The sequence below is a fragment of the Sinohyriopsis cumingii genome, chromosome 17, assembly GCF_028554795.1.
Source record: "Sinohyriopsis cumingii isolate HCF-2022 chromosome 17, ASM2855479v2, whole genome shotgun sequence".
Classification (NCBI taxonomy): domain Eukaryota; kingdom Metazoa; phylum Mollusca; class Bivalvia; order Unionida; family Unionidae; genus Sinohyriopsis; species Sinohyriopsis cumingii.
In genome coordinates, this window is record NC_142977.1 from 20,124,819 (window position 1) to 20,268,997 (window position 144,179).

General features: G+C 35.4%; 2 protein-coding genes across 3 annotated transcripts; both read right to left on the bottom strand.

Moving 5' to 3' along the window:
• Nucleotides 1–32,324: 32,324 nt before the first annotated feature.
• On the bottom strand, nt 32,325–81,496 carry LOC149777878 (retinal-binding protein-like). Of its 2 annotated transcripts, none has more exons than XM_089938979.1 (13): nt 81,340–81,496; nt 78,331–78,414; nt 73,092–73,161; nt 70,592–70,635; nt 67,003–67,065; nt 64,363–64,551; nt 57,712–57,787; nt 56,074–56,154; nt 54,277–54,360; nt 52,995–53,101; nt 43,770–43,909; nt 43,087–43,235; nt 32,325–34,650 (listed from the first exon to the last, which is right to left on the bottom strand). In XM_089938979.1, the coding sequence occupies exons 1-13, from the start codon at nt 81,343–81,345 to the stop codon at nt 34,484–34,486; spliced, it is 1,260 nt and encodes a 419-aa protein (XP_089795105.1). In that variant the 5' UTR covers nt 81,346–81,496; the 3' UTR covers nt 32,325–34,483. The 2 variants fall into 2 exon arrangements, with proteins under 2 accessions (XP_089795105.1, XP_089795104.1); XM_089938978.1 differs by lacking the exon at nt 67,003–67,065 and adding an exon at nt 69,651–69,713.
• A 38,959-nt stretch (nt 81,497–120,455) lies between these two features.
• On the bottom strand, nt 120,456–141,600 carry LOC149777879 (protein GPR107-like). The gene is given in 9 exon segments (XM_089940504.1): nt 120,456–120,620; nt 122,909–122,956; nt 127,432–127,525; nt 129,298–129,428; nt 130,307–130,424; nt 133,755–133,828; nt 135,317–135,392; nt 139,715–139,848; nt 141,586–141,600. Coding segments are annotated over 9 exon segments (855 nt in total).
• Between the last annotated feature and the right edge of the window lie 2,579 nt (nt 141,601–144,179).

Consider the following 144,179-nt stretch of genomic DNA (forward strand, 5'->3'; position numbering starts at 1 on the left):
CTGTGGGAGTACGTGTTCTGCATTTCGCACAATATAAATCCATGGTGTTGATACACATACTCTCCCAAATATTCATCAGACTTGGTGTAGCAGTGATATGAATATAATTAAGTTTAGAAATTTATTTGGTCAGGCTCAGTCAACACCGCATAGATTTACAACAATAAACTTACATGATCCAAGGTCGATACACCGAGTCGGTCTTATAAATTGTTTGGATAGAGGCAGCAACGATGGCACTGCCTCGGCCTCCATTCACCGCTGCGATTTCTTGTGATTTTCAGGAAGGCTTATTTTTGCGATTCGATAGTGAGTCAATCAGAGTTTTTGTGATTTTCAGGGAAGACGTATTTTGCGATTTGACAGATATGTCAATTGCAGTCTGTTCACCCTCTCTGATGCTGCATGCTTGATTTTCTGACGCTCTTTCGCAGGCCTGGTCACTTGTGGTATAGTCCTGCGACGTCTGTGTCCCTTACTTCTCCAATCCTGCAGGTCCCTGTATCCCTATACTTTTCCTAAACATTTATGGAGGGGTTAGTCGAAGAAGAAGAGAGAAGAGAGAATATTTATTGTTCAAAAGCAGATTTTTATGATATTATCCATTATTTTATTGGGTATCCACTTAGTTCTCCAAATTTCAATTCGTATTTCTTTTATTCAAATATTTTCAGTATAATTTCTTTAAAAAAAATACAACCATCAGGGATATCCATAAGACCCGATAAGTTATTTCAGAAAGGAATATTTGGTACTCCTGTGCTAATCGGATTGGGGGATGAGATTATGGCTCAGTCTGGCTGTTGCTTTGTTTGTCCGTTCGTTTCGTTTGATAGTTCCCATGAGATGAGACATGAGACCGAGGCTCCAGCCCGTGCTTGACGGTACTCACCCCTCCGGAGCCCCTGCATATCTCCCTCTCCTCTTGTATAGTGTCATACTATGTTTTGTTGTATGTCTAAATATTTAAAATTACAATGTTTTGTGATATAAAAATAATTTAGTTTAAGTTTTTGTAAGTTTAATGAGGTGAAAGATGAAACTGAGGCTCCAGCCCGTGCTTGACGGAACACACCCCTACTTAGGCGGTAAACTAGAGCATCCACCCCATCTCTCCCTCCTTCTATTAATTATTTAATGTTTAAAGACATCCATAAGAACCATTTAAAACCCATATTTATTTTTTATTCTTATTACCTGGCCACAGGATACCATAACTGTAGCAATATAGTCAATTATTTTTAAAACGACCTTCATTTTCGAAATTTACTTCTATATATAATATATTGTTTCTGTGATATTTATACTTCTTACATATTTCCATCATCAATATAAGTCTATTATGTTACTTTGTCACATTGGGCAATCGTTCGGAGTTTTGTCGGTCAAGGGATGGTCATTCGGAGCTATGCTTTTGTGGAAGAAATATTTATCAGAAAAGACCGTAAACGTTGTTTATCGTTAAATTTGAACAGCATTGTAAAGATACAGACGTTAATATTTAACAAATTGTTATATAGCTTAGGTTGTCTGACATAATTATAGTGAGTCTTTAATTTAGAATGCATATTATTCAATGGAGAATTTACAATTTAGTTAAATTTACTTAACATATCAAAACCAAATCATGATTTATTCTTTTTGGTGTGCAAATCCAATTAAAACAGTATTAACGTTTAAGCAAAATTAACACATTCGACCAATTTCTGTTGCACAAGGATTATAGGTTTTGATTATGAATTGAATATTATTTTCAATTATACAATATCATGGCTTTATATTTTTCTGTATTCGGTAAAAAATTATATTATTCTGATAAATATGTTCTTCTCGTTTTCATATAAAATGGACTATCATGCAAAATATGTTTATTTTCTCCATCTCTCAAAATTGCATCTGTTTTTAGCCTTTCGTTCCTTGGTGCATACTGATAGCAGCTCCATCTTTTATTCGATTTATGACATAATTATGAAATTAAAGTTAGAGCAATTTGTACTCGAATATTCATTTATCGCGATTGGGTTCTTTTTAAACTGATACAGATACAAGGATCGATAATCTAGATTGCCTGATGACTACACAGAAGATGACTACATTTCTTCACAATAATTAAAACTACATGTATTGCATTGCCTTCAATAACAATGTCAGTTTGGTTAGTCTATAGGTGCATTTAAATGAATCCTTCCTCATAATAATTTGTTTTTATAAAGCTCAAGTTGTTTCCGTTCCATAGTTACCGGAATAAACAAAGCATGAGGGTTTTTTTTATTTTTTTATTTTTTTTTTTATCTTACACAAAGATTTACAAAATCACTCACAGCCAGTAAAGACTGTACCATAACTGAACTAAACCGTTACCAGTAAATGTATCCTATAACAAAGTGCTATAGATTATATCGAACACGTTCTCATAAAAAATGAATGCGCAATAAAATTTGTACCAGTACTCGGTACCATGGAAATAATTGCCTAAAGCACAAATGTTTTCTATAGCGGACTCTGTCAGTTATGTTTTAATACTCCTCAACCCTGCAACATAATTTCTAATTCAATAGTTTCGTATCATCATTGCTAATCTGCTAATAAATACAATACCAGAATAGTTTACAACGTCATCGCTTTGGAGTTATTATGAAAAGGTACTCACACCTTTATTTCATAAATCTTCTATTGACCATTTCGGAAAATAACACCAAAACTCTAGAATATAATGTATAATAGATTTTACTAAAGTTAGACTTTCGAAGTAAACATTACCGAGCTCTGCTTATGTATTAATTTTTTGTGCGAAGCTAGTATCTAGCTAGGCTGAGCGCTTTCGACTCTTCAATGAGCCTTCTTCAAAGGCAAATACAAAACATAGACAAGACAGACAAATAAAACAGAAAAACGGTTATGTTTGCGAAACATTACATGGCTGTTTCTACAGGAATTCAATCTTTTCACTTTATTATGTATCAGCTAGTGTATTTCAGCTTGTTGCTGATACTGGAAAATATTTGTATTGACCTAGAAATTGATGAGACATAACGACATCTGTTATGTTATGTAAATTTATGCAAGCGCAAATTATATCCCGGATATTTCATTGCTATAGTAAGTCATAGGCTATTAAGCAAATTTAGACAATCTTTTTAAAACAAAATGTGTCGGCTGCAAAAGATAATTTTATTTGTACATGGGTGTCTTTTTCAAGTCTTCTTGGTTTAAACTTAAACCGATTGGTTTCAATGTTTAATGTTCAATACGCCGCCTTAGAACATTGAAACCAAGCCGTATTTTATTAAGTTTCTCTCCGAATATTCTATTGTCTATGTATAATAAATTGATATTTGTACTTTCTGATCAATTTCAACTTCATGAGATTGTATTGCTACTTTCTAGCCAAATAATGAAAGAGCACTTTCAAAGCTAATATCGGAAAGAAAAAGTTCGGTCAAAGTCATTGCTGACACAAAATGTTATGTCTACTTCATACCTGTTTAAAAAGATTGTTTATCATCATCATATAATAACTCTCAATATTTTAATTTTTAGAAAAGATTTTGAATACGGGTGTACTTTTAACGATTTGTCAATTAAAGTAGTGGTTCGTGTCAAGGAAATTGACCGAAAGGCAATCGACAAACCTATCCTTTGCACCTGAAATCTTTATAGGGTTGAAAGAAAGAATCAACCAAATTCCAGCAAATTGTAGAGCACGAGGTGAATTTGCCATTTCCATCATAAGGACTTAATCATCCATTTGCCAAAGCAAACCATGTTACTGTTTATATAGATCGGGTAATCCTTGACCCCATTAATCTCTAATATGGTGTTTGGTTCTCCATTACGAATACGTGAAACAGGACAAATATCAGTATTGTTCAGTTAGTATTATCAGAAACGTTTCCACTTCGAGCATTGTAATCTCCTAAAATAATAAGGTATCCAACTCATTATAATTGACAACACAGTTTTTCAATAATTAAATTGCGTAAGTGACGTCATCCAGAAAGCAAGTTTTATGTAATATCTGAACGGACAAAATATATATAAGGTTACCAAAGTCAAATGGACATTTAGAAGGATTTAACCACAACTGACCACTTTTTTGAACTTTTAACAATGGATTTTATCTTGTGGCAATATGGTTTAATAAACTTCAACCTTCCTACTAAATCTTGAGCTCCGCTTTTCCAGTTATTTTTTAACATATAAGTGACCCCTTATGAAACCATTCATGTTCAGTCTCTTCTTCATACATGAGTTGTTTTAATGCCTTTGTAAGTAGCGTATCATTTTATATATATATATATATATATATATATATATATATATATATATATATATATATATATATATATATATATATTTATCGACTTAGAATAAAAAGGTATCTGTCTCATCTTGAAAAGTCAATATATTAAGAAACAGGATCAAATTAAATTCTGAAATCTCGTTTTACTTAATCCCAAATATCTCCATCTGTTCAGATCCCAACTACTTTATTACGTTTTATTACTCATACGATTACTTATGCTTGTTCCATTATATATAACCTTTACTAATTAAGTCACACACACACACACACAGACACACCCCACACACATACCACACACACACACACACACATATCTATCTATCTATCTATCTATCTATCTATCTATATATATATATATATATATATATATATATATATATATATATATATATATATATATATATATATATATTCAAAAATAGTTTCACCACGCTTTTGCAACAAAGATAATATTTTGATTTTTCAACAATGGACATTTTACCACTTTATAAACAACAGTGATTTGCAACAGAAATTTCCCAACTCAACCATCCACTCCTCTTTTTCGATGACTGTTTAGCATATATAATATCATTAATTAAAACATTATACTCAAGTCAGGTTATTGGGGTTGACGAGGCTTCACGCAGAAGCGAATTGCCAAAAGCCACATATGAAATGTAAAAGTCTGTACATATACTTCTCTTTTAATTTATATACATTCCAATAATACAATTAAAGCATTTTATTCTCTAGAAATTTCAAATCTCTGAGGATTGATGCAAGTGGGCGTCAGTGCAATGTCTGTATATAATTAGCTTTAGTCTGTGTTCATTTAATAGTTATTTTCTCATTATTTTGAAAAGCTTCCTTTTTACGTTCTCATCAACTAAATGTTGTTCACGAGCTCACGACGTCAAAAATATATTCAAATAACATTCTTTCACCATATATGCTTTTCGTAGTATTCGTTTCATGGACAGAATATTGATGAAATTTTTACACAACTCAAATTACGTTCTTCTCGTCAGCAGCATCGGTGACATCATAACCCAGTATTCATTCTGTATTATACTCAGTTTCTGACCCCCTCCATACGCTCCGTACGATCATTCGACCCACATCAGACCAGGCTCACTATTGATCCTACAAGTTATTATAAAAGAATCACATTACGTTCCGTCCATCTCACAATGACACAAAAACAATATATTCTCTCGTACGGACCTGCCTTCAAAATTGACAACCTTTGTCTCACATTCTGATCTTTCTCTTTATGGTGATATTAAGGCCGTTTTCTCTCTCTCTCTCTCTCTCTCTCTCTCTCTCTCTCTATATATATATATATATATATATATATATATATATATATATATATATAGTTACGAAAATAACAGTTGTCTTGCACTGATCATGCTCTTTCATTCATTCATCGAATTATATACATCAGACGAACACATTTTACACTTTCTCTATTCATTTCTGCGCTGAATGTATCATTTAGTGTGGATAGTTTGCATTTTTGTTTTGTAATGACGGAATTTGTGAACTCTAGTACATGCTTTGGCCATTCAAAAGCCCACGGTAGTCATGGCGGGCATGTAGACTTGAAATGATTCCAGTTATCTGAATATTAATTGGTGGGTAGGTGCTGATTATGAATCAGACGTTTGAGCATGTGGGATGTTTTAAGATGAATTTATTAGTGAGTGTGCTATGCTTATAACTTACACTTAGGGTCTCGTAATCATATAAAAATAATGCTGAAAAAAATTGAGATATCAAATAATGAATTTATCAACATTACATGATTGGGGTCACATAAAACGTCTAGACAACATGGCAAATGCAAGCCAAATAACTGCCCATGGCTCACCAAGACAATGCCTTACGTGTTACAGAGGGTGAAACATACAGAGGCTGAAGTTAAGAAAAAACTAACATTATTTATCCAACACCTTAAAGCTAAAAGATTCTAATTTTGCAATTTAACGAAATATGTCTGAATACGCGCCCATTTTTTTTTTTTAATTTTTGGAATTTATCTATTTATTTATTGCGAATTTTCCACAGATGCCTCGATCACTCTCATTCGGTCACTATCATCCTCTAACAACAGCGTCTTGTCAGAAAGTATGACTTCACAGCATCTGTAATTAGCTCCCAAAGTATTATCCATACGTGCTTGAAAATATATGCCGACCAAGGATTGTCTGAAGACTTACAGATGTTCCAGAGAAAAGTGATAAATCGGTGAAAAGTCTTGCTGAGAAATTTGCAGGCCCGTGCAAGGACCACATATTGTGATATGCCTGGGCAGTATGATTGACTTATATGTAGTCAAGCCGAATTTCTGCAGAAGATTCATGATGACCGTTTAACCGCAAAGAGACCTCAGTCACTTCTATAGTGTCAAATGCAATTTTATTGTGTCTGGTCATTATTGCGCGCTACAAATTGAAACGATAGGAATACATGTTTTGGTACAGTAAGTCGTGCTGGGTACTTATTTTCCAGGAAAACTGCCCGCATTAGAAGTTGGCTGGTGTGAGTCTATGGTATGTGCGAGAAACGACAGAGTTGATGTGGTTCCGGACACCAAAAGACAAAAAGCGTGACTCTGTACTCGGAAAAGGGGATAACACGGGTATTAAACAAAGTCAGTGTATCTAGTACAACTTTACCAGCAGAAGCACCTGCGCCACGCTAAATGACATCGTTAGAGTTATTTTTATGAAGCAGGATAACCGTTTGTTTGGCTCCAAATATTACCTTGCGAACATCTTTGCAAAACCCCAAAATATGACTGATGCGAATGGCACACGAAAATCGTAATGACTCTCCACGAAGTTGTGCTCGACACTGTGCAAATACAAAGATGAAACTGAGGTTAGAAACGCTAATATTTCTACAGATGCGTCAGTGTCACCGGCAGAATTTGGAGACCGTTTGAGTATGTTAGGTCTTCCTGATTGGTTGTATCGTTTCATCATAGTTGGACCAGCACTTCTCGCATAATCGTCGCTGTTTCGGGCGAGCACGAGAATCGTAATGGTCACATCCCCTTTGACCAAAATGGATTCGATTTCCTCTCAACCGATGCAGTAACGTGCACGTTTAAACAGCGCCATGATCCCATTGTTATCAAATCATACTTGTGTTTTGGCATCGTAATTGGCATTGTTTTCGCCCACCCGTTTTCACTGCACTTCCACAATCATCTCACAGGGACGGAACAACCTATAGGTGTTTTGCGCTTGTAATTCTACTTTTCACTGATTGGAGTCTCTGGCGGGATAGGAGTGATACTGAAAATCTCGTTCCCTTCGATGCACCATCACAGGCGCTCCATGTCAAATGCTGGATCAAATACCTCTTTGAAATTAGTCATGGCTTATAGACTATTGTTTTTCTTTAATACCGTGCAAATCCACTACCCATAGCCAGATTTGCAATCTCAGAACCTGACAACCGTTTTTGAACGGTCTCGTTTATAACTCTACTCATTGCAGGCGATATTGAGTCAGTCGATGACAATGTAACTCGAGACGTTATTTGATGGTGCTCGTGTGACCAATCGCCATATTCAATCTCGAAGGGTCTCAGTCGCCTACGAGCCTGGTTGTTTTAATCTGTCCAAAGCTGCACCTTTAACACTATCCACCAACCGTATGGCCATTTGCTTGGTAATGGGTTCAGCGGGCAAGGTCAGAGCTTTAAGGGCTTTTGATACGCTCACAAATAATCCACGAACAACGTCACTAGGCCTATTTCCGTGATAGGTCATGCACATGTTTTCGTGCGTTAACCACACGAGTGAGCTTCACACGTCCAAACATCAGTGAATTTGGTTTGGCGTGTTGCCAATGAATGCTTTTCATTATAATCCAATTATATCTGCATTTTACGTGAGATGTCGCGCGAAACATGTACAAGAAATTCAACTCGAGTTCAGACACATAGTGGGTCATCAGCGGTAACAGGAACTTGAACTCGACGTGGAGCAAAGAAGTTCGCTTGTGTTGATCCAGTTTAAAAGATTGCCTTGGGTGGCTGTTATTAGAAACAAAACGTAAAGTAGTATGAAAAATGGACACAAAAAGCCACACCTCATCCAAAATATACTACAGTCCGCGTGGCACTGGAGAAGTGAACACGCCGTGAAACAGTTAGCTAGTGCGGTTAAAGTCACGTATGATATTCCCCTAGCATGGTTGGCCAAACAAGCCCTGTGGATAATTTATTTATCCGTAACAAGAAAGATTACGCGAGGTTGGTTTGATGTTCAAACACCGAATGAAGACCATCAATATTTGTTATTTCTTCCACACGATCGTGTCCTTCATTTTCAAGATACGTTACGCGCTAGCAAATACGCGCTAACCTTTATCAATATGGCTAGCCGATACAAAGAAGTGGAACCGCTTACGTCCAAAGATTCTGCCAGTGTCGTAAATCCTCTGGAGCGCATTTATGCGCGCCGCCCACTCACATGAGCACGTATGTTACATATTAGTGGATCTTGGCAAAGAGTTAAGAATTTCGTTATTGACTAAATGCCGTGTTCCGGTACGTGTGCACATATCAACGTACTTCGTGATCAAGCTATTGTGGAACGAATTGATCGTGCCCTTGCTGAACGGTTATATGATCATCAGTACACCCAATAATTTCTTATAAGAAAAAGTGCTCTCAGGAATGGGTAGCTCGAACTTCATTCGCCATAGCAGCCTTGGACAATGAAGTCATATCTACGACTGAATTATATCCATCAAATAGGATTCGAAAAAAGATTGTGACAGTTACTCAGAACACGATTTCACAGTCAGCACCGTTACAACCGCTCGGTGACAAGTTTATTCGGTATTTGTATGCATCTGGATGATTTGAAGGAGGGTCATAACGTCGATCCACTGAGCAGGGATGATCAGTGGACTTGTTTTCCATTTCGGAACGGATTGATATTCTCAGACACCTAACCTGTTACCGATTGGGACCATCATTGCCTAGTAGACCAAAACCTCAAAACCGTGCATTCGCTTGAAAAGACTTTTAAGTCGTTTCAGCAGACATGGAAGTGTCACCAGGATTTGTGTTGACACATCATCCTGTGTCGTTTGCAATAGCACGATGACCAAACTTATAAGTAGTGATTCATTCGGGGAGTATCCATCACTTGGTATCCAGTATCTCTCATACTCTTCAACCGACATGACCGATCATTCATCTTTGAATTTTCTCACCAACTTTTTGTTCTTGGCGGAGTACAACGGATGTTCTGTCGGATACTCGTTCGTATCAGATTAGATGGCCAAACTTGGCTGGTCCATGTCCGCGTATACGACGTTGGTGGAGATGTGCATCAGCAGCGAGTCGGTATCAATATATAGCATCTTGACCCGATTCTGATAACACAGTTTGATCTTGTCGTAGTAAAATTCGTACATGAGTAGCTTCCACAAGACTCGCACGGACGACCTCATATAGATTGGTTTCATCAGCTTTAGTTTGGATTTTTTGGATTTCTTACTGTTGACGGCCACTAGCCAACCATCATCGATTTTTCTGGACTCGAAGGCCGGGTCTGCAACTAACCTTTGAAGTCTGTCCTAACCGCAGTTTTAAAGGTAAAGATCGATGCTGATTCTTTTCCGCGGATTCTCCATGGTCTTCCCAAACATGGCATTGTACATGAGTTTAATAAAGTCCTTCTCAACGGCAGTTGTATCCTTGGTTCGCATGTTCTTAATGTACGGGGCTTGCTGGCCGAATTTGAGAAATCGATGGAACTTGGTCACAGGCATACCCATAGGTGCAGCAAGTAGTTGTGCTTGGTCCTGAGATTTGGAACCAGCTGGGTGCATTCAGTGTACATGCGGACTGACTCTTTCACGATCGAGCACTAATATGGGGACAACTACAACCCTCGCACCGACAACGCTGCTGGGGCCAGCGGATAATCATTGTGAGCCTCGTGCAAATTCTCAAGACAATCCAGTTCAACTTCAAAGAAGTGTCCATGATAACCGTGGATGTCGTAATCATTCACATCCTTGCGGAGATCAATGTGCACTGGACCAACGGAAATCCACCGACTGATAACGATTGCAATAAGTCCAGTTGCACAGATTATTACCATAGAGATACATGATGTAACTATTGCGGTCAGCGAGGTTTTAACCATAATAGTTGGAGCGGCGTACCAGTGATTGTACATGGATATTACGCCACGAAGCGACCGCTATATAGAATGATGATGGTCGACGTCTGTGAGCAATTCAAGCTCAATGTTGGTCTTGGACAACAAGGTATCCCAGCCCGTACTACTATGTGAAAAGTGCACGTTAATAGCGGTGTCACGAAATGCCTCAAACACTTCGGCAATCAGCAACACTTCCGTGCTCAGATACAAGTCGTGAATGTACGTAGTCGGCGTGGAAATAAGTGTCTCTCAACATTTTCTATAGCAAGCCACTCATTGCATTTAATACAAGCAATATTCATAAATCGCCTATATTTGTCCTTCACAAACATGAAATCAACAACATAGATACAGCACAATGTGGACCAAACAAAAAAATAGCAAAACAATGCAAACTAATTTAGGTGGATTAGTAACGTGTACATATCTATCGCTATAATAGATCATCACTCACTAAACTGCAGAGATTGTTTTTTTCTGCAATCGCTACAGACTAGCGCAGAGTAGTACTGAAAGGGCTGTTTGAATTTATTCCATAACCTAAGGGTAAACGGACACACGTACGAGCTTCTAACCCCCATGACTGATACACTACCATCACAAGTATGGTTACACCTCTACCAAACCCTCGGCAAAAACCTAAACAAAACATCACGGGACGCGTGAGGGGATAGCTTGTCGTGAGGGTTAGAAGTGAGGACAGGTGGCCGGGAACTCACATGGTAGAGAATGTGGCAAAATCCCCATTTTCGTACAACATAAAGATGCGCCGACGTACCCTTAGATGTGGATTGAACAAATCAATCATTATACCGTATTTTAATGTGGCGTCTTAAGCTTTATCCAAGGCATCAGTACCATAAGCGGCACAGTAAACATAATATCGCCCTGTTTTGAATAGTCTTTATGCACTCTGCTGATAAGTATGCGTCTATTTTAACGTTTATTCTTCTACTTTATCTTGCAGGGTTGACATGTCACTCGAAGTGATGACCAGACAAGTTGCAATAGTTCATTCCGACGATTGCGAACTAAAACAAGAGGTATATATATATATATATATATATATATATATATATATATATATATATATATATATACACCATCCAATCAGTATTTGTGCTGGACAAATAACATTTATTTTACAGTCTTAGCACTGATTCCTAGCATATTAAAAATTTCACTTTTGAAATACCATGATTTTATATGCTGATATTAACTCGCACTAACAGAGCTATTCCGACCAAGGCAACTTAATACGACAAAAATGTATACAGTTGCTGGAAACAAAACTACCCGAGAGAAAATATATTGTTATCTAGCAGGCAGAAAATGGATCCCGTGTGTGCATGCATGTTATATGCACTGGTGTATTGAAATGGAGCATTAATTGGCGAACGAACGGGCGGCACTTCTGCATGGGCGGCATATAAGGGAAAAAAGAAAAAAGGAAAGAGGGAGGAAAGAAAGGTACAGAAAAGAAAAGAGAGAGAGAGAGAGAGAGAGAGAGAGAGAGAGAGAGACGGGGGACGGAGGATACTAGTTTGAAAATTTTGTGATGCCGCCCGTCATGATGCTGCACCCCCACCTCTAAAAATAAGCGGTAGTGGGGACATCACCGACCCCGCCTCGGGCGGCAATTTTACTTATAATTTGCATCGGATTATAATTTTTAACCGTTAACCCATATAATAATCTGAATGAATCTATTTTCATCACCCTAAAATTCTATAGTTACTTGAGACTTGAGTTCCTAATTATTATTATTATTATTAGTAGTAGTAGTAGTAGTAGTAGTATTAGTAGTAGTAGCAGTAGTAGTAGTGTTGGTAGTAGTAGTAGTAGTAGCAGTAGTAGTAGTAGTTATTTATTCAATCATTTTTCTTCTTCTTCTCATTGCTATTACGTGTGTGCGTGTAAATGGTGATTCTAATTCACATACTTCTGAATGAATAGGGTGTATTAAATTTATGACATAGAGTGTATGCAAATTTAATTTATTATATACGCGTAACAATTTGTCATGTGTTGGAAAAGTTGAATTGATCATCTTCCTCAGACTTTGCTGTCTTTATTTAACTTAATAAATTTCCACTTCCGATCTTACTTTTCACAACTGCTTGGACAGCATCGGCAAACAGGCTGATCAAATATGAACGAAAACTGACAGACCAATCAGCTTATCAAGAAAGTGGAACAACCCAAGTTAATTAGGAAGAAGGGAAATAATAGAATTGACGTCATTGTCACGTGTTGTGGAACTGTACGTTGAGATTGAAACTTATTATATTATGTCATTTTTAACCGATATAAGGCGATGCTATTATAACATCTTTATTTTTCAAAAAATCAAAAGTAAATAAATAAAATAGACAATCAGGTTTAGGAATCAAGGGTACCGTCCTTTTGTCTATCTCAGAGAATAATACCATTTACTTTTTAGGTCCACTAGTTTGCGTGTCTAGCGACAAATTACAGCGAAACGTTAATATGTTACAAATAGCTTCTGTAGCTGCTCGAACAGTTATGTATTTTTTAAGTTTCATAGAGATCATATATCCCCTTGGATTGGTGGAGTATTAATGCCAATCTGATGACTAATATTAAAACAATAAATATTATTAATACATATTTAAATTGGCCACGTGACAGCAACAAAATTTCTGTTTTACCTAATTGGACGGCATATTGCTTAACATTCATTGGAAGTCCCTGTGTGGTGACTATTTATTCTTTAGCTATACCCACTAAATTAAGTTGTTTGGGTTCTACACCGCAAAAATGTGAAGGCTTCTTGTGAGGTATGTTGTAGGTGGCTCATCGCTTTTGGGAGGAGGGTGGAAGGGTTCGACAGGGCTGCGAATGGGCAGGAGATTTGCTTTATAGAAAATAAAAACAGTGAAAAATGTGTCATTTCTGTAAATTTTTTATGAAAATATTGTCTCTGTGGTTACATGGTAAAGTCAAGAAAGGAACTGAATATTTTATGAAACAATTTTCCACTTTTTCTCAAAATCCACTGAAGTGTAGCAAATTTTTAATACCACATAGCTAGGTGTTTAAAGTTACACAATAGATATGTTTATCCCTTGTCATTCATATAAAAATTTAGCATTCTACGAATTGGAAATAGCCACTACCTAATTCAACTGCGTTATTGTTTAGCCCGTGCTAGGACACTTGCATGTGACAGTCAAAAACGTGACTTTGGTCAATTGTTATTTTTTTTATTTATCTTTATTTTAAGGGGGTAGGACCATTTGTGTTCTCCTATACATAGCGATACTACTTTCATATATTTTGGGAACGTTATTTATATTGGTGAAAAAACAAATTTTGCATGAAACTTTTTATATGGAAAAACACTTGACGAGGTGGTTAACAGTTTTTAACAATAGACGTAAACTTGCACATTATGGGACACTTGCTGTAAATATTTGGGCATTTTGTAAAGGCTCCGAATGTTGATATTTGCTAATTTCGATGAGAACGCTTCCAAAATGATTGCTAATCAAAATATGTGGCAGGGCTTGAGCAGAACCTATCAACATTTGGTCTGGACAAATGAGATTCGTATCTGACGGTCTTATCATGGATTCCGAATACACTGCAAACTTCACTTTTGAAATGCCATACATTTATCTTCTGATATTAATTAGTACGAACAGAGCCATACCAAAAAGGGACTATTACCCCCGAGAGAAGAGATAGTCGCTGAAAAAAGAAAACTTTGCTAGAAGGAAATATATTGGTATCTAGCCAGCAGACAAGGGATCGTACGTTGTTGTCATGAATACGTCTGACTACATCGCCACAATGAACAGCAAACTATCAGACAAGAGATTGTATACGAAACTCAATCAAGACCTAACTCATTAACATGCCGAAATGGTGTTAGGCATTAAAATACCTGCATAACGCTGGTTACACCGACGACAAAGCACTGACAGACCTCGCACCAGTTAACCAGTCAAATTACAACTTTGCAAACATCGCTCATCGAACTGGGATTTGAATAGTAGTTAAGTTCGTAACCTAACTAGTAAGATAAGAAAAAGCAACTGTCATTTTTCTCATCTCTGTGCGCATATATTTCTTATTTGGCATACCTACTTCATTATTCGTCTTTGATATTTAAGACATATCCCTAAATAAACAGTGCCTTTGTTTTATGGAAGACACGGTTATTTCTGGGTTAATCATATACTGAGTATCCATAGTTACAATCTGGAGTTTATATTAAATCACTAATTGTGTTCTGCATGATGGTATTGAGTTGCATCAAAACTACCATGCCTTCTATTTGATGGCGAACCGAATGAAATGGTATGGTGCTAATATGTTATCGTCATCATCTTGTTTTCCTTCTTCTATTTCAAACTTCAACTGCCACAAATAAAGCCGCTACTACTACAAAAACGACGAGAGCAAGAACTGCTACTAATACTACTTTTGTGTCTTGTCAAAATATTCTCCTTTAGCTGTTGATGATTCATCAATGCTTCATATGAATAATTCCCATACATTATATATATATATATATATATATATATATATATATATATATATATATATATATATATACATGCATACTTACTTGCATACATGCATACTATATACTTTTTTTACTATCTCGCTCTCTCTCTCTCTCTCTCTCTCTCTCATCATAAGATGAGTTACTTTTCGTGCGCACGTTTTTTTAAAAGGAAACTCCTGTTTTGGTGGTGGGGGGAATATAGTCATTGGACCAATATAAATACGTATAATTGCATGAATGAAAATAAGTGCACATGCGCATTTTGAGTTATTCCCCCACCTCATTCGCTCTGGCCTTCTCATTGAAAGGACACGAGGTGGCTCAATGGTTAGCTTACTGGACTCGTGGCCAGCGGGGTTTGGGTTTGAATCCTACCATCGGATCAGCCTGGGTCAGTTCCCGTATTGTGTCCTTGGGCAAGGCATTATATTCCAATTTCCTTGGCACTAAATAACCTACTTGTGTATATGCTAAATTAAAAAAAATCTGATGGAGACGAAAGGGTACAGAGACATACATACATACATACATACATGCATACATGCATACATACATACATACATGCATACGTACATACATACATACATACATACACACATACATACGTACATACATACATAGATACATACATACATACATACATACACACACATACATACATACATACATACATACATACATACATACACACACATACACATACATACATACATACACATACACACATACATACATACATACAGACAGACAGACAGACAGACAGACAGACATGTGGAGAAACGCATACTTGAGCGAGGAAAATAAAGAAAGAGAAACAAAGCAAGAAGATATAGATATGATGGGAATGTGACAAAAAGAAGGGTCAAGGAGAGAAATGGATTAAAGGAGAAAGTTAAATAATAAATAAATACATGCAAATAAACAAATAAAACAAGAATGAGTTAACCGATAACTCATTTAACAAAGCAGACATTGATAATATCTTAACCTTAAATACTTTGGCAGCAAGTGTCAGAAAAGGCCAAAATTAAACATAACAACCAAAATATGCACTAAAATCTCCTTGCAAAAGATATTCCAAAAATGAATAGTAAGTTTTTAAACTCCATCAGAGACAATGTACCGAAGAAGTTTTCTATTTTTATTGCTCAGAACATTAAATAGTAAAAAGAAGCAAAATATATTTGTGGATTTCAAATAACATTTATTTTGGAATGCATACTGTGTTTATGATAAACGGAATTCATCGAAGCTTTTACTTGATTTCAAAATGAGTGATAACTTTCGAGTTAGAGTTCTTTTTTAAGCATATACGGAAAGTACAGAGCAGATTTTTTTTTAAAAAAAATTCGTTTTAGAGGAGACCGGTTAGTATTAAGCGTTATAAGCGAGAAATGTTATATCCTAATTTTTTGAATGTTCAAAATGTTTATGTTGGTCGCTTTAGACATGCATATAGCAAACAGTTTATTTTGGAATGATTACTGTTGTAACTCGTATGTAATGGTAATACAACTTGCAAAACTTAACAAGAAATTTGCATAAATTCATGTTATCATGAAAAAATTATAAATCAGTAAGTTTCACTATCTGATGAAATTGTCATCATGCTAGATCAATCATTCCCCACCCCACCCCCAACAAAATCTGTGTTGATACTGATGGACGATATGATGGGTCTGATGTCGCATGTTTATTGAAATGTGCAATTTTGCTGCATGTAGATCTTTGGGGAACACACCGGCGTACAGTTTAGACACCGGTATCTGGTAATTGACATATCTAACATGAAATTCAAAATGGCCACATGACAGAGGGTTGTGTTATTCCACGTGGATTAACAAGTCGCCAAATCAAGGATTTGTTCAGGAAATAGTATGTATATGTCGTCAAAGGAACTCTTCATCCGACGATTTAATGAAGGTTTTAATGAATCGGTGATATCAGCCCCTAAACCGCCAGTCAATAATATAATAGGTGTGGGTCTGATTTATCGCCCTACTATCCTACATGTACACGTATCAGCTGGCGCATCATAAGTATCACTTTTATGTGAAAACATCTTTCTTTAATAACTTGAGTAGGAAATTAGTCCTTTTTTATTTGCATGGAAAAGAATGTGTCGAAGCAGCAGGGAGGGCTAACAGACCAATGGTCGAAAATCGTCCAAATGTCGAAAATAAGCCTTCCTACAAATGATCGAAAAATAAAAAGCGTCGACAAAATTTTTAAAAACCGTCGACATTTTACTGAGAAAATCTCTCCTGAATTTTTCTATTTGTAGTTGGTGATTTTTTCTAGTTTATTATGCACGTGCTTTACGCAATTACGTCAACTCGAGGTCGCGCCCTCCCTGCTGCTATTTATTAAAAAAATTATTGTTATGATAAAATGGTACATCCGGAATCACATGCTGCAAGGATAGCTCCCTGTTAGACATTCATTTAGAGAAAACCTATAAGCGCAGCAGGAAGCACAAATTTGAATATGAAGATGACACTAAAAAGTTATTTAAACCTGTTATTACATCATTAGCGCGTACTGCTCAACAACAAAATTTTGCAACAAGGTGGTTAGCATCCGCAGCGGAAAGATCCGCTGCAGCAGCCGCTAGGGCGGCCACTGCTATCAGGGAAGTTACAACAAGACCGTCCGGAGACGTTTTCGTTGATACACCAGAAACGCCACATGAAGCCGAAGCTCCGCCGGAATACCAACGTGGTAAAGCAAAAATTAAGGAAGATATGGCAAAAAATATCAAGTTGAAAAAATACGATAACGCGGTTGATCTTGTAGGTGAATTTGCTAATCGTGACCGTTACCTGGAACCGGGTTCACCATCGTTGAATTATGACCAGTGGCGACGGTTGGTGTTTGCTACACATAAAGATATTCAGCGGGTCACGGCAAAATACGACGATGAATTTACACAATTTAAGGAAGATGTTAAAGCAAGAGCCATTGCAATTCCTGTTGTAACCGCAGATCCGTTAACACCGTTAAAAACATCGTTAAAAACAACACAATTTTCCCCACCGCAACAGAAAAAATCACAGAATACTCAACGACAGAAAAAACAACAACCTCCTCGATCACTATGTCCAGAAGAAGAATTTCATGATGCACCTAGTGCTACTGGTAGTGGTTTCGGAGGTAATATTATTTGTCCTGATAATATTCTCAATGACGTGTCGAGGTTAGAAGTTCTTAGAGGAGGAAAACGAGTCGTAAATAATTCACCAGAAATAATTAATGAAGCAGCTGATTTTTGCCAACGATTATTTCGCGGCGGCATCATGGATATCGGTGTTTACCGGGAACTTATTGATGAAGTCGTTGATGACAAAAGTCACCGCGATTAGATAAATGGTAAATAAAATAAGATGATCGTATACAATTATCACCGCAGATCTGTACCGGTCAGAGTAGTGAACTCACGACTACTAGTCTACATAGCAATTTACGGAATGGACTTGGTGATGTTATTCGGGGATTATTTAGAAGATTAGCCCCAAAAGTAGCACCTGTTGCAAAACAATTATCGATGAAAGCTATCGATGTTGTTTGTGAAAAAGCTCCTGGTGCAATTATCAATGTTGCTGGTAAGGCGTCCTCGGCGATCAAAGATAGACTAGCACGATTAATAAGACGAAAACAACAAACAGTAAAATTACCAAGTACTGAAGTGATGCCCGCAGATGTCAGTAAAATAATAAATCAAGCTGCAAATAAAAAACTGGCAGCATTAGCAGATCAAGGACTCGGTGAATCGGGAAATAATATCTCAAGTTTAATATCAGGAAGTGGAATTTCCCGAACGCGGTAATCAACGTGTTAGAAGAAAATTATAATATGTTCAAGCGTATGTCCGACACATCATTTGTCATGGAAGCACCTCTCCTTAAAGATGAGTCTGTACGTGATTTTCAGTTTTATTCTTATGACGCACGATTACCAGATCAACGTGGAAGAATTGAACTACAAGTTCATGACACAAGTAGATACTTTTTACCTGCTCAGGCTTTTATTGAGGTAGAAGGTGAAATTATAGAAACGGATGATACTGCATACGCAGATGCAGTAAAAGTTGGTTTTGTCAACAATGGTATTATGGCATTATTTGATAGCGCCACTTATATGATTGATGGAAAAAATATCGAATCGATTTAGAAAGATGTCGACGTTGCTACAACAATAATAGGGTTGGCAAGATACTCTGATGATGATAACAAGATCAGCAGGTCCCACGATGATGTTTGTAAAAGATAATTCTAATCACCCTGAAAGCGATCCGTATAATATAAGACGACCAAGAAATTTTGCCGGAAACTCTGATGCTGATGTGACTCCAGTAGTTCATGGTTCTAATCCAAATTTCAACTTTGGATTTGCAACATGCCGATCAATGTTGAATACAGGGAGGAGAAATTTTTCATGTACAATTCCACTATCACACATCTATGGATTTTGTAGAAATGTTAGAAAAGTTATCTTTGGAGCTAAACACACGGTTGCTCTTGTAAGAAAGGGTGATGATAACGATGCTCTGTGGAGACCTGTTGGTGATGCTGGTAAAGTAGTATTAACAAAATTTTCCGTGTGGATGCCGGTGATGACTCCAACGATTGCAGAAGAACAAAAATTACTTTCTTTCATGGACACAGGTGGTAAATCACTGTTGTCATGGTTGACAACAAGCACGGAGAGTATACAAAGTAACATTAACGATCAGTTTATATGGCATATAGCATCACAGCAAGGTGTTTCTGCACCACGGCATATTTTTATTGCGTTTCAGAACTATGATTGATTAAACTCACAAACTCACTCTCTTATGATATTTGACCAACTAGGTATCACAGATATTTCTTTACGGATAAACGGACAACAGTAACCAACAGAAAATATACAACTTAATTTTGAACAAAATCATATAGGACGTGTATATCATCGTTTGATGTCATTCATGGGACGTGATCAAAATGTGGATACCGGTTTGCAAATATCACAAAATGATTTCAGAACTTTGCATCCTATCTATTATTTTTCGCTGGAGCATCTTGATTTATCAAAACAATCTGTCGTTGATATACATCTTAAAGCAAAATTAAATACAGGTGGTGTTAATTATAGAGCAATTGCGATCATACTCAGCGATAAAGCCATGTTACTTGAAGGTGGTAGAGGTCGAACGAGAGTCATTGATGCACCAGTGGAAAATCTTTAATCGTGTTATTTAGAAAAAGATATTTATCATAAAATGTCGTACAGTCATGATAATGTCACTCTGACTCCCGGTCAGGTAAAAAAACTTCAATCAAAAAAACGCCAACAAATGAGGAACAAAAATATCACTAAAGCTAGATCAGATTTCTAGTGGCGGTCCAAACAAATTATCGTTGACGAATAATCAGATTAAACATCTCAATAAAGCGCTGGAATCAAAAACCGGAGTTCAATTTCATCTTTCTCCGAGCGCCATCAAGGACATGGTTAAAACAGGTGGTATTTTTCCACTTCTCGCGGCCATTCCGGAGTTACATACCGCAGCCGCTCCAGCCGTAGCAAAAGCAGCTGCGTTAGGTGCTGTTTGAACCGCTGCTGAAATGGCTCTAAAGAAAGCAACAGGAAAAGGATATGAAAAAAGGGAAGGGGTCTAAGATTACTAGGATCTCGTTGGGGAAGAGGTCTGAGGCTTACAGGATCACTTCGTTAGACGCTCCAGCATCAAATTTTCATTTACTTAATGCTGCTAACCGATTAAAAATAACAAACTTCAGAGGTGTTTTTTATGCGAAATCAATTACCGAAAGAACCGAATGGATTCGAAACAGGCATTATTAATCTCGACTCGAATTCAGGACCTGGTACTCATTGGGTATCATACGCGGTTGATCCACGTGGAATTATTTATTTCGATTCGTACGGGTTAGCTCCACCCATTGAATTTATCAAGCATGTCGAGCCACTTCATAAAAATGTTTGGTATTCAACGCTACCAACACAACCAATGACAGCTCCGCCAATATGCGGCCGTGAAGCAATTAATGTACTTAAGGCCATATAAAAATCATCCAAACCGCCACATAAAATTGTGCATGATTATACCAGTAACCGCTTCGTTGCGCGCAAGGTGTTTTAAATAGATCAAGGATTTTATAAATGGTTGATATTTGCCGAAGATCTTCCTCTACAAGTAAGAAAAGTAAGAAAAAATCCGATGACATCGATTTGTCAAAGTACGCAACTAAAGATGAACTTGCCGATATTATGAATCTTGCTGGAGTTGACCGAGATGAAGTTGTTGTTTTTCAGGACCGATATGGTGTTTTAAAAACGAGTAACATCAAATGGAATGACATAGTTCGCCGAGTACTCGGTGCGGTCATGGATAACATCCATGTGTTTACTGACAGCGGAAAAATCAGAGACTCAAGTATATCGTTTACAACCATCAGAGATGAAATTGCAAGAAGCGTTGCTAATCGTTTAAGAAACACTGGCGACACAATGACTGGAGAACTCAGCATGAACGGGAATAAGATAGTAGTATTGAGGGATCCAACATCCGACGAAGATGCCGAAACGAAGAAATACGTCGACACCAACTACAACACCGTAGATGGTAAATTATCTACGTTGCGGGCCGAGTATGATGTTCACGTAGGCGCGTTTGGAAGACTTCGATGAAATTTTCAAAAATTTAGCGAAGCCGCAGAGGATTTTTTTGGTACTTCGCCCACCGCTGATATAAAACTCTCTGATATCAATACGAATATTGACACAATTAAAAAAAACACTCGAAGACATTGTACCGGGGATTCCTGAGATCGTCAATAAGGTTAGTCTGATTAAAACTCCACCTGGAATAACTCCCGGGTATATTATCAACATCGTATACACGGTATCATCTGGATTCGCAACATGGTCAGAGAAAAATAAAACTATTAAATATACCGCAACAGTCACTGGCGTGTACAGGCTATCTGTGTTCAGTGCTGCAAAATTTGAGATATTTATAACGTATCTATGGCGACATTCGACCAATGGTTTTCCGGGGTTGTGTCTGTTGTATTAAATAAAGGAACCGAAGAAGAATTTATGCTGGAAGCAGCTGGTAAGACATTAAACGCAACATCTTACTGGTGGTGTTTGGAATTTGTAGCTGAAACACCTCAATTATTTACTGCATAAAATATAATGAGTACCTCAATCGACGATGCATCTCATTATAGGTACAATCAGGCGCGTGAATGGCAAGTAAAATTAAAAGATATCGTCGAACAATATACAGTAAAAATAAAAAAAATATCGACGATGACTGGTTATTGTCGACGTAATTGTATATTCAGTATCCGCTGTTGTTGCTGGAACAGGTGTTATATTGTTAACAATGACAATGATGGCACTAGTAGCCGTAACAATCTGTATTTCAGCAGCTACAACTATTGCAGGTGTTTTTAATATCATAGCAAAAATGTATGCACCTGCATGAATGAAAAGTTATCCGATTACATAATAAAATTACACACAGCGACGGTCGCATACTCGAAGTTATCTTCGTTGTTATCAGCAAGCCTCAGCGATGGAATAATTTCTGATTCTGAGGTTTTAGAAATGAATAAAATATATAACAGTGCTGTTAAAGGTACGAGTATTAATAATGACATCAGTAGAGCTACTCCAGCAGATCGTGCCAAACACAGCTCTGCCAAAAACAACAATGATCTCAGTAAGCTTGACTAATCCTGAATTTAGTGTTAATTTTCCAACTGCGATTCACGCAAATGAAATTGCACTAGCGCAATTACGAGTATGCTACAGCTGGCCAAACATCAAAATCATTTAATGGTACACCAGCAAATAATTTGCTTGTGTTTGCTAATAAGAACAAATCAGATGGAACACCTGATTGGGTCGTTGTTGGAATACCAACCGGTAGTTATGAGATAGATGAAATCATTGAAGAATTTCAGCGTAGAATAAAATCAATAACAGGAAAAGAAGCAAAAATATCAATTAACGTTCATGAGCCAAATTTATCAGCAACGATTGAAAAACATTCACCTGATTACGCTGTTGATATTTATCAATCATCGATAAGATCCGTACTAGGTTGGCCTGAAATTCCGCCAGAACATCATGGACCACCAGAACCGAAAAAAATCTGATTATGTCACGGATAGGCAATCATATCATGAGCTTAAACCATCATCATTATATCAGAGAGGTTTAAATGTGTTTAAAAAAACAACATTTGTTGAAGTTATAATAACTGATACTAATGAATTTTTGAGGTTTAAATCAGAAGGACAAGCTGATTCATTTATTCATGTTGATCGATTTGATATTTATGATTATTTTCGGGAAATGGATGTAGAATGTCAAAAACAACTAAATCAACTAAATCAATATTTTAACGAACATAATTTTGACATAGCATCATCGCGTGAAAAAATCGTCACGGGTGTGTAGATTTTAAATCAGCTTATATCAGACATGGAATATTTTAACAACCGAATAGTTCAAGCGATGGTTAATTCAAAAATTTCTGAAGGATTTTCAACAAAAAAATGGCTAGACAGAAATAGACTAAAAGAATCTGATCTATCAAATTATAAATTTACTGCATATAACGCAGACGAATTAAAAAAAAAAAACACTCATCGATATCATCAATGAGAACTTTCCAAAAAATTATCGAGTCATGGAGAAAAATAGCTCCACCCGAGCCTATCCTCAGACATAATAAAGACCCACAAGGAGGCGGTAGACATGTTTCACCAGGAATCGTTAATATAAGATCAACGATCACAGTCAATCTTGTTTGTAACGTAATCGATGGCAGCTATCAAATAGATCTTGGAAAGTAAAATCAGGCTCGACAAGGTTATATTTTATATACATTCACTCCACAAGTATCTCCTGGGAGTTTGATCGTGCAAGAGCTAACCAATCCTGTTTATCTAAGTAAACATAATCAGTATTTGTCACGAATCAATTTCAAACTCACCGACCACATAGAACGATTAATTGACCTGCGTGGGGAGAAATCAGTTGTAAATCTACATGTAAGATCGTAGATCTTTATCTTAAGATTTCTGTCTTAAAGACTTTTATCGTAATGATTTTTGATCATAGATCTTTGATTTTAATATTTTATTTTATCAGAAATATTAATTTGTTCTGAAATTTTTTATTTTATTTTATCAGAAATATTTTTTTATCTTTCTTCAGAAATATTCCGAATTTTTAGTCAAATTTGTTATTTTTTCAGCTATTTTAGTCGATTTTGTCAAGGAAAATTCATCAAATTACAATTTTTCGTCAGGTCAAACCTCAAGTGGTTCTTTAATTGATTTATCGATAAATCGTTAAAAATCCTCATTTTTTTGAAAATCACCAGAAAAATTAACAAAAATCAGACGAAAATCCTTATTTTTGAGTTACTTTACTGATTTTTGGCGATTTATCGATAAATCAGTTAGAGAACCGCTTGAGGTTTGACCTGAATGATATTGGAAAATTCATTAATTTTCCTTGACAAAATCGACTAAAATAGCTAAAATAAATAATAATATTTCAGAAAAAATACAAATATTTCAGAAAAAATAAAAGTATTTCAGAAAAATAAATATTTTAGAAAAATAAAAATATTTCAGAAAAAATAAATATTTTAGAAAAAGTAAAATATTTCAGAAAAAATAAAATATTTCAGAAAAAATAAAAATATTTCAGAAAAAAATAGTATTTCAGAAAAAAATAAAATAAAATATTTCTGATAAAATAAAATAAAATATTTCTGAATAATATAAATATTTCTGGTAAAATATTACACGTTCTCGGTCGTTTCATGATCTGACATAATTTTTCTTAATTGTCTTATACGAGTCCTATTTATTTTCTTTGCTTCGTACTCGCGGGATAATTCCGATCGAATTTTTTCTACTGCAACGAATTCCTTCATTTGATCATCTTCTACAGTAGCTAGCGATTGAAACATCGCCGCTTGAATTCGTTTTATGAACCTGTATTCAGATGATAGTGTGTGTATTCCTTCGTTCTCACGTTCTTGTAAAATTTCAAAATCAGGAATTATTTTTTCAGGATTTAGTTCATCAGATATATTAATACCATCTTTTCCCAATTTTTTAATAGCAGAAATAATAGCATTAATGTTTTCGTTGTTCATTATTATACAGTATATATATATATATATATATATATATATATATATATATATATATATATATATATATATATATATATATATATATATATATTTAAATAGAAAATATATCCAAATGTGAATCCCTAATCGAGTGTTTTAGCGAGTTCAGGAGGATTTTTCAAGGACAGCACAACATATATAATGAATGACAATAACCACATGAATCTCTATTCGAGTGTTTTAGCAAGTTCAGGGGGTACATGAAATATATACAAATGAATGACAGTAAAAACATAAATCTTACGTAAGGACGGCACAAACATATATGGAATATATACAATGAATGACAATCCCCACATGAACCTCTATTCGAGTGTTTTAGCAAGTTCAGGTGGTATATGGAATATATACAATGAATGAATGACAGTACAAACATAAATCTTAATTAAGGACGGCACAAACATATACAATGAATGACAACCCCCACATGAACCTCTATTCGAGTGTTTTGGTAAGTTCAGGGGGTACATGAAATATATACAATGAATAAATGACAGTACAAACATATATGAAATATATACAATGAATGAATGATAGTACAAACATAAGCGTTAATTAAGAACGGCACAAACATATATGGAATATATACAATGAATGACAATCCCCACATGAACCCCTAATCGAGTGTTCTAGCGAATTCAGGGGGTACATGAAATATATACAATGAATAAATGACAGTACAAACATATATGAAATATATACAATGAATGAATGATAGTACAAACATAAATGTTAATTAAGAACGGCACAAACATATATGGAATATATACAATGAATGACAATCCCCACAGTCATGGGACTCGATCGCCGGGCCTCGAGTTCAGTAATTCTACACTCATGCAATAAGCCACGGAATCATCTGACAAATATATGTTTCAGAAGTTATTATATAGTTAACCGTTAACAGTTATCACCGAAGAAAGCAATATTTCTTGTTTTTCGATACAACTGAATTTTAATTCTGAACATATGAATTCAGAGAACGTTATACAATATATATATATTTTTTTGCCTAACAAAATCAGATGTACCTAAAAATAATTTAGAAAATGTTGTGGTTTTGTGACATGGTCAAAGGGAGGTAACTTCATTATATGAATATACTCAATGGATTTATCTCCCTTAAATACACTGAAATTTATATTTTTAACTTAGAATACTAAAAAAAAGAACAATTTACCGAATTTACGACATAATATTATGGGTTTTCACCTAACATAACAAGGATAATTAACGCAAAAAAAATTATTTATTTATAAGTCTGATATTTTATCGTAAATATGTCTGCGGATCTGTGATATGGTCAAAGAGAGGTAACTTAATTACATGAATATACTCACTGGAGTTATCTCCCTTAAATACACTAAAATATATATAGAAAAAAAAATTAGATAAATGCTTAATAAATATAATTCTACGTAACTATTTGCTAGTGGTGATAGTTTATCTCCAGCATTGATACTGGAAGCTGATTTTCTGTTTATATGTTTTTGAGAAAGCAGATTTGGTTACATTTTCTGCAACTCTTTGTACCGAACGCGGATTAATATCAAAATATCATTGATTGAAGAATTCTCTCCTCGTCAATCTCTGTGTTGAAGGATTTAATTATCCTCCTTGCAACTGTTTTACATCTCCCAGTATTACCAGGTGTATTATTCTCGCTTTGTGTAACAGCTTGAAGATTGGATAATTTATTATGGGCTTTTATACCGTCGATATGATCGATCACAAGACCATCTTTGATCACTCCAAAGAAACACTCGTATGTGAAACGATGACAAAGATGTCGTTTCCTCCCAGCATTAAATCTAAGATAACCGACATTATAAACGGAACCAACTGGTACTTTCCTCTGATAATTTCTGATCACACCATCAAGATTTGATTCGTAGTTTGTTATTATAGGATGCTTCACAAATTCTTGGCTCATTTATATAATAATATTATTTGTTTGAATCATAATTTGTCTGTAAACGTAGTTAAATAATCTTCCTCTGATTTTATAGCTCCGTCACTGACATTATTTTTTTCATCATAGTATATTTTAAGTTCGCGATATTTTTACCATCGTAATTTGCACATGACCCTATTTAACCTCGTACTCCAACACCACATAGCAGACATGGTATTGGTCCTAAACAACCTCTACGAACGGACTGCAAGTGAATCCCGCAGAATTCCTTCCTGCAGGGTTTATTGCAGGGACTTAATAATCCGATCATCAACCATTTGCACCTGTTCTGTTGAGACATTGTATATATAATATTTTTTCTTTAAATACTTGTCTGAAATATAATATGGATGAGTTTGAGAGATTATCCAGAATCAAGCCTTGGAAAATAAGTAAATTCAACCTCGACAGGATATCTTCTGATTTACCAATAAAACATCTAGTTGATAAGAAAAATGAAAGTTTGATCAATAAAATTCACGACGCGAAGAAAGAATTTCACACAGATGGTGCATCTCATGTATGGTCAACGTTCAAGATTATACGCGACAAAGATATCATCGACGCTACGATGAATGAAAAACGAGCGGCAGCTATTATTGAGCAGCTCGATGATAGAAGTTATATTTTCAGAATAAAATTTGTCGTGTTAACAGAAACAGATAATTGGATTATCCGTAACAAATATGATCCTGTCATCGGTAATAAAAACATCGTTATATTAAGTAAAATTTCCAAACCAGGAGCGCTGACTGGTATTGACAAACCGTATTATGAGCGAGCGTATCCTGTGACAGCAGTTATTTATGGAATCTATGTGATAAATAAAAAATCCAGCATTAATAAACTAGCCCCAATGAGACTTTCAAAACTAAATTGTGTAGCCGAGCGAGTAACGGAATATTTTACCGTTTCGACTCGTGGAAGAAATGGTTAAAGATACCGGTGCGTCTATCAAAGATGTCGCTGAGTTAGGAAAAAAAACTAAAATTCCCAATAACCGTAAAAACAATAACGGGGAGATTTTGTATGAATCAAAATATAAATCAAAAGGAGCTTCGATCGAAATTATTGATCATAACGCTCACGCATGGACTAGCGCAGTAACAATATTTCCACGAGATCGGATTGTTAAATTGTATCATGGAAATATTTTTGATTTTATTAACGAAATAAATAAAAACGATCCTGTGTCAGTATGGCTGAGTTCTGAAAACGACGATCTGATTATTAGATCAGATGGAAGTATTTATACCGAAGAAAAAATCAAGTTCGATCAGTTTGTACGACGAAATGGTGTTATTTATCGAACAGATCTTCTCCACGAGAAAATGAAAAATCTTGCACTGCACTATACTGATGACACCGACGAACTATTGAGCAACTGTTTTACTGTTCCGTCAGTTGCGGATCATTTTGCTAGAAAGAAAAATTCGTGGAAGCCAACTCGGTCTGATTTTCTTGATGATATAATACTGAGTTGTGTCGAATACGGACACTGTGGATTGTGGAATACTAAATACGATCATAAAGATGTTATTTCAGTTGATATGGTTGCGTGTTATCCTGGAAGTTTTCTTGGATACGGAGATTGTTCTGTGTTCTTTGAGCGATTCGGTCATCCGACGCAGGAGATGACGCGAGTTTCGATAAATGGACCATTACCGGATTTTGACTTAAGTGGATTTTCTTGTATCGAGTCATTTGAAATGTCTAGAGATCTCCATGTGATTTGTTATACTTGGTTTGGAAACCATTTTTCAGAAAAAATGTGGGCACCAATAGTAGTATTACGGTATATGCTTGATTGTGCGATATTAACACTATTGATTGCGAGTGAAGCAATTATATGATACCGGAAACAAACCGAAGTTTGGTTACCACAACAAAATAAATATTCTGATAATGAAAATCCCGATACAACCGATTACGAGAATAAAATCGCAAAAGATCTCGGTAGAAAAATAATCGGCAAGTTCACCCAAGGAGGAGGATATAATCACAGACGAATTGTACAAGATTGATTATGGATGATGCCGAGTTAGATTTTATAATCGCTGATACAACGAACAGAAATACGTTTATAAGTCGAGAAATTGATTTCTTGTCAAATGGAACTAAATTAGGTACAATTGTAAGTTATATGGACGGTGAGTCACCTCAGTATACTCATGTAAGATCTTCAATGCTCGCGTACGTTTGAATAAATCTATTATCGATGATAAACAAGGTTTCTGAGTTTGCTGTCAGAGTAGCTACCGAATAGCGTTTATTGGTTCTTCGCATGGTTTTGGTTGATCCTGATTGTCAAGTCTGATATCAAGTCGAGTACCATGACCGCAATAATTATATCCTGGTAGATGTTTTTCTCCTTGGTATTTAGCCCACGGAGTTTCTGGGAACTTTGACATTAATTTAGCATCTCTTTTAGGTAAAAAAAAAAAATTTTCTGTTACATACTGCACATTTTCCACCACATGTTATTCTCGCATTTTTTGTTGTAACCGTGGATAGATCATTAGTTGGGGTTTTAGTTCTACAGCGTAAACAATATAGATTCATGTATTTATATAATATGGATATAACTGATTTCACTGCGACAAGAAAACAAGAACCGGTCAAGCATCATCCAGCGTTAGCGAATTTCATCAGAATGATTATAATGTGTCCATCTGGATCAGGTAAGACACAATTGTTACTTAATTTAATAATGAGATGGCTAAAATGGGATAAGTTGTATTTGGTGGCGCCATCAGTTGTTGATCAGAGATGCTACGATGTGCTTAAAGATTTTAATGAAAATGCACGATTACTGGATGATAATGTTATTGAATTTATAACCGATATTGATGAAGCACCATCCGTAGATGATCTAGATGGAGTTGTTAATAATTTAGTCGTGTACGATGATGTGATGCTGGACAAACAATCAAATCCAGCTAGAATATTTTCTCGAGGAAGATATAAAAACACTGATGTGATATATGTAACACAACGGTATACACAAATACCAAAAGTAATCAGGGATAGCTGTAATATTTTAGTTGTGTTTAATGGAGTCGATACTCATACGTTGCGAAATATTCATCAAACTTGGTGTAGCGGAGATATGGCTATAAATAAGTTTAGAAATTTCTTTTCACGAGCGCAGCTACTCCACACGGATGTATAACGATACATTTGCATGATCCTAAATCCAGATATCGTGTAGGTCTCGATAAAATATTTGGATAAATTAATAACAGCAGGGAGGGCGCAACCTCAAGTTGACGTAATTGCGTAAAGCGCGTGCATAATAAACTAGAAAAAAATCACCAACGACATTGGAGTAATATTAATTGGAAAAATTCCGGAGAGATTGTCTCAGTAAAGTGTCGACGCTTTTTAAAAATTTTGTCGACGCTTTCTATTTTTCGATCATTTGTAGGAAGGCTTATTTTCGACATTTGGACGTATTTCGACCATTTGTCTGTTCGCCCTCCCTGCAGCTGTCGATAGTCAATTGTCGTCTGTTTTCTATTAATCGGAGATGTTCTGAAGGTATGTTTATTTCAATGACATGCAAATGCGCATATAGCTTTGAGTCTAAGACATTATTTTTCTTTTCTGACCGGAATGTTTTCACACAACAGCCAGAATCCAAAAATAAACACGAGAAATTTAGCTTATCTCTGTCCCCAGTCAACATACAGACAGATAATGATAGATAAGGGATGTTGCTAAACTACATAATAAAAAGTATTAAAAACAAAGTTATTTTTTGTCATGTATTAATGATTTAATAACACTGAACCAGCAACCCATGAGTCCAATGTTTCGATTACGTATGATATGTCATTAATTCCTGGCGCCTTTGTTAAACCGTTGTTATTTGTGGATTATGAATGACGAGTGATAATATCGCTTTTTTATTTAAACGACCGTCATACTTAATCTGACTTAGGCACATCACGTGATAAAAAGTCAATGCTGAGCTAATTTGAATCAGGCGGACCACACAAATCAAATGCGATAACCAATCAAGCAATGTAACAATGGAACGTCAAAACAAATCCTTTGGAATGATATTAGTTATGACCTTAGTCGCGGCATTTAAGCTTTGACATAACGTATAAATTACCCAGCAAGGTCCTAACTAAAATGTATTCCGAATATAAGAAACGTTGTATCAAAGAAAATAATGAACAGTCTTTTCTGTGTACATAGGATAACTCATCTGCTATATATATCTCATTCTAATATATTCGACGCTAAATGTCACCGAATCCATTATTTTACCACTTTCATAGATAGATGTCAGAAACAAGTCCAATGTGGAACATTTGTGGCAGTATTACACAGGATGTTTGAGAAAGAATACAAGTGTCTAACATCAGTAGTTTCTGATTCAGAAATGTTAACTGTTGGGAAAAATCAGAATAAGTCAGGTGCCTTAAGATTCGGGGTGGGGTGGGAGTATTGGTCCCTTTTCCATTGAAGATAGTGAATTTTGTTTATTGATCCCAAATAAAAGTCAATTCCCATTTCTACAATTAACGTGTATGTACTTTATCACATTCATACCCAAATAAAATATATTTTTTGCCCCTTAAAACAGTCTACATTCTTTTGTTTTCCCCCAAACCCCCTGTATGACCTCACTTCTGACAGGTACATCATATTTTATAAATACTCTTCATCATAAACATTCATGGACACTATGCTTAGCTTAAACAACAAGTCCCTCAATTTTATAAGTATGAAATAGACTACCTACAGTTGAATATTATATGTTTGAAAATAACTAGACACAAAACAATTCATGTTACACATAATCATGTTTCGATTTAGAAACATCTTTGTAGAAACTATTTCTTCGCTACACTGAATTGTTATATTTATTTGCAGCGCTTATTTGTATTTGTTCCATTATCGCAACGTACAAGTTAGAGAATTTCATTTGATCAGTATCGCAGTATCAAAGCATTCATAAATCAACTGATGTATTTCAATGAAATATACATTTTCATGACCGAAATTACAAAGAAACATGTATTAACAATATTAAGATTGATATATAAGCGAAAAACATGCATAAAATTGAATTATATCGGACAAAAAACATTGAATCTCATATAATAATGCTTTACATTTATTCATATAAGTATGTTAAGAAATAAAAAGTATGGTAATACAGTGATATACGCGATTTCTAAGAACCAAACAAGAAACTTTTCATACAATGCATTATGCAAAAAGAGAACAAAAACATAAGTAGAAAGACGTCGTGTTCTTAAGGCAAACGAATTTAGTGAAGTGCATGCTGAATGAAGTTGCCCACCTAGAAAGGGTAGGGAGATTCAGGATGCAATGGATGGTAAACACGTTTTATGAAGATCCTATACACTTAAACCAAAGGCTGTAGGATACAAAGACAACCAATATCGACATTCTACTTTATATTTCTACAAAAGACTATAATCAACATTAAATATGGTTCAACGTTTAAAAAAAAAAAATACAAAGTTTGGGTATGTGTTGCAATGGTGCGCCAGCACCGAAACCCTTTCCGTTACTAATCCGAAGCTGAAATAATGTTTCCGCGTTGTTTTTTCAATAACAAATTGATACAATCACAATTACAGATCATATGATGGTCCGAAGTGCACTGAAATACATAGTTCACAAATAATCTTTCACTTCAAACTTTTGAACGATGTCTAATGATACAGTTCAAATAATTGACGATTTTCCAATTACAGTGATACAATTGTATGTTTTAGTCACTGTACACAAAATGTTTGAGAAAAAATAATTGAACACCAATCCACCTGAAACAAACCTAAGGCAGTATCTGTTTAACTCTTTCATACGAACTGCTATAGTAAGAATAAATCTTCGCTTCATGACGGCACCTTTATATCCGGCAGATATTTTACATCGACTTAATCTAAACTAATCCGCAGAACACTATTCGAATCTTTTTGGCGTTTTCGAACAGGGTGATATCTTCAGGTCGGAAAGTACCGTATGTACTAATATAGTACGTGCACAGAACTATGAGTAAAGTTTGAATCACGGTAACCTTGGCATTATTTTAACTTCTAGAAAGTCCATAAGTGTCGATTTTTCTGCGATCTGTATGGATTTCAAGCATAAATGTTTGTTACGGAGCTTTGAGCCTATGTTCAGTCTTGTACTGGGACAGTTTCGTGCATACGGTGCCTTGCCTGGAAATCATACAGTTTGCCTGAATTTGAGCTTGTGATTTAAGTCAGCCAATCACAAAACCTTTACGTTTTATAATGTTAGTACTCATTCGTCGTTGAAAACTCAATCTCAGACTCAAGCTCCTAGTTGCATGATATCCTGGCCATATCCAGAGATGACACACAATATTACATACTCAAATAAAGTCTCAACTCAAAATTCTGATGTCTGATTGGCTTACGTAAAATAAAAATCATTGACCAATTAAATGTCATAACTTTGATTTGAGTATGAGTGTAAGCATTCTTTGTAATCTAAGGATTGGGTCTAACTTTTCCAAAATTTCTCCTCAGGTTGCAATTTCACATTATTTTTCTTATTATACTTCTGACAATAATGCTGCTTGTTTTAGAGGAAGACTTTGGAAAGATCGATTTAAAAGAAAAACATTGAAAGAACCCCCATTTAAATGATACAAATGGGAGCCCGTTTTATTCTTGAGAAAAGAGTTGAGGAGTTCCCCAATTTTTCATCTGATATGATCAAGACGTTTCTCAAGAAATTAAAAGATATTTGATGCCTGGTGAATTTTTAGTGCAAGAATAATTGTTACCAATAAGGAAATAAGAAAGACAACTCAATTTAAGGAAGGAAATTTTTGGTCTGCTGTGCAATCCAGTACACGAACAGAGTAGACCCTGATGTCGGTGTGTTAAGCAATGGCAGTTCTTGATCTAAACAGTTGCGACCGCCTTTCATATACAGGCAAACGCTGCATTCATTTGTTTACTGGATTTTGAACGAGATATAGGAATTATGCCCATGAACGTGTTGTTAAAACAAACAAGCCAAAAAAAAATATATTAAACTAATTTCCTATATTTAAAGCGATCGACGTATTCCTTTTTTTGTATAGTTTATCTATGTGTTATAAATGTACTCATCTTGGACGAGACTTTGCTCACATGTTATTATTAATATTACTCAGAGGACACGTTGCTATTTTCTGCATGAACTAATAATACGCTATGCGAAACTATGTAATCTTTTTTTTGCATCGTCAAGATTTTACAATGAGATTTTTTCTAGAGGTGTGTAGTCTCAAATTTTTCCTCCAAAGTCTTCCAGTCACCTTTAGAAACGAGGTTTCTGATCTCTGATGTAATGTCCTCATCCGAAACGATCACCTCTCCCAGGTAATAGATTTTCTTTGACCTTGTCCAGCTGAAGGTATTATCAAAACAAAGAAGATCTGCAAAACAAAAATAAAATTAAGACAAACAAATGCTTGCAAAGTGCATGTTTTCTATTACTCAGGCTTCCAGCTCACGATGCAGTATCGATCACAATTAAAACTTGGATTTATATTTATCACCGTAACGTATAAAACATAATGCAAATCACTGACCATTTTACCTCTCTGGAATGCACGGTGACACTAAAATTCTATATTGAACACATACAGGTACAGTTTGTGTTTCTCGCGGTTCTTTACAATAAATTTAAAATTACATCAACATGGATATGACTTTAAAGAGACATAATCTGAATGAAACAAAGCAAACAAATAAAAGACCAAGACATCTACAATAGCTCTAAAAGAAACTATTATTTATCCGAATAATATAAAACAAGAAACAGTAGTCTTAGAGGAATAATAGACTCCATCATATCGATGATGCATTGAATATATGCGTAAATGAAATTTTCGCAGAGAAGGAAACTTAACTCTTGCAAAGATTTACCTCCACCCCCACTCCCGCCACCACCGTGAAAATAGCACCTGTAGGTTTTAACCGAAATAATGAGTTCATCAAGGTATAAATTGTTTCATAATAAAAAATAATTAGTTAAAATGTTGAACTTGGGCATTATTTTTACCTGAAATGTAAGAAGATGAAATGACCTTTGCAAATTAGTCTAATGCAGTTTAACTGACATTGTAGTTAAACTTTACATGCATTTTATGATTATTTCTGATTGTACCGGTCGACTAAGTAATATATTTCTTTGTAACCAAACATTCAAGCATTGCCACTCACTTGAAAATTAAAACGAATTCTCTTTCAGACGAGGTTTAATTCTTCATCAACATAGTACGTTATAAACATGTTGAAAAGCAACAGCAGTAGGATTATAAAGCAGTTATGACACAATTTGCATTGCCTTTGTGCAGGGTAGATGGTAGAAGGCCACGATTGACCCCCAAAACGCTTCAGCGGTTTCACCGCACCTTGCATCAATTTTATGCTGGTGTCACAGAGCAGCAACGTTTGCTAGATCCTAGGATCTATTGATGGGGTTATAAAAGGATGGTGGTGAATTAGAGGGTAGTATGAACTGTGTCCAGTTAGGGAGTAGAAGATTAGGGGGGGAGGGGTTGCAGTCTCAGTAGCATAGTATCAGGTGGGTGACTATCAACAACACACCAAAGAGAGACGAGGCGTGCTGATGTGATACTGGTATCGTTGCTGACGCAAAGGAACATGAGCAAATTATATTAGTACTTAATATGATGACGGACACCCAGTTTAGTTCACTGCCTAAACCCATCAAATAACTCGAACCCGCATATACCATATATGTAATACGTAACGCTTCCAGAAAAGGAGTTAGATCGTTAGTGGGAGAGAGAATTGTATCGACGGAGAACTACGAGTTTATGATCATGGGACACTGAAAATATGGTTCAGTTTAAAATGCTCTAAGATGCAGAAGCCTCTATCAACAACACAATTAACTAGGGACGTCCAAGTGTTCCTATCATAGGCGAGGTGGGTAACAAGCAACTACCACTAACATGACCAATTAGAGATGCATTGTGTCTATCATATACCATTAATAACCATGGTTCGACGAGGAACAAACACGTGTATGTTGGTGCTCAGAATAATGATTCAACACCTACTGCACGGTACATGCCCAGCGGTAATACCACTGACCCTGCTGAAACTGGGGGCTATTTTGATGCCTATGAAACAGAATGGACGTGGCCACCCGGCCGACAGGTTGCGATGCATAGAACTAAAGGTCATATTACAATATAGGGATATTATTCAACCGCCAACCTATTGCAACTTACCGAAGACGAAAAACGACTCTACTTCTGGATCAAAGTATCCAAGTTCTTCACAAATGGTGCACAGTAGAAGCAAATACGTGCACCGTAAGCATGTTTGCTCCCGATACCTCCAAGCCTTCTCCGAGACAACCTTCTCGATGTAAAAGATCTACCGTGGTATAGACTCCGAGGATATACCCACCAGAATCCGGCAAGAATAAACTATACTTTGAATAACACTTACGTCAGATGTCCGTAACATACGTAATCTATGCTGACCTCAGGCCCTTTAATGCCCGTGAACATGTGAAATGGGACGATATTGATTCTACATACTGTGACACATATACAACTGCCAGTCGGCTACATAGTCAAACGCTGCGACAGTAAAACCAAACCACCCATTTATATACAGAGGAAATGACGCGTTAATCAAACTTGCAAAAAACCTAGAAAACGAGTTCGGAAGGAATCCGCGAGGAATTAGCTAACCTAAAGCGTTTAACAAGGCTAAGCTATATCACATCTGTCAAAAGCTTCTAGGTAACATCCAGGTACGACACCAGTCACATTATTGGCTAATATCCAGGATCCGCCAACAACAGCTGCAACCTCCAGGAGCAACTAAGCCAGGTAAAGAAAAAATAAAGTACCGTCATATTCCACATTTTGCTAAACTACGACGGCAACCTAATAATGGCAGATAATAAGGCCATCCACTACAAGATGGAGAAATATACGACGTTTGCTCTAGGTTCTACTCCAGTTTATAGGCAGCTATCAGTTGAGCAGTGTGTCCAAGTTGGTTAAAGACCGTTCATAGAAATACTTCAGCATAACCCGTCAGTATATCAAACATGATCTTGCCCTACTGATCGCCAAGGGTGTGGGTGCTTATTTGTTCGAGTATGTATGCCTTCCCACTAGAGACTTCCGATAGGCCGACCCCGAAGAGGTTAAAATCGCTTAAGTAGTATACCCCCCGAAAGCCCCCAAGGGCTATCTTCTCGTAACTAACATGGAATATCCCAAAGAGTTGGGCGAATCCCACGGCTGTTATGACTGTCAGGAAAGAGTCCTATCCACCTACTAGTGAAATCTGGTGGACAAGTTGGGAGGCAATCATACCGACTGCACAAAGTTTGTATCTAATATGCTAAAAAAAGAGCCGTCCGTCGTTCGCTACCGGATTAGCCAGCCTTTATATGAACATCAGTAAAATATATCGATTGGTATAGTATGATCAGAGTCCTTCGATTACACAGTACATTCAAAGGAATACATACCTTTGAAGCAAAGCCACAAACTAGTTTGACAAGACCTACTCAAAAAAAAAAAAGTTAAATAATTCCGTCTTTGGTAAGACATTGGGAAATTTGCGGAAGCGTGTCCACAATGATCGGTTTCGGCCTGAGGGCAGAGAGAACAAGCTCATATGCGTTGTAGCTAGCCAAGCCTTTCAGTCTCCTAGGATATTTGAGGACAACCTCGTGGTGGTCCACTAAACACACTTGTACTTAATGTCAATCGCCCAATCTCCAGAAAACTTATAGTTTGCTGTTGGAGGTGGAAACGAAGGACATCTACTGAGACATGTCCTTGGATGTCCACCTCCGTGAAACGAGTGCTTTCCGAAAGGCCACCCACTCCGAAGCTACACCAAGAAGAAGTTCGTAGAAAAGTTTAATAACGCACATAACAGAGCCACCGTTGTCCTTTCTAATCTTGGTCTGATACGGCTTACCGGGCACATGAAGCATTTGAAGGGAGTCTACATGCGAGACAAATTGGAGCAAATGCTAGGGATCAGAGGGCACGGGACCGGCATTATTAAACTCCACACTTTGCAGATCCGCGGAAATCGTTGGGTGACGTTCCTGGCAACGTCTGCCTGCCTGCTCTACCAAGACTGGTATGGCCTCCTGCGCCACCAGAGCTCGTTGTTTACCCCCGCGACAGGGAGCCCCGAGTGGCCGAGTGGTCTAAAGCGCTCTCCGTTACGGATCACTGCCTTCTCACCTCTGTCTGCGTGGGTTCGAGTCTCGGATTCAGCCAATGTGGGTACGTGAGAAAGCTTGCCAGTAGCTTCTCGTGGGTTGGTGGTTCTTTCTGGGGTTTTCCCGGGTTCTTCCTCCACCATTAATACTGGCCACCATGTATAGCCTATCGTGTGCTGAAAAATGGCGTTAAACCCTATAACAACAATAACAACCTCCGCGACAGAGAGCTACTGCTCATACCGCTAACCATTACAACTCGCCCTCTCCAGAAAAGTACAAGAAGTTAATCTGCGTTCACGCATCCATTCAGGAGCTGAAGGTGCTAAGTCGTAATCAGACATCCGGCGTGTTGTTGGATGTGGCGCTGTCGCTGACCCTTCCGGTCCGTTTAGAAACGAGAAGTTAGTAGCAATACGGTAGATATCTTCTAGCAGTCACAATAAGAAGAGACTTGAAAAGGGATTCGCCCAGTGACACAAAAAGATCGAGTTGGCGGTATATAGTGTAAAAACCTCTTATTTGAATTCGCAAATAATGTCGGGAATCTGAAGGCACTGGCATGAACCTCTCCTCTCTGTTGATTTGTCCGGCAGGCGTGGAAGAGACAGGCAATCTAGCTGTCTTCTAGGCGGATGAACAAGTTGCTCTCCGAGTGGCCAAGTCTTATAACCGGTGCCCTAAACATGGCGGCCGAAAGAATCTCGGGCTTGCCAACTCCTACTAGGGACTCTAATGCGGTGAGAAATAACACTTAAATGCTGCGGTCAACATATTAGAATATATGAGGGAACTATCACCAAAGCTGTAAGTGCAAGACTGGTCACATGGATACGGGAAAAGTAAACTTACAACATAAGCAGGCCCAGTACTTCTTCAGGATGTTTCGACCAAAGTATACGTTAATCATTTACTTATAACTAGGCCGGAGTGGATTTGACTGCACCCATGCAAAGTACTATCAACATGAACGCGAATAAAATCGTAAGTATTGGAGAGTCTACTGATTCTCAAGACGTGATAACAATTGCATATATTAAAACTAATAACCGTTAGACATGGAACTCGGTACGGGATGCGGTTGGCGATGTGCGTAACTTTGCTAACAGTTGACCCTTTATCGAGCAGAAAAAGCAAGAGAAACCACGTGGGGTCCAATAAACATGAACGAGAACAGAATCGTAGCTATGGACGAAGCTTGCAAGTCAAAAAGACGATGACCCTAAAGCATATGTTGACAGGATTTGTACCACATCCCCGCTGGGTGATATAACCGTTCTAATAAGTATGAAAGCGCATAAAATTGAGGGTGTTGGGGAGCCTACCTGTACGGCCTACTAATTTCGCCGACATCTTAATTTCAGGGGCTAGTCTCCGATTAATGACCAAAGGTGTTAAGGTTCATCTTACTTTCTCTAGAAAACTACATAGTCTCGGTTTCCTAGTGTACGGAGACTGTAGGGGCCATGCCCGCCATGTTCCGCTTTAAGGTCGTAGGAGGCATTGTTTCAGGATCGAGGAGACTTAATTAGTTTGATTTTATGCGGCGCCAAGCGAGCAACGGTCCTCTGCCACAAATTGTATGAAGAAAATATTGTGTTTATATAAGGTAACACACGGTGCAGCCTTTTATATAACCGCGACTGAAGCATCATACCCATTTTTTTTACCAGAATGGTACCAACCTCAACAAAATCTTTCATTTTCGCTATGATTTATCTTCTTATAGCTCTGTATGTGTCCCCTGGCATACATGCCGGCTCTCACGGGCTGTTCAATTTTATAAGTGTCTTTGATCGTGTCTACATACTCCATCCATTCGACTTCAAAGAACCTAAAGAAAACTTCTCGCAAAAGGTTTCAAAATGGAGGGGCGATGTTATATTCCCATAGCGTGATGTAAAGAATATGAGACCAGTTGTATCGAGTCAGATCCATGTCGCCCAAAAGAGTCAGATGTATGAAAATAGACACCGGGAGAAATTCATGGAAAAAAATACATGGGTCTAGGCCATAATATTCAGTCTTATCCTTAGCGCCGAAGATGACTTTATACTCAAAACTGACAAGTTCGTTTTTATAAGGATGCCTCATTCGTCCTGCCCATGGACTTGTATTGACAACGTTTGTTAGCACACATGGTCGATGACGGTATCTCATTAGCACACCGCGTCTCTCATTGGTGTGTTGTTGATAATGGACTGGATAGCAGTTCGTTGAAATTTCTTTAATTCGATAATTGATTGAAAGATGACAGTCGTATAAACTTTCTGGATACTATCAACAAAGGTAATAATGTGATTTGCACTTGAAAATACCAATGTCCGTTCAGAGCTACGTATAACAAAACAACATTAGCTTACAACCAAACAATAAAAGACATCACACCACTATTTAGGTCCATATGTTATCTTACATTTTAAAATTCGCCGAAGCCATAGGGATATAATTTCAACCATTCTGATTAGGGGCTTGAAAAGCATTATCTCTGATTCACCGTTACATTACAGCTAGCATGATAGTATCCAAAACTTCCACACATTTCAGTCCAATGTATTATATATAATGTCCACCCCCGATTGATTATATTTCGCAAAACGTGCCAAGCACACTTTCTGTAAGTAATATTAATATTCATCCTCCAGCTGGCAAGATATATAGCAGATATGGAAAACCTATAGAAACAAAAAAAAATCTTTTCTCCAGCGCATAGTAAAGTGATTCGTTATGCTTTAATGATTTAAGGAATCGAATATAGAAACAATCATGATGATAAAGTTTGCCTCGTCAGAAGAATATTGGCGCTTGCTTCTTGCCGTGAAAAGGGAAGTGCAAAGCACAATATATAACTACATGCATCCACAGACTATATTTAACACCACTAAATGTACATGTATGTAACACCACTAAATGTACATGTATGTAACACCACTAAATCTACATGTATGTAACACCACTAAATGTACATGTATGTAACACCACTAAATCTACATGTATGTAACACCACTAAATGTACATGTATGTAACACCACTAAATGTACATGTATGTAACACCACTAAATTTGCATGTAAATAACATCGCTAAATATGCATGTATGTAACACCACTAAATGTACATGTAACACCACTAAATGTACATGCATGATGACAATATTCATTTGACCTTCTTCGTTGCATGACATCTAAATCCATTTCTTTCCCCTCTACAGGGGGCAAAACTTCTGCGTGATAGTGGACATGTTTACACCGGAACCAGCTAAATTTATTGCTAAACACTAGAACATCTGCAATTTAACACGGAAATTTCAAGAGATAGTGACAAAAGGTGAATGTAGCATTTTCATAATTATATGATAAGACATTTAAGACACAAAACTAAGAGAATAATATATGTCTCAAACAACTAATGGTGCTATTATTGTTACTTAAAATCTATGCTTACATCCAGTGCCGGATTTAGGCATAAGCTAAACCAGACATAGCTTAGGATTCACAGACTAAACTCAGTCTGAAGTGGCCTCTCAAATTTATTTTATACCAAATAGGGACTCTACAGTTGCCCATGGCTTAGGGCCTCGCCATGTCTAAATCCGGCACTGCTAACAACTGAAAATGAAAGTGAATGAAAACTATCAAATGCAACATTTTCATATATTATATGGTGGAATGATAAATTAAACGAAACATACGTTTTAAAATGTAGAACATATTTTCAAACAAATAATTTAGTACAATATCAATACACATCTTTCATCGACTACGCCTGTATGGTTCATCACAAGAATAATACTATCCAAGTCGATGTGCTGCATTATCCTGAACATAAGTAATTTCCAAAGAATCCATTAGTATTTAGCGGCATTCAATTACATTCGATTATTTCAAGTTCCTTGAAAAGTTAAGAGTTAAATCCAGTTTATAGCTATCGAAATATATTTTTGATGAATTTAATTATAATTTATTTATGTGGTAATTTTCATGTTTAGTGTAGAAACTATGTCCATTAATTAATGTATTCTTGTGATTTACTATTATCCAAATAAATCCACTTGAACTTTATTGGCCTTGTAAAATTGATTGCTTGCATGCAATACGTTATGCAAAACTATCTAAAAGGATTGGTTACTTGTGATGTGTTACGTAGAACTATGTAAAATGATTGGTTACTTGTGATGTGTTACGTAGAACTATGTAAAATGATTGGTAACTTGCGATGGGTTATGCAAAACTATGCATACTGACTGTGTGAAGTAAACCAAATGTCCGTAATAGTATCTGGCATTGCCGCTACTAGAGTCTATCAAGACTGAGTATGATTAAGCAAACTAAGTACAATTAAATAAGAATGGATTAAATTTTGAAAGAATGAGGACAAATTGTTTTCCTTAATAAAGGATAAAGAAATATTTTTAAAACATCTGTTTCTGCGGAAAGTGACGTCTTGCCTACGCATTTTTATATCATGTATCCAACGGTAACAGAGTTGTCAATAGCTTGAAGACAAAAGTCTAATAGACGTTCAACGTTCACGTCGCCGTTATCCTGACCCCAGAGAAACAATACCTATTTCTTGATAAGTTTACGCGGGAGAGACAATAAATAATAGACGAAAAGAGAGAGAGCAGCGTACATGTGCCTGCCATATCACACACTATGCTGCCGTCCTCTGCCACAAGATGGCTATTGACACGCTTAACTGGAACTATGGGAACATTTTTCTGTCCATCTTTAAGGAGGACACCAAATCCAACATCATGATCTTCTGTCTTGAATTCCCACCTAGAAAATACAGGACAATACATGATATAAAAATAACTTTAGTAAAGTGAAATTTAAAAACGCCCCTAACAAGTAATACATTAAATGAGAACGCACAACATAAGTGATCAAAGTCCATACCTTTATTCGTGTTTATAGGCGAAATCTGCACACTGATATGTTCCATGTATACACTGAGATATTTCATCTTTTTCCAGATATCTCTCTTTGGGAGAGCGGTACATGACAAGATATAAACTGGAACAGTCAAAACTGACTTTGTACATAGTTTCTGGGAATTGAAATAAGGACCTTTGAAGAAAATTGGTTATTTAATAGAATTTAATGCTGAATAAATTCATCTAAAAGTGGCCGTTTTGGAAACGTAACTGCAAAAACAGACATGACAAAGTCATGTCATACCATATATGTTATGTCATCTTGTCGTGTACAGTAATAAGAACAATGGCTGAATTCAATGTTGCTTCTGTTCTTATAAGTGTTTTTCACTGTTCTGCTTCTGTCATGTCCTTAAAGTTGTTAAATATCGTTTACCTTAAGATACTTCCTGGACTTGATACTTCAAATTCAACGAGGATTTTATCTCCCCTTGGAATGGTGGCTTCTTGCATGTGCTGCAGAAGTTCCGAACTGTCCAAATAATACTTCTCCGGCACGTCTCCTCCCTGGCATATCTGTTAAAAGACAGGGTTGTAATCGCAGCTATTAATTAATGTCCTTCCCACACTTGCATACTATTCTGGCAGATCAGGGTCTTTGGTGTTTGTCCTACTGTTTACTCATAATGAATTGCATAGACCCATATCTGTCAACGCAATAAACGACTGCAGATTTGAGTTTGTGTAGTCTGCAGTTGGACCCTGTTTTTACACTTGTACATACGGTACCAAGAAATCAATTTAGTAATTGTAATGATATCCCATAACTCCTTTCAAGAATACTATATTTCATTATTGTTTTATATGTATACAACATTTGAATGACAAATTCCTTTGTAAAAGTAAATATGTTTGACAATTGTTAAAGTGAAATATGCTGAGGCGTATCAAATGATTTTCAAGCGTTCATACGTTATGATTTTTTTTTTTTTTTTGGTGGGGGGGGGGATTTTCCACTATTAGACATGAGTTTCATTTTTCTTCCTCATTATTATTTATGTTCACAGCTACATCAACGTTTGCCATTTTGACACATTTTAGGATTTTAGTCACAAAGAAAATTAAAACGGTCGACATGGAACCATAAAAAATTTCAGGGAGAACGCGCTGGAACAGAAGAATGACGATAAGCTCTGATCCAGATGTATGGTTCAATCGGATTAATATTAGATACCCACTCTCCGACGTGACGATCTGACAGCGACCGCTTAGGGGTCACGTTTTGATGACTTTATGTTATTAACATACTCGTTAATTTTATCTGTCAATCAGATGAAGTCTTATATGTTCGTGTCTGTTAGACTTCTTATGTCAATTGTTTAGATTCGAATAAACAGTAACACAAGAAACATAACAAGCGTTGAAAAAAAAATATAATAATTTATTTTCCTGGGAAAATTCTGTAAAAATGGAAACAAATGAACTTACGGTTTTAAGAATCAAATTCAAAATAATCCAAGAATAAACCATGAATAAAATGTTAGTAGTTCTTATAACAAATATTCTAATGATTGCAAGTTCTGGTCCGGACGACGAATCCAAGATGGAAGACAATGACGTATGCTGTAATATGTAGTGTTGAAGTCTACAGTTCCTTGTAGAAACAAGAATTATCACTCCAGTGTTCGAAATCCAAATAAAATGTTTATTGAAACTGTCTTTGTTCAGTAAGTTCATATGAGAACATGTATTTTCCAGGAAAATAACATAATTAATCCTTTTGAATCCAAGTAATTTGAAGTTACTCCACACAGCACAACATATAGCTTCCATTCTAAGAGCCCAACTTCTACTGAGAATAAGTCTCCAAAACAAAGGTTATATCTTATTCTAAAACGTAAAAGGGGGTAAAGTGATCATATTCTAGAACCTCGTAGAAATTCGTTACTTGTTAAAATAGACGTACACCAAGTGTGGCCCTGACGAAAACCAATCATTTTACTCTAAGAAATAAAACATAAAGACAAAATTGTTTACCTCGACAACAACAAATAAAAATAGAACTGGTTTACGTGGTTGCTACTAATTTTGAAACAAGGTCAGGACCGATATTAACACCTCGTGTTTACAAAACGATCAGTCAAGGTCAAACTATTTTCTGAAAACGTATCATCTCTAGTGAATCAATTTACATTACAATAGCATATAATGAAGAAAAACAATTCTTTTAAAAACTGACAAATAATTAAATTGAAATAAAGATATATTAAATCAGATATAATTAAATATAATACACATAACAGACTGAACAGTATTGCAATATGTGCCTAACGATTTAATTCATTTTCAGATTTTTGAAAGCTGGTTTTTTTTCATTGTCTAAATCAAATGTCACTAGAACATGACCCCTAAGCGCCGTTGCCAGATTTTGACGTAGGACAGCGAGGATACGATTTTAATCAGATTGGAGCACGGTTTTCCCGGTTCTTCCTCCACCATTAATACTGGCAGCCATGTATAGCCTATCGTGTGCTGAAAAATGACGCTAAACCATACAACAATAAACAATAAACAAGAATCAAGCATTATAATGCTTTACTCGGAGGCTGAAGTAACATTTGCGATATCTGATTGGACAGCCGTTTGTGTTTCAACCAATCAAACATAATTTTTGGTTTGGTCCAAGTTTTTTTTCACTGGGTCTGTCGACGACACAGGATGTGCCTGACTTCTTGCTAATGACCTTCTATGTCGTATTGATTCAGTTAGCATAGTTTAATTTTAAACCGGTCAATCAAAGCCGATGGTTTTCATTTTATGCCACAGGAAAAAATAATTCTGAAATAGTGCTTTCAAATTAAGCAACTACATTAACGGGAACAAAGTATGTATGTTTTCTTTTAATAGCAACAAGGGATGATTTTTTTTATAATTATAGAATATATAAAAATGGAAGGTTTTCTGCATAATTTGAGTATGCAGATTTTAAAAAGGAGCCCATCTTTATGATATCTTTTCAGATAAATCCATAGGAAGCATTCAAACACATGTACCGTCCACCATTTTTAATATTGGTCTTTGGCAATTTTTGTTATTTTAAGCTGAAATTTGCATATTTTTTACATACATTTTATATGGAAATGTTTTGTGAACATTCAACTTTAAGAATATATTTACTTTTCATATATTCCAGGTAATTCAGAAGTCCCACTGTGCCTTTTTATCCCCCCCCCCCAAACTTTTTTTGCATGAAATACTATATTGTTGTGTCATACACAAGTTGAAATTATATGTTGCTTTAAAAATAGAATGTTTTCTGCTTAATTTGAGTGAGCAGATTTCAAATATGAGCCCATCTTTATGACATCTTTTCCAATAAATCCACAGGAAGCATTCAACACATGTACCATCCACCATTTTTAATATTGTTCTTTGGTCACTTTTTGAAAATTCTTGACCTTATGTTACTTCATCCAGAAAGTTGCATATTTTTTAAATATGGTTATATATAAATGTGTTGTGAACATTCAGCTTCAAGAATAAATTCACTTTTTCTATGTTTCAGGTACTTCTGAAGACTTTCTGTGCCTTTTTATCACACTCTCCCTAATATTTTTGCACGAAATAGCATAATCATGAGTCATACCAAGTTGAAATTGTATGTTACTCTTAAAACCAATGGTACATATTCATTACAGTGTTCTTGTACATATATACATTTATCTGAAATCACAATGTAGTAAATAACAATTGCTATTTTATAATTTAGTTATCATAAGATATATTTTGTCAGCTTTCATATTTAATAAATAAAATCAATGACAAAGAGTTTTCCACTAACTTTTCATTACAGTAAGTCAGGATTTCTATAGTGTCAGCTTAGGATGGTGCAATATTTAATTGTGGATGTCCTAACTTTGCGTTATTTCATAATAATTCTGACCATTGTTTTGAATAATATTACATAGTTCATGAAGTAAAGACAATTGTGGTATCAGAAATAGAGAAGAAACTGGCACAGAGTTGGTTCTCAAGAAATATTTATGATTATGTATTTGTTTAAATGGAGAAATACTACAGATCGATTCTCTATTCCTTGGCTTATGATGAAAATATTCATAATGATATTCACAAAAAATGGCATGACAATTTTAAATGACTTTGTTTTCATTCTTCAACTTTTATCTCTTTTCCGTCCCTACTAAATATGAACATTTTAATTTTAATACCAGTATTTCTAGTTAAGAATCGTACGTAGAACAGATGACCTGACATTGATAATATCTCAGTGATCACAATCACATATATATTGTCAATACATCTAGCATCACTGAGTTGGTGAGTGATACTCCCGTCGAGTCTCTAACATCACAAATATATTACACAACAAAAGTTGTACAAATATTTTGTAATAAGTTTTAATATAAGGAATGACATTAGGTCTGTATAATCCGATTCCTTAGCAATGCAATCAAAAAATCACCCTCCATTATTGTTAGAGGGTAGGTACTCGCTAAAATTATAACTTTCAGTTATTTACGGGAGATAACCCCGTTGAGGAGACTTCATGCGATTAGTTACCTCCCTTTGACCATATCACAGACCCACAGACGTTTTTTTTTTCCCCCACCAAATACAGACTCACAGACATATTTTACGAGTATTCCACCAAATACAGACTTGCAGACATTCTACACATACAAACTTGCATATATATATGTATATTTCTAAATTCAGTTGAAAACCCATATTATTCGACAAACCAGTCTGCGTTTGCAGAGAACGGCTTGCGGGAAGAATATCGGTTATTTCCCATATATATTCCGGTTGTTTCATATTAAGATGTCATTACGGTACGTGTAATCGGTTCATCAAGGGTAAATAAGAAGAAAATATTTCTTTTTTTAAAAAAAACAATATTCTTGTTTTATTAAATTCTTTTTTTTTTTTTGGTTCATCTGTATTTTTTCTGCGACAGTATTTAACATAAAAAAAACCCACAAAACAAGTAGCTACATAGTTTTATGAATTGTTTTCAGGTATATATATCTATTTGTTAGGTATTAATACCTTCAAATCTGAAAGTGTATTCAGAACTACAGTTCAGATCCACCTGGTATTTTAACTGTGTTCAGAACTAAAATTTTCGTGTGAGGCAACTAAGAAAAATTATGTCAGATCGTGAAATGATTGGAAACGAAAGTTAGACTCCCTTTTTGAAATCAAGGATTTTATCAAGTAAGTACGTAGAAATCACATCCGTGGAAATGAAATCGAAAGTAAAAAAATAAATTTCTGACATATTATATTTTTTTTTTCGTTTTTCACTGACATATTTCAGTAAAATATTATATTTTTGGTTTTTTTTTGTTTTTCACTGAAATGTTAGATTTGTATGATTTTGACTACCTTATTACTTATGAGAATTAACAAATCAGTCGATGCACATGATTTTGACTACCTTATTACTTATCAGAATTAACAAATCAGCCTGATTTTTCAGTAAAAAATAAATTTCTAATAATATTTTTGTGAATACGGAAGAGTATTTGTCAATCTGCCTGTTGATTTATTCCTGATTTTATCAAGAGGGGATTATTTTTTTATGCTGCTTTTTTTTTGTTGAAAATCGTAGATTTCAAGATTGAAATTTCACAAGTAAATTAATATTTGCAGTCCCATTTCTCAAATCCAGAAAGTGGCCGGACTGGTCAGTTAGTTTGAAATGTATTCTTGATAACAGTGGATTATGACATCGTAGATAGACCGGATTGATCGGCTCTTGTACAATCAGATATCCCGATGGTTCTTTTGGTGTGAATGAATAAAGAATAAATCCTTGCTGCGCTTGATTTGATATTGTTGTGCCTGTGCTGTAACTTCCATCAATGACATCACACACAAGATTGACCGCGACCACCTGGGTTATATTTACGATTTCCGGAGATACATGTCGTCCTTGCCCTTGTGGATCATTGTCGTATCGGTGAATAGTTGCCGGCAGTAGTGTTTCTCTCCATGCATCGAGTATTTCAGAAAAAAATATTTATCAATGATATCATTGGTGGATTTTTCTAAACTCGGTTGCGTTATACACGGGAAATTTAAAATTTGACAGCGTAGCTTCTGTTATTGAATATGCAGTAAAAAATCGCTGTTTATTGTCTATCTCTCTAGCATTAATTGTTAAGTGAATTAATCGCTGATTAATATATTCCATGACGGATACGAGATGATTTAGTATTTCTATTTGTTTAATGATTTCGCTGCGTGAACTTGTTATACCAAAAAGATGTTCTTGGAAACTTTGCCGTAGTTTCTGTTTTCGTGTTTTGTGTTCTTGATTAATTTCTCTAAAGTGTCTAATAATATCACTTAGTTCAACAATAGCGGATTTAATTACTCCGGGAGTCTGCTCATAAATAATATAGCACCGAATATGGTCCTTATTACTAAAGCTAAACCTGCTACCAAACGTTCCATTTTTCAGATCAGGTAGATGCTCTCTGTATGGGAAAAGTAGAGTAATTTCGTGGTATGATTGTCTATCCATGACATAATCAGATTTTTTAGGTTCTGGCGGTATCGGTTTCCCCGCCGGTGGAATTTCAGGCCAAGTTCTGATCGATGATTGATATATATCCACGGCGTAGTCCGGAGAGTTTATCTCGATTGCAGAAGACAGCGCTGGCTAGTGAGTTGTTATTGCTATTTTGGATTCTTTACCCCTGATATTTTTTTATTCGACGTTGTAATTTCTCATTGATTTATTCGATTGATAAGACCCGGTTGGTATTCCAGCAACATTCCAGTCGGGCGTATCATCAAGGTTATCTTTATTTGCAAACAGAAACGAATTATTTGCTGGTAATCCACCAAATGATCTTGATCTGATATTTGCCCAACTGTGGTATACTCGTAATTGTGCTAACGCGATTTCGCTTACCGGAAGCGCAGTTGGAAAATTAATAACGAATTCAGTCTTGGTTGAGCGTATTGTTATCATCGTGGTTTTTGGCAAAGTTGTATTTTCGGCTATCTGCTGAAGTAGTTCTGCCATTGTTATTCATTTTTTCTTCTTTCAAACTGAGTTCATCGTAGGTCTTAACCATTAGCGCGAATTCGGAATCTGATATTGTTGTGTAATCTAGACTTTATGATATCAGCTACGATAATTTAGAAGATGCTGCTGTGGCAAAAGCTTACTCGTGTAACATAGTTGTGCAATTTTATGCTCGTGCACGTGGATATCTTTCTCGCGATAATATTAAAAAGACCTGCAAGTGCCGCTCATGATGAAACACATATTGTTACTGCTACTGCAGTTGTTGCTGGCGTTAGCGCTGATAATACTACCCCGGTGGACGCAACAAACGCAGATACCGAGTATACTGCAAAATCGATGATAGCAGCATACCGCTTGTAATTTTTTACTCTCAGCGTCTACTGGTCAAATAATGGTTTTTAACGCTGATTGCCATTCACGTACTTGATCGTATCTATATTGTTCTGCTACAACATTATGTTGAACCCTTAACTCTGTTGTTGACATTATTATTTTATGCAGTAACCAATTGAGGTGTTTGAGCTACAAATTCTAGACACCACCAGTAAGATGTTGCAGTTAATTTCTTATCAGCTGCTTCCAGTATAAACTTTCTTCGGTTTAATATGATAGACACAACCCCGGAAAACTTATCGGTTGAATGCCTCCAAGGATATATTGTGAAAATCTTTTGCAACACTGAACACAGACAGCCATTGCACACCAGTGACTGGTGCGGTATATTTGATAACATTATTTTGCTTTGACCATGTTGCGAATCCAGATGTTACGGTGTATACGATGTTGGTAATATGCCCGGGGGTTACTCCAGGTGGAATTTTAATCAAACTAATTTTGTTAACGATCTCAGGAATCCCACTTACGATGTCTTCTTGTTTATTTCTAATCGTGTCCAATGTTTGTTTTTTTATATCAGAGACTTTTGCGTCAACGGTGAATGGATCACCAAAGAATGCATCTGCAATTTCATTAAGTTTTCCATGATTTTTACGGAGATTTGTAAACGCGCTTACGTGAACTTCATACTTGGCCGGCAACGTGGATAGTTCACCATCTACGGTGTCCTAGTTAACGTCAACGTATTTTTTTGTCGCGGCATCTTCGTCGGATGTTGGATCTCTGAGCACTACTATCTTATTCCCGTTCATGCCCAGTTCTCCCGTCATTGTGTCGCCAGTGTTTTTCAAGCGATTAGTCACAATTCTTGCAATTTCATCTCTGATGGTTGTAAACACAGGGATGTTATCCGTGACAGTAATCGTCGACAGATATCAGCTGCTTCATTAATGATTTCTGGTTACTTCCTGCTCGTTTTCCTCCTATGAGAACTTCTAACCGTTGCACGTCATCGAGGATATTGTTAGAACAAACAAGATCACTTCCCAAACCACTTCCGGTTGCTCTTTTTTCTGTTATTTCCGTGTTTGTCTTAAATAATCTTAAGGGTGATCTTTCTTCTTTTGATATTTTAAGTTCCTGCATCAACTTTTGCAGCGGTGAAGAAGATTGTTGTTGTTTCTGCTGTTGTTGTATTTGTTTCACACTCTCTTTATAAAGTCTCCGTATTCAAAAAGACTTCTGTATTCTAAATCATCATCTCTGTCTTGTTTGTTTTTGTTTCTATATATGCGATATATCCATTTAATAAGATTATCATCATTTACTTATTCAGAACCGGAGTTTAAAATACTGTATTTATTAAACATACTAATTAATATTTTTTTTCAGGTAATTTTTCTATTTTAGTATTTCTAATATCTTCGACTAAACCTTCCTTAAATCTTGCAATCAGTTAAATATTTTCTCTTACTGATTTAGATTCAAGTTCTTTTTGTACATCGGTGACTTCAGTACGAATTTTGCCAATACCTTCAAGTATTTCTTCGCCGACGTGTGGAGGTTGAGCTGCAGTTATATCAGTTGGAAGTTCTCGTAAAATCGTTTCTTTTATAGTTCTTTCTGCTATTTTTTTCAGTCTGCGCAGCAGTTTGTGTTAATACTGGAAGAATACCCTTCTTCCTCTCCTCCTCATCGTTAATATCTCCCCACATAGCTTTTTCAGTAACCGCTGTAATGGGTTTAAATAACTGTTCTGTGCCCTCTACAAATTCAAATTGTGTTTCTTGACGTTCTTGAAGTTTTTGTCTTACAGAATCACGAACAGGAATAAATGTTTTGATTGCTTCTAGTTGCTCACGTGCTAATCTAGCGGAATATGGTTCTCCGGTGTTTCCAATTATTTATATAATAATGATTTAATTAATAGCAGAGGGAGTGTGCCCACAATGAAGAGTCCGGCGGGTAAAAAAAAAACACACATAAAAAGACAACGATAAAGTAACAAAATAAACTAACCCCCAAGAGAGACTCTCGGTTGGTTAGAGGTTTTGGTTTCTTGTTAGTGACCTTATCTTATTATTTTCTTATTTCGGCTTTTGGACGGTTCAAAAAGTTGGTATGTTCACCCCCTCTGCTGCTGTATTGACTTTAGTTTGTGAAGTAAATTTGATTGCACAGACATTTGGATTGACTTTGTGCATTGCCTAAATGGATCATATTGATATGTTTAAAGAACCTTACTTGAGTTGCACTTACCATGGTGACGCATCGCGGGTTTCCATCAGGATCGGTGAGACTGCCTCCTAGATAGGCTGGAAGTTGGTCGGCATCAATGTGCTTCAGTAGAAATTCTTTGCAGTCAGCTGTAGGAACATGTTAATTATTCAGTCTGTTTGAATGACTACTTACGTTTAAAATAAAAAAGAAAAGGACGAAAAATAAAGAATTTAAACTTAAAAGTAAAAATCGTCCAAATCCAAATGCACTTGCCAAATTTAGTACTTAGATTTCACCTTACCTTTCACTAGTTTTGCTGAAAGTAGTGTGATGTGTGTGACATGGATTTTTAACGTAGCTTTAAAAAAATTTCAATCATATTTCTACGATATCTGCAGTGTGACAGTTTATAGTGATGTCTAGCACTTGGGCATTATGCTGCAGACTTGTAGCATGATGTCCCACCCTGTCATATTATCCTGACACCAGTCCGACCAGTCCTAACACTAACCGCTTAATGCTGAGCTCCAAGCGAGGAAGTTGTTAGTACCACTTTTGTAAGTCTTTGATATAACTAGGCCGGGTATCGAGCCCACGACCTCACCTTCCACTAGTTGTACTGAAATAGCCATGATATTCGATTTCTTATCCCTATGATATTTTAATTCCTATTCCATATGACATTTTAATTCCTATTACATATGATATTTGAATTCCTATTCCCTATGACTTTGAATTCCTATTGCATATTATATTTGAATTCTTTTTCCCTATGATTTTTGAATTCATATTCCCGATACAATTTGAATTTCTATTCCATATGACTATTTGAATGTCTACTCCATAAGATGACCCAAAAAAAAAATTAGATAATAAAGTTGCAAATAATCACTCTAAGTTATTTTTATAACAGATTTATATTATATTACTTGCATTATTTATTGCTTCGTGATTCTGATATGGGCTGCTACTATAAGAATTTATTACTTATTTACATGCCTTATTTTTTAAAAATATATTTAGGTGGGAAAATATTTACTTATAGACACCATGTACCTTTATAGCTATTTTTATAATATTCAAATGTTTTCCGGCTGTGGTAACATGACTTAATTTATTCCAGAATACGTGCATATACCTTTACAACCTACATTTGAAAAAATGTAAATGGATTTGTTTCACAACAAAAGGTTTTCCTTGAAGAAAGAAATTAAGCACGATAGAATGAAAAAGCGAAATATATGAAAATGGATCTCAATTTTAACTTTGATAACTTTAGAACAATCACTATCCACAGCTTCTCCAATAGAATATACCTTACCTCCCAAAACAAATATTTTCTTCCTCATGTCGTCGCTTATTAACGGTCTCGCAAGTTTGTATAGCAATGGAAATATTCTTGGAGCTGGAAAGAGTATGAGCGAAACAGGAAGCCAATAAATACTGGAATAGGGAATGGTCATAAAATATATACATGAATATTGAAAGAAAATGTGATGGTAAGAATAATATATCATTGCAATATCGCAATATCTGCCAAATACCTTTGGTCGGAAGAAAAGCACAAATATTCATAAGAAACTCAAGTTAATTATGTTAATTATTGCATAAATGGAGATGGTTTACAATGATAAATTTGCATCATCCCCTAATTATACCTTAAAGTGGTGGTCTGTATATATATATATATATATATATATATACGAAGAGATTCGTCATCTGTACCTACATTACACTACTGTACTTTTATTTTGTAACTTTAATAGTTTGTATTTAAATTTAAATTTATCTGAGAAATTATTATATATGTATAATTCTGTTGGTTTTTTCCACTATATCCAAGATCGAGTCCGTTAATTAATGCATCAATATATTTGTCCATGTAGCGTTTTGGTTTTACTTATAGATCAATATATTTGTCCATGTACCGTTTTGGTTTTACTTATACATCAATATATTTGTCCATGTAGCGTTTTGGTTTTACTTATACATCAATATATTTGTCCATGTAGCGTTTTGGTTTTACATATACATCAATATATTTGTCCATGTAGCGTTTTGGTTTTACCTATAGATCAATATATTTGTCCATGTATCGTTTTGGTTTTACTTATACATCAAAATATATGTCAATGTACCGTATTGGTTTTACTTATACATCAATATATTTGTCCATGTAACGTTTGGTTTTACTTATACATCAATATATTTGTCCATGTACCGTTTTGGTTTTACTTACACATCAAAATATATGTCAATGTACCGTTTTGGTTTTGGTTTTACCTATAGATCAATATATTTGTCCATGTACCGTTTTGGTTTTGTTGTTGTTGTTGTTGTTGTGGGGTTTAACGCCATTTTTCAGCACGATAGGCTATACATGGCGGCCAGTATTAATGGTGGAGGAAGAACCCGGAAAGAACCACCGACCCACGAGAAGCTACTGGCAAGCTTTCTCACATGCCCACATTGGCTGAATCTTAGACTCGAACCGCCGCAGACAGAGGTGAGATGGCAGTGATCCGTAACGAAGAGCGCTTTAGACCACTCGGCCACTCGGGGCCCCTCGTTTTGGTTTTACTTATACATCAAATATATGTCAATGTACCGTATTGGTTTTACTTATACATCAATATATTTGTCCATGTAACGTTTTGGTTTTACTTATACATCAATATATTTGTCCATGTAGTGTTTTGGTTTTACTTATACATCAATATATTTGTCCATGTAGCGTTTTGGTTTTACTTATACATCAATATATTTGTCCATGTAGCGTTTTGGTTTTACCTATAGATCAATATATTTGTCCATGTACCGTTTTGGTTTTACTTATACATCAAAATATATGTCAATGTACCGTATTGGTTTTACTTATACATCAATATATTTGTCCATGTAACGTTTGGTTTTACTTACACATCAATATATTTGTCCATGTACCGTTTTGGTTTTACTTACACATCAAAATATATGTCAATGTACCGTTTTGGTTTTACCTATAGATCAATATATTTGTCCATGTACCGTTTTGGTTTTACTTATACATCAATATATTTGTCCATGTATCGTTTTGGTCCACGAGGATGTATACGTAGAAAATATAAATACTTTTTACCATTTATAACTAGGAGCCTCTTCATCATTTCCGGATAGTTGTCTTCCAAAACTTTCACTAAATGCAGATACATTTGAAGACCTGTAAAAGTTACAACATTCATGAATGTTAACTACATATAATGTTCCTATCTGCTTGGAGTATTTGTATCCCGTATGTTCATACAGTTTGAATGGTTTATTATTATTTCAGAAAAGTAAAAATAATGTCTCCCTTTTCAACTTACAAACAGCAACGTAAGATAAAGGTATTGCATGTCATAGTTAATGGAGTGATACTGATGAATACATGAGATACATTTCACGATCATTACATCACAATCAGTTGCTGATAAAACGTATTTTGTAGTAAAGCAGCCGGAGTTTCATTAGCTTTTCCTTGCAAAATTACGTGTTGCGATTCATCGAAGCAGGTATACAAACGATCAAATCAATAACGACAAAACAATCATCCAATGACAGTCATTTGTATTACATATCCATATTTGTGTTACATATCCATATTTGTGTTACATATCCATATTTGTGTTACATATCCATATTTGTGTTACATATCCATATTTGTGTTACATATCCATATTTGTGTTACATATCCATATTTGTATTACATATCCATATTTGTGTTACATATCCATATTTGTGTTACATATCCATATTTGTGTACCCACCAGCAGATACTTATTCTGATAATCATGTAATCATTATTCCCACTACGAAAATGAAGTCATATGGACAACGTTCATTTGCATACCAGGGCCCAGCAACGTGGAATAAACTGCCCACTGAACTTAGACACAAAGACAGTGTTCCCATTCAAGAGTGCTCTTAAAACTCACTGCAAGAACAAACTTACAAACCTAATATTGTTCCCTATCTTAAATATTTACAGCATGTTTTTATGATTTCTAATTTCATGGTGTTTGTTTTCTGTAATAATAGCATTATATATGTTTTTTATGTTATAGGTGTTGTCTAATTTTTTAAAGCGATTAGAGCTTCTAAAGATTAGGCGAGATACAAAATACTCATAATTATTATTATTATATCCAAAACGTTTGAGGAATCGTGGTAGCTCAGTTGGCACTGTGTCGAACTCGTAATCCATGGATCGCGGGTTCGATACCCACTTAGGCCAGGAAGAGTTGGCGACCTCGACGTGTACTTGGAGAAGGCATTCAAATCCCATTTTTCAAACGGTTAGATATTACACAATACTGTATAAAAAGTAACGTTATTAGCTATTACACAAAAATTTGTTAAAAGTACCATTATTATACAATACTTAATAATGTGTAAAAAGTACCGTTATTAGATATTACACAATAATGTGTAAAAAGTACCGTTTTTAATTATTACACAATAATGTGTAAAAAGTACCGTTATTAGATATTACACAATAATGGGTAAAAAAATACCGTTTTTAATTATTATACAATAATGTGTAAAAAGTTAAAGTTAACAAAAACAGCATTAGCCAATTATTAATCCATTCCCAATAAATGAATATTTTATTAGCACATGTGTAACAAAGTTAGCTCTGGATTTAGTTCGATATTTCCTTGTTTTATTACTCCTGGCCCAAAGGGCATTATGTACTCTCACTAACCGAGAGTGAAAATTGTTATGATGAATTCTTTACCTGGTCTCCATAACATTTTTGTACTGACGCCTTCCATATCAAATATCACAGATAGTCCTTCCACTTTCCGCCCGAGCTAGAAGAAGAGAAAGCAAAATAATCACAAAATTTTTTTCTCCAGAATTACAGCGCTATGGGTTCATAACAAGAGCAGAGGCCAAAGTGCAAAAAGTGTTCTAACTTTCCAGATGCTTGTGGTATATGTGGAATGTGAAATTGAGTATAGCAGAGTATAATAAATGGCGGCATTTTCACTCTAAAAAGTTATGTTCGAGTTTTCGTATTCCCAACGCGATGTGATTTTTCGACTGGTTTCCAGGGCAACCGTATGCAGAACCCAAAGTAATGTTAGGTACGATGTTTCCAATGGAAATACCAAAACTTGAAGTTGGTATCATAATCGTCACTCTGCACCAAAATTTAATTGGAAATCATGTCATACGAATCAAAATAGGGTTTTGTCCCTCCCAAAGATGGAGGTACATACATTATCATTTTCCTGTTGTAGCGACGGCAGCAGTAACGCTGACCTTTATGTTAAGGTCCTGTGTCATAGTTGTGACACGCAAAGGCGACGTTAGGAGTACGCGCGGCCAAAGGCCGACCATGACTGCGTGGGGACAGAGTATCAGTATCTCAGTTGGTGTGTTACTGCAAAAACTATTGAGACACTAGTTGAACGCAGTGTTTCAAAAAGCAGACTGAACAAAGTTGCTGTGGTATATATAGGCTATCCGGGTACCTGGACAAGAATGACCATAGAGATAGACGGGACATCGTCCGCCTAGCCAAACGGCGCCCACGCAACCCTGCGAAAATTTGAAAAACTGAAGTCCAAGCTATCGGACAGCCGTTGTCCGCTAGTGGCGTTTAGAAAATGGCTGCATCTGTCTGCATCTGTGCTACCACCCGCTAATTGCGTTACGAAGTTGACTAAGTTCACTTCACAACTTTGCGTGCATTACGTGCGGCCTGTGTCAGCGTTTCCCATTTACCGGAGAATCCTCTTGGTCTCCGTCCGTTTACGGGAGACGATGGTGTAGCTCCAGAGTAAGTTTTTGTTTATACTTCTTTCTAGCTCTCTTTTCAGCTTGTTTTCTTTTCCTGTCTTCCGCTGCTTTTTGAACTCCCTGCCTGACAGCTAGACGCCAGGTGGAAGGGTCGTTAGCACAGCTCTCCCAGTTGTTGACATTGATGTTGGCCGTCTTCATGTCCTTCAATGGTGTCATCAGGTGTCACTTTGGTGAAAGCTTCCTGCAGTTTGCTGATTAACTGCTGTGTTTTCTCTGGGTTGCTTGCACAGCAGGTGTTGATGCGTGGGTGACCCTTCTTCTTCGCGTGGTGCAGCTTCTTGGGTAATATTCGCACCTTGCTGGCCTCGAGGGAATGATCCGTGTCTCAGTCGGCACTGTGGTAGCTGCGGGTGAGGAGGATACTGGCCAGTTCCGCACGCCTGGTGAAGACAAGGTCTAGCTGGTGCCAGTGGCGTGAACGTGGGTGTCTTCATGACACCTGGTGGATCTCCTTGCATTTGAAGATAGTGTCTGTCACTCATAGGCTGTGGGAGCAGCACATCTCTAGCAATCGCTGACCATTCTCGTTGATCTTTCCCCTTCCGTAAAAGCCGAGACAGCTGGACCAGACCTCATGGTCAGCTCCCACTTTAGCATTGAAGTCTCCTAGTAAGTAAAGGCCTTCATTGTTGGGGATACTGGATATTGCCTGATCCAGAGCCTCATAAAACTTGTCTTTCTCATCGTGGGTGGAGCTGAGGGTTGGGGCGTACACGCTGAAGATGTTGACCGGGCCTAAGGATGTTGACAGCCGGAGGGCAAGGATTATCTCAGTACCTGATGACGGAGATTCAATGAAGGAGACTAGCGTGTTCTTTACGGCTAAGCCTACACCGTGCTGCCTAGGTTCATCCGATTGGCTTCCCCTGCCATAAGAACGTGTAATTGGCTTCCTTGATGGTGCCGCTGTCAGCCAGTCGGGTCTCCTGGAGGCAGGCAATGTCGATGTTCAGTCGGGAGAGTTTTCTGTCAATGACGGCAGTCTTCCGTGCATCGTCGATCTGCTGTAGGTCAGAGGTCAATCCAGGACACACCGGAGAACACAGCTTGACAGACTCATAATGACGACCTTAGGCATGAAGCGCGGAGACTCCTCAAGAGCGGGGCCTCGGGCGGTAGCCCCACTTGCCACCCCCAAACGCCGTTCATGGTGAAACGTCACGTGCCTTCGAAAACAAACTTGCTCCATTTACCATAACCTTGGGGATTAATATTACTTTATTTCTGGAGTTAGTAACCTGATACGTTACAATTTACTATCACACCTGCGAAAGCAGAATACGGGAAGCACCATTAACGATGCTTAGGTGCTATGCGAAACTTCGAGAAGGACGCATGTCTTTCTATATTAGTATTCAATTACAACTTCAAGACAGTTTTTCTTTATGCTTGACCTTTGTACATTATATGCTATGTACTCCTGTTTTATGCTAATTAAACAGGAATGTACGTCATCACGACGCCGCTCACGTGCGAGACGCTGCGAACTGATGAACCTTTATATTCTACTGCAATTGTTTGGCCAATCAGAGAGATATTATTTGAAGAAAGAAAACCAAAGGAACATACTGTTCTGTACGTGGAAATATACTGCTTTGTATGTAGAAACCTACAGTTTTGTATAGAAATATACTGGTTTATATGGTCTGTATAGCTACAATAATTGCAAATATGCTATTAGAGAAAGGTAATTTAAAACGTAAACAGGTGCAAACCAAGCTTTCATAGATATAAGCTGTCGAAGAGAAATAAGAATGATGCCTATATTTTATATACTTCGTAACATATATCAAGTCTTTCTTCGTCTTCCGTGTCGCTTGTCTCTAGTGATACTTCACGTAACATTGATTGCTATAGTAAGTATTATATAAAGATACCAACGTATATGAATCCGGTAAACAACACTAGCACCAATATTTAAAAGAAACATGCATCCTTACTATAAACACGGTTAGACTACCATTTTCGTCACATGATATATGCAAAAATGCGCTCAAGGTACCGTTAAAAGCAACAAAATAAAATTAAAAAAAATAAACTGAGTACAAGCCTACAAACAAGTTCATCAAATATTATATGATCATTGCACATTGAATAAAACTGATATACTGCTTAATGTTTTAGCCAGGATGTATCGCATGTAAAAGGTTTCATCCGATTTCCTACTCACTGAATTTCGCTTACGTACAATGCATTAACTATATTTGTGGCAGCTGGAAGAAACGAAGAAAATCACAACCAGATTTTAATTTGCATGGTACATATTTAAGATAGTTTTTCAAAAAAATATTGAATAGTAAATGTTGGCCTATTATACGGAGAACGATATAAGTGATACCAATCGCTTAGTTACTTATGGTGGGTAACCGGGTAAAAATGACGTTGAAAGCAAAGCCTAAAGATTATTTTATAGATTGGAAGGAATTATTATCCATTTGCAATTATGCTTTGATGTTCGGTGTTCATGTACATGTTTGACTATACATAGTGAGCCTGAAGCACGGCAATAAAATTAATACAAGGAGTCCCGCGCATCGGATAACGGATTACCGCCTCTTCAATGATATGAAGAATGTTATATTTCGGCTTCTACCTGGGTGGAAGATTATCGACGGATATTTGCTTCTTTAGGCGACGTGGTCAGTCTCTATAGCCAATAATCTGAACCATCCCCTGTCCAGTATGTTTGGGACCAACGTGCCAGAAATCATCACAGGACGTCAGAATTGTTATTTTTCTTGAATGATAGGTCTGCAAGAGTTTTAAACATGACCCTGTCATGTTTCAAATAAATTTCTTCAAAAAATTTCTTTCTGAAAGATCTTGTAACTGACAAGAATAATTAATTTTTGTTTGAGAAATCATACTTCGTGACTGTTATCATGGCTATACAATATAAACATGTTTGAGCACAATACCTTGGCCAACCACATTTTGTTTGATATGTGGCCAGGACACAGCAAATAAATATAACCTAAGCCTAGCTTAAACTTTGCCTCATCAACTTAATGTGTCAAAAGAACATAGGACAGTATTTAAGAAAAATACATTATTATCCTATAACGTTTTTCAAAGTCAGTTAGAAAAGTTTATTGTTCAGTCAGCATCTCCGACACTAGTCTCTTATAACTTGTGGACCTACATTTCACAGACAACAAGGGTCAGTAATAAATATAGATTAATGTACAGGAAAATAATATTTCTTTAAGTAAACGTCAGGGACAACTGTTTTCAGAAATTTTGGAGACAAGCGAATATTACAAGATGCGTACATTTTCAAGCAGGTAAGTAGTTTAAGTGATTTTTAAATCACCTTTATTTAACAAGATATAAAACATTTCTCTACTCCGTTAATTCTACCCATAAAATAGACAAAACATATATATAAATCAAGGTTTGCACCATATATGGTAGATCAATATTGTTATATATATATATATATATATATATATATATATATATATATATATATATATATATATTGTCCGTGATCGTAGCTTGTAAGGGTCATTTGTAAACAACATATTATATAACTAATTTTACCAATGAATTTAGATTATGCTTTAAGATAATAATAATTTGTAAGCAACATGTTTGCTTCTTTTTGAGTTTATGACCTTGGTTTTTCTCTTGGAAATTATATCGTCTACCTGATTTTGTCTAGTTTGTAAGTTAGAAATATGTTGTTTCCAGACATCTAAGTCCAAGGTCTAATCTTATTTACAAAATTTAGAATGTTTGACAAGGAAACGTTTGATCCACATCCTGGTCATCTTATTGTGTCTTATGTTTTTATATAATGCTTAAGTTGTAAATAAAGCCTTCATTCATATTTTAGTGTTAGGTCAGTTCTTGTGGAATCACTTTTACTTGTACTCGGATATAATTTAAGAGGAATTTTTTATTTCCATTATTTATTGGAAGCAGAAAGCGCTCATTCACATTTCTGACAAAAACATTATACTTGGATTATTGTAAATTCATTCGAATATATTCTGGATTATATTATTGTGATACAGCAATACTATTGGTAAATCGGTATATTCAAGATTATTGGTAGATCAGCACATTCAAGATTGGAATTTTCTATACTCTTGGATTTGTGATAAAACATTTACGATTAATTTGGGATTTAATTTACAATACTGTACGTTCTTCTGAATTTTTTGTTGTAACATTGACAATTAAACTGCTTGGTAGATTTTACAGAACTTGGTTTTGCTTTCTCGTAGCAGTATGGTACGTTATTACTGTCTCTATTTGCGAAAATTCGATTCTAAAAGAAAACAGCAGAATGCCAGAGCTGACCGTGGCAACATGTATTGGTATATATTGGTATATAACGACTGATAGAAGTAATCAGTAGAACAAACGACGCAGACCCTAATCTGCCGGCGCTTTGTGCGATGGCTGATCATGGTTTATCTTGTTTGCACATGGACTCGACTTATAAACGAGTACAGACGGTATGTTCATTTTGTAATAATGTATCGGAACAAGTCTTGACTTTTGAATGAAGCAGCAAGGCATAATAGAAGTTTCAATATTTTCTTCTTTCACCAGATACTTTGTCGACCGCTCCGGTAGCCTAGAGGTTAGAGCGTCCGCCTCGGATGCGGGAGGTCGCCGGTTCAAAGCCCGCCAGAGTCATACCAAGAATAGTGCTAGCAGCTGCCTTGCTTGGCGCTCAGCATTAATAGGTTAGTGTTAGGAATGGTCGGCCTCATGTCAGGATAACGTGACTACGTGGGACATCATGCAACATGCCTGCGACATGATGTCCCAGTGCTAGACATCGCTATAAATTATCACACTGCAGACATCGTAGCGATATGACTACAAAATTGTTAAAGCTTCGTCAAAAATCAGAAACACACACACACACACACACTCAGACACTTACATAGCTTTAGCTGACAATCTAGTATTGCTCCCACATTAAAGAATCGTGAAAAGTACCGTAATCTTGGCGTCGCAAAAATTAGAGTATCTTCTCTTAAAGCTTGTTTCTGAAGTGTTGTTATTGGAAGTCTTCCTATGATTTTACTCTGGAGGGTAAATTTCCTTTTGGAAATATCTACTGTTTATAATAAGGAGATATACAAAGTTATATAATGAATATTGCTTCTTATGATCCGTCATGGTTGCCATAGAAACGGATTGCATATATTGAGTCATTGATATAGCAGCTCCATTTATATTCTATAATCAACATATACCGGACCACGTTATGATACAGGAATTGTTTTGCAACACCTTAGGTAGACCAAACTGAAAATTAGTATTCCCGCTGTCACTCTCTTGTTTCAATTCAGTCAGTAATTTCGAATTGTATGTAATCGTCATCATCAGTATTATCACTATTATCAGTGATAGAAGCATTAGTAATTTATTATCATCATTATCATTGTTAGAATTATCTATACCATTTGTAAAATGTGTTGCTTTTTTTCTTCCAAATTGATTAATTTTGCTGATATTCATAAATATACTGTTCTTTAATACATAAAAGTTGAAAAGAATCTACAACAATCAAAACTAATAATTGGTTACTTCAGTCCTAACTTATATCGCTTACCTTTTTACTTTGTTCTTTCCACATTTGTACAATCTGTTCACATTCCAGCAGCTTTGACTTCTCCAAATCGGACTTTCGGACAGACGCCATGATACCTTTCATATCAAGATGCCCATAAAGTTCCACTCGGACTGGAGAGCCATCTTTGTCGTAGCCACAAAATCCCCCCGTCAGATATTTCTTTATGACCTTCCAAAGTAAATATACTTGAGCAAATATCAACACATAATGCTTGCCTGCAATATAAACACATAATGCTTGCTTGCAATATAAATATATAATGCTTGCTTGTAATATAAACACATGGACATGCAGGCTTAATGTTTATGGCAGGTTAAGATTGGTACATATTGATCCTTCGATTATTTGGCATTGTGTATAAAATATTCTGATAACTATTCAAATAAAGAATCTGTATCGTTATTGATGACTGAGGAAATCTTACAAAGCATCATACTATATGATGGCTGAAGAAATATTACAAGCGTATGGTAGTTTTACTTGTATATTATTATCGATCGATGCGTCTTATTCGATACAAGTAATTGGGTAATGACATTAATGAAACACCGTATTTACTCATTTATCAGCCCTGTCCAAATGCAAATGGCACAGACCCAGATCTGCCGTGGCACAATGCACCAGCAGATCTGGATCTGTGTAGTTTGTTAAGAGTTATCGCAATAAACAACAAAAACCCTGATCTGTCCGTGCATTATGCGACGGCGGGTAAGGGTCTATGTTGCTTGCAGTTTGACTTGACTTGTAAGCGAGCAGAAACGGTACATGGTTTAAATGCAAAAGAAATGTAGCGAAAACGGTATATAAACAATGTTTTTTTTGGTGATCAAAGTTATCAAATGTCTTCAAAATCAAACGTTTTTCATCATCTTTACACACGTTTATCATAAAGATTATGCCATTTTTTTGTTGCACGAATCTATTGAAAAATATTTATTTAATAGGAATATATTCTTGATGAAATGAGAGATATTTGATTACAACATACAATTTCTATAATTTATTATATCATAGACTGATGTTTATTACTTTGTTATGGTGATATTGATGACAACATACATGCAACGTGACCGAGATAAATCTAAAATGTTTGACACAGTAACTTTATTATAATCTGTGGCATACCGTATTTAAATAAACTGGTAGAAGTTATGTTCAATCTACTTCAGATAAATTAAGGTTTAATAATGTAAAGATAAATTAGAAACATCAGAAACATTTAATGAAGCCCCCCAACCCCCACCCACCCCCCTTAAACAAACAAGCTCGCGGGAACAGAGAAAACTTTCAAAATCATATATTCATAATATTTAATATGCATGTATTCTTCAGCTGATAGAGAACGCTGTCGTGAGGTCCTTGGAAATCGGGGAAACAACGACCTCAAGCCATTTTTTCCTTGGGTTTAAGGTGAATTTATACAAGCTGACTTCAGACCCTTGGTGTGATACATTAATAATAATAATAAAAATAATAATAATAATAATAATAATAATATTATTATTATTATTATTATTATTATTATTATTATTATGTGTTTCTTCATTTTCAACGTTTGCGATTTTTAACTGACAAATATGGGGGTCCCGAGTGGCCGAGTGGTCTAAAGCGCTCAGCGTTCCGGATCACTGCCATCTCACCTCTGTCTGCGTGGGTTCGAGTCTCAGACTCGGCTAACGTGGGTATGTGAGAAAGCCTGCCAATAGCTTCTCGTGGGTCGGTGGTTCTTCCCGGGGTTTTCCAGGGTTCTTCATCCACCAGTTATACTGGCCGCCATGAATAGCCTATCTTGTGCTGAAAAATGGCGTTAAACACTACAACAACAACAACCTGACAAATATGGGTCAAGTGTTGAAACAACGATAAAATTAATTGAAACCAATAACTACATAATTTACCGCTTCGAACTGCACATGCCCGATGCGATCATGTGTTATGAGCAAGCAAGCCACTACCACACTTCGTTTACTCGCAGTTTGGCACTGCTTCATTTTCGAATAACCCACATCTGTGGTTTCCAACCTATAGGCCTGGGGCCGCAGGGCTATTCCAAGGGAACCTAAAAGCACAACTATTGGCATTTGGGTGTCCACACAAGTTTTTGAAGTTAAGAAAGGGTCATCATGCTCGAAAATGCTGTAAACCACTGACCTAGAATATTGTTACGGCCGTGCATAATTCGAGGTTTAACTTAATTCATTATAAAAACGTACGTATGCCAGATATAACAAAGAAAGTCATTCCAATCAGAGGCAATGCCAACGTTCGATTAAACAAATCATGATATGGATTGCTTGCTTTTGAAACTAAAGTTGGAGAAGCAAAAGCAACTATTTGCTCAAATTTCTGACTCGGCTGTATTTAGCTTTGTGAAAGAGGACTCTTCTGAAATAAAATGCATGGGAAGACATACAATAGCCATACAAATGACGCAAAGGGAGAGGCGAAAATTATAACGACTATCATATTAAGGTCAAAGAGATTATTGACTCATCTTGGTTTTAGCACAAATTACGTATTATTAAGATTTGCGTAAAGAAAAGAAGCATTCTTGTAGCAAGCAGACACAACAATACGACTTTAGAAACACGAAGCACGTGGACAATACCCTTACGATACCTCGGGTTCCTCGAATTCTTTTGTAATGTAGTCCAGGCGATATTCCTTTCTGGTTACCTGGTTCTATAACATAGTGTACACGCAATAATATTAAATGAACTTTTTACGTATTTTGGAAGCGTTTTGACGCAGAAATCTCGATTGAAACATTATCTTAATCACTCAGTTGTAAAGGTATCACTGTTTGGAAGTGTTAGTTTGGGAGATGATAATTTTATTTTACAAACATTTATTCATTGAGATCGAACACAAATATTCTAAAATATGACTCGACTTAAGGCGAATACAAATGTTAATGCATGTGCATTAGCTCCATTGTACTCGGAAAGAAATTAACGAGTATCATTTTCAATGCGTACAGTTTTGAAAAAGAAAATAACAGCTACGTTTACCATTTCCCTGTATAATGCACAATATATGGGTATTATCTTCACTGCCATATAAGTGTATGTACATGATACTTATATATCCTGCACCTGTGGTTCAATATTCATCAAGGTAATGGTCTTCCAGATAAGAAAGCCTGTTCATATAAACTTCTGATTCAAGTTAAATGTTGATATCCTTTATCTTTCGGGATGCACATTTTAGTTTGCTTGCTTATACTCATAGTATGGACAACAGGCCATCTCATAAATTCTTCTGGACGATGACCAGTAAAGCTAATAAAATACATTAGTTAATTTACCGCCATGTCAGCTAATAAGACTTGTATATATATATATATATATATATATATATATATATAACCAGACATGACCGTTACATTCTTTCTTAATTGATGGACGAAATCTTTCAACGGCTAGTGTATGTCAATTACTATGAGATTTGGCCTTAATTCTTCCCTTCATTTCCAACATGCAATTGGCAGGCAACGACCAATCTCATGAAAATTAGATCTCCACTGTCCTACCTGCTGATCTCATAGCGACCGCTTAGAGGTCATGTTCAGGTGAATTATGTTGTTACCCTAATCGCTGATTGTGTTAGTCAATCGGATGATGTCGTTTCTCTTCGCGTTTTTGAGACTGAGCAGTATCAAGCATCAATGTGTGCCGAACGAACTGATTGACATTCAGGTTCTGAAAGCTGCATTTCCAGGGGCTAATTCGCATATAACCAGAACATAACCCATAAGTGGTCGCTGTCAGATCTTCACACTGGACAATCTGATTATAATGAGATTGGGTACAGACTTACTTTCATTAAGAGAGTTTGAGGTTTTGTCCTCTGGAGAAGTCTTGTGACACCAGTACCAATAAGGGCTATTTTATCGGTGTAAATTAATTCTTTAAATATTACTAATTTGTGATTCCCACCGAAGCTCCCTCATGTCTTATAAGAAAGAAGACGAAGACAACAGTGAATCATGTTGGCTTCAGTTTATATTAGTTTCGATTACATTATACTTCAGTAATAGTAGTTGTTAGTACTTTGATTAATGTTAAGAATCTACACAAACGCAGCCTCATGTTGCAAACTCATTCCGGTGGTCTTGAAACTGTATAAGCACAATAACAAACCTGTTCATTATAAATCTAAAACACACAGATGCACACACATCACATGTGTACATACAAGGTGAAATGGACAGTTAAGATACAATTATTGGAAAGAGCAAACCTTCTGTGAAAAATCTTTGACAAACACTAAATCCCATCTCTTTGTTACAAATATGTTAAGCAAGGATGCAGTCAAACTACAAGATGACTATGCGTCTGCTTCTATTATTTAAAGATATGTTGATTAGTAACGAAAGTGTGAATGCAGAGAAAACTAGTCAGCAGAAAGCGAAAATATAATATGCAAAGGCCTTTCGTACCGTAAAAATAAAGACACAAAGGCCTTTCTTGCAGTAAGAATAAAGACACAAAAGCCTTACTTACCGTAAAAATAAAAGCACAAACGTCTTCTTTTGCCATCAAAACAAGAGGAGCAAAGACCTTTCTTACCGTAAGAATAAAAACACAAAGGCCTTCTTCTACCATAAAATAAAGGTACAAAGACCTTATTTACCATAATAATAAAAACACAAATGCCTTCTTTTTTTCATAAAAATAAAGGTGCAAAGGCCGTAATTAGAGTTAGTACTGAAATATGTGCAAATCTGTATCCAAACTTTTGACATCTGAGTTATCAATGAGATAAATACCTCTAAGGGAGAAAAACCGATATACTTAGTCTTTATTACACTACATTTTTTTATATTTTAATTTCAGTGACAAAAGTAATTGTAAAATCGAATAAAATGTGATAGAAATCACTTATAGATTTCGCCAATAGGTTAACGATTATTTCAAATAAATCCTAAATGCATGAATTTAGACTTTTAACACAAGACTATGGATGAAAAGTGAGTAAGCTGAATGTTTAACCTACCGGAAACATAAATTGACTCTTATGGTAAAAGTATGAATACCAAAATGCCACAGAAGATGAGATGTTAGTATTTAGCTTAATAGGTGTATCGTAGACTCAAATACACCAAGAGTTCATTACCTAAGTCGCATCGATAGAATAGGTTAGAAACCAGCGTACAACCTATTTGCAATTTTAATCATGAACGTCGTAGCCGAGTCTACATTACACGGTTTGCATGGATCTCAGAGTGTGAGCTAGTTTAAATAGCTAAGAATTATAAGTGTTACCTCCGGTGGAGAGTATTCTGATAAGAGAAACTCTGCTCTGATATTTTCTTTGAAAGCTTTACTCTACAAAAGCAAGGATATTTCAATGTTAAATATTAACTTACTTCCAGCTTTTCTGTTTCCTTACATGTTATATTTATTCAGCTGTCTTGTGATCATGAAAACTGATGTAAAGTCCATTTATTAATATATTTATTCAAAACATGACGCAATTCTTTCTAAGTTCAAACGTGATTTGAAATTACCCATTCTACGATTAAAATAATGGTAAAACTAAATCAGCAAAAGACTGCGGTTTTTATTTTCACCGTATATTTACTCAACTTTACTCAGCACCATCGCATGGCCTCTAAACAACATCCGGATTTTGATCTGATACTAGGCGTGAGTGATTGAATGCAGTATTGCATACAGGTTGTGGAATAACAGACTGACAAAATCCAGCAAAATATACTAAACTATAAGAATGTACACAAGATATACTAATATATAAACATTTTACAGTAACATTCCTCTTCAAATTGAAAAATAAGATGTATTCATCCCATCTAACGCAAATTTCGAATTTAAGAGTTTGCTTCTGTAACATCAAATGCTGGATTATCATAGATTCTGAACCTGAATTACATAATAAATACTGATTAACAGGAGAAAAAAAAAGAAACATTCAAATGTCTTTGCGATCATTAAAATGTTCACGAGTCTTGCAGCAGTGTATTTCCAACGCTGAACAAGAATCTCAAAACGCATTAAATTAAACTGATTGGAAATTTTGCTCTGGGTTATATTCACTAAATATCGTTTCAAAATGAATATTAAGTTTTAGAAAATAAATTCCAATTCAGACTGTCCGAAGCCTCCAATCATTTTACATATGAATGTTCATTTTGATCTAAATTAGGAAAAAATGTATATTATTCTAGAACAGTGGTATAACTTACCGCTCTGAACATTTGCTCTGCTTTAGACACATCATACTGTCGAGCTTGAAAATAAACAAAATTGTCTAATCAGGTTTCAAATAACAGGCCCGGCCTTTGGATGTGCGAGGCCCAAGGCAGCAAGTCATGAGCGCGGGGCCCCAAGCAAAAAAATTACATTGCAATTTAGCGCAGGGCCCAAGGCTTCGAATGATAAATACACATATATAGATAATAAATAACACTACTTCTATTACTTAAAGAATGAAAGAGAAAGAGCGTAGTTCAGGAGAGAGAGAGAGAGAGAGAGAGAGAGAGATAGAGATAGAGTAATGTAGCTGTGTATTCGAATGTCTACGTTTATCCATCTGTCGTTCCCAAATACGTAGATTAGCTATTTAACATACTTCGTCCATCACAAGCAATTCAATCATTATTCGTAACAGGAGAATGTTTACAGTAGGTGGATAGTCAATGTATTGTGACTATAGACTGAAAAAAAAATGAATACATTGTTCCTTTTCAAAAGAGGAACGTGCACGGAAGCTAAAGGTGAAAATCAAAGACAACTGCAGTTTCGCAACAACGCACATTATCTTTCAGTTGTAGATATGTTATCATTGCATCATATACTACACTGAAAGCTTAGCAAATATTATTTGCACAAATTAAAATGTTATCATTAAGGGTAGTGTTTCTAAAGAAACAAACAAGTACATTGAATGAATCAAACGCGAATACAAACTTAGTAATCAGGATATGAATGTCATCATCTCATCATAAGACCAGCAATACCCCGACCCATTCTTATTTTGTACAGAATTTCTTGCAGTAGCTTTATTTTAAGCTAGGTGGGAGTCAATAAAATGTACAATATATATATATATATATATATATATATATATATATATATATATATATATATATATATATATATATATATATATATATATAGTGCTGTAGGAATCATATTCTCTTAAGAAAAATACCAACCATGCATAGTAACTTACGAGCAATCGTTCATGCCTGCATGGTTAGTTGAACCATGACCAGCAAATTAATTGTGTCATTAGCAGTACCTTTATTGTCCTCTTCAGAGGCTTGCGAAAGAAGCGAGCAAAGGACCAATAATGTCGCTTTACAAGAGAGTGGTTTCATTGCATCAAATAAGCAAGGCTAATGTTTCATTAGCCATAATTTATATCATTTCAATGAGATAACATCAACGCTTCCACGAGAAAACTATGTTTTTGTCACGATATTGCTATGTTATTTCCACGCATTAGTTCCTACGAGAAGGAAAGGTTTCATATTCTTTCTATGAGAAAGCTACGTTTTTCCCATAAAAAGCTTTGCTGTCATCCCAAAATAGAATATCATGCACAAGAGAGCTTAACATATTCCAGTCTGAAATTTCTTACAGTGGGGTGGGAAGGACAGAAATAGTTAGTGATAGGAGCACTTTTGGTGAACGACCGGACGCTTTTCGTTACAAGGTGGAATGTTTTGACATAAAAGGACTTTAGAAGAGGGTAAGCGCCACTGCTAGTGGTAATTTTGTTTAACGTAAGGACACGTTTTGTAACCGTGCATAAGGTTAAACGATATAAGATGTGATGTGATGTGATGTGATTTTGATTTTTAACGTAGCTTTAACAATTTTTCAGTCATATCGCTACGATGTCTGTAATGTGGCAGTTTATAGTGATGTCTAGCACTGGGGCATCATGCCGCAGACATGTAGCATAATGTCCCACCCAGTCACATTATCCTGTCACCAGGCCGACCAGTCCTAACACTAACCTCTTAATGCTGAACGCCAAGCGAGGCAGCTGTTAGTACCATTTTTTAAGTCTCTGGTATGACTCGGCCGGGGATCGAACCCACGACCTCCCGCATCCGAGGCGGACGCTCTAACCACTTGGCCACCGGAGCGGTAAACGATATAAGAACTTTAATGTCAATCTTGAACATTTGAATTTGATAGATCTATCCTACCTTAAATAACAGACAAATAAGTGCAATAAATATCATTATTAAAACTTGTATTTGATGATCTGAAGAGAAATAGATGAAATTATGTCAGAAAAGCAAAGGGTAAGGGCTAATAGTGCGATGAAGACAGTGAGGAGGGCATTGAAAAAACAATGTTGTTCGCCTTAATTATTGCAGCTAGTTTGCCAGACATAATCTTGCTTGAACAGTATACTTAAATCGAGCGAACAACGTACGAGGTCCTTTTTAATGGGAACAAAATAGCTTTCTGGTTGGGAGGTCAGGTTGTTTAGGTGGGAATAACAGAGCAGTGTCGTGGTAGCAACATACGAATATCATGGGAACAACATAGCTTTCATGCAGAAACGACACGCGGTTTTGCTCTCTGGTTGGAACGATACAGCAATCTCGTAGTAATGAGATATCTTTCTCATGGGAATGATGTAGTTTTGTCATGGGAATGCAATTTTATCTCTGTCGTCACCCAGCTACTGCAGTCGAGATACATGTTACTTATAACTCATACCTTTCAGCCATTTCCATAAATCTGAATCCGGAGTGTCCGGACCCACAAGGTCACTGAGTCTGGCACGAAGCTGTAAATGTTAATAGTTTCAACAAATTATCACAAAAACACACACCAAGAGCACAGTAAATTATCAAATTCACTAATATCCTTTTCTAATAATTCAGTTTTTACTCAAAATGTAAAGTTATGGCATTGACAATCCCAGTTAAAAGGGGATGGGGTAGTGACGCTTTTTGAAAGTTTCATTGCATTATACATCGGACGGATAATCCTTTTACGGGGTCTCACCTAAAAGATGCATGACGTTATCATAAAAAGAAAGAAGTACCGTTCGAAATATTGGTATTTAGGCCTACTAATTAAGGTAACAATTTAGCTTATACATATGAATAATTCATGATTCTTGCAAATTGAACCTAAAACGGATCTAGGATTTGTGCAGCATAAAATGCACAATATGCAAGTACTTTTTCAGTCTTGTCCTCATATGCTTCAGGCAATTCATGAAGATTCTTTTTATGTAACTGTGAATCAACAAAGAGATCCGTGTCTTCGTTTAATTATATGCACAGCCTTAGTTATTCGTAGTTCATACTTCAGATGCAGACGACAAGACTTTACACGATAAAGACAACCATCTTCCGTATTCATCTGTTTGTTTCTAAGCACCTTTTGTTTTGGAATATTTTCCTAATATTTTAATTGGGTTCTTCCTCTTCGCGTTTCACAATAAAATTAAAAAGTTAAAATCCTCAAAATGGCAATTATGGACATTCCAGATCTAGCTATCTTAGCATCAGTTGATATGAATAATGCTTCTGTTATATTTGTATACTTGCTTATAAATTCATATATAAATGCAATCATCAAAGACCCTGATATGGCGTCCCATAATGCGAAGGCTGATTAGGATCTATGTTGTTCGTTCTACTGATTACTTCTAACAAAATATATATACCCAGATCTATCGTGCATACGCGACAGCCAACCTGGGTATGTGCAGTTTGCGGTTGGACTCGATTTATAAACAACAAAATGCATTACATTTTCAACAAATATAAGAATACATTGTTTATGCATCCATTCATTCATAGATAATCTGACCATGCATCCACTCATCCATACATAATCTGACCATCCTTCCACTCATCCACACATAATCTGATCATCCATCCATTCATCCATACATAATCTGACCATCCATCCATTCATCCATAGATAAACTGACCATACAACCACTCATCCATAGATAATCTGACCATCCATCCATTCATCCATACATAATCTGACCATCCATTCACTCATCCATACATAATCTCACCATCCATCCATTCATCCATACATAATCTTTCCATCTATCCATTCATTCATAGATAATCTGACCATCTATCCATTCATCATTAGATAATCTGACCATCCATCCATTCATCCATAGATAATCTGACCTTCCATCCATTCATCCATATATAATCTGACCATCCATTCACAGATAATCTGACCATCCATCCATTCATCCATAGATAATCTGACCATCCATTAATTCATCTATAGATAATCTGACCATCCATCCATTCATTCATAGATAATCTGAAGATCCATCCATTAATCCAGAGATAATCTGACCATCCATCCACTCATCCATACATAATCTGACCATCTATTCATAGATAATCTGACCATCCATCCATTCATTCATAGATAATCTGACCATTCATTCATTAATCCAGAGATAATCTGACCATCCATTAATTCATCTATAGATAATCTGATCATCCATCCATTCATTCATAGATAATCTGAAGATCCATCCATTAATCCAGAGATAATCTGACCATCCATCCACTCATCCATACATAATCTGACCATCTATTCATAGATAATCTGACCATCCATCCATTCATTCATAGATAATCTGACCATTCATTCATTAATCCAGAGATAATCTGACCATCCATTAATTCATCTATAGATAATCTGACCATCCATTCATTCATTCATATATAATCTGACCATGCATCCACTCACCCATAGATAATCTGACCATCGATCCATTCATCCAAAGATAATCTGACCATCCATCCACTCATCAATAGATAATCTGACCATCCATCCATTCATCCATACATAATCTGACCATCCATCCATTCATCCATATATAATCTGACCATGCATCCACTCATCAGTAGATAATCTGGCCATCCATCCATTCATCCATAGATAATATGACCATCCATTAAATCATCTATAGATAATCTGACCATGCATCCACTCATCAGTAGATAATCTGGCCATCCATCCATTCATTCATAGATAATCTGACCATCCATCCACTCATCAATAGATAATCTGACCATCCATCCATTCATCCATACATAATCTGACCATCCGTTCACAGATAATCTGACCATCCATCCACTCATCCATACATAATCTGACCATGCATCCACTCATCCATACATAATCTGACCATCCGTTCATAGATAATCTGGTCATCCATCCATTCATGCATAGAAAATCTGATCATCTATCCATCCGTCGGTAGGTAATATGACTATCCATTCGTCCATATTTCAACTGACCACGCATTCATTAATCCATATACTGTCTGACCATTCATACCTTCATCGAAATATAAATGCATGCAAACATATAAATAGTATAATAAGTGTAAGTGCAGCGTCCTTTAACATCATATTTTGACCCATACTTTTGCCAGTTTGGTTGATTTTTGGAACCTTTGCTTAAAACACTACTCTATAGCATTTTTAACTAAAATTCTACTTTTTACCGTAAAATCTTAACTTTTATTTCTTTTAAGTTTATTAGCTGTTGTTTTAATGAACAATAATTACTACAGACCAAACCTAAAAGCATTTCCTCCACCTTTTATAACTTCTAGTGTTCGAACCTAAACTACTTTACAAAATTCTGAGCGTTAGTGGCCGTGTTTTATAAAGATTTTACTGAGAAGCCTTGGCTACAGTCCATCAGAAATTGTACGACAAGAAGAAATAAATCTCCCTTGGTTATCAAACGTTTAATGACAACTTCAGGCAGTTTGTTATCAGAGTGTTACTACGCTTCCTTTGGTGTCAAGATTTTACTGAAAACCTCACTGACCGCCAGGAGTTGCACTTAAAAAACCCAACCCTTTTGCTTGGCATCATAGTCTAATTAAGGAAAATCATTCACTTATCGGAAGCGAAACCCTGACCCTTCTTTTCCCAAATACCAAATTCCAACAACCACCCTTTTTTAGGCACCCACTTGTAAAATCGTTTTAATTAGTTTATACAAAATATTACCCATTTTGTTTCTAAACCAGTGTATGTTAATTTATAATATTGTTCATGACACCAAAAAATAAAGAGAATAGCATCGTACTTACTAGATTAGAGGAAACCTCAACCAATTACAACAAGGCATTTCACTTTTTATATTCATACAGAAAATAATTGAAATGGTATATTTTATGAGGCACTTTCATAAAGAACAATTAAAAAGGTTTACAATAGCAATAACCAACTCCTTCTTTGGTCGACAACAAGGCTAATTGGATTATGAATTTGGATATATACAGAATTTTAAAAGTACACGACTTGAATGTAAACTACCAAAATATTGAAACATAAAGAAAGAAAAATGATATAGACCCAGGAATGGAGAAGTTCCAAAAAGATCTCTTACCTTCTGTCTATCTATGCAGTGTACAAAACTGGGTAAGATGTGTTGGGTCGGGTTGATGTGGGATAAAATAATTTTGTAATCAATTAGTATAATTTAAAGAACAATTTCTAACTTGATATTCCAATAATTGTTTTCAAAAAATGGAGCAACGGTTTGACAGAGCAGTTAAAAAATAATAATAAATGGGTACTTAAAATATAATAATTGGAATAGGGTAGTTGGGAAAAGGGTAGGGGTAGGGGTCGCGCGTTCCCTATGAACTTTGCTCATTAATTTTAGTAGCTGTGTAAGAGTTTTGTCTGACAAAAAAACCCAGAAAGATGCTATTCAACAGCCCCATGTTGACATCAATACTGCCCAAGTTTTAACTGATTTTGACACTGTGCTCTCTATCAGTCTATTAATTCGATCATCATTATCAAATGTCTGAGTATGTCTAGTGGTCTATACATAAAATGTCAATCTGTGCAATGCATTTTAATCTCGATCAAGTCATATTCTGTATTGTATGACTCAAGTTCCAATATTTCATGTTTTAAACTGAGTTGCGAAACAAGGATAAGATGCACCGCTTGCTCGTTTTTTACATTTAAGTACATGAGATATTTAAATACAATTTTCATAGTTCATTATATTTGCAGGCTTTCAAAATAATGAAACCCGAGCATATGATTTTTTTTATAAAAAAAACTCTTGGATTCGTTTTGTTCGCTCGTGGGCGGACTCACCTCGCTGCGCGATGCACTAGCATTTTACTCTAGGTTTTTGGTTTTAATAATTCAACAATTCAATCTGAGGTCATTTAAGGGACAGCAGCTTAGGATTTTTAACAAAATTAGAATGTTCAAGGAGATTCTGAACAGCAAAATTCTGATTACAGGTGGAATATTTTCAGTTTAAAAGATTATGATGATCAGTGAAGGAGTCATTTTAGTAAAAATGCCAACGGCCAGTGGCCCAATTCGATCAATTAAATCGTATGGCCATGGGATGCGTCTTTTAGCAAGCTTCTGAGAGCTTGGGTTTTCAGTCAAACAAAAACTTATTTAAAACACTGGAATAACTACCGCTCTGGTGGCCTAGTGGTTAGATTTTCCGCATCGGAAGCGGGATGTTGTGGGTTCGAACCCCGGCCGAGTCACACAAAGACTTACAAAAATGGTACTTACAGCTGCCTCGCTTGCCGCTCAGCATTAAGAGGTTAGTGTTAGGACTGGTCGGACTGTTGTCAGGATCACGTGAATGAGTGGGACATCATGCTACGTGTCTGCGGCATGATGCCCCAGTGCTAGACATCACTATAGCCACAATGCAGACATCGTTGCGATATGACTGGAAAGTTGTTAAAGCTACGTTAAAAATCCTAATCACACACACACACACACACACACACTGGGACGCCCAAGGCTGGGAAGTTCGTAACTTATTTTCTAGTAAAAGTAAAAGCAATTAGTTAACATTTAAAAAAAAATATGGTACAAATTTAGGATTGTAGGGTAACAATTAGAATTTTGGATTAAAATAACCTTATATAATGTTCTATACTTACTTTATCAATGGCTGCCGTTTCCTTAGCGCTGTATTTGGCATCCACTTCTAGTGGCTCCGAATGACCATTCTCCATTTCAGTATTCTGCAAAAAACAAAGGAAAATAATGTCGATGATGCTTATTATCATTATTTCTCTATTGAAATACTAATTAGCAATTAGAACTGCCAGAGACAGATGCTTTATCAGTAACCATGGAAGTGGCTAGTCTTTGACGAACCGAATTCAAAACGATTCTTAAAAGTACACGGGTTTGGGACAAGTTTCAAGAAATGTTCCAAACTTAAGTAAATGGTACAAACTAAACACATACAATTACCCAGTTTTAACCCTTAAATTAAGTAATGTATTGAGAAGCAAAAAAATAATGATGATATAAATTTATTCAGCCCTTTGATATATGTCTTTACTGTTGCAATATACTATCAAGATCCAAATTTATTCGATACTAAAAAAAACGAATCATTACAGCAGCTGTCAAAGGGTTTACAGGGGCATGGTGCAATTTATATACAAAGAAAACCTGAATGTAATGACAGGTAATACGGTCATATGTCCTACTTACGGCTTTGAAGTCCCTTGTGAAAGATTTTAAAACGTATCTTGGTTTTTTTCTTTTGCTCTGTCGTACTTACTGCCTTAAAGACATTTGTGAAAGATTTTAAAACGTATTTTGGTTTTCGTTTGCACACGTTTCACAGCTGGATCAAACCATCATTAACAGTAGTACGAAAGAACATTATATTCTATTTCAGGTCAGAGTAACGTATCCAATGTATGTCACACAATGCCGATGTACACAACAAGATCGCGGTTAAATTTGTCAGTGTCTTCCCACAGCCTAATTAATTGACTTGGAATACGTAAAAGGATAGTCTTTGATTATCGAGTGATGCGGGTTTGATGATACCAGTATAATAAACAAGTGCACATTAATTAAATCATAAAAATAACATTTATAAATCCATAAAAATAGAACCAAATAGGCTTGAAACAGAGTATAACGTTTTACTGTTAGACCTCGATTTTGGTATGACTGCGCTTAGGTGATCAGCATGCTAACGCATGTGAGAGTGAGACAGAGAGAGAGAGAGATCAGATACAGAGACAGCGACCAGCCACCCATATATTGACGAGAACATTATAATAATGAGACGAATTTGTAAGCTGAGTAGGAATTTAAATATCAGCTTAACATTTGTTGTATTACAAACTAAATATCAGCTGTAACATTTGTTGAATTACAAACCAAATATCAGCTGTAACATTTGTTGTATTACAAGCTAAAAGACCTGCTGGATTTTTTTTTCTCTTTCTTTTTTTTAAAAAAATAATTCTTCTGCCCACTCAGTAAATGTTGTATGGATACCGCATATTCCCATAAGAAAGTCCACGCAAGATGCCGCCAAGGCAAGAATAAAAAAAAGCAAGAAATAGGAAAAAATAATTATAAGACACTACGCCAATCCATGGATATTGTTGTTGTTGTTGTTGTTGTGGGGTTTAACGCCATTTTTCAGCACACGATAGGCTATACATGGCGACCAGTATTAATGGTGGAGGAAGAACCCGAGAAAACCCCGGAAAGAACCACCGACCCACGAGAAGCTACTGGCAAGCTTTCTCACATACCCACATTGGCTGAATCCTAGACTCGAACCGCCGCAGACAGAGGTGAGATGGCAGTGATCCGTAACGAAGAGCGCTTTAGACCACTCGGCCACTCGGGGACCCCCAATCCATGGATATAGAATTGGTATAAAAAATGTTTAAGACGCGCAAGTAGGATGCACTATGTGGCGTCAAGATACAGAGAAGATAGCAGACATACTTACTGTTATAAAGAATTTAATGGGGAATGTAGAAGGCTCTGTCAAACCATATAAAATAATAATATTGTGGAACACACCGTGATTAAAATAATGAATAATTAAAAATAGGAACTAAAATCATACTTTGATGAAAACGAGAGAGAGAGAGAGGTGATATGACATGGAACCAAGTAGTGACAGAAAACAGAGTAGCACACGAAACGCAGATAATGAAAAACTGCAATAAATAAACTGCAGACAAAGGCAAATCAAACCCGTATTCATTACCTGTTCATCCAGGCAAAACACGATCGCATGTGCCTATTCGACAGTGACATTATATTTGCAGCAGAAATACCATGTATAGTCATAATACAAAAAAGAAGGTCCACAATATTGAGTTACATGGATCAGCTTTGATATGAGCAGTTTAATTTACATAGCGATTAGAACAAAATCACTCTTTTTCACCAGTGGATTAAAACTACCCATATAATCTAGTATTATGTGTATATAGTGGTACCTGTATGTGAAACGGGGTGTGTAATGGATCAACACTTGAAGCCGTTTAAAAATACTCCAGAGGGTTGTGTACATGAATTATGCTCTGTATTCAAATCACATTTCTTGTTTTATTGAGACGGTTAACATCATCTTCCTGTAATTTGTTTGATACCGACACATACCATTTCGAACTTCTCCCATTATTTTTTTTTTATCTTTACCTGCTGTCACGCATGTCTGACGGCCAGTGTGTGTGTGTGTGGTTGTTGTATTCCATTTTAAATTATATGTAAGGCTTTGACAAAAATGTCACATCTGTTTCAGCGGCTTTTTTTTAACGCCGGTCTGTTTTAGAATAACGCTCCAGACCAGTAGGCCATTGTCGTTCACACTTTTGCAAGGAAGTCATATTTTTAAGAGGTCATGGGTCATGTTTAAGAATTTGCGTGATAGCTACCTATCTATCTATCTATCTATCTATCTATATATCTATCTTATAACCTCATACTTCATAAATTGTCACTGGACTATGTTGTAATTTCAGCAAAAAAAGGTTTTTATAATTCGTGATAAACATTAAAGGGAGCACAGTTTTGCAGTGTCTTATCAGGTATTCGCTCATAAATTCTTGAAATATTCTTACATTACTAAACGTTTACGCACACATGTTTTATGCTAACAACCGAACACTTACCAACATCGTCGGTCTATAAAGTTGTCGCCCAGTAAACAGGACTCCTGTATAATATGGTTCCTGATAAATCACATGTATGATGATGCATCCCACTGTACTGGTTGATATCGTTATTTTCACTAGATCGCACGCTTGTATCGAGCGATTTCCTTTGTTACACGGTACACTTAAATGCCTCTTGACAATATAGTCACAGACCATTAAGCTCTAATGTATGCAATGTACGCGAAATGTCTCGTCACATGACTATGTCAGTTAACAATCCACTAATATAAAATGGATGAAGAAACACAATTTAATTACTTTGTCCGTTGCGCTGATGGAAATCGGCTTAGACCAAAATTGTTCTTGTTAGGTAGATAAGTCAAAGTTGATCCTATTAAACCGTCTTTTGTAAGCCTGCTTACAGAAGCTGCGATGTAAAGCATGTTTCCCCAAATGTAATTTTTCCAAAATATGATGAAAACCGTGCTTTTAAAATAAGAAGTACAAAATCAAGTTATTTCCCCTTAAGACACAAGAACAACTATCCACTTCAAGTGAACATATTATTATTATTATTATTATTAAATCGGTCCAGTCTATCAGCAACCTTCACATCTTTAGTCAGCCTTGTACTTATATATTACGTATACACTGTACCAAGTGGGCATATCTCCGTTCAGTTGGAGAATCAACTGGGACACCAGCAACAATAATGAATCACATCCTAGATATGTTTGCATTAGAGGATGAGCATAAACGTTTGCCTGTGCAATGGAGTTTTTAAGTGAATGTCGTAAACGTATATTAAGCCATGAATTTATTTTGCGAAAATGAAGTCATCAATGCTGTTGATTTTATTTGGTTTGAATGTTGCATTCTCCGCTGAAGTGTCCTTACGGAGTAAATCATGAGAAATCAGAAGTGAAGATTTGTTGTTTTTTTTTTTTCTTTCAGCTGGACAACTAAGCTGATGATACGTGTCACCCATAAGAGCAAGCAGCCGGGGGGTTGGGGGTGGGAGGGGGGGACCCTACAAAATTTAGAGGGTTCCAAATACCGAAATAAGCCTTCCACGGGGAGGGGTTTCAATCAGAAATAACGTCAACTACGTTTCAAGAGGAACTCTTGAGAGATAAGTCTCTGTGATGTCCTCCTGAGTTAGTCCAAATGTGGTTTCTGTCTGAAAACCCATTAGTGGTGCTTCGATTACAAAAAATGAACCAATTCGTTGTCGTCGCCCTCTCCTGCTGCTATGAATTAAAAATTTGATCTAACCCGACTCGATGCCGTGTTCTGGGATCATGTATATTTATTGTTATAAATCCGTGCGGGGTTGACTGAGCACGACTAACGAAATTCTTGAATTTATTCATGTCCATGTCGCCTTCACACCAGTTCTGATAAATATATCGCCGTGTATGTACACCAACCCCGTTAAACATAGCAAGGATATTACAATTTTCTCTGATTACTGCTGGTATTTGTGTAAATTTTTGAGTAACACAAATCACATCAGTGTTTTTATGCCTTCCGCGTGAAAATATTCTAGCGGGGCTTGATTGTTTATCCAACATCACATCATCGTAAACAACTAAAATGTTAATACTCTCATCAATATCATCAATACTTGGCGCTTCATTAATGTCGGTGATAAACTCAACAACATCCCTACCATCCTTGCTTAACGAGTTTGCACTTTCATTAAATTCCTTTAACACTTTGTAGCACCGTTGATCATCCACAGACGGAGCTACCAAATACAACTTTTCCCACTTTATCCACTTCATCATTAAATTGAGCAACATTTGTGTTTTACCACTCCCAGATGGACCAATTATGATCATACGAATATAATTTGGTAGCATGGGGTGATGCTTAACTGGTTCTCGTTTCCTTGTCGCAGAAAAGTCAGTGATTTCCATTAGAATAATATAAAATAAATATGGATTTATATTGTGTGAAATGCGAGGCGCGTACCCCACCAGCCGGCCTAACAACTATCACAATAATAAATAAATGACAAGCACTAACCGGCAAGTATGAGCGATGCGGAATAAAAAAATTTAAATTTATCTCCACTGACAAGTCAGTGCAGTCAGGTGAAAAGCCAAAGCCAAAGCCAAAGTCAAAGTCAGCGTCAGGTAAAAAAAAAAAAAGACACGGAGGAGATATCGCAACAAAATTAACAAAACTACCTGGGACGCCGTGGGCTAAATACCCAGGAGAAAAACATCTTCCAGGATATAATTACTGCGGACCCGGAACCAGACTTGATATCAGACTTGACAACCAAGATCAGCCAAAACCAGGCGAATATCCGATAAACGCTATTGATAAGGCGTGTCATGCTCATGTTGTAGCTTATACAAGTAAAAAATCTACAAGATAGGCATATCGCAGATGTGAAATTAATTCGCATGCTAAATTCTATTACAAATAAATCTTTCAAAGAATCATTAGCTAATTGGTTGGTTAGATATGCGATGAAAGGTAAATTAGCGCTGGGTGCTGGTAATTAATTATAATGGAATCGATTTATTATTTTCCAAGAGGATACTGGAGAGGTAACGCAGCAATTAGCAAACTCGCTGAAGCAGCAAATGTTACACGTGTTACTGCTAAAAATTGGTTATCCAAACAAGCAATATGCCAAATTTACCAACCACCGCCTAAACAAATTCACTTTGCACATTTTGATGTTAGTGTTCCTAATGAAGTTCACCAGGCTGATATGTTATTTCAACCACATGATACCGTTAAAATCCAAAGATGTCATATAACATACAAGTGCGCGTTAACTGTAGTTGATGTTGCAAGTAGATATAAAGATGCAGTACCGTTCAAACTAAAACAGCATCTGAGGTTGCTTATGCGTTTGATTGAATTTATCACGAGGTGGTCTACGATGGCCAAAGCTACTACAAGTTGATCCTGGCATAGAATATCAGGGCGCAGTATCATCGCCGATGAAACAACATAACGTCACCATCAGACAAGGGCATACTGAGATTCACCGCGATCAGGCGATTGTTGAACGATTTAATCGAACACTTGCTGAGCAGTTATTTGGATATCAGTACGCGAAGGAATTCATTCAGGACAAGAGATCACGCGAATGGGTTGCAAGATTACGAGGTGTGATAGCTGCATTAAATAATGAAATAACTCGAACAACCAACATGAAACCTATTAACGCAATTACCAAAAAAATATACCAGTACAACGACGTGAATTTTCAGCACAACCAATACTGGGCAATGTCATTGTGAGATATTTATATGAACCAGGTGAACTTGAAGGTCGTAAAAAAAGAGCGACTGATCCTATCTTGAGTATTACCACACACAAGATATCTAGTATAACTAGATCTACTGGTAGACCAGCAATCAACAGGTTAGATTCAGCTACTCCTCAACGTGGATTTACACGTGAACAATTACAAGTAATTCCCGTGGACACACATTTACCGCCCAGATCACTTAGCTAGCGCCAAGGGTGCCATCCCCTACGCCGATTACACTCGAGACAGGATAGCATCACATTTTCTCGTGTATGACCAAGACGGTTATATATTCTGTCTACGGTAAATTGTTTTGGATGTTTATCCGAATACTGCCACAACATTATACAATCACAGCTTGCACAGAGATTACCCTGTTGCTGTCTCAGTGTCATGATAAATTCAACATCAAGGTCAAAATCGCGATTATTTTCTTTTGTCACTTTGTTTATAAATGGCTAATTTTTTTCTTATTATATCATTGCTGTTTTCATTATTAATTTCATCAGCCATTGACTCATCCAAAACAATCCTTCGCAGCTGAGATATTCTTCTGACTCTGGACACTGCCAAAAAAACTAAGTTTGACCACTCGATACGATCCTCAATGATCCAAACAACTGTATCAGAGATAGTCAGTCCTTGAGATGAATGAATCGTCATTGCGTATCCTAGCGTTCACGGGGATTTTTCAGCGCGCAGTGCATCTTCAACAACATCGACATCAACTGTGACAATATCATTTAATACGAGATTTTGTTTTTCGGTCTGTCCTGGTATATCAACGTCAATATTGTGCCGTCGTGTATCAGCTGATCGATAACACAACGGCACTGGCAACGTTGGAAATTTTTCTTTGTGTAACTGAAACAACCGCTGTTGAAGTGCATCAGGAACTATCTTTCTACTTGCCACTATCAAGCAGTTTGGTCTCCACGTTTGCAGAAAGTCGCTCATTGAAGTCTCTGAAATTATTTTAAGCATAATTTCACATTGAATTTTATTCGGTTGTAGTTTGATTAATTTCTTGATCTCGTTTAATTCTGCATCAAGCGCTTTGTAATCATCAGCCACTTCTTCGAAAAGATCAATAAAATCTTTTAAACACAAATGTGGAGATGATCCTACAAAAGGTGGTAGTTGACTATGATCGCCACACATTATCACAGCTGTATTTTTTGTTAATAACCAATCGAGAAATATGTTTAATGTTTCTATCGGTACCGTGCATATTTCATCCCAAATTATAATCCTTGGAATATGTTTCTGTCCCATTCGATCAGGGGTCCATGAGTCGCCCCTGTAGCTGAAAAAGCTGTGATAAGTGCTGGAGTTTAACCCTCGTTATTTCATCTCTCGCGCAAGTCTGTGTGTAGGTGTTAACACGATCATATCTGAATTCCGACATAATTCAATCGCTGGAGTCGTCTTACCAGACCCTTCCGGCCCATTGAGATAAACAGTCTTGCTTCTGGATACTGGATCGTACACAGATGGCGCACTTGACATTTCTGATAATTCTGATTTATAATAACTGTCTTTGATCTCAACATCTGCAGATTCGGAATAAACATATACCATTTCTTTTTTTTATTCTCCACGAACCCCATGATACACCATCAGTTGTAAAACGAGTTACCGAATTCAGGAATTTCGTGTTGATGTAAAACGAATCCGTTGCAACTCTAACTGCAGTGTCAAGGAATCTATTTATCATCGATAGCAAATTGATGGAAACATAAGCTAGCATTGAAGATCTTAAATGAGTATACTGAGGTGACTCGCCATCAGTATAACTAACATTTGTACCAAACTTTTTCCCATCGGATAAGAAAACATCCTGTCGATCACAAATTATACCTTTTATGTTGCATCAGCGACCACAAATTTATACTCGGCGGGATCCATAATCAGTCTTGTGTGATGCCGTTTATGATCAGATGCACCACCCTGTGAAAATTTACAAATTATTCTTCTACCAAGATCCTTCGCGGTTCTTTTCTCTTCGAGGTTGGCGATTAATGTACTGTAGTCATCACTTTCGCAATCAACCAGTTCAGGTGTTGGTACCAAACTTCAGTCTGTGCCTGACATGATATAATTGTCTCACTGACTGTCAGTGATATCAGTATTTTACAATCAAGCATATATCGTAACAATACTATTGGCGCCCAGTGCTTTTCACTAAAATGCCGACCAAACCAAGCACAACAAATAGCATGGAGTCCCTTAGCGAATTCAAATTACAATACATGAGCGAATCCTGTCAGGTCAAAATCGGGTAATGGTCCATTAATGGCCACCCGCGTCATCGAGTTTGTAGGGTGTCCAAATCTTTTAAAGTATCCAGAACACTCTCCCATCCCGAGAAAACTTCCTGGATAACACGCAACCATATCAACTGATATCATTTCCTTGTAATTATACTTGGTATTCCACAATCAGCTGTGTCCGTATTCACAACAACTTAATTGTACATCTTCGAGAAACTCACTTCGGGTTGGCTTCCACGAATTTTTTTCTCTGGCAGCATGGGCTGCAACTGATGGGACAGTGAAACAATTAGTTAGTAATCGGTCAATATCTTTTGAGTATCTCTGTGCAATTTTTCTCATTGTTACATAAAGAGATTATATACGGTATATTTCACCATTAACGCGTACAAATTGATCATATTTTTCATCATTTGAACTTTTAAATAACCAGAATTATTTTTATCACTGTCAACATGATCAATTATGGCTTTAATTACTCGCTGGTGAAAATATTTCATGTCGGATACGAGCTGATTTAATATTTCTATTCGCGTGATGATTTTGCTGAGTAAAGTTAGGTTAAAAACATGTTCCTGGAAACTCTGCCGTAGTCGCTATAGTTGTGGTTTATGTTCTTGATTAATGATTTTAAAATATTCAATCATTTCACGCAGTTCAAAAATCGTATATTTTTTTCTCCCGTGAGAATTAGTTCAGACTTAAAAGTCCAAAAAATACGGTTCTCACCCCGCAACCAAAACCACTAGTTAACCTTGCAGTTTTTATAAGAAGTAAATGTTGTTTGTATGATGGGTCAACATCATAGTATGACTGCGCGTCCGTGACATAATCAGACTTTTTAGATTCTGGTGGTATAAGTGGCGCCGGTGGTGGAATTTCAGGCCATCCTAACACTGTTCTGATCGAAGATTGATATATGTCAACGGCGTAGTCGGGGGTGCTTATTTCGATCGCGCAAGACAGTGTGGGTTCAGAAGCGGTTATTTCTATTTTTGCTCCTTTCCCAGTGATGTTTGTTTATTCGACGATGCAATTCCTTATTGATTTCTTCGATCTGACAAGATCCGGTTGTTAGCCCATTCACGTTCCAGTCGGGAGTGCCGTCCGGTCTATTTTTATGTGTAAACACAAACGAATTATTTGCTGGTAATCCACCAAATGATTTTGATCTGATATTTGGCCAGCTGTGGTATACTCGTAATTGTGCTAATGCGATTTCACTTACCGGAATCGCAGTTGGAAAATAAATACTAAATTCGGGGTTAGTCGAGCTTACTGTTATCATCGAAGATCTCTTGGGGCTTGTATTTTCGACTATGTCGAACAGAGCTTGATAGTAAAGTGATTCCGACATTATTCATTTTCGTTGTTTTCAAATGGTGGGACTCGGACTGCTTGCAGTCTTCGTATATCCTAACCATTAACGCGAATTCGGAATCTGATATTATTTTATGGTTAAGGCTTGATGATATCAACGACGACAATTTTGAGTATGCCGCTATTGCTGTGTTTAACCGCGTGATATACTCGTGCAATTTTGTGCTCGTGCATGTTGGTATTTTTTTCGCGATTATATTAAAAACACCTGCAATTGCCGCTGATGATGAAACGCATATTGTTACTGCAATTGCAGTTGTTACTGGCGTTAGCGCTGATAATACCACTCCGGTGGATGCATCTAACGCGGATACTGGGTATACTGCAACGTCTACAATGACTTTTCGTCGCTTATATTTCTCTACTCGCGTTGTGTATTTGTCGATGAGGGTTTTTAGCTCAGATTGCCATTCGCGTACTTGATCGTATCTATAATGTTGTGTAACATTATACTGGACATTTAACTCTGTCGTCGTAAAATCTGTTAACGGGGTCATTATTATTTTACGCAGTAAACAATTGAGGTATTTCAGCTACAAATTTCAGACACCACCAGTAAGATGCTGCGTTTATTGTCTGATCGTCTGCTTCCAGTATAAATTCTTCTTCGGTTCCACTGTTTAAGATACCAGTCACAACCCCGCAAAACTTGTTGGTAGAATGCCTCCAAAGATATGTTGTAAATATCTCAAATTTTGCAGCACTGAACACAGACAGTGTATACACTCCAGTGACTGTTGCGGTATATTTGATAGCTTTATTTTTCTGTGACCATGTTGCAAATCCAGATGATACCGTGTATACAATGTTGGTTATATGCCCGGGAGTTACTCCGTGTGGTATTTTAATCAGATTAATTTTGTTAACAATTTCAGGAATCCCACTTACGACATCTTCTTGTGTTCGTTTGATTGTGTCCATATTAGTTTTGATATCAGAAAGTTTCATGTCGACGGTGAGTGGATGAGCAAAGAATTCGTCCGCGGTTTCATTAATTTTTTAAAGTTTCTACGAAGTCTTGAAACGCGTTTACATGAACGTCGTATTCGGCCCGCAGCGTGGATAATCTACTGTCCATGTTGTCAACGTATAGTTTGTTTGCGACGTCGTTGTCGAATTTTTGAGTTGTTACAGCTACTATTTTGTTTCCGCTCATGATCAGTTCACCGGTCATTGTGTCACCGGTATTTTTTAAGCTGTGATTTGATCTCTAATGGTTGTAAATGATATAATTGAGTCTCTGACTTTACCACTGTCAGTAAACACAGGGATGTTATCCGGGGTAGCTCCAAGAACCCTGCGAATTATGTCATTCCATTTGATATTGCTGGATTTTAGCTTGCCATGTTTGTCCTGAAAAATACCAACCTCATCTGGGTCTATCCCCGATAACGTTAAAAGATTATCGATTTCATCTTTGGTCGCATATTTTAATAAATCTATATCATCGCGTTTTTTACTCATATGCTGCTGAGAGATCTTCCGTAAATATCAACCATTATTCTTTACGGGGTTGTTTAAAATGGCGGTTTACTCGTACACGACTTTATGAGGTTGTTTGATTGATCTAGATATCGCATCAAGAACATTTAATACTTCACGGCCGCATATCGGAGGATCGGAAAGTGTTTGTGTTGGTAGCGTTGAGTACCAGACTGGAACGTGAAATCCATCAACATATTTTAGAAATTCAGCTGGCAGTGCTAACCCATACGAATCGAAATAAATAATTCCACGTGGATGTATCGCGTAAGCAACCCAGTGAGTTCCAGGGCCGTTTTTGCTATCGAGATTGACAATTCCAGTTTCTGGATTATTTGGTTGTTGTGGTAAATCGTCTCGCATGAAGACACCTCTGAATTTTTTTATGTTTAATCGTTTAGCAGCATCGAGCAAATAAAAATTTGACATCGGTGAAATGCTTTGTGTTTTTAAAACCGTATGGGGTACCATGAAGTAGGGGTTCCTAGGAGTCTTAGGCCGCGTCCGTACCATGAGGGGGGAGTTCCTGGGAGTCTTAGGCCGTATTCTTTTTCTGTATCCGGATCAGCGAGCGGATCCACCAGTTGCTTTCTTTAATGCCATTTCATCAGCGGTTCCAACAGCACCTAGCGCGGCTGCTTTTGCGACAGCTGGGGCAGCAGCAGCTATTAACACTGGTATAGCCGCGAGAAATGGAAACACACCACCGGTTTTAACCATATCTTTAATGGCACTCGGAGAAAGATCAAACTGAACTCCGGTTTTTTTATTCCAGTACTTTATTGAAGTGTTTTATTTGAGTTTTAGTCAACGATAACTTGTTTGGACCACCACTAGAAATCTGATCTCGCTTCAACGTTATTTTGGTCCCGCATTCGTTTGATCGCTTCGATTGTAATTTTTTTACCTGACTAGGGGTTAGAGTGACATTAACATGACTGTACGACATTTTATTTACTAACCGTTTGATCTAATTGTCTACATGTTTTCCACTGGGGCGTCACCGACTCTCATCCGGCAACTGCCGCCTTCAAGTAACATTGCTTTATCGCTTAGTATTAGCGCGATTGCTCTGTATGGACCATAAACAACTGGTGGACCAGCCGCGTGTTCTGGCAGGGCATTAACATAAGCTCGAAAGTGCATATCAACGACAGATGGTTTGGATTAATCAAGATGCTCCAGGGGAAAGTAATAAATCGGATACAGTTTTGTAAAATCAAGCTGGGATATTTGCAGTCCAGTATCTATATTTAGATTACGCGCCAGTAATGTGGACAGGCGATGACATGCGCGTGCCACATGATTGTGTTCGAAATTCAATGACACATCCTAGGATGGTTCTTGTTGTCCGATTATTCTCAGCGAAACATTGGTACGTTAAGGCGGTCGAATATCATATTCGAATGGGTTGGACTGTTTACCCGGCAATTATCTTGCAGTGCAATGAAAATATGTCGTGGCGCAGAAACCCCCTGTTGTGATACTATATACTAAGTAAATAAACCTCTGACGGAACTTTGAATGGCATCTGTGGTTACTGTGAGCCATGATAGCAGTGATTTGCCACCTTGATTCATAAAAGACAATAATCGCGGTTCTTCTGTAACTGATGGGGTTAATACCGGCATCCACAGTGAGAGTTTTGTTATGTTTTCTTTACCAGCATCACCATTGCCACCAATTCGCCAGATTGCATCATTATCATCTTGTTTTCTTACGAGTACAACTGTGTGTCTTGCTCCAAAGATGACTTTTCTAACATCTCTGCAAAACCCAAAGATGTGAGTCAGTGGAATTGTACAAGAAAGATTTCTTTGTTCCCCTTCTAACATTACTCGGCGCGTTGCAAATCCTAAGTTGTAAGTCTTACTACTGTCCATAACCACCACCCCCATATCTGCGTCTTCAGCAGCGTTAGAGTGTTTTTTTGGTATTCCCTTAACATACTTAATATGATTAGCGTTGTCGTTAATATCTTTAGCAAACATCATCGATGGGCCAGCTGATCTTGTAAAATCATCAGAATATCTTGCTAGACCAATTATTGCTGTAGCAACATCGACATCATTCTGAATCGATTCCATATTGTTTTCATCAATGAGATATGTCTCACTGCTAAATAGTGCCATGATTCCGTTTTGCTGACAAAACCAACAGAAAAATTAGCAGCGTATGTATTATTGTCCGTTTTTATAAGTTCGACTTCTACTTCAATAAAAGCCTCGGCGGGCAAGAAATGTCTACTTGTATCATGAACCTGAAGTTCGATGCGTCCCCGTTGATTTGGTTGTTTTGCATCATAGGAATAATACTGAAAATCACGCATTGAGTTATTTGTTGGGACTGGTTCATCTGTGTCGAATGCTGTGTCGGATATGCGTTTGAACATTTATTATTAATTGTTCTTTTCAAATGATATTTATCGTCTGCGAAGTCCACTTCCTGCTATCAAATTTGCTGTTATATTTTTTCTGCGTCAGATGCCTGATTTATTAACGATGCTAGTGTTTGATTTGCAGTTTGATTTATCACCGTACTGACATCTGCAGGCATCACTTCAGTGCTTGGTAATTTTACTCGCGGTGGTGGTGGTGGTTTCCGTCTTATTAATCGTGCCAGTCATTCCTTAATTGCCGAGAGCGCCTTCCTGGCAACGTTATCAATAACACCAGGAATTTTTTCACCAATAACATTAATGGCTTTCATTGATAATTGTTTTGCAAGAGGTCCTACATTTAATGTTAAGGTTCGAGTTGAGGTTCAGGTTGAGGGTCTTCCTGCCGATTTTTTTACGTTTTCCTCGTTGGTTTTGTTCCCTTTGTTCTTGTTCTCCTTGTTCCTGCATTTCATCATATTCGTTTATCCCTGAAAAATAGGCCTTATAAAATGTTTCTCGTTTGTTTATTCGATTTTTATTTCGGTTTATTTTAAATATCCAATCGATCCACTCATCGCGACTGACACCTTTAACATGTTCGGGTTTCAAAAAAATTCCTTTTGTATTATAACTAGTAGCAGCAAACGCACAAAACTCGAGCATATCCTTGTGTTTTAGTGTTGAAATACGTTTTATTGCTGTTATACCTCGTTCAGTAAATCTCTCCATAAAACCAACCCCAGGTTTTCCCTTTTTTGTTTCTTCGGCAGCACCTTCAGGTTGAGGCTGGGCCGCAGATAATTTTTCAGCAGTTTGTTTTAGTATCTGAATTAAACTTTATTCTTTTTCCCCTGGCTCTTTCTCAGACCCCTTCATAGCAGTTAAGACTTTTCCAGTAACCGCAGTGACCGGCTTCATATTCAACTTGGGCATCTTGACGCGCTTGCAAAGTTTTCTTAATTCGTCTCTGATAGGAATAAATTTTTTGATTGCTTCTTCTCTCTCTCTCTCGAGATAATCTAGCTGTGTAGGATTCCGGGTGTACCATTATTTGGTATAGAAATTTTTAATTCATAGCAGCAGGGGAGGTTCATTTTTTGTAATCGAAGCACCATTACTGGGTTTTCAGACAGAAACCATTTTTGGACTAACTCAGGAGGACATCCCAGAGACTTATCTCTCCAAGAGTTCCTCTTGAAACGTAGTTGACGTTATTTCTGATTAAAACCCCTCCCTGTGGAGGGCTTATTTCGGTATTTGGAACCCTCTTAATTTTGTAGGGTTCGCCCCCCCCCCCCCCCCCGCTGCTGAGCATGCTTTCTATTGCGTTATTATTATTATTGTTATTTTTCTTCTTCTTCTTCTTTTTATTATCATTGTTATTATTATTATTATTATTATTATTATTATTATTTATATTATTATTATTATTATTATTATTATTATTATTATTATTATTATTATTATTATTATAAATTGCACACTAAGCGAAGAGATAGTAGGTAACACGCCTTTTGGCCTGTATATGTTTGTTCTGACCTACTCTTTGAGAATAATTTCAAGCAACCCATATGCCAACATGGACTTAATGAAGGTCAGTTAAAAGTAAGCTACCATGACGTTTGATTCCTTTACCAATATAGGAGCGAGTTCTGATTACGTATACACTGCTTAGCTATGTGTTTCATGTTTGTTTGTACAATTGTGTCCAACACGCACACGCACACCCACCAACATCATTTAATCCACCGTCGATTGCTATATGCTGATTAAACTTGGGCATAATAGAATCGGCTACCTTAAAAAATAATTAACCAAAAATGTGAATTATTAATATTTGTCTTCAAAATCACGCACTCCAATCCATTTCCCATATACTAGTTTTATTTTTTTAATATTTTTGTAATTTCAAGCAAACATCAGATTTGTTACCAAAATATTATATTTTTAACGGTAAATATTTACACAAATATTTTTGGCAGGGCAGCCATAAACATCCTAGCACGATGCCCGAAGATAAATTTTCGATGTGTTTTTGGATATTTCATGTTTAAGCACCAAGATTTTACTCTTCGTAGTGATATACAGCCCTAATACAATTTTCTTTCTTCAATGAATTTTGAAGAACGTTGCTCTAGGACTAACGGTACTAATTCAACTCTAATTGAAAACATTGGGAAACATTATCATATTAAAAATTCAATAACTTAAAATTTTAGGGTGCTGATGATGCGACCTATAATTTGTCATGCACATCTAACATTGGTGCAAGCTTATGTGTGGAGAAAACCATACGAGCCGCGGAATTTTGTTTACCTACATGTGCATGAAACACATGTTATTGATTCTGCACCAAATGAATCAGGTGCTACTTTCATTATTGAGTGCTCCTGAGTCAAGCCTGTAAACATACTAAAATTGCATCAGTAGAAATTTGTCTATATTTTTTTAAAAATTACATTTAGGATAAGCTTTCAAAAGATATTTTTACTAAAATTTTTATTTCAATTATTAACCAATTATGGACCACCAAACCCGTAAATACTCTATTATTTTTAGACTGGTTCACAGTTATTCCGTATAATTAGTACTCATTTTCATGGGGCTTTGAACACTTTTTATTCACATATCTACTTTCTGTAGATTATTAGACGAACTCAAATAGTGGTACTGTAATTAAATGTAAATTAACATGTTGTTTTCTTTCTATTTTCCTTTTTCGTGGATTCAATGTTCAGTACTTTTATTTCATACTATAAATCTTTTGAATGTAATTTGTCAGCAGTAATGTATTTGATTCCAGACATGTATCTATTCAAGGGAGATGTGTTACACTTCTTTTCGTCGTGCACGTGTGTGCGAGTTTGTGTGCGTGTGTGTGCGTATGTTAGCTTAGTACAGTGTTATACTTTCTACTCTACTCAAAGGTGAGATATGTTTATGAAACATTTTTTTGTTCAATTTGTTAATGCACAAATCTTTGCACTTGTGGCCTTTACTCGTTTTATGCGCAACTTTAGTCTCGACCAGATACAAGCAATAACTGCATTAATGCTCAGAAATGAAACTCAATACCATGTGAAATGGTTATTATGACAAACATTACACTCCATACCGTCTACACTGCTTCTTTACACACAAATGACATGCAGTACCATCTGAAATGGTCCGTAAGACAAAAGTGACATGCATAACCATTAGCATTGGTTCCTTTCACAAAAATGACGTGCAAATACAATCTACAGATTTGCAGTGGTCCTTTTATGAAGCTTGAAATAAATGCATACTTCTTGAATAAATCTTTCTTCACTGGTTAAACGATGACTAAAGTATAGCGTAGTTGGGGACGGGGTGCTGCCTTCTCTCCAGTAGAGACATAATATTGGATAAGAGAAAATATTTGACGCGCCTTTAGTTTATCCACATGCTTGCTTTGATCGATTAATGGGAAATCAAGAATCAATCACGCCAATACTAACTAAGAGAAAATAGCACGCAAACCACTCATATCTTGTAATAAGCTTTCAGTGCCAGTAATTAGATATAGCGCAAAACAAATCTTCTCACCGGCATTAGTCAAATTTTAGCTTGATATCCTGGCTTAATATTTAAAGCGTATCAGTATTTTTAATAAGCCTCTGAAAGGTCTATTAAGAAATGATTAATCATAGCCATTCAAGCAAGTACTGAAATTATTACCACGTGTATTCTCTGCAAGGGAACTAGCCAATCATTCTTATCTATCGCACCCTTCCCCCAAAATCTTAATTGTAAGGCTTTCTCACACAAAAATGTTGTGATGGGAATTTCGGCCTCCACTGTGCCTAAATCTCAGGGCAGTTGCTGGGTTCGCTCGGGCGGCTGCTACGCTACTCTATATCGAATACTAATAAAGCATTACAGCTGCAATGGATAAAGTATTATAAATGCATTGCGCACATTTTTATACTTTGCGCAAAATAAAACTTCAGAAAAGAAACTAACTATCAATGATTGCTCTAATACTCATATCATCATTCATCCTCTGGCGTAATACATTTTTACATCCCACGTCCGTAAATATAAACTGCTTTTGGAAAGAAATGTTAATAAAGTTTGTATTCTTTGTTCTGTATATATGTTTTCATTACTGTTGGATAACAGAGTGTCATTTAACTGGAATTTGTTATTACTAGTGATAAAAATTATCCAAATTCTTGGTTCCTGTTGTAAAATTGTTAATGAATGCTTACACCTAAAGTGAAATAAATAATGTAAACCCTTACCTTCGTTGAGCTGGTGATGTTAATTCTTGCCCATCCAGATATTAGGCTTTGTGAATTATACACAGCACTCTCAATTATGTATGCTGGTAACCATCCTGCAATTAAATCGATCGTCACGTGCAGCATACCTACTTGTATTCACGTAATACTTATTTTCCAGGAATTTGAAATGAGAATCTGTTAGTGATATTATTTAAAATTCTTATCTTTATTTTCTAAATTTTGTAACAGCTTCGCGAAATATAAATGCCGCAAAATAGGTTTTACATATGAAATTCACAAAAAGAAGAAAGAATATAAATAGTTCAATATGTGTTCCGTTTGACAAATTCCAGATGTATGCTGCAAATAGGAAGAAAATGAAAAATCGTATGAAAATATTGATCTTTCAAGCCAGACTAATATGGTCATTTGATTACCGCCACGTTCATTCGTATACTTCTAAAATTTTACCATGTATGCTACTGCTTCAGGAGATTGTTAAATCTTTATTGAAAAAATTCGCATAATATTGCGTTTTCTGCGGTTCTGTTCACAGTGAACTTCTATGTATTCTTAAAAACCCAGTTGGTAGCCATCTACATTCAACAGGAAACTAAAGATTTTGGACCATAGTAGATTGCATTATATATTTCATTAAAAGTATATAGACCAACACAAGACGTAACCAACCACTTGTTTTAATATATCCGATGATGTGGCAAACTATAGTTTTATACACCAAAGCAAATAAAAGTCTTGTGTCCTTCATGATAATATAAGTGAACTGTTCAGGAGTCTTGAATCTCATACAGTAAAGCTGGCGAACATTTTCTATAAAAAAAATCTATATCCTGAAAATATAGAAACACGTCTAGATATTTTATAATAAATAAGTTCCATTTACCTTTATAATGGACATTCCTTTCCCATAAGGCATAGTAACTTACTCTTGACCGATACTAAAATAAATTTCGGGAAAGTAATAAACACACTGAGTGAACAATTATAGCCCAGCACATTAACAGTACACAGCTTGTTCAGACAGGTAGATGCCGCGTTTAGTCAACCATATCATTTATGCGCCACAAGTACATATACAAATCGGAATGATGCCAGAAGATGAGTTTAAAGTAATTTTCAATTATAATAAAATTGAAGTGTGTGTGTGTGTGTGTGTGTGTGTGTGTGTGTGTGTGTGTGTCGACGGTGTCACCCTGGAAGTACTCAAAACCTTTACTTACCTGGGGTCAACAATCAGCAAACTCTCTCGCTTGATGTGGAGCTTGACAGAGGGCTTGGAAAGGCAAGCACCATCATAGACAGACTAACGAAGAGTGTGTGGGAAAACAACATGCTGACAGAGCACACCAAGGTCCAAGTCTACAAGGCCTGTTTTCTCAGTACCCTCCTATATGGAAGTGAGACCTGGAGCACCTATATGAGCCAAGAGCGCCGCCTCAACTCCTTCCATATACGGTGCCTAAAACGCATCATGAAAAAAATCATCTGGCCAGACCGTGTCCCACACAACAAGATCCTGCAGCGTGCAAGTATCCCCAGCATGTACTACCTGCTGAGCCAACGCCGCCTTCAATTGCTGGGACACGTCCGACGCATGGAGGATGGGAGGCTACCAAAAGACATCCTATATGGATAGCTGACCACTGACACCAGAAGAATCGGCCGCCCTCACTCTGTTTCAAGGATGTGTAAATGAGGGACATGAAGGCATGCGACATTTCGCCCGACGGCTGGGAAGTGCAAGCCGAGGACCGAGGCACCTGGAGACTGACGGTCATCAAGGGCACAACAGTCGCTGATGTAAGGAGAAGCCAGCTGGCAGCAGAGAAACGTGGCAGAAAGAAGAGTGCGGCATCAACCCCAGCAACTCAGACTTCCCAGTACGTCTGCACCAACTACAAATGGGGCTGTCCCTCGCACATAGGCCTGTACAGCCACAGCAGATGATGCCAAAACCTCAGAGACAGACGACACTCCAAGGGCTCTGCTCGCATCGTATCCCGAGACTGAGCCGCCAACGATGAAATGATGATGATGATGATGATGATGATGATGATGACATATATATATATATATATATATATATATATATATATATATATATATATATATATATATATATATCATCTTCATTAAGAATAAATTCCCACAAATCTTGGCGAGGAAGGATTTCGATATGACCTTCAGCAATATGCTTCTATTGGAACTGATGAAACTCTGTATCCATGTGTACGAATCACGTTTATTTACTTAAGAGGAAGTAATGTTACGTGGTCGGCACACGATTATCAGAGTATGATAGTGAAAATTAAAGATGTAGACGAGTCCTATGCTTATAAGATGGGCGATAACACACTTATGATTTTGTTAAAAGTCACTTTCAAACATAGAATGGTATATTGACCGTTATTCTCCTTGGTCAAAGTGGCGTGTCTGAAAAGAATAAATGTGAAATTTCGATAGACATAAAGTTCTTTTCTTTTCCTTACTCTAATGTTTCCGACTGAAGCAAAATTTAGAACAAAGCATGCAATGTAAACTCTCAGAAATTGACGTAATGTGGCCTAGTATGAGGAAAACTTCTATCAATATGAGTATCCAAATTCTAAAGTCAAATATATTGCTGGTAGTACATCTCTATCACTTAACACATACAACAAATGTTACGATGATCATGAAAATGGTGTCATGGTTATAATTTAATAACTAACTTTATTGTATACATATTGTTATGTATATTTCATTTAATTTATATTTGATTTAATTTAATTGTTTGCTTGTTATTTGTAAATTGTTTGTATTCCATTCAATGTTGTCGTAAAATAATTTTATTTACTTGATTTAATATTGACCAGAAATTTAATTTGGTAGTAAACAACTAATAATAGTAACTTTGTATGTAATGTTGACCATGTTCATGACCATGATTCATAAATAGTAAGAGTTGTGGTAAAAAACTTTTATTAATTTTTTTAAATTCTTTCTCAAAGTAAGATTCATAAGTGAAATCGAGTCTATACTTGGAGTTCGTGACAAATAACATGTATCAATTAGGTTTGCCCAGAGGATTGATCCACATCCGGGCATCTGTTTTGCGTTGTGGCTAGATTTGTTCTTGATTTTTTGAGAAAGAATAGTTATTAGTGTCTTAACCTTTGAGAAGTTAAAATGTTTTATGTTGTGACCAGTTTTTAGGCAAATTATTATGTTTTATTTAATTTATTTGGATTATTAGTTTGTTTTCCTTGGAAATACTAGTGCTCTAAATTAATTCTTGGACAAGGACAGGTATCGAAATTTACACAGAATTCAAACACTGGAATATTATTTTCTGTGATTCAACAAAGAACTGTTGACACATTAATACGACGCTGACCATATCATACGTGATCACCTTCTATTTTGGTTTTCACAGGGATTTGAACTCAGTTTTATTAGGACGTTTTATTACTGGGACTTCTTTTTTTAATTCTTGGATTATTTTTGAATATGATTCTTAGAAGCGTCAGTTCATTTTCTCATTTCTGCCTTGCTTTTCTAGGAAACAAATTATTTGTTAAATTTTACAAAGCTTATTGCCTTCACATTTTTCTTGCTATATTTTTCAAGAGCCTAAACACATAACAATATGTCCAAACCTTTGACCTAAGCATGAGTTTCTTGCTCGGAAAGTATACAGAGTCAAATTTCTTTTATGTGGGGGTATCCAAGAAACGTAGAGATATAAGGCGCTAGTAGTCGTCTAAGCCAACGAACTGCATACATCATGTAACAAAATCTTTACCGTCCAGTAGCAATTTATGAATTTAATTATGTTAATAGGAATTGTGCAAGTTGGAATAACACATACCACCTTCTCCTGGTATCTCATCTTTAGATTTGTGATGTACTGATAAAATCAACGATCCGTAGGACATCAGGGATATATTGCAAAGCAATTGTCTTACCGTTGCACTAACCCAGGTCCCAATTCCCAAATCACAACACGTTCAGCCTACGCTCATCCCTGTTCCTCGCATCCTAGTATTAATAGTTCATTTAACTATCACGTGACAAATAACTTAGAATTAATAAAACACTACATTTCAAAATTATTTTAGCTATGTCAACTTTTTAGCCCTGACGTTGGCACGGATCGCATGCAACTACAATGCAGACTGCATACCATACTGCCTCCCTTATGCAGGATTTTGCATTGATGGTCCATGTTTCTGCCTCCCCCCCCCCCCGTAAGCGTATTCAAACGAATTCCACATTATGATAGCAAACATGAAAGCATGTATTTTGAATAATGTTCTTGTTAATATGCAATATAGCATGTCTTTTACATTTCATGGCAATAAATGTATGCATAAATACCTTTGGCGATATTTGTATTTGCATTCGTCTTCGATATTATTATGCAATACATCAGATAATTGTCTTTTTATTATTGAAGCCATTATTATTTATTTTATATAAAGATCGACAAACAGCTTGCACTGCCGATCACCCTTGTTCAAGGCTATTGTGCTCATAATAGCATCTGCCACTGATACCAGTACAGATATGTTTTTCCACAGTCATTCTCATTTTAACTTTCTTAATACATGTGAGTACATGTTCATTGCAGAAGAGAATGCCTCATAATCAAGATAAAAATCCAGTCAGCTGTTTGTAAAGGAAGTCGTTTTTAAATTGTTTATCTTTATTTTTCAAATTATTGTAGATGAACTAATATAATGTAGTAGGCCTACATGTTTACAAACTGAATAGCTACACTTTTTGAATTCCTTAAATATCCTAACGTTATAGTGTCATTGTTTTAAGTACGTAGTAGTTTGTATTAACCAAGCATTATTATATGTCTGATAGATTTAAGCAATATATTTAGTTAACATACTTAGTAGTTTTGTTAAAAATATATCTATATTAATAATTAACACAAGCTTATTACACCAGGTACGTACAGTATTACTCAGATTGCACTGTATTATATTCCTTGACTTTGAACGTACTATTTACCGCATATTCATGAGGTTATAGCTTACATGCAACCACTACATAATATTCATATATATCCGTTTTTCATATCGCTTATAACATTCTATATTGACAAGTCGTCATGGTAAGAATTCTTTCGTATTCCAATCTACAACTGGGTTAACCAAATTATATAAATGTATGTTGGTATTATTAATGAAAGTTTTCTCAAAGGATTGTAAAAGCTGGATGACAGCTTAAATTATTATGTTCAAGGAAGACTTTTATTTGGAAAACTAAACGCTTATCGGTATGTCTTCAGAACCCGTATCAGATATATTTGTCTTCCTATTAAGTGAGCAGACATACTCGTCGGTCCTTTGGAAGTGAAAATCCAAAGTGATGCCAAGGGTATAATTCTACATTTGTAAAATTATAAATGATATGAACTTCCAGTGGAACATAACACCTACGTAGATAGCTAACAATCAATACAGTTTTGGCTAACATCTGTTGATCCCAAAGGTACATTTCGCCTAGACTCTCCAACATGTGTTGTTAGTCAAATACGTAAAGTCAGTCGAAGAGCCATCATTGTGAATTTTATACAAGAAACCAAGACGGATTCTGTGCCACTGGAGGGCTTGATGCAGCACAACACAAGGAGCTGAAGTCCTGTTTGATTGACAGACAAGAGTTAGCAGATGGAGCTTTGCATCAAACTAGAATAAAGATCAATTAAATGTATATAATTAATCATTTATCATTAACATTAATTCTTTAATGAAACGAAGGCAAATAACGTGAACAGGTATATAATGGCAAAGCTGACTTAAATGAATACATAAAACCTAGACAGAAGGGAAGTGGAGAAGAACAATATCTACCATTGTAATAAATGCAATCTAATAAATACAAAGAAGTTATTATTTCATTTTTCAAAAGAAATGAATCCCATGCTTACAACTTTAAAGTTCAGAAAATTAGTCCAATTTCTAAAAATTCGAAAACTCGAAAAGTCAGAAATTTTGAGAATAAACCTAATATTTATGGTTTAATTTAGCTTGCATTTCTAAATTACATCCGTAGTTTTATCTTATTAAATTTAGAAACACCCCGGGAAGAACCACCGACCCACGAGAAGCTACTGGCAAGCTTTCTCACATATCTACATTGGCCGAATCGGAGACTCGAACCAACGCAGACAGAGGTGAGATGGCAGTGGTCCGCAACGGCGAGCGCTTTAGACCACTCGGCCTCTAGGGGCCCCCTTACATACGATATAGATACACCTGTATTACAAGAGTCATGTAGCATTTATAGACAAAAGTATTAAGTAGGATAAAATCAAACAAGGAAAGTGAATATGAGGAGTTAAAACAATGACTAATCAACAATGAAATTACATCACAAATAACCTGAGAAACAGTTCCCGTTTAGAAGGGTGAACGTTAGTCATGCTAGTCAAAATACGAGTTTCAAGAAAACGTTAATTATTTGTTAGTTGGTTGTTTTAGTAGGGTTTTATTTTCACTACATGCTAGTGTAGTGTAACATTTTATGTTGGACTTGACCTTGTCCAAAACTGAGTTTATTTATGTTTGACCCAATTGACAACTTGTGTAAAAAGAAATGATACATAGCTAAATTATTCTCTATGATTATGGGATTAAAATCAGTATCATTATTATTAATAGAAATAAATATGTTTATTTGGGTCTCTGTCTAAGTTTTGGAATTTTCTAAGTGAATTTTACATAATCCAGGTTATGGTTTGTATTTTGTAAACATTAGGATCATTCTAGCAGGTTATATTCCATTAGACAATGGTTCTTTTTAGAATATGCTAATTGTGAACTGTGGTCAAGGAGAGAACTAAATAATCTTGTAACTGAGGATTTTTTCACTCGCGCTTTAAGATCAAGCTCTTTGAAGTTGTATTATATGTTGTGTCCATTTGGGCTGAATTTTATTTCTTCAAATTATTGAATTCAAGTGATTATTTTCTTTGGAAATACAAAAGTGATCTGACAAAATTCTTGGATAGGGACATTCACAGGAATTTATATTGAATTCAAACCTGGAATTATATTACTGTGATTCAACAATAGACTGCTGACACACTAACACCTTATACGCTAACAGAGACACATTATCGCCTTCAGTTTTTAGATTTATTCTGGAATTGTACTGAATTTTGTTCATGACTTTAAATTGATAGGACTTGTGTCCGTAATTCTTGAATTATTTTGGAATATGATTCGCAATTCCGTAAGTTCTTTTTGCTCATTTTCCTTTCTATGCAAGGCAAATAAATTATTTGCAAAATTTTACAAAAGCTATATATAACAAGAGCACATTATAAATCATCAATATTATGGTTTGATTCAGCACGGCAGACAGGCTGCACCGCTGACGACAACTGTACATGCGCAAACGGTTCCCAAGGGCATTGTGACAGCAATGCCATCTGTCACAGCCACCATTATTTAATTAAACGTTTCCAAGGGTCGTCTCCATTTTAACTTTTGTAAGTACATGTGGGTGCATGTGCGTGATGGGATAGAATAGCCCAAGATTACAGCGAAGTCACACGTCTGAAACGGAGCACGTTGGCAAATTATCTTTTAACATTGTTCAGTTTTATTTATTGTGTCATAATTTTCCACACGAATCGGTAGAGAACATCTATAATATATTTAGAAATGTACCTACCATTTGAAAATTTCCGTAGGTACATTAAAAGGATCGCACTTTGTGACATAATTTCAAGCATGAAATCCCCTTTATGCTTCCTGACAAAATTGTTTCTATTTAGAGAATAAGTAACATAAATGCCAGTTATCGGACACTCCTTGTAAAACATATTCCCTTCCATAAGGCAAATAAGGGCTACATCTCTATTGATATCAGCCCGTAAAACTAAAACAAGGAACTACATTTTTATTATCTGGACATCAGTTAAATGTGATCGGAGACCTTTTCGATGCAAAACACAAGATCGTCACGATCACTTTAGAAACTACAGAAGTCTATGTTTCAAGAAACAGCGCATGACAATTAAAAGGGTCATTTCTTCTTATGTATGTATGTATGTATGTATGTATGTATGTATGTATGTATGTATGTATGTATGTATGTATGTATGTATGTGTGTACGAATGGAAGTATGTGCAGAGTGGGAGCATTTTTTACAACTTTTGAAAATAATATAATACTATAAATAACATTTTCATGATGTATCATTAGTCTGAGCAAATTCAACTAATCGATTGATTCTGAATTATTAAATTCCCCGTGTAGTAATAGATAACACAGATTCTGCGCCGTGTTCAGTACAATTATTAGTCCTTAACGCATATGTACTCCAAGGTAGAAACTGGTACACGGGCTACTTCCGACTGATGGGTCTGTTAGAAAGGGTTTGTGACCGTAATGGTGATAATAAAGTTTAATTCGACGGTTTGGTCGTCCGAGAGTTATGCGTTGGTACGTTACTGTCTTTTGAATATTTATGTGTAGGTTTTCAGTCTTCTTGCAACTTTGAAGCAATAAAAGGCGCGTGAGAAAAGTCGAATTGAGCAGATGGTTGGGGTCACGCTTGCACTCCTTGTCTCCATTTATAGTACCGATAAGGTGATTTCGGTTTGTCATAGATTTCATCGTACTTAATTTATAAAACGTCAGACTTCTGTGATATGATGCAGATGACACATTTCTTCCAATCAGATTTATACAACTGCACTCCTTGTCTCCATCTATAGTACCGGTAAGGTGATTACGCGTTGTCAGAGACCTCATCGTACTTTATTGATAAAACCATGGTTCCTACGCTTTTCAAAAGATAAATTTTCAGGTCATTTCCAGATTGAAATTAATTTTTTCAAGGTTTACATATGACCATTACTGAATGGAATAAAAGAACATTTTAGGCCGTAAAACATGCATTTTCTAAATATAACGATGTTTCTCTTTCAAGATTCTCCAAAACATCTAAGTTTAAAAAGATGATCGCATACAAAACCACAAAATGTATCACATGAAACAAGTTTGATTATATTAATTATCTCGACGAACAAAGATATATTTTTAGAATAAAGTTTATCGTAGCTGTATATGCGGCGGCGATACAAGACACCTGGATTAATCGTGACAAACATGACCCTGTTCGGTAATCACATCACACTGGAAGTAAAAATTTCAAAGCAGGAATACTGACTGGTATTGATAAACCATATTATGAGCGAGCATACACTGTGATGGCAGTTGTTAATGCGATATATCCGATGAATGATAAACCTAGAATTGATGATCTTCGTCCGATGAGGATTTCGACCTTGAATTGTGTAGCTGAAAGAGTTACAGAACATTTCACAAACGCGATACAGGGAAATGATTTAACGGATTTACGACGTAAAAAAAATGAGTTGGCTGAGCAGGTTAGAGAAAATATCGCTGCGATCAGAGATGTTGTTGAGCTGGAAAAGATATTAAAGTTTCCGATAAATATAAAAACGCTAACAGGCGCAATTTTGCACGAACAAAATATAAATCAAAGATAACCCGGACTGAGATTACTGATCATAACCAGCAAGCGTGGACATCGAGCGTAATATTATTTCCACGAAATAGAACTGTTAAATTTTATAACGGTGACATGTTCGATTTTATTTACAAAATTAGCGAAAGCGATCTTGTATCCGTTTGGTTATTTCAGAGTTCAGAATCTGTGAATTATGATCAGCTTGTACGGCTTAATGGAGATATTTATCTGAGTCCCCCCCCCCACACTCGGGAATGAAACATATGGCGTTCAGATACACAAAAGATGATAATACTGATGAACAATTATTAATTTATTATTTTACCGTTCTGTCGGTTGCTGCTCATTTTGCTCAGGAAAAAATTTCATGGAAACCGACAAGATAGGAATTTATTGAAGATATTCAAAAAAGTTGTGTTGAATACAGACTCGGCGGATTGTGAAATATTAAATACGATTATAAGGATGTTATCTCATTTGATATGGTTGCATGTAATCCCGGAAATTTTCGTGGAATTGTAGTTTGTTCTGAATATTTCAAAAGATTTGGGCATCATACACACGAAATTACTCGGGCTTTGATAAATGGACCCTTGCTAGAGTTTGATTTAACTGGATTCGCGTGTATGAAACCATTTGAATTTGCATCGCCGGAACGCCTTCATCTGGTTGTTGGTACTTGGTTTGGATATCATTTTAATAATCGTGGTTGGGCACCCTTTGATTTCTTGAAATACATGCTTGATGTATGTGTTTTAATATCGTTAACCTTAAGTGAAGTAATAATACCCTACCGCGCACAAAAGAAGGTTTGGTTATCAAATCCTGATAATGAATATTTTAGCGAGGTTGCAACAATGGATTTAAGCAGAAAAATAATTGGAAAATGTACACAAGTAGCATCATATTATAAACGGCTCGATTTTATAATTGCTGATACTACGGAAAAACATATATTTATAAGTCGGAATGTTGCTTACTTGTCAGATAAAACAAAAACAGGAGCAACTTTAAGTTACATCGATGGAGATTCACGCAGTTTACTTATTTAAGATCATCGATGCTGGCGTATGTTTCAATAATTTATTATTGATAATAAATAGATTTCCTATTACAACTGTTAGAGTTGCAACAGACTCACTTTATATCAACGTAGAAAATATAGGTTTGTTAGATGATTGTAATATATGAATTTATAACGCTCTATGAGGCGAGTTGAGATTTAAAAATGAAAAGATAGTTATTCTGAATCTGCTAAGTACGGGTCGGAGGAAACATAGTACAAAAATAACAGATGTCAAACCTTTCATCGGCTCCACCTGTATAGGATCCTGTGGCCAGACATAAACCAATTTATCTTAATGGACCTGGCGGTTTTGGTAAAAGAACGGTTGCGATCGAATTATTTCTGAGCCATGGTCAGGGAATCTTGACATGATTGTACTAACGCCGACTGAATGACTCACTTGAACGAACGGGTTAGAAATATATTCCTAAGATAATTATCTGAGATGAAATATGCACGGTATCCGTGGAGGTCTTAAAAATGTTCCTTATTGGTTATTGACTCGAAATAATGCTGTTATCATGTGCGGCGATCATGGTCAACCACCATCTTTTGTCAGATCATCTTCGCATGACTGGTTGAAAGAATGTGTTGATTAGTATGAGGAGATAATTGATGATCATAGAGATATTGATGCGTGAAGTAATTCCAGAAACTCCTGTGAATGCTTTTTGGAATATGTGGAGACCAAATGATTTGATGGTTGCAAGTAGAAAGATAATTCGTGGTACACTTCTACGGCAATTATTTATGTTACATAAAGAAAAGTGTTCAGATATACGTGTACCATTGTGTTATCGCCCGGAAAACACACGTAAACAAATTATTGATCTGAGATTCCTGGAATTAATGAGAAACAAAAACTTGTATTCAATGATATTGTTGTTGTTCATTTTAATATTGTTGAGAGGGCGTTAACGATGACTAAATTCCAGGGATTCTAGGATATGCTATAACGATTCATTCGTCACAAGAATTAACTATTTCCGATACAAATATCTGGATTGTCGATGATCGGATCGAATGGTCAAATTTTGTTTATCTGACGGTGTCGAGAATTAGAATAATGTCTCAGCTACGGAGGATTATCATAGACAGTGCAGTGCATAATAACTAAACTCAGAAAATCAACGACGATGTAGTAAGGAAAGAATTTGCTAGTTATCAGCACTGTGACAAAAAATAAACGTGACTTCGATCTTGATATTAAATTTATCATGACAGTGAAACAATAACAAAAAAATCACTGTACTTGCTGTAACACAGTAATGTTGTAGCAGTATTCTCCTAATAACCCTCGCTGGCCTGTCTAGAGTGTAATCGACAAGAGATGATCGTGTCCTGCTTTCACAGAGATGAAGGCGGTGGTAATTGTGTATCTTAAAGAATTACTTGAAATTGTTCACGTACAAATCCACGTTGAGGAGCCGTTGAATCTAGTTTGTACATTGCAGGTCTACCCGTGGATCTTACATGAAGTCACACTCGAAATAGGATCAGTTGCTCTTTTCTTACCACCTACAAGTTCACCAGGTTCATATAAATATCTGACAGTCACATACCTAGTATGGTTGTTTTGAGAAAGATTCATGTCGTTGTACTGGTATGTGGGCTTTTTGTGATTGCATTGATGGGTTTAATAGAAATTCCATTAGTAATGTCATATTTAAGGCAGCTCTCACAATTGGTAGTCTTGCAACCCTTTCATGAGATCTCACGTCCTTCTGAACTTTGTTCAATGATATTTCCTGCACACATTGATATCTAAACAATCGCTCAGCAAGTGTGCGATTAAAGCGCTCAACGATTGCTTGATTGCGATGATGCGGCGTGTCCTAGTCTGATTTTGACATTATTTTGTTTCATCAGAGATGTTATTGCACCAAGAAATTCCTTGCCAGGATCAACCTGTAGCAACTGTAGCCACCGCAAGGACCCTCGTTGATACATTCGTTCATACTCAGCTGCAACTTCATTTGCTGTCTTTTTTATAGTGGTTCTGCTTTTTTATATCTACTTGCAATGTCAACGACAGCCAACGCTTTTTTTGTATGTGCGCGATTGACATCTATCAGTTTTAATAGCATCATGTTTTAAAACAAAATGATACTGCTGAACTTCATTGGGAGTGCTGACATCAAAATGTGCGTGCTGAATTTCTTTAGGTGGTGGTAGTTGGTCATATTGCCTGCCGAGCTAACCAATTTGCGGCAACAGAACGTTCGACACATACTGCATCAGCAAGTTTACTAATTGCTGCTCTACCCCTCCAATATCTTCTTGGGCTATAACAAATCAATTACAATATTATAATTATATACAGGACGATGCTTCTCGCCGGGATACTTAGCCTATGGAGCTCCTGGTAATTTTCCCAATGAAGCAGTGATATCACTACTTGTTTCATGAGAGATATATATCTGTATTTGCTTGTACCACATTTCATACACTTGCCTGTAAGTGCACGCTTTTTATTCCTCGTAGTTATTGTTCCTAATCCACTGGTGGGGGTGGGTGCTCTGTATTGAAAACAATATAAATTCATATTGTTTATTATATTTCTGCAACATGAATGTCATTGAATTCTCAGCGACACGAAAGCAAGAGCCAATCAAGCATCTTCCAGCGCTACCAAATTCTATCAAAGCAATTAACCTGTTCATCTGGGTCTGGTAAGACGCAATTGTTGCTTAACCTGATAATGAGATGGCTCAAGTGGGATAAGTTGTATTTAGTGACACCATCTGTAGATGATCAGCGATACTATGACGTGCTTAAAGACTTTAATGAAAATGCAAAATCGTTGAACGAGGACGGTAATGATATTATTTATTTTATCACCGACATCAACGATACTCCGTCTGTGGATGATCTCACTGGATTTATTAATAATCTCATAGGATACGATGATGTGATGCTAGATAAACAATCATGTCCAGTTCGGATATTTTCCCGAGGCAGACACAAAATCACCGACATGATATATGATACTCAGTGATCTGTATAAATACCTAACGTGATCAGAGATATCTGCAATCTTCTGGTTGTCTTTAATGGTGTTGATGCCCACATACTAAGAAATATACATCAGATTTGTTGTTCAGGGGACATGGATATAATCAAGTTTAAAAACTTCTTCTCAAAATCCAAACGATTCCTCGTGGATTTATCACGATAAATTTACATGATCCTTGGTCACGATATCGCATAGGGCTCAATAGAATTTTTGATTGCGAGAGACAGCAGCAGGAAGGGGACGACCAACAGTGAGTATCCCGGGTCGGTAAACAAGAACGCATACAAATTTGAAAATACAAGCGTCCTAAGATAAAATAATAAAAATGTGCTGACCCGTTAGAGGCCTCGGTTTAGTACAACCCGGTTAGAAGTCGTGGTTTAGAATTATTGACGCTTGTATTTTCATGTTTGTAGGAATCTTTATGTTTAAAAATGGGCTGCTCTAAAAGGTGGTCTGCTCACCCTTCCTGCTGCTAGGCTTCAGAAATAAATAAAAACATTAATACACGAAAGTTATTCAAATATATTACAAACAACCAAAAACAATTTGAAAGTTCATCCTCTTTAGTTTAAAAAAGTGAAAACCATACAAGAGCGGTTTTCTATCACTACGTATTCCCTTTTTCTTCGGTAATGGTACTATCGTGACCTAATACATCTGTCACGCTAGTACCATTACGGAAGAAAAGGAAAGGGAATACGTAGTGATAGTAAACGGCTCTAGTATGGTTTTCACTTTTTTAAACTAAAGAAGATGAACTTTCATATTGTTTTTATTAGGTAGGAGTGACTGACCTAGTAAGTCAGCCCCAGTGGGATTCGAACCCATTCTATTCTCCCCGGAAGACCACTACTCCCATATTTATCCATCATTCAGTAGTAATATCAGTTCATAACATGGAAGGCAAGCTATAAATAAACTTAACTACAGAGCTTAGGCTAAATTGCCTGGCAACAAAATTAAATAGTTTAAACCACTGAAATTTAAACTACAATAACTTAATTAATTATTTCAAATTGTCTCCTTATATTTATATTTTTGTGTTAGAATGACAATAAATGGGATGTTCAGAATCACTCCTACCTACTAAATAAAAAGAAACAAATCCCGAAAGATACGATAGATCTCAGTAACTCGCACGTAATAAATCGTCTGCGAGTTCACCCACTGGCCTAATCGGTCTCTGGTGGAACGTTTCACCGGTTGCTGGTCTAAGTCTTCCTGCGACACCTGTGGTACTGTTGGGCTCTGTACTAATTTCATGGACTCACCAGCTTGATCTCACTCTATTATGGTCGGGTTTTGAACTGACCTTTCTGTAAAAACCTTAGGGTATCCGACCTAAGTACTCTCATGCGAGTAGATAGATAAATGAGTTGTTGGTTCGTAAAAACTACTTTCATATTGCCTAAACCCTCTATTTTTGAAACGTTACGCTTTCAAGAGACTTCTAAAATGGAGAAGCCGCCTCTTTTATAAAGCTATCAAATGACCCGAAAAGGTAACCTTTTGCACCACGAATAAACGTTCTTCCAGACTGAATCGAGTCTTTTAGGATGAAAGACAGGGGAAGTGTACACGGATCTCTACCCCACAGCATGGAAAATGAGACATAATCTCCCTCAGTGGAACAGCTCCGTCTTCCTGAAATACCACTTTCGTGCTCACACTTGGTATATAGATGTCCTTGCGATGAAGTTTCCAGAGGAAACTAGAATTATTACCAATATATGTATTGAGTTCAATACCCATGAATGGCAGCCTGTTCCTGGCAACGAACACGGGCTTCATAAGTGATGTTGATTGATTTTATCAGAACTGAATGTAGATGGGGGGGGGGGGGTTGATGGGTTCATCAGTAGGAAACATATTTGCTAATTTTGCTTGCTGATCACCAAAGCAGTAAGGAGGCAGGACGTATACAAGAGATGAACTAATTAATCTCTTTCGAGCAGTTCGAAAGGTGTTTTGTTCAGCCAAGTTAATAGCCATGATAAAGAGGATCCATCGCCATTGGCAATGTGAAATCCAAAATGAACAGAAGATGGAATACAGCATTAGTTTGTCTGATAACCTCTCTTCCATGAAAACAGTGTGTCAATCATCGTGGAATGGCAGGTTTAATTGTGATTTGTTTTAACTGTTTCTCATCGAAGAGTCATTGGATGTGAGTTATTATGGTGTGGATGCCTTCATTGGTATGAATGCTCTTGTGCACTCAGTTAAAATATATTCCACTGCCGTCATGACCATTTCACTCAGAATATTCTCCACCACTTGTTGTGAAAACTGTTCATAAGGGTGTATTTTAATATGATCAAGACATCCAGGTTCCATAACAGGGTTGAGATGAAACAACCATCATCGTGGTTGTTAATCTCGATTCCTGGTGATTCTGTTGTGAGATTGATGAGGTTGATCCAAGATTCCCATTGAAATGGAGTAATCAGGATGAGATACTCTGCTTCTTTTGATTCCTGTATAACCTTCAGAACCTGGGTGTTGGAGAAGTGTATACATCTGTCCATTCCAATAAAGAGCATTGATTATCCAGGCCTTTTAGGTCTGGGACTGGTGAGAGAAAGGTTGGGATTTTGGCATCCAACCTTGTTGCCAATAGTTCCATCATAGGTCTATCCCTAGAAACTGATGATAAAAGTAATGTCAACAGTCACCTACAGCAAATGTCTACTGTCTATAAAGTATACTTAAATATCACAAAACACATAAATATATTTATTTTTATTATGCAAGCATAAAAATGACAATTATGAAAAAGGACCACTTGCAAAATAACTCAACACTTTCCTATACAATAACTTTATAAATAATAACAAAGTATTCCAGTGATACATTGGAAGAAAAACAATTTACATCATTATATCATACAATCTTAAACAGGTGCTATTATTTCTACAAGAAATATCAAAATGTTGTTCAACTCATTCTTCTTTTCTTTCATTATAAGAGTGATATTACACATGCCTCATTATTCATCGCAATATTCGTGATCACAAGTCATATAAATCAATATCAACTGTATTAACATATACTGATTATAAATGTAGTAAACTGAACTGAAATGATTTACCCAAATCCAAAGATGTACAGGCATATCAATAATGAATCCTAATCAGAAGTCTGAAATGTAACAGATGTTTGCAATCTTTTGTCCTGAAAAAAAAGCTTAAGATGACATTATATATTGTAAAATTTAACATAAAAGCATTAAAAAGAGGTAGAAAAAAATTGAAAGAAATAAGAAAAAATTGAGATATAATTAATATAGGCAGTTCCAGTAAAACATACCTGGGACCCAGGGAAGGCACTGTTACTCACTCTTACATGCAGTTTATTTAGAATTTGCTTATCATTTTAATATGAATCTTTTGTTATCAAAGTACCCTGGCATATATTGTTTTTAAAATTGACTTTCCTAGGATCCATTGTGTTTAAATGGAACAAGCCTAAATATATCAGACATTGTCTCACTTTTAATCCAGATTTGATCTTACTTGAGTTATGTACTGTCCAACCATGCATAGTTATAATATTATGATTTACTACATGAAAGAGCAAGAAAAAAGTAAGTGTAAAGATGTTGTTGTTATTGTGGGGTTTAACGCCATTTTTCAGCACACGATAGGCTATACATGGCGGCCAGTATTAATGGTGGAGGAAGAACCCGGGAAAACCCCAGAAAGAACCACCGACCCTTGAGAAGCTACTGGCAAGCTTTCTCACATACCCATATTGGCTGAATCTTAGACTCGAACTAACGCAGACAGAGGTGAGATGGCAGTGATCCGTAACGAAGAGCGCTTTAGACCACTTGGCCACTCGGAGCCCCAAGTGTAAAGATGACTGAACTTTGTTAAAGATCTTAAATCAAAATATTCCTGTAAAAATTAGGTATATAACAAGATTATTTAGATCAAGTTTTTCAACATCAAATAAACCTAAGAAAATGTTGATTTCTTTATACAGATTTTCAACTTTCACTGAAAGCACATTCATATACTAACCTCACTGTTTATGGTGAAGGTACTCATCATTTTACCAAAACTGAAGATAACTTCGATCATTTTTGGTACTATTTGTTAAGATATTGGCTTGGACATTTTTATTCATCACTACCAGACACTTAATACATGTCAAATGAAAATTTTATTCAGATACCAAATATTACAGAAGATTTTGTCAGAAAGAAAATTATAAACATGTTGCATTCAACAATGCTGGTGGCCTCTTGGAAAAGCTCTTAACAGTGCCAGTGGAGTACATTGTTGAACCACAGATGTACATGTTTAGTACGGATGTAGGAATGATATTCTTGTAGATGATTGGAAGAAAAGCTAGAGTTACCCTTAATTTGTACACAGGGAGATAAATCGCATGTCTTTCATCCATATCATCCCTGCACAAGAGATCTAGCTGCTTTGACTTATCACTAATTAAGGAATACAGATGAGAGGAAATTAAGAAGTGTTTAACTTTTAGCCCAACATAAAGCTTTCAATAATCATGAGGTTTTAATACAAAAATTATCAGCATAGAGTATACAAAATCCTCCAAGTCATGGTTTTCATTCTATCTCCTCAGTAGATTATAAGATTGAGATTGCAAGGTATTCTCTTGGATTGTAAGGAAAACTGATCAAAGCAATCAATTGTAGACACCCTCATTACAAATTTTATATAAATGACTTTACAAATTCTTGCAAACACTGTCAATGCATACAGATGATACATCATAACAGGTTAGTGATAAAAATATTAGCAACACTGACAGAAAACTAAATGAAGATTTACAATTGATGTACAAAGATAACATTTACTGAAATTTACATAAAAACCTCTAACACTTATCTCCTCATCACAACAAATATAAAGAATTGTACTCAGAAGTAAATGACACAAAGATAGAATCTATTAAATATGCCAAGCGTTTAGGTATCTTTATCAATAATAATTTATTCTGATCCAACAACACTGAAACATACCTGTATTGATATTCTGATTTTACGGTTACACAACATTTGTATATTGAAGCGGTGATATATCTTTCATAACTATGTCTACATTGTATAGCTTGCAGTAACATCTGTTGCATTTATATGTTTGTATGCAGGAGATGTTAACCTCATAGATTCTTTACTAGTTACAAGTATAATTATTTTAATGGCAGGGTTGTAATGTAAACTAGCTGTTAGCCAGTTATGTCACCCTGGATAAATACAAGATATTATCACCTTTGTTTTCTTCTGAAAACTTAACCATTCAAGTTCACCATCAAAACAGCATTTTATGCTGCTGTACTGGTTCGAAAATTCTGACAATATGGAATTGACAACATGCACAGTGACTGCCAAAAAAACATAATTTCTTGTCAATTCAGACAGCAAAGTTTTTAGGCTGTTCCAGTAAAACATACATGGGATTCAAGGAAGGCATTTTTAATGTGGGGTACTCACCGATAGACACAATTTAGAATTGTCTTATCATTTTAATATGAACTCTGTGAAATCAGATCAAAAGTATCAGAGTGCCCTGGCATATATTTTTTAAAACTGCCTTCCCTGGGTACCATGTATGTTTAAATGAAACAGCCTTTACTTGACCAGGTCAACATGTGTTCAGCAGAAGATAATAATAGGATTTTGTATTACTGCAAGTATTTATTTTGAATTACTGCTATGCCTATTTTGTTCTAAATGTCAATATATTCTGACAAACTGTCACACAAAATATAGTTAAAAATCAAATGGCATGTGGGACAAAATGTAATGTCTATAGAACAGGCCATGGGACAATCTTTCAATTATTGGGACTTGACAAGTCCAGCATATAGGCTTTGATACTAGTACATTGACAGTGCTTTGTGGCTGCAAAGTGTTTGAACAAAAGGGAAAGCCTAATGTCCAAATAACTGAGAAAGCCTAACAGCCAAATAGCTGGGAAACCCTAATAGCCAAATAACAAAGAAGGGCCAAGTAAATGCATCAGATAATTATGAGCACCTTATGTTCAGTGTTCAGCATGGCAAACAGTCATTTCAGCTCATTTGTCATTCATGCCTAGTGAATACTGCTGGTCTGTCATATCAGATCATGTCTTTTAATAAAATGTGCCTCTTTAAAAAAACGCCCCCACTGACAAGCACCAGCAGCCATCAAATTGTGCAGAACCAGCAGACACACTGTGCAGACCATCATAGATGACACTGTGCAATAAGTAGCTGCCATCACAATGTTGAATACAAACTTTGTAACCATTGCATTGTGCAGCACCACCAATCACTGTACTGTGCAACACCTGCAGCCACTGCAGTACACAAACATGCTGCATAGCAGCCACTGCAGTATGCAGAGATACTGTGCAGACGCCACTGCACAATGTAGCAGTTATAAGCAAAGATGACACTGTGCAGCACCAACAGCCAATACATTTTTCAGTATCATCAACTATCACACTCTACACCACTAACTAACATAGCAATGTGTAGCACCAGTAGCAACTGTACTGTGCAGCAGCAGCTGCCACCATACTGTGTTGCACCAGCAGCAAATGTATGTTGCTGCATCTGCAGGTATATTTACTCATTCAGATTTTACACATTAAGTGTCAGTTCCTAAAGCTATATGATGTCAAGGGATAGCCTTAAAAATCTTCACTTGTAGGGTTAAATCCATGTGATTTTTACCCAGTTTTTACTATAATACCAAACCAAAACAACCCTTTGTTGTGAAAGATGTGAAAGGACCAAGGGCAAGAAAATCACATATATATATTGGGTTTGGGGTGTCTTTTTGGTAAACAGAATTTTGTATTTTAAGATAGCAGATGTCTTCAGTGCCATTCTTTATTAAACACAGAAGAAATGATAGTTTTATATGTGAAATTATACATGGTGTGTAATAGAAATTAGTGATTTATTTTGTGCCTTGGCATGAGAGTTACATAAATGATTATATAAATATACTTTGCTATTGAAACTACATTGTTTTATAGCAAGTTCAGTCATACCCTATCGTAATATAACATACCAGGTATGAAGTCAGAAATCATTAGAAAAAGATATAAATATAAAAACTTTCAATAACTTTACTTAGTTCAGAAGTAAAAGTACTGTAATTACATAGTTCCATATTGTTGGCAAATTTTCACAGAAGTCAAAAGTGTCAGGCCTTTGGTTAGGTCTAAAGGCAGTACTGTAAAAATAATGTATTTCCAGTGCATATTCACTTACAAGACCTTGAAGTAAGCCTTATAAATTTTTCAAAAAGTTGGGGTTGGTTTATTATCATAGAAAGATCTAAATAAATATCTGTCAATATTTTATTTTTAAAAAAGGAAAGGTCTTATCAGCTGGCATGAACTTACTGTATAAGCTTGCTTATAGGTTAAATCCAATTTCAAAATGTACATACCCTGATACGCCATCTCATAATACCCATTCAGATCCTGGTGCGTGCAGTTTGTTAGAAGTAATCCAAAGAACAAACAACACAGACCCTAATCTGCCAGTGCATTATCTATGTTATCTGCAATTGAACTTGAATTATAAGCAAGTATAGACAGTCTCATCAGATAATACAGTACAACAGATAAACCAACATTCTAGTGATCTCAGTCTAAAAATCCTATGATGTAAAGCATGCAAAATATACTTTTTTTTAAGCAAAGAAAACATCATTATGTATGCATATCATCAGATTATTAATTAACCATTTATTTCAATTACAAGGTATGTGTACTTTTTTACAAGTGATTCATATGGTAATAATGTGATGCTATCTTTCTCTAGACCGCACCGTTGGCCTATTGGTTAGAACGTCCACCTCTGAAATGGGAGGTCATGGGTTCAAAACACCACCCCACCCCCGTCAGTCACACCAAAGACCTACAAAAATAATGGTACTAACAGCTTGGTGCTCAGCATTAAGAGGTTAGTTATAGGACTGGTCGGCCTGGTGTCAGGAAATTCGACTGGGTGGGTCATCATGCTACATGTCTGCGGCATGATGCTCCAGTGCTAGACATCACTATAAACTGCCACACTGGCAACATGACTGAAAAATTGTTAAAGCTACATTGAAAAAATCCTAATCCTAATCTTTCTCTAGACAAAGAGATGCCTACACTCCATAAATTACACAAAAAAAACCACAAAAAACCCCAAACATCAGCCTACATATCACACAGGCCTTTATGCTTAAATTGCTTTCAAACACTGAAGTTAACAGGCTGAGCAAACGTGGATTGAACTTTCACATTTACGCAAGAGAATAATAAAAATGTTCATGTTTTTGATATATTTCAGCTATGGCATAAACTTTTCAAAAATTATCTGACACAGGAAAGCAATTTATAACTCACATTACACAGATAACAATGAATCCACCTTGTACAGTAAAACATTGATTATCCAGATGCTGCTTAGCTGGGTTATTCACTATCTGTCCCAAAAGTGTTTACTTATTACAATGTATCTATAAATTTACTTCCTGATTGTTATGCCAAAATAGAACAGAGTAACCTATAGAAAAACAAACATGACTGAATATCATCTTGTACAGTTATAATTACAATGGCATTATGAACAACTAATTATTTTTTTAAAGTAAAGCTAAAATTAATAAGACAGAAAGGTAGTAAGAATGTTTATTCTTATACCTGATTATCACTAAGTGAGTTCTGCTGTGACAAAATGTAATTCATGCAGACTAATCAAGCAGGATCAAAGACTCATAATGGTTTAATCAAAGCCTACATAATTAACTATTGATCTACGATTAATGGCCACTTATGGTATAAAAAAAACGTCATCACCTGCCAGCATAGGCGAGAAAAAAATCGTGTTAGCTGAATTTACCTTAATTTACATGCTTTGTTGTCTGTTCTACTTTTGACTATAATTAAATCTTCCATAGTCAAATCTATCCAGATGAAATCCAAGCCCAGTGGTGGATGCAGGTAATCAATATTTTACTGTATTGCATACATTTACAGTATATAATGCAATGCCCGTATAGAATTTAAACTGGAGGTGGGGTAAATTGATGCCTGCTATAGAGCACACACTCATAAGCTTGTAATATTTTTTAAACTGTTCTGTTGGAAGTAAATAAGAAAAATAGAGGCATCTTATCCTTAACAGTGTTAGATCCTCTCTACTTATTTTTAAAAAAATCTCTGGTTGCTTTTTTCAGAATGTGTGTAAATTTATGTGACTGTTGGGTATATTTATGAAAGAAACTTGATAGTTTTAATATTTAAAAAAGAAATGACTGAATTTTGTGTTTGAATAGTTTTTTATTGATTTTCATTGTAAAGTGACACACTTAATGAAAAGTCCACTTTAATTACACCATTCATACAAATTACCCATGATCAATTGTATGTTTCTGTATGAGCAAACTTCCCATTTCTTTCTTTCTTTTTTTATTTAGGTGATGTGTTCATCCGTAGTTACCAAATATGTGTCCCTGTATAGCACTTGCATAATGAATGTTCATGATAAACTACTCCTCAACCCTCATACTATTTTCATTTTTACAACTGCAAATGTTATGAATCTGAATTTGTTTGATGTAATGATTTCAAACAAATTAGTAAATATCTTTAAATCAGTGATCTAAAATTTGCCCCTGACAAAAATCCTGCATCAGTACTTATACCATAGTTCAAACAGTCTCATAATGTATCCAAAACAGAATAATTTCTACAAGAGAATCTTATAAAGATCAAATCAGTATTTCAAAACTATGAAGTCAGTTACATGATATTATAAAAATTTACTTCATTTGTTATTTCATGATATCAGAATAATTTCACAGGAGCTCAACAGTGAACACTGATTCAGGAACAAACTCACTACAAATGTGAAATTTTAACTGACAACTTTGGTAGATAGCAAAATCAGTTCTATATATGCCTGGTTAGTCATACTCATGACTATTTTCACACTGATTTGAGGATGTCTTCAATTCAGAATCTCCTTTATGCCTATTCACTCTCGTGACAGTATCCGTAGCTCCTGTTTTAGTGTTCCTGTAAGAAGCAAAGTAATCAATTTCATTTCTTCCTTTCTGAATCCATGTAACATGTCTAAGGAAATCCAGTAATGAAAATATCATAGAAATGTTTGGCATTATTAAGTTGATGCAAACTGAATGCTGGAGAGAAAGAAAGCAACAAAGATGGATAGACAGAAAGACCAACAGCAGACAGTACCAAATGCCATCTTTCTCGATGGAATATGTCATTGGCAAAAAAAAATATAGCAATCTAGTTCAGAACTGATCTGTTTATCTCATGGTGACTTGCAAGCACAAAGATTTTCTTCAGAATAATGGCTAATATTATCACTGCAAGACTGTTTATTTAATGACACAGTTTGCCTCTACATGTTGCAAGTATAAACATTTGTTGTGGCAAGGGGGAGTTACATGTGTATAATTACATAAGGTCAATGACCTACACTTCATTCATTTCCATCTCATCATCACTTTCCTGAGGCACCTGAAGATACGGATTATCAGGGGCTGGACGGAACTTGTAACCTGTCACAAAAAAAAACACTGCTGTGGCAATCTCTTTCAACAGCTCATTCAGCCACTCATAACGGAATGGTACTGCAATCTGTAATGAAAATATTGGTAACAATATCAGTACATATTCAACAGAGCCAAAAAAGAAAAGACAAACAGTAATGCATATTTTTATTAAAAAATACCAATTTCAGCCAGTAAAATTTTGGCCACCTTAATACTCCTGCCATCTATACATACATGAATGCAATATTTACAGTTAGCACAATGACATCTTCAAGAGATGTGAGAAAATGCCAATAATGTTTTTAATTCTAATTCTGCCATCAGGTAACAATAAGATGGATAATAAAATGATCGTGAAATCACTTACAAAACCACTTTGTGCAAACAAAATGCAAGTACAATAATAAAAGATATTCAACACTTGTTTTATCACATTACTACTGTATTATAAATATGTTAGCAAATCCATTTTAATATTTTTACAAATTTACACTGCAATATCACCATATTGACCTGCCAGCAAACATGCACTTACGCCCTCATCATTCAGTAAGCAAGTGCTTATGGTCCCCGTATGTCAGTAAGCAAGTACTAATCACCCTATTTGTCAGTGAACAAGTGCTTCAAGTCCCTGTATCTGTCAGTAAGCATTTGATTATACCCCCCATCTGTCAGTAAGCAATTGCTTATCACCTTCATTTGTCAGTGAGCAAGCACTGAAAGGAGGATCTGGTGAAAAGAATAATAAAGATTTCCTTGCAATGTGAGAATGGTGATTTACCAAATTTGAAATGTTTTTGAAATAGATGAATAAATAATATGATACAATTTCCTAATGACAAGATGTCATATTGTGCATAAAACAATGTAGTTTTCTTTACCTTAGTGAAATATATAAACTGTGCAACTGTTTACAAAAAGATGTTTACTGATATCTATTTTAAGACCACAACAAAATTTAGGCAGAACTATTGCATAATGTATAAATTTCAAGATAGTGATGTATGTCTTTGCAGTGTTGCTCCAAATATCCTTTTATCAGTAACAGCAATATGTGAAGTATTTTGCCAGATCCTCATATGGCACAGATCTCAAGGAGCATTTACAGACCCTCACATGACAGAAACCTCATGAAACATTATAGATCTGCTTATGACAGATATCTCATGAAGCATTTTACCAGATCCTCATATGGCAGAAATATCATGGAGCATTTAGAGATCTTCCTGTGGCAGAGATCTCATGGAGCATTTATAGATCTTCACATGGTAGAAGAGATCTCCTGAAGTGTTTTACCAGATCCTCATATGGCAGAAATCTCATGGAGCATTTAGAGATCCTCATGTGGCAGAGATCTCATGGAGCATTTACAGATCTTCACTAGGTTGAAGAGATCTCATGAAGTGTTTTACCAGATCCTCATATGGCAGAAATCTCATGGAGTATTTAGAGCTCTTCATATGGCTGAGATGTCATGAAGTCTTTTACCTGATCATTACTTTGCAGAGATTTTATGAAAGCACTTGTCTGGATGATGAATCTAAAGATCAGATGGCTGAACATAATGCCAGACAGGTCACTATTAATGGTTCTTGATGCTATTTTGAAAGCATATGACTCTAAAATATCTTGATACAAATTCTACATTTTTTTTCTTTATACATCAGTAAAGAATCTACACTAACATTTGAAACACATACATATGAATTACTGTGGTGATTTCCTGTCAAAAGTACTTATTATTGTCATTTCAGGTCTCTCCATGAGTCTAAAGCACTCACCATTAAGGATTACTGCCATTTCACCTCTGTCTGTGTGGGTTTTAGTCTTGGACTTGGCCAATGTGTGTATGTGAGTAATCCTGCCAGTAGCTTCTCGTGAGTCGGTGGTTCTTTCCAGGGTTTTCCAGGGTTCTTCCTCCACCATTTATACTGGTCGCCATGTATAGCCTATCTTGTGCTGAAAAATGGCATTAAACCCTATAACAACATCTCCATGAGTGGAATATCCAAGGGAGATTACTACTCAGGTATAATCAGTTACCTAGCTCTGAGTTGTCTCAATTGACATATTGATATGAAAAGTGTAACTATATCATGTTAGTAATATAATGTAAGATTCTAAAATTTTTACTACCAACAGCAGTATAAACATTATGTTACTAATATAAAGTAAGATTCTAAATTTTTACTACCAACAGCAGTATAAACATTATGCTACTAATATAAAGTAAGATTCTAAAATTTTTACTACCAACAGCAGTATAAACTAGATTTTTTTATAAAAGAGATTGGACACTATACAATAGGTATTGGAGAAAACAAAATCTTTGCAAGGCAAAAATGTTTCTGTTCATCTTCAAAGAATGCTTACCTTGACCAAGAACACTATAATCCTTGTGAAGTATATGTAACAAAGAATCTGAAACAAGAAAAATTATTGATTATTTTTCTGGCATATAATGTACATATATAAGGATTATAAGGTATTAATAACCTGATATAAACCATTTTGCACAAGAGACCTGTTTACAGCAGACAAACAGTAGTTTGACAAAGTCCTGACCATAAGTTCAACAATCTCACATAGTCATTATAATTACGAAAGCTAAATTTCTGCAGCATTTTCCTATAGAAACTCTGTGACTATTATCTACATCAGCAAACACCTTACAATCTTAGTAAAAAGTTATTTTACTGCAAAATTACACTTCATTGTAAATTAAGAAGTATTTTGAGCAATTTGCCCACATAAATACCAACCAATCCCATGAAATATAGTCAAATAAAGGTATGCACTTTTGAAAACAGAGTCAGTAAAATGACTGGTCAAAATGCATAACATCTGATGGTGACCATAATATGTACTAAGTTTTACAGAAATCCACTAAAAACAGCAAGAGTAACCGTGTTCACAAAATGATGTCATTCATTGTATCCAGTTATTAAAACAGTTAGTGGAACAAAAAAATTGGTCAATATGTGCATCTTTAGATGATGAACATTATATGTATGATTTCACAATGAAAACTATGCAAGCTGCTTTTACAGGAGTCAAACTTACATTAAATTCAACTGTAGGATGCTAAGGGCAGTAACTCTAACAAAACACGCAATATCACATTGACATGTCAGTATACACATTTCGAGATCATCGCCATAGGATGTAAAAGATTTCATGGCTACCCACTAAAATCAATGAGACTAGTACATGTTCACAGGAGTCTGTCATATAGTACTTCCATAAAGAGCAGCAACTCTAATAAAAATCACAACAGCAATCTGTCATCACACAAGAACTATAATATGTGCCAAGTTTGATAGTGTTAAAACTGCGGACTGATTACATTCACAAGATTTTGTCTTTAACTGCATCCAACAAGACAAAATGGGCAATAACTCTAACAAAACTTGCATAAGCAGTAATTTGTACATGTGTATCTACAAATGATGACCACAAGAAAAACAGTTTCATGATACCTGCTGAAAACTGTGAGACTAGTTTCATCCACACCACTGTCATACACTAAAACAGGCTCCCAGTCAAAATGGGCAAAAACTCTAACAAAAACTGCAGTAGTGTAATGATTAGTTGATTTGTGAATCTCCAGTTAATGACCATAACATTCATGGCAATTCGCTGAAATCTGTTAAACAAGTTGTATTCACAAGATTATGTCGTGCTCTGCATTCTATTGCAGGCCAGAAAGGGCAATAACTCCTATAAAAACTGCTAGACTAACTGCACTAATGAGATTGTATCATATACTGCATTAAGCTAATAGATGTAAAAGGGAATAACTCAAAAATTATTTGCTTCAGTAAAGTAACTTGTTGATATGACCATCTTCAGATGATGACAATAATATTTTTAAGGTTCTAATGGCAATCCATAGAAAGAATTGTATGAATAGCTGCAATACAAAAATGTTCTGCATTTATGGACATGAAAATTACTTAAAGTGATCATGAATTCCACTGCCTGAATTAACTCAAAAGTACTACAAAAATCAAAACTTCTATGCTTAAAATCATCAATAATAATGGTCACTTGTTCTCACCTAGACATCTGATTTTGATGACTGACAGCTATAACGACCTTTATAGCTATTAGGTGACAGACAAATGTGGCAGAACTCTGGCATGCAACATAATTGCAAAAGAAGACACTGCCCATGAAATCTATACCTTAAAATCAGGTCAACATGTTTATAAACCTTGTTATAGCAAAACTGGCAAAAATGTATGATGTAAACAACTCTGCCTCAAAGTCATCTGTTTCATAAGTTTATCGGATCAAAAGATAAGATAATATTTTGTCATTATTATGAAAATTGGAATTAGTCTCATCTGCCTCAAAAAAATTTCACATGTAATTTTGCATACTGGTCTGCCAATGAAAAGTGCACCTATTTTTGACTGTTCACTTTAAATGTCTATTCAATTTCAACTCTTGAGAAAGAGCTTATATCATCAAAACTTCTCAAATGATCATGATGTCATTAAAGATCAGCATTTAAATTCATTGTAAATAAATTTTTGTGAAAATAAGACTTATTTTTTTGTTGTTGTTTTATTCAATCTTCTCATGTAATCCATCAATAATGTTATAAGCACCATCTAGCACATAATTTTTTGGGCACCTTCTTTTCACTTTGATTTCTATTTTCTCACGCCATGGTTATACTGCAAAGCAACAAAGTGGGTGGAATGTCCACGGTCGAACAAATCTTGCTTAATGCAAATGGACTGTACATCAGTGAAAAAGGTATTTTACTCATGAAAGTGTGTTTAATAAGTCATAAAAGGTGTCAGAATATGCAGATATTTATTTAGACACAAAACGGTAGAATATGTCAAAGCCTAGGATGAACAACACTGAGTAAAAATAAAGACCAACCAAATGGTTCACGTAGGTCATTGCTACCTTTCTTTCATTAATATGGTGACCTAGGACGCATTAATTTTTCTGCTGTACATGTATGCTAGTATTCTTTGTTATTACCACAGATAATAGCATTCAAGAAACTTTAAAAATGGTCTTCAAGTATTTAGTCTCCTTTGTTTTAATGAGCTTCCTGGTCAATACACATCTTTACTGATTAAACATTGGTGTGTATATATCTCACCAAAAACAGTGTTCTGAATAAATACCATCTTGCTGATGAAAGGTGTTTGTTGTTTTATGTCAGAGCAATGCAAGAAAGTTATTTAGTGTTGTGGCAATTCAAGTAAAGTGCATTGCAAAAGGACACACCATCATATCAAACCCAGGCAGATCTAGCTGTATGATTCCAGCTTACACTGTTTATACTGCAAATCCAGCACACTTACTGCTAAGCAACAATGACTCCTGCATCCACAAGTTGCCCCTTACAATAGTGGGAGGGTAAATGTGGCCTATTCTGCTGATGAATGAGTCACTGCCTGTGGTAGGCTAAATCAATGGACTAATGAAAGATCTCCTAATGTGACCTGTTAGCTATTCAATATGGTGACTTTCATGACATCCACATATCTTTACTCAAGAGAAAAACTTGGGAAAGTGGTTTAAATGTGAGAAACTTCCAAACAACACATGTCATCTCAGGGAGTAAATGTAATGAACAATCTGATTGGATCAGTTTTATACAATTCCACCCAATGAGACAGCAGCAGAATTGACACACTTCTGATGAACCTAATGATAAGCAAAGATGGTAATGATCATGCAAAATGCATGCACACTACTAGACATAAATGTCAAAGGAGCAAACCCTGGTGTATATTCTGGAGAAAGGTCAAATTTCCATTGTTATAATTTGAGGCTCAATCCCTGAAAAGGTTAATTTGATTAAATCTGCATTTTGCTTGCTTCTAATCCATCACCCTGCCATCTTTTTGTTTATGGTCACAAATGCATTCTGATTTTGTGGTCATCACTTCTAACTAAAGCTTCCTTTCATGTTTGCTTTTTTAGAACAAAACTTTAAATGCAAATACAAAAAATAGCAAATTTTATTATAAAAATTTAACTGCAGTAAAGTATAAAAATATAGATGAGGACACTTTTAATTTTTTAATTTTTCATTCATACAACTACTTTGCTAGAATAAGCAATTTATAGGAAAATAGTAGTAAATACTAAATTTTCATACCATAAAGAACTCCATAATACAAGTTCATTTTGACCCATTAATAATGACTTAACACCTTTACTGTTTTACTATATGGCAGAATTCACACAAGTCTTAAAGGCATTCAGTACTATTTTTGCAATGGGTGTCATATTTTTTGGATTGATTAGACATAGTTTTATAGGGCAATTATTCAATTTATCCTCATATACCCATAATCCTTTTGAAGGTTATTATTTACATGCCACCCCGAAATACATATGGAGAAATCAATTTTAAATTACACGGCCATTTTGAGATGAGGTCAACCTAAAGGTGTAATCCAGTACAAACAAACGTGATTAAATAACATTTGCTGTGAGGTCACAATGAAACCAGCAGATGTTGAAATAAATTTGCATTTCCCTGTTGTATGTTATAACTGACCCAACATCCTATTCTCCTTATTTCCCTGTTGTATGTTATAACTAATCCAACATCCTATTCTCCTTATTTCCCTGTTGTATGTTATAACTGACCCAACATCCTATTATCCTAAACAAATTAGTACCTTGCTACCACTGTGAAAGTCTATAGCTATCAATAATTTTCATTTAAGTTTTTTCAATGACATTTAAAGTGTGGAGCATTCAAAAATCATGAGTGAGTAGGCTTTATGGCTATACTGTCTTAGTATTAAATTACAGAACAATAATATTTAATTTAACCGGAGTAAATTCACACATATGACCATAATGACATACACAATCCATTTTTGTACATGTGGAGAAATATAACTTACCATAATGTAAAACTGTCTAAATAACATCATCTTTAAGAGGCTTATTGCTGCTTTTCCATCAGCCATGGAGCCCTCTGTTAGGTGTCGTATTGACCTCGGTGAAGAGAAACAATGAATATATACCTATATATATATAATTTATTAATAAATAGAGATAAACAGTTTAAGTAATATTTGTATTATGTATAATGCACACTATTTATAGGTTTTAAAAATAAATATATAGAAAAGTGTATGAAAAAACAATAATAAAATAAAAAATTAAAATAATTATAAAGATAAATTTATAGAATACATATACTAATATAATCTTTATAACTGTTAAGAAGTTATCAGAGCTCAGTTTATATAATAAAAAATATGGTGTGCATAACGCTTACTATCAAGTATGTTATAAATAATTAATCATCTTTCACAGAAAATTAATCTACAAATTCACTTTCATTTTAAAAAAATTAGTAAACTTATTTTTATGTTATTAGAATATACTTTTACTAATAAGATTTTCTGCAAAGTAAAATAATATGAAATATTCATATCTAATTGTAAACAGGGGACATAATTCAAAAAAATTACTAAATGTCGTATAGTATTTTTGAATTTAGACCTTTTGGATATACCGTATTAAGACGGTGAATCCAATAGGTTTCCTTTAGCAGACGTTCCATTTCAGAATCAGCTTTAACAATAGGTTGGAAGGAGAAATCTTGCAATGTATGGGAATTTTTGTTAAAATGTGCGGCAACATGAGATGAAAATGATTGATCGATATAATTTTTTATATCTGATCTATGTTGGTTCATACGTTTAGATATTTGTTGACTGGTTTGTCCAACATATTGGATGCCACATTTTTTGCATGTTATCAAATAAATAACATTTGATGTTGCACAATTAATATCACAACGCATATTAAAAGTTTCTTTCGTATTATTACTATTGAAAGAAGTATTTTCATTAATAAATGAACAGTGTGAACATCTAGGTCTATTACATTTAGTTGATGATCCTATTTTATATGATGGTTTTTCTAATTTGGAATTAGTTAGGAAATCTTTCAGATTTTTAGTCCTTTTATAAGCAAGTGTGGGTTTGCTTTCGTGTAGCGATTTAACACTTGCTTTACATGATAAGTTTAATAAATCCCAATATTTATTGATAATCTTACCTATATTAGGCAAACTTGGATTATATTCAATAACAAAAGGAATGATATCTTCATTTCTACTTTTGATTTTATATTGTAAAGATTCAAGCTGTGCAAAAGAAGATACTTTTTGGAAAGCAGTATTAATGATGTCAATAGGGTAATTTCTATTTAGAAAATGCTGACCTAACTCTGTCAAAGATGATTTAAAAATAGCATCATCCGAAATAATTCTTCTGTATCTTTTTGCTTGACTATATGGTATCCCATTTTTACATGATTTAGGATGGCATTCTACGTGTTGGTGTTGTTTATTATATATATATATATATATATATATATATATATATATATATATATATATATATATATATATATATATCCTCACACACACACACATGGATTGAACATTAAAACATTTAATGAAATAAAATGGGGAAAAAATATTTTTTGCTAATTATCTTGGTCAGTAGATATAACTTTTGCACAAATAAAAAAAATCACACAAGGGACCAACTCTGAAGAAGACTGGAGTTTTCATCAATTCTGAGAAAAAATATGCCTTAAAACTTCATTGCTTTCTCTGATTTCAGTCTTGAGCTTCAAACTCATAAATAATATCATAAGATATAATTTAATGATTCTTGACAGATTTTTATGTAGAATGCAACTTCAGTGGTAACAGACTTTTGGAGAATCCAGTGGAATACAAAACTCACCACACTACAGGAAAAAGAATGGCTCCACAACAAAGGAGGTCCACAAGGACAAAAATTCCCCTCCAGATGTCATAATGCGATTGCCCTTCTTCACTCTCCTCCACCAGTACCCAGGCTATGTAATCCAGTACCTGGTTATGAAAGAATGGATATATAGTGGTTTTTCTCTTAATTCAGATTCCCCCCCTCTCTAAACTTCTCTCTCCCCACCCCCTGCTGTCACCCCTCCCCCATCATGTCTTCTGGCACCACCCCATCATGTCATCCTCCTATACAATGACTATCATCAACAACAACAATAATTTATTTCAAATGCATGTGAATTAATACTATTACATTTCTCATGACACATCACTGAAGAAGTGTACAAGTATACACAGGACTAAACATCTGGTGATCATTACTGAAGAAGTGTACAAGTATACACAGGACTAAACATCTGGTGATCATTACTGAAGAAGTGTACAAGTATACACAGGACTAAACATCTGGTGATCATTACTGAAGAAGTGTACAAGTATACACAGGACTAAACATCTGGTGATCATTACTGAAGAAGTGTACAAGTATACACAGGACTAAACATCTGGTGATCATTACTGAAAGCATCTGCTTGCAACCTATGTTGTTCTGGGCATGACTCTCTTTGTTTTCAAGTTCAAAAATGCAATAACCAACACATTTAATTTTATTTTCTTTGTTTACTCTCAAATCCTGTAATGCCAGGAATGCTCGTGTCTCCAGAAGAATTTATACAAGTTAACGCAACTGGTAGCAAAATTCAGAAAAATAAAATGACTTTGCTTCTTTTAATTTGCTCTATCACATGGACACACACATATGCTATTTGATGACTCACATCCCCCACCCTAAAAAATATTGGCAACTCTACTTTTAGCTTTATCCAATTACAATACCACATCCACATAAGTGAAATACTGTACCAGGCAAAGTCCTCTGAACTTATCATGGAGGAATTTGTGTTCAATATGTACTACTGACCATTTACCTGTAGAGGTATGACAATCAGGAACAATGTTTTCTCCCTGTCAGACAGAACATACTTAATGAATGCAAAGCCAGCTCCTATCAGCAATATGGTGATGAAAAACGGGGCTCCTCACATCCTACAACAAAAAAAAATTTGGCGTGATCAATAACATGAATGTTACAGTAAGCAAGTTAAGTTTATGTATGTATGACTGTAAGCATGACTATGACTGTATGTATGTATGCATGTATAGCTGAGACTGTTCCAATTCCTGATGACAACCTATATTATTTTATTCACTCATCTGTTCATCAAACCAAAAGTGAATTAATCCTATCTGCACTTGTCACATTACTGACTTGCATTAACTGAAAATATGAAAGTCATTTTTAACATTGCTAACATTGAATAATGAGTATTACTATATTATAAAGCTACCCAACTGTCAAATGAAAATGGACAGAAGACACCCAGCCCAAAACAACCAGTTCATGATTAAAACAGAGCTATTTTTAATAATGGCAGCCATATTTAATGACAGACTGGCATTGTAGTTTTAACTTTTTTATTTGGTAATAGGAGCAAAAATTACTGGTGAAATCAGCATCGTTTGTATACATTTGAAATCACTTCATGCCAGGATGCTTTCTTTAGAATTCAACTGTAATCTGTGGTTTTTAAGAAAAGGTCATTTGATGCTTTTCTTTTCATTTTTATCAGTGGCAGCCATATTTAATGGCTAAGCAGCATCATTTATACAAACCTGAAATGGCTTCCAGCCAATGTGCTTTCTGTTAAATCTTGTCCAAGTCCATTTAGTGCTTTTTGAGAAGGTGATTAAAGGTTTTTTGGGGTTATTTTTTGTAATGACTCCTATATTTTATGTAAATTTGCATTATTTGTACCAATTTTAATGCTCTTTATGTCAGAATTCATTAAGTCATAATTGCTCAAATTATTTTGAGTACTTTTTGAAAAGTTCTTTAAAATTTTGTTTTTATTTATGGTGGCCATAACTGACCATGGATTAAAATCATCTGAACAAATTTGATAAAAACTTTTAAGCCATAAGGCAATGTAAAATTTTGTCAAAGTCTATGGAGCTTTTATTTAAGTAGTTTAATTTTTGTATATATTTTTGTTAATGAAGTGTTTCTGACGAGTTTGCCAAAAATAGGTCCATTAGGTACCCATCATTTGAAAAAGTGGAGCCATGGTGTGACTGCACGGAAAACCAGATATTCAGCCATTTGTCCTTTAAGTTCCTGCTCTCTGATGCCTCAGAATGTACTCTTAACATCGCTGGCAAAGTTGACACCTCCAATTTTAGGCCCCTCCAACATTAATTGTCATCAACTTTTGTGAAGTTTCACCTTTCAAGCAATTTGTTGAGGGCGTCATAATATTTTTCTTCTTTTTCTGCCATTGTGGAATTTAACAATTTGTCAGAAATTTCATTTTCTGTTTGACTTTCATCTCAGATTTAGCAGATTTTTACCTGCTTGTTCACTAGAGTCATAGTATAAGCAATAATTTGTATCACTTTCATGATCTGAACTTGATACTCGGTTACATAAATCATTTTTTTCATTATACCATTTCTACCTCTCGGCAAAACTTCACAGAGTTTACAAATGATAAATGTGCCTCAAATAATGTGACAGGAAGCATGTGCTTAGGAGAATCACCAAGCCTACACATTTTTCTTAAGATACAAATGTTGATAAAACACATGTGACAGTCACCTCAAAGCGTTACTTGAATTTGTATCAAATTATTTCATTAAAACTGGTGCAATCCAGTCATTTGCCAAGCTTATTCTTAACCAGGCAACCAAGAAATATTATGGGATATACTGAGTAAACGATTTCTACAAAAAGACCCTTTTATTTGCCTTGTATGAGACTGGAAGAATGGGACTGAATATAGTCCAAGCGTAGTGACCAGTGCAACTGAAAAAGATTGTTTGATGGGTTATGTTCATTTTCGTAAAAAGAATAATTGAGCAATTCAGACATTTAATGACTGGTTGGTGCATCTGTTTCAGATCCAAAGTATAAAAATCTGCTCCATGTTCATTTTTGCACCATTTTTGCCACATTAAATATCTCTTTGTGGGACTTGGTGTCTATTTTGACATGTCCTGGCTGAAACTCTCATAATGACAGCCAAATCTGATGTCAGATTCACATCATTTTTATGTAAATCCAGGCAGATTGACATCATTTTTATATAAATCCAGAAGCCCACAATGCCACGATGCTATCAAATTTGGTCAAATTCTGCAAAGTGTTTTTTTCAGAACAAATCATTAACAGTTTTTCTATTCTAGTAATGGTACCAGTTTTGATGGCAGATTGGCATAATCTGCACGAACCTGAAGGGCATTCATGCAACTATGTGTTCAGTTAAACTTGTTCAGCAATTTTTCAGGAGTCACTTAAGGATTCATCTAGTTTTAGTTTGGTTTGGTTTCTGTGGCTTTAGTGCCATTATTTACCAATGATAGGCTGGCTATACATGGCAGCCAGAATGTTTTGGTGGAAAAAGATCTCTGGAAGACCCAGGGAATCTACAGGAAAGCTTTTCGCAGCCCACTTGAACCTATGAGGACAGAAGTGATCTATCAGTGATCTGTAAAGGTGAGTACCTCAGACCACTCAATCACCCCAGGCCACATCTATTTTTAGTAATGACAGCTCAATTTAAGGATGGAAGGGCATCATTTGTAGAAACTTTAAAAAATCTTGATGCCAGAAAGCTGTCTGCCAAATTTACAAAATTTTAAACTGGTGTTGAGGTTTGTAAGATACTGAAAATAGCAATTATCGATAGATATCAGGCAATGTTCTCATACAAAAAGCTCATATGGCCTAATGATCAGGTAAGCTAATGATGAAAGAGATTGCAATAGAAGGAAAGCCAGATGGGGAATCAGATCCATGGATAGGCAAAAGATTATAAGAAATAGCACATTGCAATGACCAGGGTTTCTCTTTGATAAAGTAGACATTCACCCCATATAATCATCAGTCACCACATGCAGTACTTGGGGGTCTAAGGGGCCAAAATATGGTAATCAATGGTTGCCTTGAGCAGGTGGTTATTATATCAAGGCAAACTATGCAGGCACTTTTGAATGGACTGAATAATGATGGTTCTTACCAGCAGCTGGTGGCTATATCCAGGTAGTCACCTGACTGGTTTTGTCTGTATTTGATAAGAGTTTGACAACATAACACTAGCATAGCTTGTAAAGATGACAATAAAAGCAACAGCACTCTTGCCACTGCAAAAGGATCTGTCTTTTATCAAATCTTTGAAACGTCTTTTGTTAAAAATCTCCTATCAAAATTGTTCAACAGAAGAAATGTTGGAATATTTCATAATTCCTTTTTAGTGTTCTTCTTTGTCAACTTAAAAAATATAAATTATAAAACCATGAGAAGTTAATAGAAGCACTTACAAATATGCAATATAGTACAGGACTGCCCAAGCTTCCTCGTGATGACCATCTTTTTCAATGTAATACATGTTAACCTATTGAAAAAATTATAAATGATTATCTGAAAACTTTCATTATTCTATGCAAACACAAATAATCAGTCAAATACGCAAGCAAAAAGCCACTTTTCTTTAATGTAATAAGAAAACTATCAATATCATCTAATGCTTGTTGAAATGAACTGCCTCTTCTCCTGACAATATTGTATTTAATATCTACACATGCAATAATAATTGTACACACTTCATTTGAGACAAACTCACTTAAAAAATTACATTACTACCCACATGATGCCATGTGACAGGAACATCATAAAACAACCACAAAACATTTATATCAAGTTCTTGCACAAAAGAAATGAAAGATTTCCAACAAAGAAGTTGTAGAAGTTGATCCTTGTGAGAGTAATACCAATCAAAATTACCATCACAACTCAAGATAATTCAAGATAATTCAAACTGTAAAAAACAGAAAACAGTTAAATGGTTTATTGCTCCTATTGCAGCATGTGGAATGGACATGGACTACTTTATGGAAAAGCTGTTATTATTATTCAGTATATACCGATATGCCAAAACTGAATGAAAACTTGTTTATATCTGCAAGTTGTGTAAGTAAACATCTGGCTAGAAAAGATGATTTCAGGCTCAACTGGAAACTTCATTATGTCATGGATTTTTTAAAAGTACATTACACACACACACACACACACACACACAATAAAATCAGTTCGAGGCAAAAGTCAGTTTATGTAAGACTGATTTGGGGACACTCCACAGATATTATGAACTTCTGACTGAGTGACAGCTGTAAGGTGATGTTTACATTTGCAACATGCACACTGGAGAAAATGTTGGCATACCTCTATGTTACTTTAAAGTACTGTGGCTGAAATGTCTTTGGATATTGCACTTGTGGAAACTGTACATGAACTAAGCAGAAGATAACCAAAATGACTGCTCATATGCTCAAGTAATCAGACTGAATTAGTTTAGATTACACTATCTTGTGTAGTTATTAAAATAGAGACAACAAATTTTGCCAGACAAGACAATACCAGCTTCTGAAAGTGCAATGAATGAATTAACCAATATATAAAATGTAATATAAATTATTGTTATTTTTCTCTTCTATTTACCTCTGAAGTCAAGAAAGTGAAAATGACCAATAGGAGCTAGCAGGTTTTTGACAGGTGCATGTCTGAAGTAAGGCCAAGCTGAATACTTTATAGCCCAAATGAAACCCATCAATCATACACCAAAATAAAGGGAATTAACAGCTAGTTTCATAATACCAAAGATATATAAGGTCTTTTTTAAACAGCCAGTACAACAAATGAAAAAAATGGGGAATTCTTTTTTTAAAACTATCTAAGCATATGCAAAAAAATACAAAACTGTAAAACACCAACCTTTAGCAAAGTTTATACCAAGTTAACTATAGTCAGATACTGTATGCAAAATAATTATGCAAGTGGTTAAAAAGAAATGATATAAAGAGTACAAATATTATATAAAACTTACAGCATGAAAAAAGCAAGCCAGCACCTTTATATTCACCACTGATAGCATTAAGTAGTGAATCTTGTACTCATCTTCCCTTTTGAAATATAAGATGATTGTAACAAATACTTCAATCAACAATGAAATTAATAACTGACAATATTAATTTCACAATTAAAGAACCATGATGTTAACATATAAAATAAACACAACTATATGCCTCAAAGAATTAAAATAATACTTGTGTGTACCTTACAACATCATGCAATGTAAAATGGCTGAAGGTTTTATATATTCTTCTAAAGTGGCAATAAAACAGTTGGTGAAACAAAACTTTTTATGACATGCCCAGACAAGCTTGTGTTTCAAGGTCTGATAAAAATTTATAAAAATAATTTTTACCAAAATTTCTGATTTTACAAACTTCTAAACCATATATTGATATGAAGACATCTCCTATTAGTTTAGACAAAACAAACGCTTTCATTTCCAAACTTTTAGCATCCTGACTTTAGAAAACAAAGAAAACCAGAATTCTGCAGAATGCTCTGTGGTTGCATAATCCAAAAGGTCTTGCACAGTCACTGAAGATATAAAAAGATCACAGTGAACTTAACAGTTGGTCAATGGTGTGATTAATATTCCTAATTTGAATATGAATATACAATTTCATAGTTTTACATTAGGAACTGCCTGAGCTCAAATGTAAAAAGATAAATGTAGGAACACAAAAGATATCAATGTGACATAATTTCCTCAAGATGATGAACACATTATGTAAGTTTCATGACTTTGCATAAAACAATGTGAGATAAACCAAGCTAAATGTCATAATTATTGAACAGGAAAAGTAGGTCACACTGGCCTATTTTTGTACATGATAAGCAGTAGCCACCAAGATAAATACACCCATCATAAAATCTATGCAAATTATAGGGCAAAAGTTATTTAGGTGGTTCTAAGTTATGCATTTTGCTTTAATAAATCAGAAAAATGATAGGTTCATTACAGAAATTATATTTTTTCTCCTTTACTCGTTTTCTTAACACCTTTACTTTACACAAATGAAATGATGCTCTTTTTGTCCATTTAATTTTTCTTTATGTACACCTTCAATCATGCAAAAGATAGTATCTTCCCAGTCAGGTTTTTTTAAATCTTCACTAACCATGACCTATATCTGGACAAAATGTTTGATATGTCCTTTTTCCTTGTTCTTCTTTTCTTCTTTTTTAATCTCATTTAAATTTTATTTAAATTTAAATTTTATTCCAATATTCTGTGTCTAAATAAAAGAGATAAAGTTTCTTTCTTATATTCATGTAATCGATGTATTTTGGGTATATATGAAACAGAAAGATCTGTATGAAATTCTGTTGGAAATTTATTTGTTATTGTTAGTTGGATTTTATGTCAATTTACATACCATTGTGTACATGTAAAAATTATTATTAAATATTACATGCAAACTGCCTGAACTAAGCAGAAAGAGAGAAGTGCTTGATTACCTTTGAAAAAATAGATATTACTTATAGAATATACATTTAAATAAAAATAAACTAAATATCTGACTCAATGGAGTGTTTTTATTACTTTTTGGTTGTCATAGGACCAGTTTAGATAGAGTCTGCACTTTGTTATATATTACATGATAAAATACTGAAATATGTAACTAATAGAAAAATTATGTTTTCTGGCCACAGTAGCAGTATCAATTTTCAAACTACTTTCATTTTATTTTTAGAAAATATATCTGCCCGTGTGTATTATTTTGACCTGTATTTCCATATTTGGGCCTTTTCTTCTACTTCTTTTCTTTCCCTCTGTCTCTCAACCATTTTCTCTCTCTCCCCATCAGGATGAATAGATCTTAAAATGTGTCAAGACTGTTGACCCTCTAGCATAAATTTATGTAATCAATCAGAATGGACCATCAAGAATGCCTTAAAAATGAAACCCAAATGACAAAAGGCAGGCTTCAAGTATCAACTTTTTATAATTAGTCTTCCACAGGAATTTTGCAAATTGTCACTAACATGACCTGTTGCTATTCGATACTATGTGTCACCCATACATCATCATATACTCATTACACTCAATGACAAACAGTACACATTTCTAAGAAAAACTCTTGTTTACATAGATTAATAAAATTGGTTAAGTAACAATTTTAAATGTAATCGCAATCCTAATCATGTCTGAATACCATGGAGAAATCAGGCATTGATTAGTGTTGTCTGTGAAGTGAAATAAAGTAGCAGTCAACATGTTTGGGTGCAGCATCTATTATCCAAGAAACTACAAGCTTGCCAACATACAAAAATTCAGGTCTGAATGCAGAACAAAAATACAAAGAAATAAATCAGTACAAGTAAATTTACAATAATCAAAACCATATTTTTGATGATGTTACATCCTTAAGTCTGTTGAACCATCATGTCATGTTTCTACAATACCCCCACCCCTGCAATGTTAACTCTAACAATCCATTGAAAAATTATGTAAATGAAAATAAAACTCTATTCATTTTAGTAAAAAATGATTTATTTACTTGACAAAATAGAAGATATGAAGATTATATGTACAGTCTAAATTTGTAAAAAGTTGATAACTTAAAATTTTCGCAAAATTTTGGAGTTCCTTTTTATTAGTGTAAAAAGCAATGGTTAATCAAACTGACACATAACAGAGATACAAATCAAAGCTTTTTGCAGTGAAATATTTCCTTTTATCTACTTTACTAAAAATATGTTGATATCTTTATTTAATAATACTTTTTAATATGGTGTAAACAATTATAAAATTCAAGAAAACTTAATCCCTGGTATGTAAGGATGTCAATGATGTATGTAGATCATTTTATTTTATACATGATGGGTACACATTTTACCCTGCCTAATGTTTTTATCCAGAAGTTCATTTTTATTAGGATCTTTTCCTGTTTGAGATACATTCAGAGAAGCAAACAGAATTATTGGGGGGGGGGGACAAAGATGTAGGTGTCAGCTATTAAGTTTCATAGATGTAAGTCAAAAACATGTTTATAAGTGATATCAGGTTGGGTTGGAAGTGCCCCTCTTTGCCCCTATGTGCGGGCACACATGGGTCCATTTTTTTCTATCAAGAGATTCCAAGTCTACAAAAGGTTACATAAAAACATGTTTCTCATATTTTTTAATAATTTGCATCACTAGTCTTTTTCGATCGACCACTTGCATTAGTGCATTTGTATGACTCTTTTCAGATGTTTAAGATTAAAAGGCACATTTTCTTCACTTTATTGGAAAAAGTAAGAAATCATAAAGGTCTGATGAGTTAGTGCTAGAAACATATGACAGGTCATAGCTTTAAAAAAAGTATGTCCTTGACATCAGATCACAATAACTTTCAGATCCTGTACCACTTACAAATTATTATTGCTAATAATAAAGGCTGAAACAATTTGTATAAATTACTTCTGTTTCATCAATCATCAGCCTGTGAATAAAGAAGGTAAAATAATTTTAATTTTTCTAGTTAACACTGACCAAATATTTTTTGTCTAAGGTGTTTAAAGTAATAAAATCCAAAAACTACAGTGGTCTAAATATCACGTTATTCATCAAATTAATTTTACAATGAATTTATTCTGATCTTGTTGTACTGTTTCTCAAGAAAAAATACACTTGCTTTGATAATGTAATTTGGTTAAAAGGTTTTGGAATGCTATTTCCAATAGATTAAAGATGTACTGAGAATTGATGTTACTCCCAGTGTTACTAATGGTTTTATGTTGGAGATCTGTATGTAACATACATTTTTACACTTCTGATCCTATTCAAACTCTCAAATAATGAACAAAATTTTAAATCCTTTTCCATGATACTTTTTAGGTTCTATAACATGCAGTAACAAAAGTACCATATGTGGAGAATATGTATGTAGAAGTAATATGTGATACCACAGCATGCTAGTGGCTATGTTGTACCAACCAAATATGGACAATGTTCCCCCCTTAAAGTTCTAAAACAAAAAGAGGGGGGTCAACCTGGAGAAAAATGGAGAGTCAACTCAGTACCCATAATGCACAGAACCCCTAAAACGGGGTTTTAATAATACAACAGAATTAAAATTAATTATGTTACATTTAATGACAATTCTCGCAATGGTTATGGAGAAATGCCAAAGGATTTCAAAAAGTAATATTAGATACATAAGGTGCAGCAATCTTTTTTATTCAAGTCCAAGACTTAATGAAAATCACTGTGTATGTAAAGATTAATGAACTGCTAAAAATCGTAATATAGGAGGGGTACAAATTATAAGGAACTGCCTATAAAGCAGAACTGCAGAGTACAAAGTTTGTATAATTATATGAACTCTGCTAGCCTTTGATTAACACAGGTAAATTACTGTCCTAAATAGGACCTCAGTACTTGCCTGCATCTGTGAGGTACAAATGCCCATAGAAAAGCAGCTGCCAAATATACAGCTGTGAAGACAATGAAAAGATACGGAATGGGCATCTCTTCTGCAGAAAGGAAATTTCCGGGGTTGTACTCCACAAGTTTCACCTGGAACAAGTTATGAACAAGTGAAATCAAATCTTTTAACTAGCTTGCTTACTAATCATCCAATACAAAGGATCTACATTAACTGACTCAGAGCAATATGGTCACAAAATCAAATTGTTTTATATGTTAGAGAACCAGCCAATCTGTGGTGGTACATTAAATAATGTATCTTAAAGAATGAAGGTTGCTCTCTGTCTGAAAATAATTCCTGGAAAAAAATTATTGCATTTTTTCTCAGAAAAAAGAAACATTTTCAAATAAGTTGTATTTCACAAAGGATACTTTCCCGCATCACATCAACTTGTTACCTCCTGAATTCAGCCCTATTAAAAGACAAAGTGCAGCCCATCATTATCATATATTTATATAAATAAAAGGTAATAGCTCTTTGCCCATTTCCTTCCTTTGCCACTACAAAGTGTCACTAGTTTTTAAGTTATGCAATATAGCTATGAGGATGTTGCATGATGGGGTGGCTGGAAGTGTTTAAGTAATATGACCCGGTAAGTATTTCTTGGTGTTATGTATATCTAATTTAATTGTTTGTTCATAAGAGTTTAATCTTTTTATTCCATTACATGCTATTGTAATGAAACACTGTTTACTGGATTTTACATTGTCCAGAAGTAAAGTGAACAGTTTGGGCTGAAGTTTTATTTTCTTCAAATGATTAAATTCAAGTAATTGTTTGCTCTGGAAACACAAACGTTTTCTGATAGTTCTTGGACAAAGACATTCATTGGAATTATAATGAATTCAAAACTGGAATAATATTTTCTGTGATTCAACAAGAGTCTGTTGACACATCTGCACTTTGGAGATTATTAATGATGTCCTCGTCTTCCATCTTGGATTTCCATCAGGATTTGATCTGAGATTCACTTAGAACTTTACACTGATAAGACTTGTGTCTTTTGATTCGTGGATTATTTTTGGATTTAATTCTTAAAACTGTAAGTTCATTTTTCTCATCTTTCATTTCCTATTGTAGAGAGATAAATTATTTGTTGAACTTTACAAAGCATGTCGTCTTCACTCTTTTCTGTTATTTATTTTAAGAGCAAAGACTTGTAACATCGAAGAAACATTGATATGTATATCTGATTTAATTTAATTTGTCAGCTTTAACAAGTTTATTATATTATATGTTATTATAATGTAAATTTATTCACTATAGATGATATTTTTTTTTCAGGAAATGGTTTGACGTTGACTGTTAGTTTTTTAAACAACAGGTGTTGATCTATATTCTGACCTGGGTCCAGAATTAGTGAACAAAGTTCTTTTTTATTTTATAATGATTGGGTGTTATCAATGTCATGATGAAACTAGGTGGGTTAAGAAGTAAACACTGTTTTATTTTTATTCTGGGAATAAAATCATTGGTCTAATCATGGCCGTATTCTGTTTGCAGATTCAAACCTGATCACATGACCATTGTTGTTGTTAAGGAAAGCCCATATAACTCAATGTTGGAGAGAAATACTTTTAGTAGAACTTGGGCAGTTAAAGAATTATGTTGTGCTGTTTAGAGTTATTTCAAATTATTTGTTTGGAGTCTCTTCTAATCACTTGGATTCAAAAAAGATTCTGTTATTTGTCTGGAAATATTCTGAAGAATGCTCACACAGGGAAAGACACTGCTTGCAAATTCAATTTAGATTTCCAACACTGGAGAGCCATTATTTGTATTTCTACAAGGAACTGTAGGTAAGCACATTACTGATTAAATCATACCTCATCGTCATTCATCTTGGATTTTAAATCAAGAGTACAATTTGAAATTCTTAAAAACATTTATGACTAGGACTTTTGCAATTTAATTCGTGGATTATTCTTAGATTAATTTTGGATTTGATCTTGAAACCGTAAGTTCTCATTTTTTTCATTGTTACAGAATTTTAAGGAGAATAAATCATTTGTAAAATTTTTAAAAAGCTTGTTGTTTTTACTCTTTCTGAGTTACAGATTATTCGAGCCTAAACACTTAACATGGAAATTGGGCACTTGTCCAAAGGATATTTGAATTTTGGCTAAAATATTTCAGAAAAGTTTGTGTTTTTTATAAAATTTGAATTCCCCATCTTTTTGAAATCTTTAGTGAGGTTGACAAGCTTTTTCTAAAATGGCATCAAAAGTGGAAATCTTTCTTTCAAATCCTACCCAGGAATAAATGGATCTTTTCAAAAAAGATGATTTGATTCAACTTGCCAGAAAATACGATCTTTCTGAAGTAAATGCTTCCTTAACGAAACATGAAACATGAAATATTTTGCTTCAGTATTTGGTAGAAAAGAATGTTTTGGATAATAGTGCTTTGGTTTCAGTCAGTACCTCTGTGTCAGGCTCTGACGTAAAAATGAAAATTAAAATGCAAAATGGAATTAGAGTTGAGGATGCTGGAGCTTCAGAAAAAAAAGAAGAAAAACAAATGCAAATGCAGTTACAGTTAGAGAAAGAGAAAGAACAAATGAAATTGGAAAAAGAAAAAGAACAAATGAAATTAGAGAAAGAAAAAGAACAAATAAAATTACAATCAGAAGAAAACGAAAAAGAAAGACAAATGCAAGAAAAACAATTTCAGTTACAATATAAAAAAGAAGAGAGACAGGAAAGAGAGAAAGAAAAACATGCATTAATAAGCAGAAGAAAGAGAGAAAGAAAGACAAATGGAATTACAAAGAGAACAGATGCAAATACAGTTACAAGAAAAACAATTCGATAAGGAGAGAGAAGGAAGAAAGGGAATATCAATGTAAAATGAAAGAAATGGAACTGGCAAGTGAAACACGCATTAATACTTCAAATTCAATTTTGAGTTTTGATCTTGCAAAGAACATTAGGTTAGTGCCCCCTTTCAGAGAAAGAGAAGTAGAAAAATATTTTATTCGTTTTGAAAAGGTTGTTGAAAATTTGAAGTGGCCAACGGAGTATTGGACTCAGCCATTACAATGTGTACTCACTGGTAAGGCTAGTGCTATTTATAATTCACTGTCAGTTCACGAAAGTGGTGACTATGATGTGGTTAAAGAATGCATCCTAAGGGGTTATGAGTTAGTCCCTGAAGCTTATCGGCAAAAATTCGGAAACTATAGAAAAGAAGGTGGACAAACTCATGTCGCATTTGCTAGCGAAAAAGAGCAGTTAACTGATAGATTGTGCTTAGCCATGAAAGTTGAGCAAGGTTATGAAAGTCTCAAACAACTTGTATTACTTGAAGATTTCAAGATCTGTGTACATAGTGGCATTAAGTCCTATCTTGATGAGCATCAGATTGAAACCTTGGAAAATGCTGATCGAGCTGCTGATGAGTATTATTTAACTCATAAAGTTCCTTTTGTAAATAAAACTTCTTCTCAAGAGTCTTTAGGCAGAAAAGTATTTCAGGTTAATTCAATCCCTTCTAAAACTCAAACTGGCCCAACTTCTAAAAATCAAACTTCGGAGAAGCTTGATTCAAGATCCTTGTCTCTTCTTACTTGTACCTATTGGAAGAAAAAAGGCACGTTATTTCTGATTGCTGATTTGGAAAATAGGTATCATAATGAAGACAGGCCTATTCCAAATGCTCTTGTTTGTAAAAAGTCAAGGTCACGGTCATGTATTTAAATCAATACATTCGTTGGGTCTAACAAACCCCACTCTGATTTGATCATGAAACATTATGAACCATTCATATCGAAGGGTACTATATCACTCTTGGGTGATTCGGCCAATCCTACTTTGAGGGACACAGGAGTTTTTCAGAGCTTTTGATTGTCAGGTACTCTGCTATTTTCGGAAAAGTTTTTTTTTCTAATGAGAGTGTTCTTATTCAGGGAGTATTGAGATAAAAAAAACAAAACAAAGAAAACAACACAAACGCCGCAAATTTAATCTATGCTTCTTCAGGCACGAAATGTTTTGAAAGTAACGGATGCCATCTTTTATCTTAAAACAACAATTACGTCATTACATAACGTCATAAATTATGTGCATCATCATAACAATTATACATGACAGGATCTAAAAGATACACGAGTCTCTTAAAAACATTAGTATATAAAAAATAGAGACAAATGGTCATACATATAACTATATTGTTATAAAGGATATACAATTAAATTTAAATTATGCAATTTTATATGGTGCACTGGCATTAAGTCTATTAGGATACAGAGTATCTAACTTATGAATCCAATAAATTTATTTTATGAGTCTATTCATGTCACCATGCACAATAATTATTGGCATGAAAGAAAAATAAAGTAGAGAGTGATTATTGGTGTTAAAGTGTGTTGAAATATTAAAGGAACACTGAGGATCTCAATCATTTTTAGATGAAAGCGATG

Bases quoted from the DNA above. Each gene is read 5' to 3' on its own strand.
- LOC149777878 (XM_089938979.1), bottom strand. The intron at 56,155-57,711 runs GTAAAGAATTCA...TAACTTTTACAG, and splicing joins AAAAATGTTATGGAGACCAG to GTCTTCAAATGTATCTGCAT. The intron at 53,102-54,276 runs GTAAGGTATATT...ATGTTCCTACAG, and splicing joins GAAAATATTTGTTTTGGGAG to CTGACTGCAAAGAATTTCTA.